Source organism: Corvus cornix, chromosome 4, assembly GCF_000738735.6.
Source record: "Corvus cornix cornix isolate S_Up_H32 chromosome 4, ASM73873v5, whole genome shotgun sequence".
NCBI classification, from domain to species: domain Eukaryota; kingdom Metazoa; phylum Chordata; class Aves; order Passeriformes; family Corvidae; genus Corvus; species Corvus cornix.
Window position 1 is genome coordinate 47,630,655 of NC_046334.1, and position 135,877 is coordinate 47,766,531.

A 135,877-nucleotide genomic window follows, 5' to 3' on the forward strand; every position below is an offset into this window, starting at 1 on the left:
GCTTTAAACTGAAATAGAGTAGGTTTAGATTAGATATCAAAAAGAAATTTTTTTACTCAGAGAGTAGCAAAACACTCAAACACGTTTCCCAGAGAAGTTGTGGATGCCCCATCTCTGGAAGTGTCCAAGCATCTGGGATGCTGTCTTCCCTAGGTTTGGCTGGCAGGGATTTTCTCTCGAAACTGAAGGTAGTAGTGGGGCTTCTGTAAATGATTTTGGATGTTTCATTATTTCCTTGCCTTGGGCATTGTTGTCTTGTTTCTTGTCTGTAAAATATCAATTTATTTATTCATCTAAGAACTGTAAAACTTCTGTATAAATCAAGTGACGAGTCTCTGTCTAGGTGTGTCTGCAGGAAATTACAATGATCCATGAGAGTGGTTACCCAATCTTTAAACCCTCATACATCACTGTGAAGCATTAGATTTACTTGTAGCCTACATGCAAGTCATAAAGAAATGAAGAATGTGTGCATTTTGTTGTTTAGTAAGCTGTAGATCAGCAGTGATAGGAAGGCCAGACAGATGAATGGAGGTAAAGTAGTGCCTTTCTCTTTGTTTAAGCTCTGTAAACATGGCATGAAATTGGAGCTTTCTTTCTGTCTTTTGTTTAGTCACTTATATTTTAATTGGCTGGCCGCTTTCTGCCCCCATTTCATTTTTTCTTTATTACCCTCTTCACCATTGCAAGAGATTGCTTCATAGATAACTAGACCAAGATTGCTGTTGGTAAGAAAGGACTTTCTTTCAAATACTTTCAAATACACCTGTTAGTATTCTTAGAGAGCAAAGAAAAGTGGCGTCCATAAACAAATTTTTTTCTTTTTGTTACATTTTGTAGAAAAAACCAGTATTGAGTCATCTTTGAACCTAAGGGCTTTGTCTTTAAATTAGGTGTAGTGTGTCTGAGGGAAGACATTTGGAAATATTTATTGCCTGAGAGACAAGAAAAATAGGAGAAGTGGTGATCTAGTCAAGAGTAGAAAACATAAATCATAGGAGTTTGGCTTTTCTTTTCCTCAATGAAATAAGAGCAACCAGACAGTCTTATTGTTAGTCTTTGAATAAACTACCTCTGAGTGCCAGTGTTCTAGGTAGTCCTGTAAAAACTACTGTGGCTTGAAAAATGTGTGGAAATACTCCATGAGTGTTTGTGCATCTCATTTGACACAGAATAGAAAGCTATCCCAGAATGACTTCATATTAATTGCTGCTATTGTTCCAGTTAAGAAAGGTGAATACAAAAAAAGGGCTTGTCATTATAACAAAATATTCTCCATTCTCATTACTTTCATTGCTCAATGAAGTACGTTAAATTTGTGATTTTTTTCTGTTGAAGGTGGTATTTGACATACTAAATTATGCAACTGATCTTTGGGTGGTGTGATTAAGTGTTTTGTAAAAATAAGTCTGCCAAACTACTTTACCTTTCATGCCTGTTCAGATATATTTTAATTTAGGTACAGCTAAAGATAAAAGCTTGATGACATAAACTTCAAGTGATTGATGCATGTATTTATTTATATTCCTGGATTACTGATCAAGGGCAGTTAATTACTAAATCCAAAAGTCCTGCCTAATTTGAGTCTGAAAATCTAAAACATGTTGTGACAGCAAGTTCTACCCTCTGCTGTGTCTCACTGTGTGGCTGGAGCTCTCAGGTGTACAGACACTGTGCAAGGGGTTGGAGACCCTTCATAAAGATGTATACTTTAACTAGGAGAGAATGAAAGAAATTTTTCAGTCATTTTGGAAGAAACCTAAGAGAGGAAGGAAGCTAGGACTTGGTTCTCCAGTGGCTTGGGCAATAAATAATATTTTGCTTTAACTATTTACTTATGTGCTTATTTTAAAATACATAATACATTTAAAAATATATATAATGTATATATTAAGTATATGCTTATGTGTTTATTTTTAAATATTATACATAGACATCTTTTATGACACCAGTATTACTGGTGGTAATTTAACTAGTAGTACAGCCTGCGAGGTTATGGGAAGAATACCATTGTGGTATCACAGTACAAGGTCAGAATGATTGATTAAGAGGCCTGTATGACTGAATTCTTGATACAATGACATTAGTGGTATGAATTTGGTTTTGGTGCTCCTAGATGGGTAGAGCCTATTCTGCAAAGTGATTGTTTTCATGAGGAGACTTCACGTTAGGCAAAATGGTTACTCCTGTGAAACTCAGTACAGCAAAGCTCCAATTTTCCCTGAAGTGCTGCAGAGTTCCATCAGAACTGCCTGGTTCTTTTCACCAGAACAGTTAATTTTAAATAAAATGTCTGTTATAAATATTTATTCATTTTTTTCTCCTTCTAAACACCAAAAAGGGAATCCAGACGAAAAATATGCTAAACTAACATCAAGAGTCTGATTAAATTTGGAAGATGCAGAGGTAGGACTCAACAAAACAATTCTTATTTTTGTGCTGAGTTATTTTGCATTGTTTAGTTTGCAATGTTCCTTTCCTGATAGACTGTAACAGCTGCCAAAGCATAACTTTAATGAGGTAAAGACTGGTTTAGCCTTGACTGTAAATGGTTCCTATGTTATGCTTCCCTGCATTAGCTGTATCCTTGAGAAGCATCCTTTCATGTAAAAGAGGTTTAGAGAATAGAATGAGAAAGAACAGACTATAAAATGAACATGTTAACAGGAATTTAAATTTTAACCTCCACTGTTGTGCTGGTATTATGCTTGATGGAAAGTTACACTTGAGCATGCTCACTGCAGAAGTAGTTTTTGACTAAACAGGACTTTTGTATGAAAATAGGTGCTTTCCCCAGGAGGAGAGACTGACCTACAAAGGACAGCTAAAGAATGAAGCACACAAATTTTCCTGAAAAAGCTAAAGCAGTGTTTCCAAACTTTGACCAAAATATTGAGATTATTATATTCTCTTCATCTTTGTGTAAAATCTAACATTCTGGTTATGGCTACAGGTACAAAGTGAATTCATAGATTCACTGGAAGACTTAAGAATGAACTACAATAACGCATATACGTCATTAGAAACTAGGTAGCAATGAATTGAGTCAGAAGGGACTGCTGCACGCAATATTTTGTGCATTGCTCGGAGAAGCAGTTGGAGGGCAGATCAGATTTGGTAGTGAAAAGCTGGAAATGCTCTGAGTAATGAAGCTATACATCACGAGGATAAAGTATGTTGTATGAGTACTGACTTAGTGAATGGCTCTAGACTACGAAATTTGCTTCTGCAGAAGCTTGCTTCAGTACAAATGTATAGAGAAGTCAGCTAAACCTTTCCAGATATCTCAGGGTTTGTTCATCTTGTTAGATGAGCAAACAAATTTATCACTTCCCTGAAGTTGAATGGGCTCTGACCCAGCAAATTATCTTGGATCCAAAAGCCATTTGAATATTGTAATCAGGCTATGCTTAAATTCATAGCCTTTTTGCCTTATCTTCTTTCCCACCAGAAATTTTTCTGGGAATTTATTTTTATTGTTCTTGAAGTCAGCCCTGTCTGTCATTCATTCTTTTGTAGGAAGGGCAGCAAAAATCTCTGTCTGTCTTTACAAATAGCAGGAATTTGTCCCTTGGGACAAACTGTAGTCATGACTTTAAACTTGAAGCTGAAATTATGCTAAATGCTACCCAGGAATCATGGCACTGTTGATGTTGTAAAGATAAGTGAAATTGGCTATTTTCTGTAATGGCCCCTTTTGCAATTTAAACTTAGTAGGAAATATTTAATCCTTACCGAAGATAATAAAAGACTTTAATTTCTTTTCAGAAAAAAAACCCTATCAGGTGATGTTTGTCCATTGTATACAACTTAAAATGACAAGTCACAGACTAGAACATCCTTCTAGTTGAAAGTAAGTGGTATTGATGTTTCTCTGAGAGGAGATTAATCTAGATGATTTCCTGGGGTCTCTTTTAGTCCCTCATGTTCACAGTTCCTAGATGCTGACAACAAGGAAACATTCAATCAGTTCAACATGAAGCTAAGTAAAAAATACTTACAATTTTTTTGCAATGCATAATTAAACTCTATCACGTATTGCCCCAAGATATCATTGCAGACAGATGGCAAACAGGAGCCCAAAAAGTCTTAAAATTTTATATCTCTTCACAGTATTTACAGTTGCGCTAGAAGTGGGAATTATAGAAGGGATATAAACATTCATACTTCTGCTGTTTATCAGATGGGAATATGAAATAAAATTGGTTAGTGTCAAATTTTCTTATTTTAGAAAACCATACATTTTTGTGTATGAGACAAATTGTCAGGGTCTGTGTGCTAAATTCTGTGCTGTTTAATTGAGTAAATGGCTTTTGCCTGGCAAAGGCCTATGGAATTCAGCCCAGTTATGTCTTTTCTATGTGAGTCCTTTTTCATGCAGTGCTGTGTGCTGCAAATTAGGAGGCATTAGTACAACAATGCAAGTCCCAAAAATTTTACTGTTTTCATGGAAAGTTATGTCTCTTGCCCATCATTAACCAGCAAACAGTGGCTCCCATTCAGTATTTTATACACCACTGAATAGTTTGACATGTCTTTAAACAGCCATTTTAGCAGTTTAGTTTTAAAAGATTCTGTGTTGCTGACAGAGCAATTGAACAGCTGGCTGACTGGCTGTACTTTGAGCACTAGTGTAGTTAGAGCACAGCTTTAGTGAAGTAAATAATAAAAAAATACTAACTGTTAAGTCTTGTTTGTGATAGAATGAAGAGTGTGTTCCCATAAGTTTGGGAAGACAGAGATTTGTAGTTCTGTGATACTAAAGCAGAACTAGCATTCATAGAAGATCTAAAAATTTTTTTCTGTGATGAATGCTTTGAAAAATCTGTTCAGAATGTTGCTAATTTACACTACTGGAATGAACAAATTTAGAGGTGATTTGTATGTACACTATTCATAGCACATCTGAGTGCTGCATATGCTGAGCACCAAATTCCACCAAAGACATCAGTGCACTGCTCCTAGATGAGACTCTGCATTAAGGAAAAGACACTCTGCTGAAAGAATGATTATTGTTGAGAGAATATGTGCAGACAAACCGGATGGGCAAAGAATAGATTTTCAACCCAGGGCTTATTGGAAAGAAAAAAAGGAGTCAGCTGTTTCTTAATATCTAATATTGTAACAGAATATACAAGTATTGTACTAATAACTTTATATTTTCTGAAGTGTGTAATAATTTCAATGACTTTAATGTGTTGCCAATGTTTAAGCTGACTTAATTGGTATAATCTTTTTAAATCTTTCAGAGCTATTCCATCAACTTAGTGACTATTCCATGAATCAGTCAGGGAATGTGTGAAAATACACCTAGGTTTTGGAGGAGAAAACTTCCACTGTAATTTCAGAAATTCTCTTCAGATCTTGGGAGCTGTTTCTGAGTCCTTTTTGGTTTTTTCCAGTATCATATTTTATTTGGATTTCTTTTTTTAATTATTATTTGTGGCAGGTAACCTAAAAGGAGCAGAAAGGCAAGGATGACATATGCCTCATTGTGTATATGATGACATATGACCAAAATCTGGTTAGAAAGCAAAAAAGTGCTCTGGAGGGCTCTAAACAGGCAATAATATAAATATTTTTAAAGTGGAGGAAAAGCAGAAGTTCGTGTTGCTCTTTCAAGCTTCTGTAGGAATACATCAGCTGTAGAAAAAAATGGCTCATCTTCAGTGGTTTTTAGTCCAGAGAGAGCTGTCAATCACCTTGACTCCCTTGAGCTACCCACTGCGGAGTCAATAACAGCAGTTGCCAGTGTTGTTGCCTATAATTTGAGGACCCAAATAGCTTTGGTTTGAAATTAATTTATAGAGTTTTGCAATTTTTTTTTTCAGAAACATTCCCTTCTTCTGGTTTGATGTCAGTTGAGAGGAAAGAGGAAAACACTGTGCACATATACATACTGAGGTGCACAGGTCTCCACAAAACCACACCCAGCAAAACCTTCTGTAGCTTTCTGTCTGGGACATCATCTCTCCTAGATGTGCCAACATAGCATGAAATTATCTTTCACAAATAGAGCAACTGGTTACTCTGAGAAGTTTGGTGAAAGCAGAGTGAGACAAACAGCAGAGAAGAAAGGGAATTTTCGGGAGGGTCAGGAAAAGCATTCAAAGTAAGAAGAAATCAAAGTGTACCTTCAGGGCTGGAAAACATTTTAGCTATTCTAGAAAACACTTTGGCTTCCTGCTGCTTGATTTCTCACCAATAACACAAAATCTCACACTCTCCTTGAAGACTGGAGACTCAGCAAGAGCCTCTTTTCCTTAGCTTGTTCAGGCACCCACACTTCTGCCCATGGCCCCAAGCACAATAGGATTGGACATGCTCCTCTTCCCATAGGGGTGCTGAACATGTGGCTCTGGATCCTGCTTTTGAAACCTGCTTAAAGAGAAATGCAACAGGAAGGAGACTTGTTTTAGTAACTGGCAGTGCAGAAGGAATGAAGGAGTTGTCATTTATTATTAGCTATTTTAATCATAAAAATTGCCTATAGCAATCACCAGTCTTCTGGCTGGAATAATCCCTGTGTGATGGGTTTGGTTCATTCGTCTATACCTCCATGCATGAATAAAATGCTGTGCTATGTTCAGTGGTGTTTACATAGCACTGGCATTCTGGGATGAATGTAGCCAGAAAAATATTACAGGTATTTCTGAAAGAACCAAGCATTTTCTTTTGAAATTGATGTGTTCAGTGCTTTGAAGTCCCTTGAGAACATGACTGGGATAAATTCGTCATCATTAGATTGTGGGGCACCTTTGACAACTGCAGCAAGAAACCACACTAAACTTGAACTGAGATTTTCTAAGCTCACAGGGCTAAGTTTAGGTCTGGTGTAGCCAGTGTCTGTATTTACAAATACAAATACTTTGGCTTTGTATGTCTTACTTGCTAGTACTTCCTAAAAAAAATGTAATATCTTTAAAGAACTTGGTCCATCACTAGTTTGTATTGATCATCTGTAGGCAAAGAAGGGTGTTTTTTGTAGACATATGTAGTTAAAAATAATAAGATTCACAACATTGCACAGTACCTGATGCCAGATAGTTTCACTGTTGGAGTTTTATGGGTATATTAGTACTGATAATTCAGTGCTATTAGATCTACTTGCATAAAGAGCCATTAGTACTAAGAAGTAATGATTAAAGTACTCAACAACTGAATTATTTTTATTATGAGAGGAGAAAGAAAATGTTTTATTACTACAGATGCTAAGAGGTTAATACTTGTAGTAAGGCAGCTCTGCACAGCTTTGTGAAAAGAATGGAGAATTTTTTCCCTAGAGGGAACAGGAAAACTGTCTAATAATTCTATTCTTTAAATTTGCTGATGGCTATGCATAGTTAATGAAGTTAAATCAGTAAGAATTTTCCTTCTATTCAGGAGAAATAAAGCTCATAACATAATAAGTGCTTGACATATTGCTGGCTGAAAAATGTCCAAGAGATTTAGACCCATCTTCCCACATGTAGTAGGATTTAATAGCTTGTTCCGAAGTACCTTTTCTAGTTAATTATTTCAAAAATATACTCTTTTTAACAAAAAAAGAATTAAAATTGTATTTGAGCTTAAAATTATAAGGATTATTTGTTTTGCATAAAGAAATAAAGTTGGAAGAGCCATTTTCCATACAGAATTTGATAATTATTCCAGGAATGTAGGAATCTTTACAAAAAATGCTTAAAATTCTTAGTTAATTATATACTAACTGGCTAACATCCTGATTTTCAAGAATGGCAAGAAAGATGACACTAGAAACTACAGGCCTGTCAGTCTCAATTCAGTGCTTGGTAAAATCATGAAAAAGATTATTCAGGGAGGTATTGAAAACACCTCTGGACAATGCAGTCATTGATCTCAGCCTACAGGGCTTCATGAGGGCAAAGTTCTACTTGTCCAACCTGATTTCCTTTTACAACAGGCTAACCCACCTAGTTATCTATGAAATCCAGTAGATACAATCTTTTTGGACTTCAGCAAAGCCATTGATGCTGTGTCTCACGGTGTCCTTGTGGACAGAACATCCATCCCAGAGCTGAATAACCGCGTTACGCGACAGCTGAGCAACTGGCTCACAGCTTGGGCACAGAGAGTTATAGTGAGTGGTTGGTGTCTGGTCATTCGTGGGGTTCCACAGGGCCCCATCCTCAGCCCAGTGCTCTTCGACATCTTCATTAACAGCTTGGATCTAGGACTCAAAGGAATACTAAGTAAGTTTGCTGATGACACTAACTTGGGAAGCACTGTTGACTCCCTCAAGGGCATAGAGGCCCTGCAGAGAGACCTGGACAAATTAGAGAGATGGGCAATCACCAATCATATAAAGTTTAACAAGGGCAAGTGCCAGATTCTGCGCCTGAGATGGGACAACCCTGACGTGCCTACAGACTGGGGAATGAGAGGCTGGAGAGCAGAAAGGGATCTTGGTGTTGCGGTGGCTAAGTCTCACTTTACACCCCCTTAGTCGCCTTAAAAGTGGTCTCTCCTTACAACACTGTGCTAGGAAGTTCTCCCTTTGTCTAGATTCTGCTGGTCACTGGCCCTCTCCCCCTCCCATCCCTTTTCCCATTGGCTCTTGTTACGTCATTGAACCTTGCCTCTGCCCCCTAGCCCTCAGACTATTGGTTTTGGATGCTCTGCCTGCCTTTGGGAGTTTTCGGGATAAAACGGGCATGGGCTTTTGGTTTGGTTGTTCTTTCTTGCCTCTGCTCCCTTTGGGTGTGTTGCCGTTAAACGCCTCAGAATGCATGCAGAGAACCCCTCTTGCCTCTTTGTCTCCGGTTCGTGCACAGACTGTGTGTGTGAGGGGCTGTTTGCAACCACCTGCAAAGGTGAGACTGTGTGCATGTGTAGGTGCTGGCAGAGTGCCGCCTGAGCGGTCCACGAGGGACCCAGTAGGGACAAATGTGGCACCGATCCACTGAAGCCGTCTTCCATATCTGGGGGTCCTGGTTGATGCCAGGTTGAATATGAATCAGCAGTGCCCTGGCAGCCCGGAGGGCCAACCATGTCCTGGGGTGCATCAGGCACAGCATCGTCAGCCGGGCAAGGGAGGGGATTGTCCTGCTCTGCTCTGCACTGGGGCAGCCTCACCTTGAATATTGTGTGCAGTTTTGGGTGCCACAATGTAAAAAAGACATTAATCTATTGGGGAGCATCCAAAGGAGGGCAGCAAGGATGATGAAAGGTCTGGAGGGAAAACCTTATGAAGAGTGGCTGACATCACTTTCTTTGTTCAGCCTGAAGAAGAGAAGACTGAGGAGAGATCTCATTGCAGTCTACAACTTCCTCATGAAAGGAAGAGGAGGAGGGGCAGAAACTGATCTCTTCACTCGTGATAAGTGATAGGACTCAAGGAAATGGCATGAAGCTGAGTCAAGGGAGGTTTAGGCTGGGTATTAGGAAAAGGTTCTTCACCCAGAGGACGGTTGGGCACTGGAACCAACTCTGTCAGGCTTGGTGCTGTGGCCACCCAGAGAAGTGGTCACAGCACCAAGGGTGACAGAGCTCAAGAAGTGTTTGACAATGCTGCCAGGCACATGGTGTGACTCTTGGGGATGGTTCTGTGCAGGGCCAGGAGCTGGACTTGATGATTCTTGTGGGTCCCTTCCAACACAGCGTATTTTGTGATTCTATGTCTATAAATTATATCTTGTGTTTTTTTCTAATTTGAAATACATCAATGTATCTGTCATCTACTTTAAACTAAGGCAACATGTGCTTTAATACTTTCAGAAACCTTACTAGTTGACTATGTCAAACTATCAAAAGAATTGGCAGAATAAGTGGAGATAATGATCCCTGTAAATGACCTTGAACTGTGGAGCCATAAATAGACCATAAATGCCATTTTCAAAATATGACATGGAATTTTATTCTCATTATACAGTATGCATGTAACTCCCAAAAGTGAGTCAAGCAGAGATGATACGTTCCCAGACTATACCAGCTTTACCATGAGAACAGAATGGGAAGTGAATTATAGTTTCTTCAGTTATAATATCTTAATAAGATATATATGACGAACTGATTTATATGTGAAAAACTTAAAATGCTGACTTGTTCCAGTTGAGCTGCCACACTTCATGTTTTCACATTTATTGTTTTCACATAAACTGGTAACACTTTCAGTAATCCCTACTGAATCCCTTTAATTGCTACATGGAAGAAAAACAGAAATGTTACTTCAGAAAAAACTGATAAAGCACTACACTTTGATTCAGATTCAGATCAGGTAGGGACAATGAAATTTGTATAATGACCATGTAATTGAACTTTGTTCTGGTAACATACAGTACCTGGCAGGAAAATGCTGTCTGTATCCTTGTGATGTGTGGTACACAAAGGCTGTCCCTTTGTGGCTGCTTTTTGAAGCCCTCAGAATAGCCACAAGGAGTAAACTTTTTTTTTTAACTTTTGCTGCTAGGTCTATACAACTTCGGTCCAGTGGATATTTCCAGGCTCTTTTCTTGTTTATCCTAAAATATAAAGAGAAATAGAGGTGCTGAATTGCTTGGAACATCTGCGCAAAACTTGAAGGGACTGCAACAGAGGGGTACGAGGAAGGCTGCATATGAGTGTAACATGAACAAGAATAGGAAAAAGGGAAATGGCAGTTGTTTTCTTTCTGGACAGCAACTGTGGGAAGGCAGATAATTCAGGTGCAATCTATAGGAGTAACTTAACAGAAACCAACAAAAAAATTCTGGTTTTGATGTCTCGGTTCCTCAAAAATTACTAAAAGCTGTGGGAAGCAAGTTATTGCAATTTGTATCTTGTATCTTTCCCTGAGTTCAACCCTAGTGAAATAAGTTTCCTTCAAATATATATAGGTCAATTAATGATTTCCTGCTCTAAGTTTATACAAATAAAAAATCACTGACAATTTTAAGTATGAATTGACTCAAATCCTACTATAATTTTAATTTGAAATGTGAGTTTCAGCACCCAGTAACTTGTTTCCTTGCCAACAGTAACTATGATCTCTCCCTTACAGCTTGTGTGTGTCTGTGTATAGAAACACAATATAAGTCTTCAGTAACAAAGCAATAAAGAAATCAAAATGGATAGACAATCAAATTATACTCCACTCTGAACATAGCTGAAGCAATCTGCTCTTATGCATCAGGCTTTGATTATAACTCTAATTCCTTCTTCACATAGTCTGCCTCCTATATTAATGTGTCAATTCAAGTACTCTTTACTCTTGTCCTACATTTGATTAAAAAAGAAAAAAATCACATCTGGGCTATATAATTTTAGAATAGGCTCCATTAGTAATGGTGACCTTGGCTGACCTTATTTTTTGTTTTAGAAATGTGCATATCACATAGTCAAATGAGCTAAAGACCCATTTTCTAATAGAAATGAGAACGTAATGGTAGTGAAAAGAGAGTGAGCCTGATCTGAAATCAGTGTGTAACATTCAATCATACAAGAGGGTAGGGAGAACAGGAGGCATGGATAATCCAGTAGATGTGGTTAGCGACATGTAATATTCAAAAACTTCTCTCCAAGTAGTATGGATAAAGTATCTTCTCTTACCCCACTTCCGCTTACCTTGCAATATATAGGAAATAATGTGTAGCTCGGTATAATGATCAGACTGTATATAGGGGAGAATTTATATACATAAATTTTGTGCCAAACCTGCACAACTTTGTGGTTCCAGCATGGTAAAAGTTGCACTGGGACATACAGTCTGGTATACCTGTATATTTCCTGATTTAGACGCCTGAAATCTTGAGCTTTCCATTCCAGGATGCTAATGATCATAAAAGGTATTTTGTACACAAATTCAAATAATTGCTTTCATGATCCTCAGAAAATAAATACTATCCACACATGTGAAGGTGGAGAGGCACATCTTCAAAAGCCGTGAGAAAGATTTTGTCTGCAGATGTTTATAGAGGAATAGTTGAGGGGGTTGTTTTTGTTTTCATCTTCTAAAGAGTCTAATCAGACTTACATGGCTTAGAAATAAGAAGTCCCAACAAGTCCAAAACAGATGTCAGGTCCCAGTTTTCCCAAACATTCAGCTTCTGTTATTCATTGCTGTAGTGTGTGGATTCCTCTGGGATTTAGGCCACCAAAACGTGTTTCTTTACTGATGGCTGGGAGCCCTCCATGCACTGAAAAAGTGCTGCCTTTTTTCCTTTTTGAGTAACTTTAACCTTAGCAAGAAATTAGTTCATTAATAAATGAAGAGGAGTGAATTAATTATGAATTGAAAATGGCAAAGATTGAGATTCTCTGCAAGATTTCTTTGTCGTATATGCACACACAAACTAGAAATAAGGGGAGGTCATACAGAAATAATTTCAGGGCAGGACAAGGGAGCAAGTGAGGAAACAATTGAAGAAACAGAGCCTGGGGGATTTTCCGCTCTGGAGAATTTATGGCATTCAGTTTTGGGGTGAATACTTAACCTGTCACTTGCTTGCAAATGGGAGAAAGCACACCTGGTTGTACTGATTAGTAATTTGGGAGTAGAGAAGAAAGGGGTAGAGGTGGCAAGATAATCATGAGCCTTCCATAAATTTAACTTCTGCTTCTAGAAGCATAATAGAATTGTAGCAAAAACCATCTCTCTACACATATAAAACCATTTTGAGCAGGAAGTATCATGATTCTTATAAAAGTTGCTTTTTATCAGGCATGTTTTGAATTGTTCTTTTGAAAGTACAGTAGAAAATCAGTGGCTGTACAGACTGCAGCAGATGAAATAAAAAATCTTTGGATTTAATTTCAGAGTTTAATCTCATTCTATGAAATCAGCTGACAAAAATTAATTTGCATTTACTTGAAAAGAGTAATAGCATATGTTCCATAAACAGAGCTGAAGGACTACCAGATGTATTAAAAATAACAATATATCAAACAATATAGCTATTTAATGACCTGTTTTAGGGACTAATAATTTAGCAGCATAAGTAACGTATTTCTTATGGAAATGGTAAAACATAACCATGAGTTCCAAACATCCAAAGTAAATCGTAGAGAAAACATTGATTTAGAGTCAAGAGTCTTGATATACAGGCAAAAAAAAAAAAAAAAGAATGTGACAATATGGAAAGATGTCTGTTAAAATGGGTGAAATAATTTTGTAATTACTATAGACGCAGAAAAATTTAACTTATCCCTCTCAAGATTGTCCTTAAAAAGGAAAAAAAATGCACAGGTGAATGAAAGAAAACCTGTCCGGAAACAGTTTTCTCTATTTTGCAATTTTAGCCTTAGTGTTTGTATTATTATGTTAATTCCACAGTCTTCAGAGAGCTTTTTTTCCCAGAAGTGGAATGCCTTGAAAAAATATCTTTGGAGGGAACTGTGAAGTTTCCCTCCTCCAAACCATCTTAATTAAAGATTTCATCAGAGAATCTGTCCTTACGTGGTTATAGATGAATCAGGCTTTGCTGGAGAGTGAATTACCAGATACATCATCAGCTTAAGGTGAAGAAGAGCAACAGAAATAGATGGAGTGACATATGGGAAAAGATAAAATGGCATTAAAAAATGCATAGCTTAGCTTCAGAAATGACTTCATCTGTGATGGGCTTTGACGATAGTTTGCAGCTATTGGGAAAAGTGTGAAATAAAAAGAAGGAAAAAAATTGTGTGAAACTTAGAGTATTTTTGTTTACACCAAGATTGAATTCAGCCATATGTTTTCTGTAGAGGTGGCTGTACATTCCTTTCAGCCTATATCCACTAGATATTTCAACAGTTTGTGCTCTGTGAATAAAGAGGGTATACAGACCTAATATTTCCCCAGCTCTTTGCCATCCATATCTCTTCCCAGATCACATTTTTATAGGTTTTGGAAGATTATTGTCTTCATTCAACAGATAGGAAGGCTTCCAGTGTGACTGCAGGAGCATACAGGTATCCCAGTGCAGGCTTGTGCATCACCTGCAGAGCCCATTGGAAAACCATGCCAAGAATATGATGGTATACTGGAAGGAGTTTAATTGCCTAAATTGGCTTATAAAAGTTTACACCAGAAGGATGTGACAGGGCATGGAATTGAACCTTCTTGACTCCTCACTTCCCATATTGATGTGTCATATTTCCTCCCTCTCTTTAGTTAGACGTGGTTTTATGGGGAGATTGGCATGGTAGGAAATACTGCTGTGGTGTGAAAGGAATCCTATCCTATGAACAGAAACACCATTCAATTCAGCCCTTTTACAAACAGGAATAGGTGAGCAATTAGTCTGAGGTGGTAAGTAATCCTATTCCTATGACGATACCTCATTTTCTCCAAAAGGAACACAGATGTTTTAGCACCTGGAAGTCTCTTCATTTCATTGTGAATGCTGCACTAAACTGCAGGAGGTTGTGGTCAAAACTCAATTAGTTTCAAATAATGTCTGCAATGTGGCCAAAATCTTCCTGCAGCTTTACCTTCAGGCTTCCCTTCTTCCTGCTTTTTCCTCTCAATACTTATAATTTTGTTGGGATGTGAGACTGGTTGTTGTTTTCTTCTCAGTGGTGCCAGGTGGTCACTTTTCCATCGTGGCAGTTTTAGTTAAGAGTCGGCTTCCTGGTAGCTGGATGTCTTTCCCCATTAGTTGGCTGTTGCTTGTTAATGATTGAGCTGCTGCTTCATGTTTACCACTTTCTTTTCACAGCTCTCATCTTGTTTCATCAGTTGACATGCCAGTAGACTCCCTGACAACATCAAGTATCTCCTTGTGCTACCTCCCCTCCTCTTGCTGCTTCTTCTCTTTCCTGTGCCTGGCATTCTGGTTGTTGTTCATTGGGTTTATTGTTTGGAACAAAAATCTGCATATCTTTGCTGCTTTTACTTCTGAGTTTTTATTGAGCTATTACTTTATGTTCTGTTGTATTGTTGGCCTTAAGATCTAGAATTGTACTATAGATAGGTGGGCTATTTGGAATTTTTGTTGCATATTTATTGTACATAGTAAGGCAGTGGATAATTCTGGGTACGGCATGGTGGTTAAATCATGGATGTTTTATTTGTGCAAATGATTTGGACATTTTTTGCGTTTCTGTTCCTAACCAGCTCTCTGTGAATTTTATTTGTTAATGGTGTTAACAAAGACTTGAGACTGGACTTTGCCATCTATTTCAGAAATGCAATACAGGTAACATAATTAAGCCTCTTTCTAAGGAAGCAAGATCTGTTTTAAATTGAAAGATATAGGTTAATTAGCATGGAATTTAGATCAGAGACACTGCACAGCAAGACTTTGTTTTTCAAATTCTGATCTTCAGAAGTCAATATGTATCTCTATTGACCATGCCAATGAACGACTGAATGGTGTGTTTTACAAAATCAGACTTTAAAGTAGGCCGCTACAAGTGTCAAATCTTTTAGAGGAAGAATTGAAGCCAGAGTATTTACCTCAGTGGAGAGCATTAGTCATGCATTAATGGGCTTCTCTAAAATTTTGTATCTGTGTCACACAGTTCCATTTTTGTCAAAAAGGGCTCTCTGCTTGCCCTCTGTTTGCAAGGAAGGTGTCCTAAAACTATGACTGCTTCATGTATGCTTATAATTATTTCTGTTCTGAGGAACAGAATAACTCTTAGGCCACTAAAAAGCTTTTGCCTTTACATGCATTGACCATGTTTTTGAGATGAAATGATAGCAGCATGAGAGAAAATGTCCTGGGATATAGTGATTTTATTTTATTTTATTTTGTTTTGTTTTTTAGAATTTCATGAATACTGTATGTGTACTTTATTGTATTGCCACTATGTATAGCATTAATATGACAGCAATAGCTTATACTAAGTTATTACAAAACCCTGGGTTACAAGGGGTCTGCAGTAGCACTGTCTCCAGTGCTTTCCTGATCACCAGCACATGACTAAAAGGTTAAAATCATGTGACATGTGACATCCAAAACCAGCTGGTGGGACTTGGATGATGAAGCCATCTTTGATTGTCTGAGCTTCAGTTTTGAATTAGGCACTAAGCCAGAAGGAACCTTCTGACTTATGCTAGGAGCCAGGGTGTTTTTTATCTTGAGTCGGTGGGTACTAGCCCATGACTTGGGCATTGGATAGTTGTGTCCCTCTCACCTTTTTGTGTCCCTTTTCATGATTCAGACTGCTTGGCTCTTCCCAGCCTATGCAGAATAAAATGTCAGCTATTCTTTTGTGCTGTTCCAGAGCTTTACCAAGACTCAGGCGCTGTCAGAGCTGTCTGCAGTCATTTGTGTGGGAGGTGTGTGAGGGGACTTACGCATTAACTGTGCTGAAATAATTACTGTATTTGACTTGACTAATAAGTGGTATTTTTTGCCAAAAAAAAATTCTGGACAAGGGATAGAAGAGTGTTTTACTCATTTAACTCTGTACTCAATAATTCCACAACGATGAAAATATAAAATGCTTTGATGAAAAGAAGCAATTACTTCTAAAAGATGTAGGAAGCACTATTTAGGAAATAGGCACCATTTGTTATGATTTTTTTGCGCAAAGTTTAAACTCAGAATACTGAAGTCTTTGGAGAATAAAATGTTAAGTAATTCTGCAGTCTTATTTTTTTTTAGATGCTGCAGTTTCCCTGTGTTGCCATGGTAACATACTTTCTGTATAATTGCCAGGCTGCCTTACAGTGATGCAAATAAGCAAAGAAGTTGTCACATGGAATGACCTAGGCTTATATTTGAGTGGAGATTTACTGCCCACAGAGCAGCAATAACACCAAAGATATCTGTCACCTGCAGGATAAGGAATTACATGTCGCTGAAGTGCTGCTGAAACAAATGGCAGTGGATGTGAAGTGCTGGGACTTGCTGTTACGCAGGAGGACTAGAAGCCCTCCCCCAAGCCTACTCCTGCTGAGATTATTTTTTCTTGTGCTTTACATGAGTGGAGGATCAGAACTTTTACAGCTAACACCAGCCCTAAGCATGTTATTTAGGAATTTAATTTGTCTTGGAGATACAAGAAGTCTGGAGCAAAGAGCTTTGCAAAGAAAGAGTTACAGCTCTTACCAGAAAAATCTGGCCTCTTCTCTGAGATGAATTAGTACTGGGATCCAAAGAACTCCTCTCAAAAAGGGATGAAAAAAAGGGGAAAATTGTGGGAGAGGGAGGAGAAAGGGGAAACCAAAGGGGAACAAAGGCATTAACAAGTTTTCCTTAGTTTCTATTTGATGAAGGCAGCATTTACATCTTGCACTCTTCTTCAGGACACTTTTGATGTAAACCACAAATCCCAGTGGTTCCTTGGAATACCCCTTTACAGGAATCCCTCTCTTGGCCAAGCTTTCTGCCCTCAGTCCTCACTATATTGTGATGTTTTGCTCCATAAGGAAGAAAGAGCTGGGGTAATATCTGGTAATATCTTAGTGATGAGCCCTGGGCATTTCTGACAAGCAATCTGAGAGTGCTCATCACCACATTCAGCTCAGGCTAAAAATAAGTTTCTTAAAATACAAGTTTTAAAACATAAAAGTCAGAAAAAAAATTAAAACCCCCAAACCAATAAGCCACCAAAAAGTGTGGTTCTGCATCAGTCTTGGCACTGTAAGAATTCCCTAGTTGCTCCAAATTACCCATTTTTAGGACACAGTAAGTACCTCAGATGTTCTGTATACTTTTGCTCAGAGGTTTTCCTCTCTTGTTGGACCTCTTTGTTCCTTTGTTAAGTATGGATTCTGCTAAAGCTCCCTTTTTCACTGCCTCAGCATCTCTGCTAGGATAGGTGCTGGGGGATTACCCTATTTTGTTGGGGTTTTTAGCAGTTTTTTCTGTAAGACGTTCTTTTGGTCTTTGTTAAAACCATATTGTCCCTAGAGTGAGTTTCTCTCCTTGTGCTCACTTGACTTCCTTCTTGGTTTTCTTATGCATGGCTGTGAACTTACTTCCTCTCTTGTGAGGCTAATTGAACAATAGTGGTAAAAATGATGTTTTCTTATCCCTTGCTACCAGGGGTTAGGTTTATTTTCTCTTTCCGTCCAAATTTGCCTCTAATTATTTATAGTTGTAGCGACCTCACACAGATATTTCCACCGTGTTCCTTAATTAGTCTTCCTGGCTTCAGGCTCTTTCTTCAAATTATTTTAAGGTTGTAAGAGAACTCCATCTTCCTAGATTAGGAGGAGGATTCATCGTTCATGCACAACAGAGTGTTTGTGACTTCAAACGTCACATTAGCTTCTTTCTCAGAGACCATATGTGACAAAACAGTAAAAATAAAAACTCTGACATCTCCTGGTTTCTGTTTGTCTGGGAAAAGTCTTATCATTGAAATATGTATCATTGTGAATTGTGAGTTATTATGGATACATCATGACTGTTTTCTCCCTATGAAAGCAGACGTAGAATAAAAAAATAGAAGTGTAAACTAGGGGAGCTATTATACATAAAACTACAGGATAGATTCAAATTGCTCGTAGCCCACAGCCTCATGGGAAGCACAATGATGTTTTTTCCTCTTTCTTTTTCCCCCTTTCTTTTTTTTTCTTTGAGGAGAAAAGTATGGTAATTGAATAGCTGTATTTCAAATCATGATTGGATTTCAAGAGTAACTTTTTGCTTTCACAGTATGGTTGGTCTTCGTACTGTCTTTTTTGCAGGAATGGATTATGGATCCAGCTGGATTGGCAGAATGCAAAAAACAATGTCTGAGCATATCTGACAGAGAATGTTACCTAAGAAAAACCTTTATCCATCCCTCCTATGCAGGAGCTGTGAAAACATCAGTATAAACATTCTGAGCATGCAAACTGAAGTCCATAGACTTATCACTGACACTCATGACAGGATAATTCAATTTTTGTTATTCAGGACACAGCTGTGTCAAAATCAGATTCTTCCTTTTTACTTATTTTAGAACTCTGATGTTTAAAAAAATGTACTAATTGTCACTGGATAAAAATGACCATGTCCATATTAATTCTCTATTAATCTTGCTTTAAAACTCTGGTTATTTTAAATGTAAGAGTTACAAGAAAAAAAAGTCTTTGAAGTTTCTGTACATGCCATCATTTAATCAGGAAAATCAGTGCAATTCAGAATCGTTCTCATTATAATATTTTACACATCCCATTAAAAAGAATGTGTAATTTGTTTGAAGCAGGAATGATTTTGTTGTTGTCTTTAAAATGGCATGTTGGTCTACTACTTGTACCCAATGCTAATAATAAAGATAATAGTCTATAATTGCTATGTTCAATGAAATGCTTGTAAATGGGAACACATAAAATTATTGTGTGAACCTCAGTAAGGTAGATGAAAACTTGCTTATATGAGTCTGTTGGGGTTAAAAAGTGACTATTTCAAAAATAACACAGGAATTTTAAATTGCAAGATAAGTTTCTTTCCTCCTCTTTCTGAGTATATTCTGTTTTGCCCTTTTTCACATTCTCTTTATTTTGTTGTCCATCCTCTGTTGTTCAGATGATCCACTGATACTTAAAATCCCAAGGGAAAATATGAGACATTTTCAACTTATGCCAGCTCTTGTTTCATCCTCAAAACATCAGCAAAGAAATACTCTTCTCTCCCTAGTATTTCTGAAATAAAAAAAACCCCAAACAACCCAACTGTTATTTATTTTTTTACTTTCTTAAATCAGCTTAACTTTCTGTTAGTCATAGCACTGAAAATCATGAGGAAAGCTATGGATTTCCATCCTGAAAATTGCACCAATAATTTTTTAGGTATCTTTCTATGGGACTTCAGTGTATGAGATCCACTCTTAGGAACAGAGTGCCCAGACACACACACAAAATAAATGTGTGTGTTTATCTCCCATATCACTCTGGTTCTGCCACTTTTATGACATGAATGCAGAACAGAAACCCAGAACCTCAGGAGTTCTTGCCCTGCTGTTCCTATCAAAGTGCTATTTAGTCTTGGGCATATTACAATGACAGCTTGTTTCCATGCCTGTAACCCCTTCTGCAAACTGAGCAGGAAAATATTTCTTACAAAGTTGTCTCCCTGGGGTGTCCTAAGGATTAATTGCTTTAAGTGCAGTTCCTGGAACACATAAAGTTCCCTATAAGTATCCATCATTAAATGTTATATCGCCTCAAGTACTTAACCACATTAGTTTTTCTTACTTAAGTAGCCCCAGTGATAGCTGTTTCTATTAATTATTTTTACTATTTTGCATTATTCTTAAACACAAGCTAAATGGCTTTGGCTGTGAGAAAGCAAATTCACCAGACAGCTGCTTTCTTCTGTATTTAAAGTATACATACCACAGTCTTTTTTCATTACTTTACTCACTTAGGTTTATCTTTGTCAATGAATTTTTTACTCCAGTGATTTTCTGACTCTTATTTTTGTATTAGGGGAAGTGCTTTAAAATATTGGAAGTAAAAGATTTGCACAACCCAGTAGCAGAGAAATTAAGTAGAAGAGAATCAAAAAGCATCACACATCCTTGCAACTTGCAGAGGTTTCTCTACCAGTTTGAAGAATGAGGAAGGAAGACGTGGCAATGAAGATTTCAGGAAGCTATGACTTGAGCTGGCATGCAAAAAATAGGTATGTTTTTTAAACCGAGTTCATTAACTTCTAATTAATTTAGCATCCAGTTAAAATTTTGCTTAGAAGGCTGTTCTTAAAGCTCACTGCTTATCTACCATTTTTCTATTCCTTTTATTCACTAGAGCTGCCTCCTCTCTTCATGTGTAGTCTTACATATGCAGACAGAAATTTTTTGTCCTGGAGTCCTGCAGGCAGAGGGTTCAATTTCCTGCATTTTTCTGATTTCCTATTAGCATGCCTAGTGTATGTACAAAGGTTTCTAAACATAGTTAATACATTATCCAAAACCAAGTCACCCTGTCCTCTTGTCTCCACTCTTTCCACTAAACAAGTGAAGAGAATTTAAACAAGAGAATTTAAACAACTCATTTGGTTTAATCTGCATGAACAAACAGGTAGAGAGACCTAATGTGATGATCCAAATGCATTCCTCACCAACAAGGAAGGTACTTCATTCTTTCTGCTGATGTGGTTGCATTCCTATCTTCGGGATTTTCTTTGTTTCATTCTCCTTAGCAATTTATTTTGTAGTATTAGCAATGTCAGGATAACTCCAAATTTAGGAGTCTTGTCTCTCTCCTTATTTAAAATAAATAAATACTTTGATAAGTATCATCGTGAAGCTGGTTAATTACTTAGGACATTCATGGCTAGATCAAGATAACCCTGGTTCCTGATGTATATGAAATGTTCCAACCAAGATGTACTCCAGATCTTCCTTAAGAAGCATTTAATAGGACTAGAAAATAATTAAGGCTTAATTCCTCATATGTTTAAGCATGTTCCTTAGCTGGGGGACACAAGCAGTTCTATTGACTCCACATTCTTATCCGTAGCCTTTAATTTGAGTACCTTGCTGAATCAGAACAAATAATGAAGATGCTCAAAGGGAAAAAAAAGTTCATTTGTTCTAAATGAAAGAATAGACAAGATACATTTTGATTTTGGGAAAAATATGCAGTCCTTTCCCAATCCAGAGGAAAAAAACCTCAATGTATTGCACTTGCCAAGTACCAAAGGGATATTAAGGACTTATTACTTTCAAATTTAAAATCTGCCTTTGATTTATCTCAGTTCAAAGCCTTGGAGCTGTAATAAATTTCTGAATGACCTTATCTGGCTTCTGATACATCCTTGGCAAGGACACATATATGAGACAAATTAAAATCTTGGACATTCTGTATGAGAACTCTTATCCTGGGATTCTGTAAATAAATATCTTGCTTATGGATTTAAACTAGCCTATACTCATGTATCAACCTATTTGTGTCTCAGAATATGACAACATATTGAGCATATGAAGCTGCCCAGAAACTGAAATCACAGGTGTTCGGTATACCAGAGATCACAACCCACATTTTTCTGTACAAGCAATGATACATTCCTATGCAGCCAATGCTCAAGGTTCAACGGGAGAACTTCCACACTCCCAGACCAAGAGTCTTAATTACTCAGAAAAGAGCCTGAAATTAATCTTTCAAATTCATCTTTAATTCCTCCATGGCACCTTAAAAATTGCACTATATGTACAATTTTACAGCTGTCAGATCACCTTCTTTGAGTGTGAATATGGTTTTCTTGTGGCAAGCTAGCGGTTGATTAAAAGAGCATGCAATTCACTGTTCTTCAACAAAATGTTAAGTTACAGGTTTAGCGGCAATTCTTAGATCTCTGGCTAAATTAGGTTTTCCAGTAGGAACCTCTATGGATTCCAAACGTGTTCATATATAATAGTAGAAGCTAAATATGTGAGATAAAGATTTTGGCATCATGAATCAGAATTGATACATTATTTTTGACTTTAGAGTTTGAGCTTGTGCCCTTATGCAAATTTATTAAAGAATATTCCATTGATTTTGAAGGGCACTGTAACAGGGTAATCTGTTTTTTGTACACGTAACAGCATCTGGGACCAGCCAAACCTGTTAAAGACCTGCTATTTCTAAGAAATCAAATTCTGTGAAGCATCACCAGCCTTGGCTGGGATGGTGCAAGAAAGAGAATACAGGTTTCCTAATGTTGTGATTATCTGCCCATTGAAGGGCGTGTTTTTATAACAGAAGAATGTTTAAGATCAGGACAAAACTTTTGATGACTTACCCTTTAAAGTACTTTATGCATAAGCTGGGGTCAGAGACGATGCATTATTTGGATTCTATCTAATGGAACTCTTGTTTTTTTAAGCATTATAAGTTTTGATGTTAGAAACTTTTTTCCTCTCGTGACTTACTCATCATAGTGGTTCACTAACTGATGACAATGATCGTATATCATCCTTTAGGCACTGAGTCACTCTGGAAATGTGGATTTCCTGGCTTCTTCTCAAGAGAACAATATATTGAAAAGACCAAATAGAGAAGATGGGAGAACAGTTCTTAACGGTATATTTCTTAGGATATCAGTAGGAGAGAAATTATGATTATGAAACTTAGGGTTGACTTCCCAAATAGCTTTGTCCTTACAACGTATTAAGTCCGTCTCTGAAACTCTCCCTCTGGGGCAGTAATGACTTGCATTAGGAGTCTGAGATACATCTACCAATAGCCCGATAGCCTTAAAAAGCCCAGTGCACTCAATTGTTTGTACTAAGAAGGAAATGCAGACACATTACATGTGATCCACCATTAGGCTAAAAATTCCTAAAAGCAAGCAAAAAACCCCAGGTGGCTGATGCTTTTGAATAAATAATATAGAAAGATTGTGAACCACTGTGGTTCAGTTATGGTCCAGCTATTTACTAAGTTTACAGAAAATGGATGTCATGACACCTTTTGGGCACACAGTCCATTCTGGAAAATTGGTATTTTTCTGATCCTTTTGCTCTTGGGTGCACTGGAAGGCATCCTATGCTGTGGCACTTTTTTTGTCACGATAGATGAAATAAGCTCTTACTCTTCATGGCTTTTTCCCCTGTCTGTTGTCTGAAAATAAGTTTGCTGCTTGTGTCTTATATACACCTTTCCTCAGTCTTGTACTTGCTTCACAAATGTGGGCCAAATACAGCAAATTCAAGATAAACAAAGCCAGAAATGTACACCTTCAGACTGAAAATGAATCCTCTTTCTGCAAGGTATGGAGTCCTTTCCTCAAGCTGCCAGAATTAATTGAGTCAATGGACACATAGAATCACAGAATATTCTGAGTTGGAAGGGACCCACAAGGATCATCAAGTCCAACTCCTGGCCCTGCCCCGACAATCCCTGAGTCATACCAGCTGCCTGAGAGTGTTGTCCAAACACTTCTTGGACTATGTCAAACTGGTGCTGTCACTGCTTCCCTGGGGAGCCTGTTGAAATGCCCAACCACCCTTTGAGTGAAAAACCTTTTCCTGTTACCTAACCTAAACCTCCCCTGGCTCAGCTTCGTGCTGTTTCCTCGAGTTCTGTCACTGGTCACCAGAGAGAAGAGATCAGTGTCTGTCTCTCCTCTTCCCCTCACGAGGAAGGTGGAGACTGTGACGAGGTTTCCCCTCAGTGTCCTCTTCTCCAGGCTGAACAGACCAAGTAACCTCAGCTGCCCCTCATACAGCTTCCCCTTAGGATCTTCCTAGGTGAGATCCTGTCCTGATACTGGGATGAAAAGAAAGTTCACTGTGGCTAGTCAGTGGTTAATGAGAAAAAAATTCTTCAAATAAGAATTAAAAGATATGACCTGATACCTAAGTTCCTTTATACATAACAGTTTGTGAACACATAATTAAACACTCATTTGACTGTGGGCTTGATTTATGGCAGACCAACTCAGGAATTTACAATCAAGTTCCAGTCTTGCCTATTTAATTGACTAATGAGAAACTAACTTGTTGTAATTTAATAAAACTGAAAGCAAAAAACATTTTCAAAGTGTTATTATTTGTATTGGGATATGGATTATAAAATATGCAAGATGACCCTCATTTCTTGCTGGATTCCAAGACCCAGGCTACTTTTCATGCACAGCTTCTTTTTTTTTCCTCCATAGTAAATCTCAGTCTTTCTTTTTCAACAGAGGCTCAACATATTCAATCTTGAAGTCTTATACATTGTGAGCACTCAAACTGCTTCATTGTCTATTTTTCCCAAGATTACCATCACTTTCTCCTTTTCCCCAGAAAAAAATATAGCTGCTAATGTCATCTCCGTTCACGGTATCTGTGAATATATTGCTACTACTCTTTCTTGGAATCTCCATATCCACTGCTTTCCATATCAACATCTAGAGCAGTTTTTTAATGGAATAAGTAGCAAGGAGAAAAATCATTACCGTTCTTCATTTCTTGAGATATTCGTAAATGTTAACTAAAATCCTTTGTGCAAACATTTTTTTATATGTGTATGTAAGGTTATGACCATTGAAGAAATTGTTCAGTCAAAAAAAGCCTCAGAGCAGAAACGATATATCTGCTGGTGACACGAGACTTACTGTGTTTCATGAGTGAACACTGCACAGTATCACTAGGGCTTCATTGCAGAATGTTGCTGTATTATTGTTCAGTTACAGACAATAAATATAAATACGGTATCTAGAAAGAAAGTAGCTGAAGGACATACTATATTTGTTCCTGATCTTAGAGAAAGGTACAAAGAAATATATTTGCTACTTGTCTTTGGCTTTTGAAAGAGATTTGGTGCTGAGGCATTATTTTTACTTTGAAAACTTCCTTCTTAGAAAAGGTATCATTGTTAAAAAGCCATGTTGGTAGAGTACAGCCCTCGTGCTGGCTGCTTTCCTAAATCAGAATGGCTGAGTGTGCTTCATATGTCTTGGCAGTGAGGATACCTTGCACTACTACCAGAGAAGTTGTGGATGCCCCATCACTGGAGGCGTTCAAGGCCAGGTTGGATGGGGCTCTGAGAAACCTGGTCTGACAGAAGGTGTTTCTCCCTGTGGCAAGGGGGTTGGACCTAGATGATTTTTAAGGTCCCTTCCAACCGAAGACATTTTTGGGTTCTATGATATGCTAGCACTCAATGAAAAATTAGCAGCAGAAGCATCTCTAGTGGCAGGTGGGAGAAGTGGGAAGGCATGACTAGGAAAATGCAACAGTGCAATTTCAAGATAAAGTTAAAAAGCATCTTTAGGGAAAGATCCAAACAAGGGGGCCAATAAAATGTCCAGCATGATGGTAGCAAGGATTATCATTGCCTAGCAGCTATTTATTTTAGTGTTATATAGGAATTATAGCTGTGTGGCAAACCACGCACAGGGAGCAATTAGTGGATAAAAATAACATAAATCCAATCCAAAAAAAAATAACATAAAAAACGGTGGTTGGAATCCAATCTAACTTCAGAAACTATTCTTTGTCTAACTAGCTAAATTGAATTAGCTATTAATAATGCAGTGACCTTTTGAGACATTCAGCCCGTAGAAGTGATTTACTCTTGATATGCCCAGAAAGCAGCATTCTAAAAGGATAAGCAGAAGTTTCAGACTACAGAGGTTTCTTGCTGCTTATGTACTTACGGCTCCTTCACTGAAAAGGAAGCAGAATGTATATGCTGGGATCTTACTTTTGACATGAGATTCAAGGTAAGACTGGATAGACATCACATCCTAAGAAATAGAAAGTGTTCCAGCTTCAAATTGACCCATGTATCTAAATCTATTAATTGTATTTTCAGGTCTTAAGGAATAAATCTTTCTTGTGTCAAAATGTATGTATGTAATAGTAGATATTGCTAGGTCCAACAAATCTCTGCTGAAAAAATTCTTCTTGGCTGACAGTATGTTTGGAAGTACAGCTGGGCCTGTCAAATAGCTGATGGCTGACACAAAGGCCAGTTCTGCTCCTCCTTCTGCCTCCCAGTTAAGCACCTTCCTTTCTGGGTTCCAGCACAGCCTCACCAAGATGGGGTCCTGTTCCATGGTTAATTTATTCAGGGACCTGAGATGACAGAAGTTAGGATACAGTAGTGCAGTTTAGGGTTTGAAACTGGTTCACTGCAAGTGAGACAAATGCTAAGGAAATAGTGTAAGGAGAATGTTGGGATCACTTGACTGCAGCTGGGGGTTAGTTTCTTTTAGATGTAATATGAAACTGCCTCTTTCACATAAAAACATGCATGTACATAGACACAAATATAACAGATTATAAAGAAACAGTAAAGAAACAGCTGTAAAGAAACAGTAAAGAAACAGTAAAGAAACAGCTGTAAAGAAACAGTCAGTAGAACTGGACATGAGATGGACATAGCTTCTCTGCCTTTATATTTACTGACATCTGTTGTCACTTCCCTTTCGCTATTTTCTTCTTCTTCTTCTCCCCTAGGACTGGCACATTTCCAAGTGGTATGGCCCAAAGCTTAGATCAATGTCCTAAGCCAATCCATCTCTGGACAGTCTGAGGAAAGAGGGAGCCCTGTGCCGTTGACAGAAGAGGTGGCTACTGAAGAAAGGCAGATGCTTGATGACTGTGACTTTAGCCATGGTTCTGTGCCGTGGGTGTACTGAGCATTCCTATCATGCCTCCATTTTGTTAACAACAGGCCCAGAAACTGAGATCAAATATTGGTCTCCTGACTATCTGAATTAACTGATAGCTTGCTACCTGATCCTGTTTTGGACCATACCATCTCACTTGCTATGTCAAAGTGTCCTTAAGCATGTGGACACCTGCCTGACTGACTTTTATTTAGCAATAGAGACATACCTTGAGTGATTAAGAGAAAAGTCTTCAGGGGAAAATGCTATACATATCCCACAGCAGTAATTTAATCCCAGTCCCTCTAGCAATAGTCACCTTTCATACTCCCTCTAATGAGTCAAGTACTTCAATGTGCAGGACTAGGGTGAACGCTCCCTTCCCCATGGCTTGTGACTGATATGAGTAAGTCTTGCCTCTGCAGGCATGAGGTCCCAGTTGTTGATCCATGAAGGGGCTGGGCTCTTGGCTGAGGACTTAAGTCACAGCCAAGCCCAATTTATGTATGAAGAGAAAGACAATGTTGCTCAGCTACTAGTAAATAAACCTGATCTCAGCATTCAAATTACATTTACTATCACATCTGTGAACCTGGCTGAAGTTTTGGATCAGGTCATGGAATGTGTTTCCACACTTATTTTCCTTCCATCAAATCAGCTATTGAAAGAAAACAGAATTTTATCTGAGTCATTGCATAATAAACCCTCAGGTCACATGCTGGCACCCTTGCATTCTAGGTACCACTAGTATCTAGGATCAATCAGCAATCCTACTGCAGTTAATAATAATAAGGATGTGACCTCAGAAAAACCAAAACCATCTGGACTCTCATGAGTATTTGGAAATGCAATTCTCTGAGATAAAGGCCCCACCAAATAGGGAAAGTGCTAAAAACTTTGAAAGAGTATTAAAGTTGGTATATTGTCTCTTGTTCCTCTTGTGAACCTCTTGGATAGGATTGTGTGGAGAAGCTGACTGTGGTTTAATTGAGACACATCAGAAAGCAGTGCTCTGGTGTTGCTTTAATTACAACATAAGGAAAAATAGCAACAGCAAAAAGTACTTGAGTAGTAATTTCAGCAGGTACATTGGCAGTAATAAGAAATCTCATTCTTGCTTATCATTGTCAACAGGGGGGACATTGTTCCTTCAGCTCTTTCCAGTGAATCACCAGATTATCACAAATCAGTCCCCAAGTGCTATTTCAATAGCACAAATTGGAGAGACAAGCAGTGTTCAGATGTATTTTTTATCTGTTGATTTTAACATCTGTTCATTTACAATGGCATTTTCCAGTGGATAATATGGGAAATTAACTTCCTGTGTCCTCCTGTTGCCACCGTATTATTTCTGGGGAGCAATATCTCCCAGACATACACACTGCAGAGATTTCCACCACTACGTGTCAGCACAAAGACTACAATGCCAGTCATACTGATTCCTGTGCAACAGTGACTGGGAAACAAGAAACTTGAGAGCAATCTAGAGGCCAGAAATGCTTATTAAGTGTCCATGTAAAAAGGATGTTAATTTGGAATGGAGAGTAAATTGAGCTGAGTGATAGATATACAGGATTTCTATCCATTTTCTTTAGGATGCCCAAACACCTATCCCTGATGAGAGGGAGCTCAGACTGGTCACCAGGGTTGAACATTAAGCAATGAGGGCATGTTCCAGTTTGGTGAAGGTTTTAACTGTAACTAAGCTGAAAGACTCAAAATATTTTAATTGTCTCTTCGGATTTTTTAAGAGCTGAAATTAAAATTTCAAAGGAAAATGTGATCTTCTTTTTCAAGCTCTAGGAAAAAAAAAGATATAATTTTGCATAAAGAAAGGAAAAGCTTTCCTTGTAAAACTTACAGGGTGTACTTTGCTCATACACTTACACTTCTGCACAGCAATCCCTATGCCAGAGCTGTCTCAAATACATTTGAAGAAACAGTGTTACCAGTTAGAAAAGCCGGTGTCTATAGGATGTCTGAATGCTGGGTTCCACTGAATTGAAATTTTTTATCAAAAGTTTCTTTCTTTCCTTTTGAGATAAAGCAGTTTCAAGAAAAAAAAGTGATAGCTAATGCCAATAATTCTACATTCCTATGTTCCTATCTCTTTTCTGGTACATTTTACAGTAATGTAGTGCTTTTTGAGTAGGACAAGGACAGTGAGCATGCTATGGATGTATTTCAGAGAGCAGCTGAAAAAGACAATAAATTCAAATAAAATCCCTTTTCCTTCCTTATTCTGCTACTCAAACATTTAATTGACTCAGCTATAGATATTGTGAAGTGTCAATCTAAAATACTAACATGAGATTATTGGAAATGCTTGTTTAAATCTCTTGACTACAAGCAGGCAAAAATAATCCAGGGTATAATTTTATAGCACAGTGTTAAAATTTGATTATATTTAACTCAGATTTCTTTACCCTGTATAGCTCTTGTGATCTTTGCACAAAAAAGTAGTAATTTATACCTTCAGTAATGTCTCTGGGATGGAAGCAAATATTGCATATCAGGGCTGAAATGTACAGTCCGTATCGCAAGAGTTCACTGGTGAAGATACTTATGTGATGGAATAGCAGTCATGTCTCTTGAAATCAGAGACAAAAGATTTCTGTTGACCATGAGGACTGAATTTATTAAATGGCTTTTCAGTCTACTTAAATAAATTAATACTAAAGGGAACTGTATTGTGAAAGGTCCTAAATGAACACAATTTAATAATGTAGTTGGTTTCAAATATATCAGACATGTTTGTGTCCCTGGCTTGGTGAAATGTAAGATTTTTTTTTTACTCTAGTTGTCTGTTTAAACCTTTATTTTGACTGTAATACTTACTAAGCATGCAAATGCACCATAAAAAAACTTAAGAGGGTAATAACAGAACTATAGCTATAAATTCAGAGGAAGAAAAACGAAGCAATTTCTTAGTTTGTTTCTTCCCACACTTATTTTAAAGACTGATCATTTAACACACTAATTCAACCTTATTAGTCACATTAAAACTTTACATAAAATCATATGCTCAGCATCTTAATATATTGAAACAACAAGGGATACAATCTCTTTGAAATGGCTGGCGAGACATTTGCTTTATATTCTAAAATGAATTTTTATGAAACTCCTACATGTGAATGAGAAGCTGGGTTAACAGCTCTTTTAAATACTCTTGTGAACTAGCTTTGAAAACCAGTGCTTTCTTTGCAACAACCTCAACACAGCACAGCTTGCATTTTCATGCAACACTTTCCTGTCTCATGTTGCATAAACCACTGGATTTTAAACTTTTTCTCCAAAAAATATTTTGTGTGACTTGTGTATAAGACACCTCTGACATTAGGAAGAGAATAGTATTTCCCTGCAGCACAGGAAATTCAAACACAAATTACTTTATTTTACAGTGGGTATGATTTGAAGTAACAGACTGATTAAAAGGGTTTGCACCACTGGGGAATGGAGTCTGTCACCTATAGGCAGAAGTTTGGGCACTAGGTTCAAGTAAGGATTTACAGGTTTTGGTGTTTTTACTTTGCTAGCTACTTACACACTTTCTGCTCTGCCAAAAGCAGAATGGATGCTGAGCTTTTCTGTACAATTGGAGCAACTGTCCCTGAAAATCCAAAATACCCACCCACCACTTTTCATCCAAATTAGAAAAATCTGATGCATATGGGGAAAAGAAAGAGTAAGTTAACGTTTCTCTCTCTATTTTTTTCCCCCAAGCAAATTCTTCAAAAATCTCAGTGAGAAGTGCAGAGAGTAAAAACCCTGTATGTGTGTGTCTGTGTGTGTATGCATGTGGTGGGGGGTTATTTGCTTGTTTGTTTTTGGGTTTTGTTTTTGTTTTCTCCAGAACACATCCCTTCTGGAAATAGCATGTACAAAGTTTATGGTAGCTGAATTCTGGACATGTCTTGATAGCAATATCCATGAATCTTCTCATGATCTCCATCCTGTTTGGTCATTCTTTTTGCTTCTACATAACAGCCTGTGGTCCCATAACCGAGATGGAGTTTGTTCTGTTGTATGTTGATAGACAAGTTTCCATAGTGTCACACAGAACTAGGACAGTGACTGGGGTGCCATTATGGGAGAGGTGGGTCAGAATGTATTTGGCAGATAAATATCCACCTAGAATGTAAGAACCAAGTGCCTCAGTATTTTCTAAAAATAGAAAACAGCTTGGTTTTGAGAGTAGTTGTAAGCTCAGGAGAAGATGTGTGTAACTAACAGGCAGCTGTTCTGGACCTTGTTTGAGGTATCTAACATGAGGTCTAGATTCTGCTTAAGTCCTGGTTTGGATACAGCCTCAGCTGCTTGTCTCAGCACAGGGTGCCTAGGACCTAGGGACTGAGCACACACCAACTGGAAAAACGAGGGGACATGCCAGACTATGACAGGTCCATTTTCCTCCTGGGTGCCCTATCTGAGGTGACAACTGCACATGCAGAAGGGAAATTTTCTCTCCAGAATAATACTCCTCTGGCTGTAAAGTACATGCATAGAGTTAAATTGATTTCTTGAGTTTCCTGATATGTTTGCACTTGACCGATAGAAATAAAGAGACTCTAGCTGACTAAAGGAAGAATTCCTAATAGTTATATCCCTTTAAAGTGAAACACCATTGGCAAAGCTCTTATGATGAAATACACAATTGTCTTCAATATATGTAAGTCTATTCTCACCAATTTAATACTGTTTCAATGGGAATTATATCCTTGGGCCTTTAGGAAGGCCTGCAAAATCAAACCGTACAACTAGAACGTGTCACAGGACACATTCACTGGTTGGTTGCAATCACAGTAAGGCTTGGACACTATGGTGGGTTTTAATTTGTGAAGTCTATGGTTTCCTTCTCTAAGGGTCTGAGAAAGGGAACCATGAAATGTTAGCAGGCTTAAATTCACTATATATCTCCACGGGGAGGATTTTAGAGGTCTGCAAATTGAAAATGTTTGAAACCAAAGTGCATTAGGTCATTATATAAAAGGAGGGACAGAAAGATGATAAAAATACGTATTTCAAAGTTTTCTGTGGAACTCTGGGCCCTTTATTGGAAACATAAAAGTATACAAAAGTTAAAACAGTGACCACTGTCTCTTCATAGTATTGGGAGAACTAGCGGCCCAGCCTGCACTTGTTAAATGAAGTAGAGAATGTCCAGAGAGGGCCAAAGGCTTGCCTGGCAGGTAAGGGAGGTAGAGGAAGGGAAAGGAATGCTGCACACTGGCTGACTACTAGTTTCAGGTTGCACAAACAGCCTGGATATTGCTGATATTTAGTTGTATTGTAGTTGCTGTATAATTAATTCATTTAAGCCCACAGAAATGTCTTTGTCATTTTAAATCTAAATAAACCCCTTCATCCATTAGGGCACGATCCAGCATTTTGAAGTGTGTGTGCATTTTTTGAGAGCTTGGGCACTTAACTGAATCTCCAGGTGGACAGCTTTCATGCTGCAGCTTAGTATCAAAAGCAAAATCTTTACCTGGCAGCAGCGCTGTCCTGGAAATGCCTTTCTGGCATAACTAAGGCAGCTTCTGCTGGGCACAGCATGACTCAGACATCAGCAGTCCCTCTCCTGGCCAAGTGTGTGAACAACTATTCCTTGAGCTGCAGGAGACATTTCCTTTTTTTTTTTTTTCCCTCCCCGATTCTTAACTGCTTTTTTGCTGCAGAAAGGCATCTATGCTAACTTCAAGTTTTATGAGTGTCCTACTACACTTATCCATGTATTTCCTTCTTTAAAATAGAAGAATTGTCTTTTAGAAAATTTTAAAATAACATTTTGCAAAAGCTTTTCTGTATTTCTGGTTCGTAATTCTGGATAAGGACCTGGAAGTGAGTGATAGATGTTGCGAGCTACTCTGTTAACTGTGTCCCATAGTAATAACAGCCCAAAGTATTAGCAAACTGTTTGTTCTTTGTATTTAAATGTACCTATTTTTCTTCTTTAACTAATCAAGGTTAAAAACAAGGCTGTAGAATTTGCTGGGGAATACACCCCCTTGAGAAACAAGGAAGAGAGGGGGGATTCCTGACCATTGAGACTGGCTTTGACAGATGACCACACTGTAGGAAACACACAAATGTTCAATCCAGCTTTAATACAGCAAAACAACAGTATCCAATCCAGCTACTAAAGAAGCCTTTCCAATGGAGTAAATACTTCTGTCCCTCTTCCACCTCTGTAAAACTGACTTCTCTCTACTAAAAGCATTTTTGTTCTACATTTTCTTGTTTTAATGACATACAATTCTATGTCCAGGTATCTCTGAATCTCTGGTTTCTACTTTTAGCCTTAGATATCAAAGTTCCTAATTGAATTCATGAGATAATTTTCTTTTGTTATTATGGTCTTCTATTAACCTTTCTCATTTCTTTGAGATTTATTATCTAATCTTTGCTTGCCAGCGGCTGGAATACATTTGCCATTTGCTCTTCAGAGTTCTGGGTACAGTAAAAAGGATATGGATTGTAACCACATTCATTCTTAAATGACTTTGCTAATAGTTTTCATTCATCTTTTATCTTCCATCCCTTTTGGGGCTTAATCAAAATCAGGCCTAATCAATCACAGTTTTTTAGTGTGTCTATACATATACACACACACACACACACATATATGCCATGGTTCATTCTGTCTAATAGAGAAAAAGTAAATTTGAGCTGGTAGCATTTCAAAGAAATTATGGTGATGCTGTAAGGCCAGTAATTTTTACTATACAGTAAAATGAGATGCTATATTATTAAAAATATTTTTTTATAAATACTTCGACAGTTCTGTAAAAATGCTTTCCTGTTCAGCAGAAAAACTCCAAACTTGAACTTCACCCACGCATACATTTTCATGAACCTTGAGAAACCTCACTTCTTTCTGACTTCTGTCAGCACTATCTTACTCTTCTGAGACATTCAGAATATATGTTGTCATAAAATATACAACTGTGATGTCACTGAACCCATATTGAGCCTTAAAGGGAAAATCCTGAACTTATGAAACAAGGGAAGGAACTGTAGTTTGTTCTTGATGTCTGTTGGAAGAAGGTAGAGTTTGTCTCAACCAGCTAAGAAATCTTAAAAAAAAAAAAAAGGGGTTAATTTTGTGTTTAAAAGCTCTAGAGCAGTAATATATTTTAATACTAAATATTTTTCATATCCATAACAAGTGGACATAGTGAGGTTTCTTGGAAAAGGGCAGGTATCACATGTAAAGAATCAGCATACACATTATTTGTTTGAAAATACAATTTTCTGCAAGACAGCTCCATCCAAAAACTGGACAGTGGTGGTATTTAAATATCTGTGAAATAAATGCTACCAATGTTGCCAAACTAACACTCATCAGCAGTGTCTGTAGGCTCTTACGATAAAGTGTGCCCCTCAGTTTTGTACCATATTTATTATAAAATTGTTGCTATCATTAATTAGATTTTATTTTTCTTCTACCACCAAACAATAGTGCTGAAACATTCAAGATGTATAGAAGTAAAATACCTCACTCTGCCCCTGCCTATAGCTTTTCCAGTCTACACTGCCTTTCAGTAGAAAATATAGCTGAAGATGATGAAAGAGGTGTTTCCAGTATTTTCAAAGTTTAATCAAAAAATGAGAAATATATCCCAAAGCAACAATAATCCAGAAAAATGATGCTCAAACATCTGGTTTGCTCCCTTTTGCTTACCAACAGTTGTGTTTTTCTCTCTCACAGTGTCCTGTTGCAGGTGTTCCACTTTGCTAGAAACCCTCTCCTTTCATGGGTACATCTATTCAAGACCTGTGGTTACCCACCCCTTTTTGTCCTTCAGCAGCAACATCTCTTTCTTGCTTTGGTGTTTCCTAAAGACACCTTGTCAGAGCTTCCTATCTCTCTTTGCCTCTCTTTTTTCAGCCTTCACTATTGTAGGCACAAGAAAAAAACTCTTGAATTTCTTCTGTAATACAAGTAATCCTGTCATTTCCATGGCCCTTTTGGACCGAGGTCCTGATTCCTTCTTCTGAAACACCCATTTAGAAGTTGATCATTATTATTCCTGACAGGACCACATAAGCATCTTATACTGAGGCACTAAAACTTTTATTTCTCCTGCAAAAATCTTCCTGGTGAGTCCTAGGATCACAATTGCTTTACAGTGCCACTTTACAACAGTGATTCAGAACCACCCCTCTTCTCTCTTTCTGATTAATGAACACTTACTTTAGCAACAGTATAAAAGAAGCTACTTGCAGACATAGGACACACTGTGTGCTGAAGATCCTGACACAGCAGCATATCCAGACCCCTGTACATGTTCCTTTGACAATCTCCCTGCATCCATGCCCCTGTTCATAGTGCAGTAGTAGTGGTCACTGTCACCTGAGTAGACTTTGAGGATCTTGAGGAATCTTTCCCTTCTGTGAACACAATGAAAGCTCTTCCTTCTCTTTCCCAGTTCTTTATATGCACAGATTTATTTCTGTTCCCCTTGCCTTTGATGTTTCATGCCTTCTGAAAAGAATATAGTCATTCACAAGGTCTTAACTATTCAAGGCCATAAATGCTTCATTTTAAACTGTTACCCTTGAAGTCTTTGAACTCCCCCCAGTTCAGCATTAATTTTCCTGGGTTACTTGCCTTGAGTTAATTAGTTCTCTGTGCTCACTGCCCACATCTTTGATTTGTTTTAGAGGTTTCCTTACTTGCTCAGAAAAAGATTTCTTCTTCCTGCATGTGAGTGAAATGTAAAAATGGTCTTCAGTATTTTGCAAGATTATTAATTCAGGAAGATGAAAATCATATTGTCATTCTCTACGGGGAAACCTATTATTATATCACCATTAAGTACTGATTAAATATACATTGTCCTTGTATAAATACATTATGTTAATAGTCCTTCCATGGTCTTATAATACTTCAGGATTATTCCAAAACCAATATATGTAGAAAATTCCATTTTTTTTTTTTGGTTGATAATGTGTTAATTTTCCTCTACATCCCCAGTCCATCAGATAACAGGTACAGAAGAGAGATTGTGGAGCATATGCAAAACTTTAGATCTTAAACATGTTTTATAAATACCATATGAAAATCACAAAGCTTTTAGGGGGATTCATCCTGATACAACCAGTATAGAGCAACCTGCAGACAAATCTGGGTTAATAGCACTAAAACCATGGAGTTACCTACCATCAGGTGTTCACCCTACCATCTCAAAAGTGCAAACATTATTGAGCAACTTTTGTTGCTCCTATTGCCAAATTACACACTGTTAACAGAATCTGAGCTGCTTTGAAGCTTCTTCACATTTCTTTCCCAAAAAATTGCAGTTTACAGATGCTCTTGCTCAGACACAGGTATTTGGGTGGAATAATGTGCTAGTCCCTGCCATTCTTCTGTGAAATATATCCAAAGAACTCACCTTCAAATCAGTCTCTGAAGTGAAAACTCTTGGAAAGAATTATGGGCCCTGTGGAAATCATGAGAATTGGTTGGGGTTTTAACACTACAGCTGGTTTGCCAGGTGACTGGAATGTAGGGATACATAAAAACTTGAGGAAACACAGCAACAATATGCAACTGGTTGCATATGATTAATGTTTTACAAAGTGCACTTTGAGAGAGTTGAAGTACAAAACATAAAGTAATGAAAACTGCAAACAAGCAGTCTTTGTTTAAATAATATGTTTGAATAGTATTCAGGATCAACTTAAATTTACTCTTTCATTTTCAGCCAAATAAAACCATATTGTGTCGTTTGAGAAGACTTACATGGCTTTGCAAGCACTGTTTATATTTTTTGAGACTTGTTCTCAATGCTGCTGGTGTATTAGTGAAATACAAAATTCTTCATTGCCAAAACTTTTTTTCAGTTTAAGGGATGGAACACCAAAGACTCATTTTACATTCAAAATAATGTTCACAAAATTAAAAGTAATAACAATTAACTTTGAAATAGTATTTTTCCCAGTGTTTTGATGATGTAACACAGGAGCAACTTGAAGCCTGTGATATTTTTCTTAAAATGGAACAGGCTGGTAGAAAATGCAGGAAGATGAGAAGAAAATCACCCTGAAGAAGAAAGATGATTATATAGCAAAGATGTATTTAAATAAAAAAATCTTTATCATCTCTTTGAATAGCTTGATGCATTTGATTTTTTTTTTTAATGCATTATAAGAATTAAGTAGACGAAACACTGTGTTTATGCTGAATTAAAGACAGACCTGCTGCTGTGCAGAAAAAAAAATAATACCCCCCATTTCTTGAATATACTCATGAGGGACTGGATTGAGTAACATAAAACCAGAGAAGAAAGATGTTCTCTGCAATCCAAACTACTCCAATGAAAGTATGTGAAAGCTACAAGTCTGCCAAATTGGGCTGCAGGTGCATCTCTAATATAAAAAGTGCACAAAGACTATCCTGCATGTTTTCTTCAATTTCCTGAATGTACGCTGTTGGTGGTTTTTGGTAGACTGATCTCTGAGTTAGCTACAGATTTTATGGTAGGCTTTAGGTTCAGAGCAGTAGAAAGGTCTTATATAGACAGAACGTTCTGCTAGTCCTTTAAAATTTCAAAAACTAAATACGACTCCATTCAGCTACAATTTTTTTCCTTGAAAATAAATTGATTGGGAATTGTAACAGCCACCTACACTTTTCTTTTAAGGAAATAATCCTGTTGGGCAAATACATAATTCAAAAAATGCACAGCCGAGGATATGCTGCTATGAGGTTCCTGGTCGCCTGTGAAACAAAAGAAAGGAGTGGGAATTCTGTGAGGAGCGTAAAGTTGGAAGTTTAAGCTGTGTGACTTGGTAAATTAGATTAAAAAAAGACTTTTATCTTCCATGCCTCTTCAATCTCTTGCATCCCAGATCCCTGTCCCTCTGCCTCTGGTGTTTGTGGCAACAGATGGAGGTGCTTAGGCAGAGCCAGCACTGGGGAGGATCTTGTCCCAGCTAACAAGCGTGTTTGCGACATCTGGCCATGTTCATGCCTGCTTTTCAACACAGTGGCAATTTGGGGTTAGCTAAAAGCTTCCTTCTTCAAATGTGGTCCTGCACTCCCCAGGTAGGGTGGGGAAGGAGCTGTCCCTGTACAACCCAAAGCATCCCTTAGGGCTTCCCTGGAAAAGGGGACTTGCAATGCACCAAATGAAGGCTCTGAAGCCAGGAAGCACAGTGGGAAAATTGTGCAGAGAAAAAAGGGAAACCCAAACAGGGAAGAGGGGCCTGTTGCCATGTTCCCTAAACAGGGCATGCAACTTTGTCAGCCCATGCCAGGGACTGACCAAGCCAAGGTGAGAACCTGTCCAGGTTGTTAGAGAGACAACAGAGACCAGAATGAGCTCAGAGCACAAAGCCAGGTACCACAGAATCAATTTAAAAAGACATAACAAGCTCTCTCTTCTCAAATAATCTTGGTGATGTTTAATGAACTCTGGGCACCCCTTTTTGTGTGGCAAACTTGAATAGCACCATGCAGAGCTTTTGGGTAACACAGTGCTTACTTTGTAGACAGTAGCATATTAATTTTATTGCAGATGCTTTCTTGCGTCCAGCAGTTGGTACCCAGAAGCTCACAAATACAATACTGTGTTGACATAAACTATCTGCCATGTGCAACTATTTATACATTCTCACTACATCCATGACACATGAGGGCAGCTGTTTTTCCTTGAAAATCCCTTGGCACTTACAAGCAGTTTTGACTCAGCCTTGTGGAAATGAATATTAAAATACAGCCCAGTTTTTTCCCACTTTGGAGCATGGATGGCTACTGCAGACTCACATACGAAAGAGAAAGCATGTTTTGGATTCCCCTAGTGAGTCATCACTCTTTCACTGCTGATTCATTGCTTTAAAGGAGAGGAAGGTATATCAGGACTGTTTATATGAACTGCCATCCGTTTATCTGGTTATTTATTTATTTTAGCCCGGGGCATTCTCAAAGCAATAGAATGCAGCTGTTCTGACAGCGGCCGAAGTCTGAAGCTTCTTCTCAGGCTCTGGGCTGTACTTGGCACCTGCATGTTTGGAAGTGTGCAGAGATGAGATGGAGAACCTTCATCCACATAAAGATCTCTTACACTCAAGCATGGAAGAGTGAAAGAAGGGTTCATACTGTCGGCTTAGGTGCATGCTAGGAGCAATCATTGGGTAATTCAACCTCCTCCAGCAGAGCAGGCTGAGAACTCATCTAATCAGCTCCTCAGGACCTGGGGCGGTTCTCATCTGCCCAGCTTGGAAGCTTCCTGATCTCTCTATCTGTTGGTGTAGGAAGGGGGAATTTAGGAAACAGCAATACATAGAGCAGGCACTGAAATCCAGCAGTTTGTTTATGCAATTGTCTTTACTATGATTTCATTGTCATCCTGCATAATATGTCATCTGCAGTGTGCTGAAAAGCTAAATTCTTCTTTTAAATGCATAAAAATATTGTAATGACAGTTAATTAACCCAGATATATTTATATATTGCTCCATGCTTCTGCAAAATGTGAGCAGACTGTTGTAAACTACAGCTACACCCCTAAGCAATTATGTGGTTTATGTTTTTTTCTAAAAAACATGGGACATAGCACAACACTTTTCCTCCTAGACTTCATCGATGAAGAAGCTACATTTGTGTTAACTCAAGTATGGAGTGATGTGATTTTTGTTGTTGTTGTTGTTGTTGAAGCTAGGCAAGACATTTCATGTTAGAACTGTCTTTCGATTATTTGTTGTTAGTGATAGAAGAACACCTTTGTGTGTGTTTTAGCTAACATTAGTCAAAGACAGGAGGAAATTCTTTGAAGTCCTGGGAGGCAGAATGATTTTTAAAATGCACGCTTTTTGCCACCCAAGATAATGTAGTCTTGGATCAGCAACAAAAGCTTTTCTGACTAGGAGAAGTTACTGAACAGACTGCTAACTGAATTCTGGCCATTTTCTTGAGCAGCACTGAAATTAGGCCCAAAGGACGGAATTTATTTTATATAAGGAATTTAGAAAAGCATCAATTTTTTTAAATTTAAAATTTGAATGCACTCTTAGTAGGAATAAACACCCCATGATTATTTTCCACTCAAAAACTGGTACTGCCAGAACAGCCAATTTCAGCAATTTTGAGGCAATCTGAAGGTCTGTTTTGTGCTTCTTGTTCTAGAGAGACTTGTGCTTGTTTACAAAAGACAGTACTTTTTGAACCAGTTTGTCTGAAAAGTTCATCCCTCCTTAATCACTTTGTTTGTCATACGACACTCCAGTTAGCTTTCTGCTTCTTTTTACTGATCTTTCATATTACTGAATCTCCAGAAGCAGAATTTAAGTAATTAAATAAATATTTTAAACATAGAAATCTCACTCCTCAGTTGTGTCATCTGCCTGCAGCCTGCATTATGGTGGGGGAAAGAGGTATGCAGAAGCACATTCTCTAAGAGGTTTTCTGAGGCCCTGAGGCTTTGGCAAATCCTGTGGCCATTGATAAATTCGTGTGCATTGAACATTATTTAGGGTGGCCAGTATCTGCAAGTGACAAGGGGAGATGAGGCCTTTGCAGAAACAAAGATAACCATTGACAAATGATTTATCATATTACCAGGCTGCAAAGTCAGCACATGGCAATTTTGTAGGCCACACAAAGTGGCAGAAGTCTAGTGTCTTTCCTTTCTTTGTACTCCTAGAGAAAGTGTTGATCTGAACTGGCCCTACCTCTGTACAATTTTCTCTGAATATCAGTTTCATTGCAGAAGTAGAAATGGATTTGATTTTGAGCTTCAAAATATATTCAAACAAAATGAAACTCAAAGTGGTTCTGTGTTGTAACTCTGATTTTTAGAAATTAAGTATATTTCTAACTTTCTAATAAACAAGCTCTACTTGCCCCAAACTGGACACTTGAAACATGAAACATCACAGATCTGTGTTGCTTTACACTAAAAACATCTTCAGAGTCCAAGGAATACTTGAGTGAACAGCTGAAAGATAAACTGTATTTATATAAATAACACAAAAGTAATTATATTTATAGAACAATTTAACATATATTTTCATTTTCAGCATTCTGTCTTGTCTACTCCAGCAAAGGTCTCATTTTGCTGTAAACTCATTTTAGCCATAGCTATAAAACAGAAAACAGGGATTTGCAGATGAAGAAAACTGTTACTTTTATAAAAGCAGATCTCCCCTTCCTCTCAACTCAGACCAAGAGCGATTAGCCAGTTCTATTTACCTGAGCTTTCCTGTCCCAGCTGGTGAACGTGTTGTATCGCCCTCTGTCTCTTGTCTTACATTTCTCCCGCCAAGGAAGAGCTACTCTAAAAGGATGATGAAAGTTTCACTACTCCTGATAGACAGCAAAGACTCTCTGCTAACTCTTTCTGTAGATATCTGTGTGCTTGGAGAAAGCTAAAAAGCCTCGTGAGGTATTTAAGGTTCAGATCTGGGAGAAGTATAATCCTGGGAAAGAAGAAACATTCATCAATGTTCAAGGTGGGAAAGCTCATTTCAATTTCCTGTTCTGCTGAACTTCTCAGTGCACATTGGAAAGTAACTTAAAGCTGATTACACACAGCTGAAATGAAGCTGGCACTGGCACTTTGCTTTTGTTCTTCCATCAGGAAGACTGTATGGTAACTAGAGCTTTTGAATGAGCACAGCAACTCTTCCCAACCCGTAAGTGTCACAGATTGAAAACTCTAAGATTTGCTCAGACCCTTACAAAAGTGGATACTGCATAAAGTTGTAAGATTTTTCTTGCTTTCTTGTTACACTAGCATCTACTGTTGGGTTGTGCATCTCAAAATAATTTCAACTCTCTGAGAAATTTGGGCTGCAATTTTGCATAAGGAGGAGGAGTTTTGGACACCTGAATTGTCTCTTCTTACAGAAATCTGATTTCCATCATCATTCTATGGGGTTCCTGAGAAAAGCCAGCTTCTTCCTTCCTTTCTCTCAGATCAGCAGTCGTACCTGCATAATGAGCCAGTTTAGGGACTGACTAGGTCAAAAACTAATTGCCCCTTCAATTTTTTTTTCATCATTATTTACAAAAAGAAAACAACATACATGTTTAAAATTACGTAGAAATTATGTCTTGGATACATATCTCAAACACTTGAGCATATATTTAACTATTTAATTAATATAAAGAGAAGTTTAAGAAGGATAAAACAGTCTATAAAAATTAAAATAATATTGAAATGTTTCATGCCTTTTTAGAGATAAAAGCATTTTTAAAAAGCATAATTTATACTAAAAAAATCCACTTCATATCACATACAAAAATTTCTGATATATCACTTCAATTTTCACACATATGCATCACTTCATTGAACTGCAATGATTATTGTTTATATCCTTACAGCTCAGAGTGCTGCTGGCCTAGATATAAGGGTGGGGATTATTCTCAAGTAGTACAAAGTAAATGCTGATTACTTCAATCTGCCACATTTTTTCTGGAAATGTTATACTGCAGAATGTACCCCAGATCAGAATTATGTGTTAAGTTCTGTTTTGCATTACTTGATTATGTCCATGACAGAAAATGATTACTGCCACCTCCCTAGTGGCTACAAATCAGAGGTATTGTTTCTGAGGAATTTATTTTGCCTGAAGGATGGTGTAACTTTGTCATATAAATGATTCTTTTAAGCACAATTTTAAAGGAAGCATTCAATCTAGTGTTTTGCAGTCTGGATAATGACTAGCCTTGGCTTAACCTCTCCTGTGTTTCTATTACCTCTCAACTGTAAGAAGTGCTTATGAAATGTCACATACCTAGCCTGCTATTCAATTTGTGCTCACAGAGGAAGTCATTCCAATCTCACAAAAGAATTCTGAAACATCATTTATCAGCCTGTGCAGAGTTTTGAGATCCTTGGCAAGGGGGAATAATAGGATTGTAAGGTCCTTTGTTTGTTTTTAAGATTTTTAAAATATCAAAACAGGGATTGAGTTCTATTTATATATTGCAGCAAATATAGCACAAAAGAAATAAAACCTCTTAAGTAAAATATTTTATTTATAGTTTGAAAGAAACCATTTGTAGACCTGCTGCCTTTCTATGGACTATTTCAAGCCCTATTCAAACCAAGGGCACGACTCCCCACCTTCCAGGGTGCTTGCATCAGGACTCAGGAGAGTCTCACAAACCCAGGTGACGTGTTAGGTGCCGCGTATCACTTAGAGTTAATTGAAATTCAATAATGAATGACAGCATTCAATACCATACCACAAATTATAACACAGAAAGGGAGAAGGGTTCCCTGCTGACTGTGCACCTGAGGGGGCTCAAGCACACTTTTTCTAACCAACTAGAGCAAACACGTCTAGCATTTGTTAGCTATGCTTGCATGTAACCCAAAAGACCCAGTAACACCCCAGCAATACCATAGTTTTCTCCCCAAATGCTTTCTAGCTCACCAGCAGCACAAGTTATAAGTGTGTGGGACTAGCAGAAAAACCTTTCTCTCTGCTAGTAATTATACTGCCTCTGATTTTTCACATTGCCACAGGAGTTTGTCCCTGTACTGAGCTTTCCTGTGATATGGGATACCCCATAGGGCTGCCCAGCTTGTTTAAAATGGGAATGAGGGGTTATTTTAAAATTTCAAATCTGAGGCATGACTTCAGTGCATGAAGCTATGGTAAATCTCAAAGAACATCATGGGTAATAATTGTGGTTAGAGCCTAAAACCCAGCACATTTTTCTTGGGAAAATGTATGAGCACAAGCTCATTATAAATACATACCTACCCCATGTGGCCTTTGAAGAATGACAATATCCTATCACAGCAACAAGGAGCCACTGAGACTGCTTTCCTTAATGAATGTGGTTTTCTATTTTTTGATGCAACTCGCATATGAAAATTAGATTATGGTTTCAGTGTTATGATTACTGGAAGTGTGTTTTGAGAAGGAATGCCATGAATACCTGTGGAAAAATACCATTCTGCTTTGATTATATAACGTGTTTCATTTAAGAATAAATCATGAAGATTCTTCACTTTCAGTGATTCTTTTTTGTCCTCCATTTTGATATTTGTGAAGTCACTTGTTCTTAGGACAAGTAGTTAAAACTAGTTTTCTTTACTGTGAGGGTTGATTCTGCATGTAGTGTCAGTCCTAATACATGGGACATACAGGCAGATCCAAAGAAGACTTTAGATTGACCATAGATACCTAACTGACAATGAAAAGAGCACATTTTCACATCTGGACAGGGAAAGATAAGGGCTTTGTACCTTAGACACAGCCAGGGTTAGATGGCTGCTGAATGCGTGTTTTTCAGATTTCAGTTTTTGCTCCTGTGTCCTTATCTTTGTAATTTTCCACAGTTCGGGCTGTCATTTTACTGGTTATTTGAAAACAAAGCCATTCAGCTTATTCCCTCTCTCTTCCCAGTCTTACTCCAAGTCATGAAATATTTCAAAGTTGGAAGGAACAAATTGTCTTGATAGCCCAAGTGTTTTTCTTCCTTCTTTTGCTTCTCATCCTCTATTGTGGAGTCATTAAACCTCTAAAGGAGAAGGAAAACAAGGACACCTCCAATTGCAAGCTGCAACAATTAGGAAGCAGGAACACCCCATTTCTACAGGCAACATAAGAAATTTTTTCATCTTTTTTTTCCCCACTTCTTTCTCCTTCCCCCCCTTTTCCCTCCCCCTCAGCCACCCCCCCCCTCATCCCCCCCCCCCCATGTCTGTGCATCCTATTTCACATGTTAATTTTGGAACTAATATTGGTTCAGAACCAAACTGCATCAGAATAATTTCAGTTAAACACAATAAGCAGGCCAGTGACATTAAGAGAGGATAATTGAGACGGTGCTTTGGGCAGTTAAGAGATTGAAAGGAAAGGAGATAGACGAGGATTGGTTTAAAAAGGAAAAAAAAAAAGCTGAAATGTTATTGCCAGCGTTACTTAATTATTTCCGAGTTAACAACGCAAAATGAGGGTACACTAAATATAAATCCTTATCTTTAATTATCAAGCCTGTCCTGTTCTACTTGTACTGGAAAACCTGAAATCAATGGGAATGAATCCTAGCAGCGATCCAGTTACTACCAGAGCAGGACTACATATACGAAAGGAGGGCAACGTGCTTGAAAAGACAATACAACAGAAAGTAATGCAATTTGAGGCGGGGGGGGGGGGGGGGGGAAAGGCGGGGGGGGAAGCGAGGTTTGTTTCCTTGTCTGCCTGCATCCTGAGCTCACTTTAAATGATAGACTTTTCTTCTCTCTGCATTCCAATTAGACTGTGCCAATGGGCAAGTGGGGAAGGGAATGTTAATGAGGCAGCCGTGAAGCGGGGTGGGAGCCGGGGTGGCGGCTCCCGCTCCCGCCGCAGTCCGGGGGAGCTCGGCGCGGCTGCCAGGGCTGTACCCAGGCAAACGCGCACTTGACCAGAGGCGATTGAGAGGCTGAGGAGGGAGGCCCACGGGAAATGTGTTGTACCGTTCTGGGGAGCGCTTTTCGCTCCGTTTCCCCTTCGCGCACCGGCGACGCTGCCGCGCCCGCCCGCTCCGGGCTGCCAGGCCGCGGCAGCCGCCCCGGGCCGGTGCCGGTGCCGCCGCGGGCGGGGACCCCGCGCCCTCCGTGCCCCGCGGGGCAGCCCCGCGCCCGCGCCCCGGCACGCGCAGGCACGCGCGCGCGCGCCCGCCGCTCGGGAGGCGCTCGGTGCCGGCCGCGCTCGCCGCCGCCGCCCCGCGTTCCCCGCCGCCGCCTGCCCCGCTCGCCGGCGGCACCCGCCTCCCCTCCCTCCTCTCCCCCTCCCTCCCCGCCCCGGCCGCCCGCCCGCTCCCAGGTAGGGTCCCCGGGGGTCCCCCCGCGGGAGCGGGCAGCGCCTGCCCGTGTCGGGGGGCTCTGCTGCGCTCCGCAACTTGTCGCCCTGCGGGGGCTGCCCCCCTCCGCCCCCTCCGGCGGCGGCCACCGGTGCTTTGCCGAGCAGCTGTCAAACGTGCTGGGCGCTCGGCGGCGACGGGGGGGCGGCTCGCCCGCGGTCCCCGCACCGAGCCCCGGCGAATGGCATGACTCTGCCTCCCGCCCGCCCCCCCGCCCCCCGGCTGCGGTGTGCCGTAGTGAGGCGAGGGGTGGTTAAGCCCCCATCCTCCCATACATACGGTTTTTATTTTTTGTTCCTTTTCGTCTCGGGGCTTTCACATCACGGAACAGGAAAGCATCTGATGCGCCGGCTCACATGCCACTTCTGATCATACGTTGCCTCTTTGCACAGAGCAGGATCGTTGGGAAAGATGGAGATACAATAAGTTGCTAGTACTGAAAAGTGCTGCGGAAATCCAGTGGTTTCCTTTCTCCAGTGAAGTGACATATTTTTCCTCGGGTTAAGTTGAAAGCACTGCTTGGCGGAGACTGACTGTGGCTGAGAGTGGGTTTGTGTTTTTCTTACACCGTTAGGTTTTGCAAAGAGCAGCGATGAAGAGGAAGCTGGCACTCTCCGAGATGCAGTTGGTTCTCGTTTTATTGGTGTGGCTACCAACAAGGTGAGAGGATATTTAGTTTTGTTGTTCAGTGCAAACATGTATGTTACAATCTACTAAGGGTAAGCTTGTGTGAGTGGTTATAAAAGTACAGTATGTAGTAACGTAATAAAATACCTTTCTTAGCTGTTTGAATGCAGTATTACACAGTTTCTTGAGCAAATGCAGTAGAATGTAGTTTTGGGACCAAAAAAGCCTGATCTCTTGTCCTTAAACGGTTTTTGAATTGATGCTTTATTTCACCATTAAAATAACAATTTCTTTAAATGCCTTATTGAATCCTAAATAATTACTGAGTTACTATATCACTGTGATTCTGTACCATACAAAATGGAGAGATAGATTATCATGAAGTCACACTGCAAATCACAGTCTTTAAAATAATGCTCACATATTTAGTAATACGGGCATGCCTTTTTTTTTTCTTGTTTTTTTTTTTTTGGTCAAACATAATAGAATTCAAAATGATGCTTAAGCTTTAAACCTCTAGGTGGAGATAGCATACAACTTCACAATCACATATAATAAAACAATAGCATCATTTATTAATCAACTTTTCTTATGTTGCTTAAAGTTCTCCATTTCTAAAGTGACAGTATAAGAGGAAGTAATTTTTATCACATTATACTTTTGTGTTGCACACAGTCCCGAAATATGTAATTAATCGTAGTTTGTAACTTTGATTTACTTGCTTTAGTTCTGGTTACAGTAGGTCTTGTCCTGATATAGTAAGAATTGTATGCTAAATAATGCAAGTTTCCTATGATTAAACAAGTCTCCAATATGTTTGTTTGTTTCCCAGTGATCAAAATATTTCCTGAAACTATGTTTTCTCTTTCACTTTATACCTAACTATGGTGCAGTATTAGTTGAGTCACAGTGGGCCAGATCCTGCAAACCCTACTCAAGTGAGTAATCTTACTGACGTCAAAGAGACTACATGCGTTATTAAGGACTTTATGCCCGAGTAAAGTTTGCGGGATTCGACCCTAATTTGATGTAATTGTATTGATCTAATTTTTTTTCAGTGGAATCTTGAATTCAAAAACTGCTGTATCTCAAAAAGAAGCTTAAAAATGGCAGAGATGTACACTACCATGAGTACAGTGATACATTTTACAAATCAAAAAGGAACCATGCAGTAATCGCAATTAATAAAAAACTGACACATGAGTAAAATCACACATGATGTTTTCATGGGTTCTTTATAAGTTATCTGATTTGGGTCGATTCTGTAGTTTATATGATGGAAAGCACAGACTGCAATGATTTACATTTAAATACTTCCTTCATGCTCTTGAACTGGGGACCAACAGACAACCTTGTCTTTAATAATTTTGTAGCTTGCTTTAGAGAAAAGATCATCCAAAGCTACTTCTGGTTTGGAAGAGGAGGAAAACATGCTTCCTGTTATGGCATTCAGAATGCCTTCATCCTGAAATGATTAATACTCAAACATTTAAGGTTAAAAATTTAGGTGGCTGAAAAAGGTATAAATGGTAATGTGTGTAGCATATGATGCTTTACTTCCTTGATACTAATATGCTGGTATTAAGTAGATAAGACTGATGAGCTCATGTACTTCACATGCATAGTGCTTAAAATTGTTGGCACAGTAACATTTGCATGTGTAAGGCTTTCTGCATGTCAGGGTTTCCTTGGCACAAACCCTTTTGGTCTGGGTGCCCAGGTCCTGGAGGACTGTGGAACACCCCAGCTGCCTGGGCAGCAGGTTCATATTCAGCCCGTAGCATGTTCCACAGAGATTTGATCCATAAAGCCTGTAATGTCTCTTTCTTTATTGGGGAAGTTTGAAACAATCAGTGATCTCTAGATTCTTCTTGATATGTCATTTATGATTCCTTTTTCCATCCAACTTTTATAAGGTTTGTCTGCATCTATTGGGAGATCAGACAGTGCTATTTATGACAAAATAACGTTTTAGAAAGATGAAGGCTGTCCACAGCTATCCTGCAGCTTGCTAGTCAGCACTGGTGTTCCCTCCCACCAACTGCTGGCGTCAGAGGACTCCCTGAGCATGATCGCTGGAGTTTTCCCTCATGTTAGTTCTTCTGGTCATGTACATTACATGACCATTGGGTGGAAGCAAATCCACAGGATTTATCCAGAGATAGAGTATAGCTAGGTGAGGACAGATAAGATAGAGCTGGAAGGAGATGGGTTTGTGCATGCGATCCCGGGCTATCAGTCCAGGAGTAACATGCCACCAAAGCCTGGGAAGCTCTTCCTGGGTTTTGCACCAGCACAGCCCCCACTAACAGTGTTAGTGGAGCTTGAAGTAGCACTCACAGTAATGCAATGATGACTACAAGTAGAGGCTACTGGAAAATGACTGCCTGGGTATTTTAAATAGTATGTTGTTGACTCTTACATGTCTGAACTTGTTATATATAAATTGTGTATTTGTATACTGTTAAATACACCCTTCCTGTTAGAATGCAGCAAGTTAAAGGCCAGCCTGAAAAAAAAATGCATGTTGAGTGTATGTTAAAGCATACTTAGCACCTTCTAAAATGTAAAATATCCATTTAGATCAGTGCTGGCTGACTCCCTGGAAGATGAAGCTAAGAATAACATCACCATCTTTACAAGAATTCTAGACAGACTTCTGGATGGTTATGATAATCGCCTCAGACCTGGATTAGGAGGTAATAAAACCAATTAAAGATTGATTTAAAAAATCAATTTGAATGTTCAGATTTTATGCAGTGATATTCTTCCTTCAGGGTTTTTTTTCCCCTAACAACTGGTATGTATCTTGATAAATTATTTATAACTACATTCACCCAGATGAATCATTTGAAGTTGGAGAAAGATAACATCTATGAATGGAAAGAAGGCACTTTCACACATTTATCTTAAGTAAAAAGAAAAAATATCTGGTGTTTTAACATAGTAAAACAGAATTTGAACAAAAATAACATCTAAAGCTGTTATTCCAGTCAGGGAATTTTGGTTGAACAAGGAATGCAGGCTTAATTCCCTGCAATGCGATAGGTGTATGTTTTCAGAAATCTGCACAAGTGTTTTGTGTGATGTTTATAAATTCCACATTTTAGAGTCATTCCTGGGCCCAGTAAATTCAGTGAAAATGTTGTATTTTATCTTCTTTGAAATTAGGGTTTCACTGGTAGCATGCATTTTGTTTCTGGGCATCTTGCACTTATTTGGGCATTTGGAAAAAAAAATACAGGAAAAGAGAATATTGGAGGACAGAGGTCACTGCACTCTTGTGCCATGACTGTCAGTTATTTTTCAAAATGTCAGTTCACATTTTGATTTTAAAGCTGTATGCCATCTTATGTCAATATGTGTTATATAGGCAAGAAATTGAAATAATTTTTATAGTTTTGAAAATATTACTGTGTACAGAAAAATCTCTATGGCATGGGGAGGGGCTGAATATCTTAGTTTTGACAATATTTTATCTACTATTATTGTTTATCTGTATTTATACTGTCTAACATTGACATGTATGATTCAAATATACACTCCTACTGCTATTAATATTTTTATTTGTAACAGTTTTGGTAATTGTAATTTTCAACCTGGAGACTGTTTCAGCTTGGTGAAACTAATTCTAGTGCAAAATCCTTGGGACCCATTCCTGTTCCTGTTGATTTCAGGAAGGTCAGGCCCAAAGCTGATGCTACAACTTCCATGGAAATTACAATAACGATTACAATTAGAATGATCAAATTAGGAATTAGTTAAAGCTCAGAGGTTTTATCCCACAATATTCCATGCTGACCTGTGGCTCTGTTGCTGTTCTGGTCCTGGAGAACGGTGGCTTGCATCTGACACAGCAGAAAGTGGGAGCTGATGCTGACTGAAACAGCTTTCTCATTATACATTACTTTTAACCTAGGATGTCTTTTCATTTCCATTTCTGGCCTCTGTACAGAGGAGGCTTGTAAAATATTTTACATTCAGAGAATTTTTAATTTAGCTGACATATGAGCACTGTTGATGTGAGAATTTATTTAGTGATGTTTTACATGGAGTTTTGATTTCTTTGCAAAATACTCAAATTTAAGAATTTAGGCATAGTATAAATATACAATGACTTGCACAAACATTTCATATCACCAAGCCCATGTTCAATTGGCAGGGCTTTTAAAATAATATATTTTATTAGAAAAATAATCAAATTTTTCTTGCTTACAATGAATGAGCCATTTAATGAGAGTAGTCTGCAGTTCCTTTACATATCAAGTATTTTTGTTAATATTGAAATTATATTGTTGAGAACATGAAGTAAAGAAAAAAATTGAATGGATTTTTCTTTTATATTTTTCATTAAATTTGCTTCAAAATAACCTCCCTCTTTTTCTTTATGAAGCCTCATAGGTAATTAAAACATACTCTGAGAGCAAAAAAATTAAAGAATTAACATCTGTTTGATATTGGTATATGTGGCAATCAACCCATGCAGAATATGTGTGAAATGAAACTGTGTCATGCATATTAAACCATGGTGATTCATGACACATTAATCTTAATCGTCAAGAATACTTCAGTTGTGGGTGGATGGATTCTTACAGTTTAAAAGAACACTTGTAAATGGCCATTGTGATAATTCACGACACAAAACATACCAAACAATGCTTTTGTACATAGTGCATAGTAATTATGTAGTTTCATATTTCTGGAATTTTCTAGCAGTTTATTCCTTTTTCTATATTGACCTGTAGTCTGAAAAGAGATGTAGAAATAATTAACATTTTTTTTAACACTACGTGCCTAGTAAGACCTGGGAATTTCTGAAAGTGTTTTTGTGAGAGATTACTGCATTCTGACCATGCCACACATCATTAATCTAAGATACTTAGTCTCAGTTATGTTTCACTTCCATTCATATGAATCTGAAATAACTCATTTTAAACCAGTAGAATGTTTACTTTGGCATAGCAGTTTGCATTATTGTGCACATATCACTACTATGACTGGGATCACAATCTGGCCTAACGTGCTACAACAGGAATAGTTCAGGGTCTGAGATGAATTCTTCTAAAGTCATCTGAAAGCAAGAGCTGTTCATCAGCCCGCTTTCACTTCCTGTGAAAGACATTCTCAGAGATGTCTTACAGCAAGAATTTAGCTCATTGTAAAAAATGGCTCATTTAGTAATGAAAAGTTTTAGGTTAATACTGGCATTTTATCTAGTTATTGACCAACAAAAGGGAAGTGTATAGGCTTCTTGAAGGACTGTATATTAAATTCAGCTAAGTAAATGTCTGGTTGGGAGGTAGTTCTTGAATTCAGGGATAGATTTGTTATTCATTTTACTGGCAGACTTGGTGTGAGTACTGACAGTTTGTAACTTGATGCTTCACTGATGCACTTCAAAACTGAGTGCTATATTCTATAGACTGCTGAGGAAGGTTTAACTTTTACTGGTGATACACCTCTGTCAGATAAACAAGTTTTGGCTGTTGGCTATTGGCTGTCCTAGCAGCTGGGATCCTTGAATGATGTATGAACACTACAATGATGCCATAACCTGCAAAATGGGTGCGGGCAGGGAGAAGACGACACTGCACCGTCCCCTGAGGCCAGAGACATCTCATATGACTTAGATATATTCCCCAGCCTACTGTACTGATATGGATAGGCATGGGTTTATTCAAGGGGAGATAATTTTTTTCTCTGTACTCATTTTATGCTAAGCACAGGATTGCAGCTGGAACACTCTTGACTGCACTTTCAGCTCTGAAATGAACTATTTTACCCAAACATTCCATGCTATTTCTGTTTAGTCATCAAAATAAATTACAAGTTTGACTTCAAAACAAATTCCCTATGTCATTAGCATTAATTTGTATTAAATACAGCCATGCAAATGGCAAGTCATACAGACCTTTATTGTTTTTGGCTTTCTACAAATCATGAAGGTATTTTCTTCTTTTTATTTGCTGTAATATTTGCAAGACACTTAGGGTAGCACTTTTTCATAAATACTTTGCTTTTTATTAGCATGTAGAAAAGGAAATCCACAAAATAATGGGCACTAAAACTAAGCAAGGGACCAAAAAACTGGAAGTGATTGAATTACCTGTCTGCTCTCCTCTGCCCTTTGAACATGATCATGCTGGATACTTCAGTATTCTGATTATCTCCATAAGCTTTTTAGGCTTCTTTCTCATATTTGAAATTGGTCTTTCCAACAGCTATAGAACTTTTGTCTTTTCTACTCTCTGAAATTTATAAAACATAATTGAATAGAAAACTTAAATATTGGAGAAAAAAAACCAAAAACAAAATCAGAGGGAAGTTACAAGGACAGAGGCCTGGACTCCATAGCCTAAAGTTTCAAGTTCCATATTGACATTGAAAAGATCTATGGAAATGTGTACAAATTGAGGACCCTTCTGCAAACTCTGGTCAGTCTCACCAGCTTCAGGAATGGCATTCTTATTGTAACCAAAGAGGTGAATGCTGGTTGTTTAAAAAAAGAGGAAGATAAGTCAGTAGGCAGATGAAAATTAAATGCACTGTGATTCCATTTTGAAGGAACCATCTCTGCTTTCAAAGGTTCTGGTTGCTTTATGCAAGCATCTGCATTGCATTTCTCTTACAGACAGACCAAAACCTCTTTTTTCCCAACATTTTGTAAATCAATTGAACAGGAAAACTGAAGAGAATGGAGGGGAATTCTTGCTGACTATTGCAAGTCAGAGAGATGGTCAGCCATGAGCACTTGCAGGTGTGATCTTTCATCTTTGGAGCACTGGATATATTATTGCATAGAATCAGTGTAATGGTGTAGAATATCAGACTTGGTGGTTAAAAGCTGTGCGATGTGCTCACCAATATGAGCACAAGGGAAATCCATTTTTTCACAGATTACCCTTGTCCCCTGCTCAGATCAGGAGAGCTATATGCATATGTGTGTGTGTGTGTGTGTTTATGAAATAGTTGGATGTTTTCAGTTGCCAGGAAACACGGCCATGATCATATGCTGATGATCTGGAATATGTTAAATTTAGGGCACTGTATTTATACATCTCTATGATTCAGAGTTTTTAATGAGCTTGAGAAGAGTTTGTAGCTGTAGCAGTCCCTAGCTGGGGGACCCTAGCTTGGCTAGTGCCCTAGCCAAACCTAGCAGTGTTTGTCAGCCCCAAACATGCTTAATGCAAATTCAGAGTATCATAAAAGAAGGTTCTTTGACTATTTTTTTCTGCAGAATACTACTGGAAAGCTTTCACTTCTGCTTTTAAAGGAAAAAAGTGCAGTTCCCCTGCTCAGTTCTGGTTGCTTCCCTAGCCTTTCTTTGCTCCAGTTTCATCTTTTGGAAATGGTAATATCTCTCTGCCAGTGCTGGTGCAGAGCTATTCAGAGCAGCACTTGCATCTTCTAAAAGCCCACTGTCTTTGTAAATTCTGGGACACAAAGGAGTAAACTACTGTATGCTCCTTTTTTGGGCATACCTGGAAGGGCCACATGGAATCTGGCCATAATAGTGCTTTCAGAGGAGTCAGCAAGAAACTCAGGTTAATTATGTTAGAGCTGTGGATAATGTATATTGGCAAAAAGCATTCCTTGTAAAAAATGGAAAAGCAATAGAGAGGAGGATATGAAAATCTCATTAATAACTTATCCAGGGCATGCAGATGGTGCTTAAATCCAAGAACAGAACTAACTCAGTAGCTATAAGCATTCCAGGGAACGATTCATTAGGAAAGTGGAAGGATAAAAAGCCCACAGAAACCTCTTTGATACTAAAGAAAAAACCAGAAAAATTGTGTAGTACAGGATAAGGACTGAGTAGCTGGCAGAGGTTGTTTGGTTATTTATTTATTTATCTATTTATTTATTGAAAGTCTGTGAATAAATCAACAGTGAAGGTGTAAAATTAAAATTAATGCTACAACTGTGCAGAGTACTACAACTGGGGAAAGTGTTGCACAATGTAAAGTGAAAAAAATCACAGAAACACAGAATAGGCTGAGTTGGAAGGGACCCACAAGGGTCCCAAGGAGCCCAACTCCTGGCCCTGCACAGCACCATCCCCAAGAGTCAAATGCTTTGCATCAGAAGAGTTAACAAAAATGTAGGTACTTTACAGTAGCGTTATATATGCCTATTGAGGAGCTAGTCTGGGAGGCTCTCCCAGTTCACGGAACATGTATATTCAGTACTTTTTTTTTCCTCTCCTGGCAAAGCATCAGCGTTTGCTTCTAATGCTAGAATTACTGCTGACGACACGAAGGGTGAATTAGAGCTTTGCTTACTTTTTTCTCATCTACAAGGAAGATGTGAGAGTAGATGCTGCAGATTTCTGTGTAGCTCGTTGGTGCTCATTATAAAGCAGACTGATGGGGTGGTTAAATTTTTCAGCCAGATTTGATGGACAAAGATATCAAAACCATCACCTTTTCTCTGTGATGCAATTATTCTGGGTTATTTAGGAGATGCTTGAGAAGCAGTGGTCTTGCTGATATCCAAGGTATTCTACTGTTGACTGCTTTGCATTAAGGCCTTTTATCATGTTACATAAATCTTGCAATGATTTTTTTTTCTATCTGAAATATACAACTACTTCTCATTCAGGCTGACTAGTTTAAATAGCTAAGTACCAAAGGAATGCAATATCGTAGTTCCAAAGTTTTCATTACCCTTGTGTAATGATACAATTTACATAATGCTACCTGAATTGGAAATAATTATTATTTAAATAATCTGACTCTGAAACATTTTCAGAAATATTTAAGTGCATTAGAAATTCATCCAGGATAACTCTGGGGATTTTAATGGATTTCATGGATTTTTAGCAGTGGATTTTAACCAAGAAAAAAGTGAATTTAAAATGTAGTAATCAATGTATATGTTGCTTACAATGAAAAATACTGTTAATCTATAGGAACAAAGAGATTTTGTAATACAGAAAAAATAGTATTATGGGTTATGCTAAAAGGTATACTTATAAAGAATGTCAGGGAAATCCTTTAATATTTGCTGCTACGATGCATCCATGGAGTACTCAGTTTTGTATATTACATTTCAAATATTTTTTTTAATAAGATATCCCCAAAAAAAAGTGCTAATTAAGAATGTAAGAAGGAAGCTATAGAGGTCTCATTCAGTTACATAATCACCTAAAGATGTAATGAACATTTTGGTGAAGAACTATTAAACCAGTTATAATAAAGCATTGATGGTCTTTGATATTTTGTGTTTAGCTGTATAGGATGCAGACAATATTTGGAATACACTGCCCTTCACAAAGGTGAAAAAATGTACCTTAAGAATATGTTATTGTACTGTGATATGCTTAGGCATCACTATTTTAGTGATGTCGATTTCTGTGTATGTGACAACAACCAATATTTAAGCAAATAGTCATGCATAACTCTCAAGACAATTCATTGGCAAGTTTTGACATTTTATTTTAAATGAAAACTAAAAACCTGGGATTAAATGGACATGGAGAACTCCTTCAGCTTCTTCGTGTAGAAAAGGCTGGGGTTTTTTAACCTTTGTTCTTGAACCCTGTAATGGCAAATATACAATTAAGTACATTTTCTGTATTTTAGCACCCATAAAGAAAAAGCTGCCACAAGACATTAATTCTGCACAGCGCAACAGGCTTCTACTACATTCAAGGGCTGATTGTGGAAAAAACAGTGTAACAATACTGTCTTTCTTTATGAGACATAATCTAATAGGACCAAAAAAATGAAGAACAATTATTTTCTTCTCCTCCTTAGCTTTACTAGGCAAACTCATAACTATTAGGCCAATGATGGCAGTTTTCAACAGGTGCAGAGATAATGGCTGCTCAGAGTTGTGGTGGAGTTTCCGCCTTTGTGGAAACCCTCACAGTTTGACAGAATATGACCTAGGAAACTTGATCTGTCTTCAGAGATTGCTCTGCTTTGGACCTTCCAGAGGTTCTTTTTAAACTCAGTTACTCTAAGATTTTTTTTACTGACGGCCAGCTGGACATTGAACTAATGGCTGCAGCTTTCCATCTTACTTGGAAAAGGTGAAAAAAATTAAATTTAGTGTGTTAGATCTTGAAGACATAGCTGAAGGAAAACATCTCTGTAAATGAAAGGTTTAAACTGCTTCTGAATTGCAGGATGCACAGTCTTCTATGACTCTTGGGCTTATTATTCGTAAACACTCCACTGATAAATATAAGATTTTGGGTAGACAGGAAGGATCTTCAAAAATGAAGAGGAAATATCCTTGTTTATGGTCTTTGCCACATTTTTCCTATTATCACCTTAAGCTGAAGTCCTGAAAAGGGTTAAATATGTGAAAAGACAGTGTTTTAAATGACAGACCCTGTATTTAATTGATTCCTTCTCAGTTTGCTTTGGCAGTGTACAGGGAACTGAAATGCTGCACAGCACAGTGTATCCTAGACATCAACTCCTCCTCAGAAAGCACCCAGGAACCTCTAATCACTACCTTCTGAAGTACCCTGAGACACCTTCCAGAGTTCCCCCTGTGTTTTTCTTCTGTTCTTATATAGCCTTTTTCTTTTCTAAACACCTATTTTGTCCATTCTTATGGAAAACTCCAGCTGTCTTTTTTGACCAAAATTTGATGAATTTATTTAATTCCACCTAAGTATGGTCTTACCCAAATCCAGGTGAGACATGCCATGTAGATGGCAGCTATCTACTTTTTTTTTGCAGCATGAAGCCCAGCCTTGCCTTACCCTTCTCCCAGGTACAGCCACTAACATCCAGCTGTGTGAAAGATTTCTTATCTAATGGAACTGGATGGAGGAGGTTGAAATGATGCAAAGGCAGACTCCTGGGTAGGTAGAAAGCAAAGGTTATCCTTTACCCACAGATTGCGTGGCCTTCCTTTTGTGCCAGAAGAGTTTTCTGGTGTTGTTGACTGGTCTGAGATAGATCTGTTGCTTCTGGCACTACTCCTGACTACATATTCCTGTTTCTGTTTTCTATCAGTGCTACCATTTCATGACTGTCTTTAAGAATAACCTTTTCAATGCACAATCTAGTGCATCCAATTTTTAGAATTAATAGTGTGGAGAGAGAGAGGGGTATTTCATCAGAAAGGATCATGCAGAAGGACATTGTAATTGTCTGTATATTAAAACAGCACATGAGGGTTTTTTTAACAGTATTTTGGTCTGTATTAATTGTCAGTATTAGTGGCTACAATTAATATCTAACAGTAGCTTCTAAAGACTCCAAATAACAAGTAAGAAAAAAAGCTGTTTTTCAACAACCTAGCATTAGGGTTATACAAGCCAAGGTGAAAAACCACTATGAGCAAGAAACATGGGAAAGGGAAGGAGGGCAGAACAAAAGAGATGAAGAGTGAAGGAAGGAGATAAAATTGTCATACTAAACATTGAGCACTTTTAAACAACTGGCAGGTTTAAATAGCTGTATGCTGTTTTTTTCAAACATCCTTTGGAAACTTGAAAGTAGAATAGATAAGCAGTTTTATCATTATGGTATATGCATGCATTTAAATTTCTGATATTAGTGTTGTTCAACAATGAGTCATCTATCTCAAGAAACAGCTATAGAGGATGTGTTGCTGTACTATTCACCAAACTGCTAAATTAAAGCATCAGCAGAAGATTTTGAATTAATACTGTCAAAAGTCTAATAAATTTTAAGAATCAAAGCCCTTTAATATGCCAAGATTAATCTTTAAACACATTTTTGTATCTGTTTTTTTTCCATGTTAATGCTCTAATGAAATTAATCACAAGCTAAAGGAAATTTTGTTTACCATTGCCATTCTATTAGTAGTTTGCTTTACAGTGCAGAGTATTTCACCACAAGTTTGCAGAAATGTTGTGTAAATCAGAAAAGTATGATTCTGCTAGCCTTCCAGAAGTGGTGTTGCTATTTGGGAACCATTTATGGGATTACTATGTAGCACATGGCTCCTGATTTACATTTCTTAATTCCTTGCCATATGTTGAGGGCTATTTAATAATTAGAGCATTTAACGTTGTGAAAGCAATGTAAATCAATTTCCCTCTTACCTGCTATTATTGTGCACATCAGAGGATATGAAACACTTTAGTGAAGTTGTGCAGCTGCAGAGATTGGATCTAGTCTGAACAAATTGCATTAACTTTTAATGTGTATACATACATACTTGGTCCTCCCCATGCATTTTTTTGCTGTTGTTGAACCAGTAGAGATCACATGTCCTTATCTGCAATTTGTTTGGGAAAACCTGGGTGTCCCATGTTCCATCTGCTTAATCTGTGTTTTTTTTGCAGACTGTAAATTAAGTATTTTATGATCTTGTAGTGTTATGACTGATAGAGTTGATTGAAGTGCAAATTCAGTGCCACGCACCACTGACCTTCACATATGGTTCAATAGAAATCAGTTAAAAACTGGTGTGTGCTGTAAAATGACATGATTGTTTTATAGACTACTTGCATTTATGGTCTTGGATGGGAAAGTACTTTCCTGGAGTTACCTATCTTCATTTAGCACCTTCTTCTGCTTTAATTAAAAAAATTGCATACTCTCCACCCCTTAAATACCTAGATGGCATGAAAGCAATGTATCTTCTGACTGAGTGATTGCCCTGAATGTTGTTAGTTCTTCTTTGTTGGTCTCAGTTGCTTGCTGCTGATTCTCTCACTCAAGAGAGGTAATGGTCTTCCAACACATTCCTTCCTTTTTCTTTCTTGTATCCATTCTCAGTTGTTCTAAGACAATAGGTTCCTCAGACCACTTCTATCAGGAAATTGGGAGTTATTAGAACTTGTTCTTGTTGCCATTCTTTCAAGTATGTAAGCCTCTCAGCACAACATCAGACAGCAGAAAAAGAGTGGAGCAGGTAAGAAAGTCTGTGTTTAAATTCAAGAGTTGAGAGGTGGGTTGAAGGAACTAATACACCAGCATAATGTTCTAGGTATTTCCTTCTGAGTGACAATCTAAAGGCTACTGTAGATGCCTTTTTATTCTCATTGTTTGAAATAATAATTTAAAGGCTCACTGAATGAGAAGCAGTTGAAGAGAGAGTTGTATTGTGGTGTATATAAGTGAGAAAACCAAATGTTTTAGGTGTAGATGCAGTGCTGTGTTTGTATAACCCCTCTGCCATCCTGAAGGCATTCCATAGCATTTCATGGACTTGTTCGTGTCAATAGTTTCAACTGAGCTTCTAACAGTGAACTTCTTTTTAACAGATCTTTAAATGTGAATTTGGTACTGCATTGTCTCATGCAGTTTCTGAAGAAAAGGGAAGAGACTTCCACCTGGGAAAATAAATAAATAAATAAATAAATAAAGATGAGAAGGGAGAAATATAAATGCCTGTTTTTTGAGATAAGGAAATGGTCACATTTTTAATAATCCCTTTCCATCTCCTGGGTGCTAAAACCTGTCAGAGAATTCCTTATGTTTTACTAGACATTTTGTCTTTAATGACCATTAAAAAAAAAAAAAAAAGAAGAGATAATCTGGTTTGCTACTGCATAATATACTGTTTTTAAAATAACCAATTGTTTTAAAATAATATCTGTGGAGATGTTGTCCGCATTTTCACAAAGCCATAGTTTCTGCTTAGGAGAATATTTACTTTAAGAAACTGGATTCTAATTAAACTCATACCAGGCATTGTTTCAAATTGAAAGAAGAGACCCTGTTTTTAAATTTATTCCTGTAAAAAGTCCAATCTGTTAATATTAAAAGCAGATTCCAGTCCCAAATATAAAGTCTTTCCACATATAGAAGAAGCCTGGTAGATTCTGAAAGTCCCATGGACAGCCAGAGGCAAATTCTCTTGTCACAGGCAAAAATAAAAGACAGATTTGAGGCTGCTTAATCCGAGCTCTGGGAGTATGCTGGGACTATGTTTTAGAGGAGATGCTGGGAAACACTGTTATCTGCAAAGTCGCTTGGAGACATTCAAGTGACTCAGCTGTGGGATTTTTTTAGTGCTACAGTACACTTCTTGTAGACACTGCACAGCCTTAGAGGAAGACCTTTTCTGGTATTAACTGGATAACAGAAGAGTAACTGACAACTCTGTAACGTGTTAAAATGGGACTCAAAAATGTCTCCATTGCTGTCCATTTCAGTATTTTTTGCTTATTTGGAGGATGCTTGTTTAATTGAAATGATTCTCTGTTGGATCAAGCCATGAACTCGTTTGTCAGGTCTCCTGTTTAGCAAGAAGCTTATTACCCAAGACCATCCCAAGAGTTATCCTGCCAAGCAAAAAATGCTAAGAATAAAAAATAAAAGCTTGGCAACCGGTCTGATTTGTGCTGTGTCTTGAAACGTAATTTCTATTATTTCTATATAATTCTCTTCTATTCTTCCCTCTCTATTCCTTCTTTCCCTGCATTTTAGCAACTGTAGGGCTCAGGAATGTGTAAGGAAAGTGTGTGTCTACATGTTCTTAAGCACACTACGTATTTAGGGTGTTAACATGCACACAGCCTCTGTGATTTTAGTAATTCCATGCTAGCTTTTTTGAGAATATAGAGTAGTCTGAATAAATATTAATTTCCTGTACTTCATAGTTATTTTACCTGGCTTAAAATAGGAACTGCTGCCTGGTTGATAGAAGGACTAAAATGCTGTCTAATTTTTGGGGTTTTTTTGATAGTGTGTCACAGTCTTCTGAAATGCTATTATAGAATTTCATACAGCATTACCTATTAAAAATATATTTGAGGACCCTGCTGCAAAAAAAAATGCATTAAAAGTACCCACTAATACGCAACTCTATTAAATAAAGGCACTACCTCTTTCTGCCGTTGGTTCCTGTCATGCTTGAATGCAAAGTACAAGGCTAGCAAAAGATAAAAGAACTGCAGCTCCATTTTTAATGACTATACAATCCAGGACTGTAGTATCCAGGCACTAAGAACAGACAGTAAAATTAATCTCATGTCTGTTGATCTCTAGAAGACCTCCATCAGCCTTTGGGACTTTGGAATATGTGAGTTTCATGCTTTGTTCTGATAGCAGCAAGCCTTGGGAAGATGCCAGCTTCTGGTGACATGAGTGCTTGCCACAGAACAAGCAAGACACTCCTTCCCAGAGCTTCGTCACAGTTTCTGTCAGCTCTAGGATGACAACTTTTTTGCCATGGCTGACCACAGAGACAGACACACTCCAAAGGCTTCTGCTGAAGCTGATAATCACTAGGGGAAGACTTTTTCACTGACTTCGGTGGGCTCTGGCATGCTCTTCATTAAATAATTAATGAGGCTAATAAGCACTGTGACAGTGTCTGTTTTCGATTAGACAAAGTAGTGTGTAGCCAAAGAATGAAATGTTCTGTGTGTATCTATGTATTATCACAGTTTCTTGGCCATCCCACTGGATTCTGTGGCCATTTCACAGGTGCTTGATGAAGAAGGACTTTGACTTCGAATGTTCTTCCAGGAAATGATGAGAATTTGTGTTTTTCTAATGTTTAGAATGTGGGAAGGTCCTGAAGGACAGCCTCCTTTCGTAACCTGTACTTTCACTGGCAAGTTGACATGTTACATATTTAATATATATGAACCAAAGTGCCTTCTGAAATCTAACTTGGATAAAATCTAGGATGAGTGATCTTGGTTAGAAAAGCAGCTGGGCCTGTGTAAGAGATGTGCAAGCAAATAAGCTAGCAACAAAAATCAAGTGAGTCAATAGCTACTATACAACAAAAGCATTGCTTAGGAAGCCCAGATTTGGCTGTGTTATGACTGCAAAGAGAAACTGGAAGCTGCTCTTTTTAAAAATGATACTGCTGTTAAGGGTAGATGTGGTTTGAAATACAGGAGGGACTGTCAGAGTGAGTGTATCAAATGGGATGATTTATAAGTGACTTGGAATGAAGCACAGAGATTAAACCTGAAATTAGCCTAGAAGTGTAATGCAGCAGAGTTTGCCAAGGTGTTCCATGACTTTAAGTACTGGGGTCATAAAATTCAAACATTTAAAAAAGGGAAAAGAGATAAAGACTTCTAAGTTTCTACAGTCTGAAATAAATTGGGGAGTTTTTCTGCCTTACCTACATGTTATGGTTTTTTTTCCTAATAGCACAAACCTCTAAGCAGAGTAGACAGAAATATGGTCTCATGCGAATAATAACTTTGCCCTCCCTACTTGTGTGATGAGACCGATTCAGGTCAGTTCAAACAATTACTGCTTTACTTTATCAAAGTCTGCTCCCTTCCAGACTTCCAGACTTGTTTGAGTGCTCTTTTTGTCTTCTTCTGTCTCATTCTTTAGAGAGTGTTGGGGCAGTCTGTTCATTTTAGCTCTGTCATGCTCATCCAGTTGATCTGAACAATGCAGTAGTCATATTTGTTACTTGGCCTGGTATTTATAAACACTCTCTCTGCATCCTGATGGAAGCTGTAGTGTCTAAAGGACAAGGTTTAGTGCTGATGTTTTATTTTTTGTTTGAGTAACGTGTAGTTTTGGTTTGCTGCCAAATATGTTGTGTGTTAGCTTTTACCTTTAACCTTTTAAGTAACCCATTTCAGGAAGATCAAGTTTCTTCCAGCCAAACTCAACTATGTTTTCAATTTCACATTTCCATTGAATATTTTGTGCAACTTTAACTAAAAATTACTCACATTGGTAGTTTATTTTAGAGCTGAATACTTTAAAATTATTTTTCTTTTTTTTTTTTTTAATGGTATGTGAGGATGTAGTGAAAAGGGAAGAAATGGAGATTTGGCAGATTTCATGGCAGTTTTATGGGAACAAGTTTCATATTGCCCATGAGTTTAGACTGTCCTTCCCAATGATCTGATTTATTTCTTTGCAACATTTTCTCTCCTTTTAATTGTACCATAGTCTACACCACTGTTCATAATTACCCAGTTATCGCAAGTATTTATACAACCAAAGCATCCATATTGTATTAATATCTTTACAATGAACCTGTAAATTGGAGGACTGCTCTGTTTAAATGATAAGGAAAAAAATCCAAAAAGCTGTCTAGATAGTTAATTGCTTTCTTAATCGCTTGGCAGTCAATACCTCTGAGATTGTCAAAATATTGCCGGAGGTGACAAAAGCCTATGAAGTTCAACAGTAATGAGTGAGAGTGTCTAAATACGGTCTTTTCCCAGTGCAAAGAACCAATTAAGCTATGCACTTTTGGGTTGCTTTGAAATCTCTCTCATGTTGAAGTACTGGCGTTATTCAGGCTAGACACTGGTTGATTGATTGGCCCAATGTGATATGAGCTGCACCAGTCAGTACAATAACCTTCTCATCAGAGATAAAGTACATTCTACCTTAAATGTCTTAGTTATTCCCTATCTGATTTGGAAAGGAATCTGAATTCATGTTTCTCACTTTCCAAACCTTTTATGTAGAGACAGGGCTTTTGTTCATTCTGAGAAAGTGGTTTCTTCCACTGGAGATGTTTTACTTATTTATTTGTATAAAATAGCTGCATATGTGTCAGAATATGGACTGAGATCTCTTTTTCCCACTGGCCTCTAGAGGCATTCATGGTCTTTGGCCAGTTGGCCCCCCAGACTGAGGGCTTAGGTTTGTCAGTTCCCACGTCTTCTGGACCCCACATACAGTGGAATTCATTGCTTCAAACGGGTGGGCATCCTGTGTGGAACATGGGTAAAGCTGAGCGTGTTGGCACAGCTCAGAAATGGTGTGGGCATAGCCTTAACTGTCTACAAATGTGGTTTGTAAAGTGGATAAACTGAGTAGGAATCTGTCAAGCTAAGTAATTAAAAATGCTGAAGAGAGGCATGCAGCTGAAGCCTTTTTCTTACCAACACACGTGAAACAACCAAGTTTGTGTTTGAAAACATTACCAGTCTCCTCTTCATCTGTTCAGAGGGATGTTCCCCCTCTAGAGCCCATGCCATTCCTCCTTTCCTGCAAAGGGCTATAGGGAAAGCTGATAGTCGGGTTTAATGGAAACTTTTAAAATAGAGAGCAGCTCTTGTCAAGTGCATGCTCTAATTTAGAGGAGAGACATGAACTCAGTTATTGTGTGTCAGGTTCTGTCTTGACCACAAAGGTGAATTTTCTGAGGTAGAGCATGCTTCCTCAGTCTTTGGAAGGAGTTCTGTTTTGTGTAAATAATTAGATGTTGAGCAGAGGCTTCAGTTTATGTCTTCTCTATCCCACGAGTGCTGCTAGGCTGTGGAATCAGTCTCTTGCTTGTTTTCTTGCTTTCTCTCTCAAAATCTTTCTGGCTCAGTAAATTTGTAATTATTTATAGTTTGAGGAACTCGTTGGGACTTGGTTGAGAGCCAGTTCTTTAGGCTGCTTGGCAGCACTGGGTTATTTTTGCCTTAAGGTAGAAATATAAGCAGCCAGGGAATTTTAGGTACTGACAATGTTAGACAGCAATTTAGGAATAAAGGGGATTCAGACAAATGTAAGTGCAAAATTTAGTCATTATGATCTGGACCACAGAGACATTCAGATTAACTTTTATTGATTTAAATGGAAACTTGGAGCTTAAATAACTTTGTGGAGCTTGTCCAATATACTTTAAGAGATAATTGGGCGCCAAAATCAGTCTTTTAGCTCTATCCTTGAGTGACTTTCTCAAATTTGTGGAGAAAGCATATAATAAAAACTGTGCCTCAGATGTCACTTGTATCCAAGGTTCTTCATTCAAAGGACCCTATGGATATGTGTTTAACTTTGTGACCTGAAGTAATAAGGTTTGCAAATTAAAGGTCTCTTGGGAGAGAGAGAAGAAAAAGTAGTAAATACAATGTTTGTATGTGTGATCTGCACGCTTCTTTTTGACTGAGAGTTAAACCCCAAATTTTTAATATGTGAAAATTATCTTAGTAATGTGTAAGTGTTCTCTAAGCACAGAGGGAATTTTTAATTTTTTCATTTGGTATCTGGTAATGGTGTTAAGGCAGTTTGCACCAGTGTCTTTTACATACAGGACAAAGAGTAAATACTATGATAATAAAACATTATTTGTGTTACAGATGTGCCTACATATCATTCTGTGCACATTTTGTGGGTAACCTACACCTAAAAAAAGCTGTTAGTTTAGCTAAAAACATATCTGAGAATGTTTTCCCAAGTAATTTTTCCTGCTATTTTGGACCAGTTTTATTAATTTCAGAATAATGGATGCTACTTTGCTGAAATACAAGTGTGGGCTTGGGCAATGTGGGCTGCCCAAGTATTCTGTTAGTGTAAATGACATAATGGTATTTATGGTATTGCTTTACAGGACTGCTGAATTTCCTAAGTTCTGAATAGGCCTTTGGAGGGCCCTGATAGACTTTACATAGAGTTGTCAGTTTAATAAGTGATATAATGTCTGTTAATAGATATGAGCTCTTCAGAGGGAAGTCGGTTGGGGTCTCTCTGTCTACTGGCTTTCAATTCCTGTCTCTTCCTCCAGACATTTTCTCCAGAATATATTCTTGTTCCAGTCAACACCATGAGAAATTAAGTACAGTGTCTGATTCTGGTCTTCTTTACACCAATGTGAATCAAGAATGAAACTGTTAATAGTAACACTTAGAGGTATTACTGCTCTTACTGGTAAGCTTATTCTACATATAGTTAAAGATGGAGATTGAAAGAGAATCATGGCTCATATTAAGATATTTTCTTGCTTATAGTTCATGGATAGAGTGAGGCCATTGGAAGTGAGAGAAATGAATTCTTCTCACAGCTGACTTCAGTTTAAAAATTGGAAGTGATTTTATGTAGGGCATATGTGGCTTTGAGACTGTTGTAATTTAATAGTGGATAATGAATGAAGATGCTGAAGTCGGATAAATAAAATTGTCGCAAAAACCACCAAAACCAAAAATAAAGAACTGTCAGAACACGATTTTGAAATATCTGTGTTCTCATGGATTTTGCTGCTTTTACAGCTCCATGTTGCATGACCTCCTCTGACCCCCATTCCCTGCCAGCCAGTCAGTGTCTTGAGCTGCCAACAGACACACTAAGGAGCTTGTCAGATAAGGGCAGCATGTTGAGTTGGAACAGTGTTTGATGGATTAAGACCCTGGCTGTTTCACCTGTGCAATTTCTGACTTGTATTATGAATGACATTTTCAAGGCCTTTGGGCAACATTGCCAAGCATGCCCCTGGAGACCATATTACAATGTCAGAACAATGTCAATTCCAGTTAAATAATTTTTTTAGAAAAACAATTAAATTAACATCAAGCTTTTGACAGCATTTCCACAAAAACTCAGAAATCCTCAGTTAAGGCTCCCATAGCACTGCAACTTGACCTATTTTTTTGTTGTTGTTGACTATTAAAGAGCAGTATTTTATTTTCACTTTTCTTTATTTTTGGCATGCTGTAGCAGTCTTTCAGTTACAGCCTTGCAGTGTTCTCCCAGGCACTATTAATTCTATGTTTAAAATAGTGTTTGTCTGAATTTTTTTGTAGTATACATTAGAACTGCCTATATATATTTTAAAAGCTCTGTCCCACCAATAACACTTTTAATGGTTTTGGATTACCTCAAAGAGATTGTCTTCTATTTTAGCTGCCCAAAACCTGTATTTACAGCTTTATTGACTGAAAATTCAAATTAAAAAGAATAAAAAGTCCAACCCAACCTACTAGCCTGTTTTCTTGTGAAAACAGCCTTGACACATTAATCAATAATATAGCCAGCTTCATGCAAACAAACATCTGGAACCTTTCTGATGGTTCTTTCTGAAGATTTTGCAATGATCACACTCCTTTCTTCTCTTTCTTTTAAACATACATAGAATGAGCCATTAATGTTTTGTCCCTACTCTCTGTGAAGAAAGGACTGTAGATTATTTTGGCACGAGAGGGAATGAGTAATATCCAGGTCATTCTCAAATATGAGAAATACCCAGAAATTTATTTCAAGAAAGATAGTGATGTCTCAGCCTTCTCCAGAAAAGGGAGAGCTCTCAGGTATGCAGAATCCTGCACGTCTAGCTACCTCACATCACAGACACTGGAACTCTGTGTTCCCTGTCAGGGGTGCAGGCAGCTGAGAAGGGACATATGAAAGAATGCGAAAAAAATTTAAAAACTACTGTCAGAAAGCAGACCAAAAAAACTCATTGAAAATTTATATGCCTCTGTGGAATCTTCCGATTTTGACAAATTGGTAAATGCTCATGAGGAACCTTTTCATCTGACTTTTCTGATCATCTCCATTACTCAGCTTGAGCTGGTTTAGACTTCAGCTGCTGCAAATTCTCTGCCAAGCAGCCTACTTCAGCTGAGCCAGCTCTTCTACTGAGGAGCAAGACAGCAGGATTTTGGACCATCAGAAAGGGTATCCCGACAGCAGGAGAGTTGGCATAAAGGAATTGACAATACCACTGATATCAACTCTAGCTGAGCTCTGAACCACTCTTCTAATTTTGACAAGACAATGATGTTGACATTTTCCAGTGTGATTATTTAGTGCTGGACAGCTGTAACCAGCCTTGGCAAACACTTGTACTTCACCTTACTTACAATGAATTTAATCCTTCTGCCTCAGTTTCCCAAGTATGGAAAATTGAGGATAATAAAATTATTATCTTCATAGAGGAGTTGTTATAATTAACATTTTTAAAGTCCTATATGTAATTAAAGTGCACAGCAAACCTTCCAGCTAAGGACAGATAAGGATGTATAAATCTTCTGCAATTTGGTATATGTGTTGCTTTTTCTTACTTTATGTTTTATTTTTTCCAGTAATGATACCATGTCAGTTCAAGTAAGAAAAGGGAATCAGAAGAAACCAGTGCTTGAGAACCAAGTGCAATATGATCTTAATAATTACTTCCATGGAAAGTGCTTTTATTCCTGCCTTTATTATTAACTTTATTGACTATATTTTGCCAGTTTACCTTTGGCTTGATCTAAGTCAGATAGAGCTTCTCTTGTAACATTTCTGACCAAAGCAAGTTAGAAATGGTGCTGTAATAGCATTTGCAGAATTTTAGAGGACTTCATGTGATGGTGGCAGCTATATGTTTTATTCTTTGCCTGAGATTTGTTCCCCTAAAAGAAGCATCATAAATAGAAATTACATCCTTACCCTTTCCTGTTCCCATTTCTTTGTATAACCTTCAAAAGCAGTGATTCAGAATAACTAAAGAGCCCACAAATATAAATGAGGATCCTTTAAAATCTAGACTGTTTTTCAATATGGGCTTCCGTTGATTTAAGCACTTTTGAAAATCAGGCCTTTTAGTTACGTGCTTGCATGTCACTTGAGGAAACAGATTTTATAATCCAAGTGTAAAAAGCTTGTCCTTAACTTTTCTCGAAAAAATAAGCTAGATTTCACAAACACATGTTGCATTGAACATCTTTTAGCTGAGTATATTCCTTGGCTTTTCCAGAAGAACTGATTATCCAGAACACTTTGAATCTCTAGTGGGCTAAGTATGATGACTTGTGCTGTTCTTGACAGAATATGAGTTATAAAAAGCCTGTAACTGTGACGCCTGCTGGATGAATTTTGATTAGAGAGTCCATTTGAAACTGTGCTTTGTGCTTTTGAATTGTTTATTTGACAAGCATATACTCCTTCAAAGCAATAGCTACAATACTTGTTCTAAGAAAAGGAGGATGTATTTTTTCTTTTTGTAGACATTGATTCTGAACCCCCAAGTTCAATTTTTTAATTCAGAGGAACCTTTGTTGTAACAATATGTAAAGTAACAAGGAAGAAACAAATGCAACACTCAGGCTGCTAACACCAGTGGATGGTAACATGAGTAATTCAAGATTTATTACATTTCAGCTTCTTTTGTCCTTAAGGACTTGTTTTCTTGAAGGTAGACTAGGAATAGAAAGTTCTTAACTATGCAGAATTTGGAAAATAGGAGGCAGAAATAAAAATCTGCCATTTCTTCTGTAGTGTACTTTTCTCTTTCCTAACACACACCAACAGGGGAATCTACAGACTGTTTTAATAGCATAAGTTGTGGTCAATATGTTTGTTCTCCTCTCTGTCTTTGCTCATTTCTGATGGAAGGATGGATCCAGAATAGTGTAGAAATCATATAATAGAATATGTGATTTTTTTTTAAATTAAAACTTTGAATGCAAGGCAAGCTTGAAGATTCCATGCCCTGTAGTTTGTTATATACAAATATTAAAATTATTCCTCTGTGTCAAATAATAAATCAGATGCAAATAACTGATAGCAATAGAGCGAGGTTACAAGAGGACTATGCTTCCAAGCATTTGGGAGGTGGGGCGTGTGCAGGTAAAGATTTGCCAAGTGACCTTGTTACCTATAGTAGGGTCCCTTCAAATTATACAAGTATATTTGAAATTAGTCTTGATACTCTGCTGTTGGGATACTTGATTGCCAGTCATATTTTAGTAACACCAGTGTTTTTCATGGAATTATAATTAAGATGCTGTACAGTCATCGCAGTACAGGCCAAATTTCCCAGTTAGTCCCTGCAGCACCATTTTACCTCCTGAACAGTAGCTCTCTTGTCACTCTTCCATTTCATTCCAGTCTGTGCCAGGTAACCATTTGGAGATAATAATTTTTTTTTTTTTCTGGAGAGTCTCCCACGGGCAGCATGAATACTTCAGCCAGACCCATACTTTATCCTTGTTGAATACCAAGAGCAGTGCAGACTCAGCAACTTTTCTGTCCACTGATTTAAAATTTGTTTGTAGGATGTTTGGAGTAGAAATCAACTCAGCTTGCATAAGGATGCTTCATAAGGGATTCCAGAAGTCTCTATCACACAAATAAACATATCTCAGGACATGCAGAGGAATTGTAGGAGTCAGTCTTTATTTATTCGCTTGAAAAGCAGACATGATCCTGGGAAAAAAGATTCTTTTTGCTAGGAAGGGATTATGAAGTCCTGTATTCTAGAGTTTGGATGAAGAAGGAAGTTTCCTTATAGATGAGAATGGATGAATATTCCTCGCCCATGCTCTGGAGGGTGTCTGAAAGCACTGTATCTTTGCAGCTACATCCCTTTGAAAATGCACTGCTCCCCATGCAGCTGCTCATGGATCAGTCCTGGCCTTTTCCTGGTGGCTGATAGAGACTCTGCTGTCGTGAGTGAGCACCATTGGGTTCTCCTGGTAAAGAGCAGGGATTATACTGTTGGCCTCAATATAATTAGAAGTAAAATTTGCTTACATCACATATTTGTTAAAAGGTAGCTTTTAGGAAAGTAGAAGCTATTAATTACCTGCATTTAATGGTGATTAAATATGGAAATAGAATCACAATATAACATACTATCATAATGTAACAGCAGGATCACTCATGTAACAGGCAGTTGTATTACTTTCGGGAATGGGAAAGTTTGTGATGAGTCAAATTGCACCTAGTTATATTCAAATTTTTCTTTTCCAATCAGCAGCTGGCTTTAAGGCAGAGAATTCCTTGTGTTGACTGTCTAGAATGCAGACTTTAATTGGCAACTGCTGTAAGAAATTTCCTGTGTGTACTACCCCTCTTAGTGAATATCGTTCTATTTTGAGCCTAATTGAAAACTGAAGATAGGAAACTAAGCAATTATTTTTCCCTGCAGTACAATGTCTAATATTCTGATTTCATGGCTGTCTGGCTACAGTGATTAGGAAGGACATTTTCTCAAAGTGTTCACAGTACCACAGCAATGTATCAGGAGCATTGTGTATCAAGGAAAGGAACTATTATGTTAAAATACGTGCCACTTAAAAACACACCCAATTAAAAAGCAGGATGCTGTTCTGTTACATTTGGTGCAGTCAATAATTGCTTTTTCTTGTCTTTTTTTTTTTTGAAAAGCTGTTGAAGATGTAGAAAGCAGCCTTCAACTAGAAAAGCTTTAATAGGAGAGATCTGTGACAGCAGAGAGAACACCTCTGCAACAAAGGCGTTTTGTGTTTAGAACTGTACTTCCATGTTAAGTCCAAGATGCTGTGGTTATTCTTGTTGGTAGAGAAATGGGATATACGTGTGTAGTTGCTGATGATTGTATAGTTCTTTAACTGAAACAAACTACTCTGTGGGACAAACTGTGTGTTAACCTCCCAGTATTTACAACAGGATACTGGCTAGGGGTAGTAAACAAGGAGAGAAATCTGTTCAAAATGTCCCATAATCTTGCATAGAGAGTTAGAAAAAATACTATCAATTTAAAATGTTTGCTTGTTTTTTTTTTTTTTTCTTTTTATATCAGATAGTATTACTGAAGTCTTCACTAACATCTATGTGACCAGTTTTGGACCTGTGTCAGATACTGATATGGTGAGTTCCTGAATCTTTTGCATATGTGGGTAAATGGTGTAAGATATATATGAACTTCCTTTAAACTTGTATTCTTCTTTTACTTATTGTGGATGAATTTAAAAGTTTCACTGAAATCAGAAAGTGCCTAACCCCATGTAGTTCTAAATTTGGAAACTGGTTTATAGACTTTATGATAAGTGTGCTTGTATTAGCTGTTTAGTTTAGACCTGTAAATCTTCAGACTGTCCCACTGACTGTATTTTGGTTTATATTCTGGAGCAATCTTGAGATGGATGAACTGGATTCCTCTTGGATGAAAACCTGGAATGAAAGGAGCACTCTTAATGTTGGCAATAGACTGAAGGACCTGATGGGAGTCAAATCTAAATTAAACTTCTTGAAAGACATAGCTTGGAAGCTGGGTCATCAACATGGTTGTGGTGTTTTGCAGATCTGTCCTTTGTAATTTCATTTCAATTCATAATTGTTTAGTAAGCATCTAAGGAAGTCAGTGACATTAAAAAAGAAAGTAAGTTTCAGATTATTGCTCTGGATTATAAAGAATTGTTTGTAGGCTCACTGCAAGTAATACAGAGATGAGGGAGAATGTTTCACACTGGGTAGGAAGACCTGATGGATATAGCTTCTCTAAAAGGGAAGGGAAGGACAATCTCAAACTTACTTTAACTACCTCTTATGCCCCTGTCCACTTGACAGGTTTAGGGCAAGGTTGTTTAATTTACTCTGGGCAATGTGTAGGAGAGAAAAAAATTCTCTGCAGATTCAACAACAAACATTTACTTGCAAAATTTAGAACATTAGGGTAGAATAAGGTACTTGACACATTTTAAAACAATATCCAGGCAAAGTAAGTACTTCATAAATTTTAATTTAGCAAACTTAAACTTAGCCAGCCTTAACAAATCCAGACACAAGGCACTTATTAAGGCATTGACAGGAATTTTTTAGTCTGGCTTACAATGTATTTTGAGAAGTTAGGAGAAAAAAGGGAGAAAGAGAAAAAAAGATAAGAGTAGAATGATATCAACATCTGTGGATTTAGCGGCAAGACTTGATTGTTGCAATTTTAATGTCCATTGGTCCAAGTAGTGGTCGCAATCTTGACCCATCAGGGATGGCGGAAGCCCACGAAACACAAAGTTCAGTGGGTTAACATGTGCTTAGCTTTAGGTGGAATGCCCAGGCACCTTTCCCGGGGTGGGGGAGTTTTAAACTGTCTTTTGCCACACGGTGGATCTGTTGCAGCACTGTAGATCATGCGCAGTCCTCTGGTGGAAGGCCCCAGAAATGAATCTGGGGCATTTCAGGGGTCTTTGGTTTATGATACCTTCTAAGACATGACAGCTGCCTCTCAGTCAGCGTAGTTGAGCCAGTTGTGCCCCATCAGAAGGGATGAACATCAGGCCTGTGTGTGAATGTCCCAGGTGGGGGGAGTTTTACAACTGAGCCACTTGTGTAAGGAAGGACATCAGCATGATAAAAAGTATTAATCCACCTCACAGGATCTGCTTCTTTTTGGCCTCTTCCCTTATATGTCTCAAACCCCAGCTTCTTGCTAAACAAAAGTTGCATTGTTGTGGTCATCTCCTGGGGCTTGAACCCTCTGTACCTGGGCTCATCCTCAGCAAAGCCCTGGCTGCTTTTTCAAATGGCTGATTGTTTGAACCATTAACCATTAACATCTCAGTCTCCCACACTACTCTTGCCAATCCTGCACGAAATTATTTTTTAAGTGTTTTGAACATTCATTATTATATATGAGACATATAAAACAGTACCTAGATGTATCCATAGGTATTAAAAATGAATATTTTTTAAATCAGGCAACATTTCTTTTTCTATGAAAAAAGTCAGGTTATGCATCATACAAAACAGGGAACATTGTGATGTTATGAACAAATTTATGAAACTAAATTTTTCATGGTACATTGTATATTTTAAAAGTTATTTGCTTACTGACTAGCAGGTAATCATAGCTTTGGAGAATATATTCTGGTGGGTTTTTGTGTTTGTTTTTTTGTGTGGGATAGTTTCAATTTTCAAGTTATGTTTTGATATTTATGAATACATTAGTGATGCTTCACATGAAAGGCCATTTCATAGGAGAAATACACTTTTTTGTTGTTTTTATTACGATTGTCTTGAGGTGTTTTTTCCTAATGATTTTAGGTTTTTGAAATTTTTATTTTATTAATAATTTTGTAAAAAAGGTATCCACAGCTATTTACAAAGATGATATGAACATCTTGACCTTGTTGGTCTAGTATCTCATGACTTTACAGGGGTAAAGTCTTGCATTTATTGTAGTCCTGTGTAACAGGGACATGATACTAATCCACTTTTAAAAATGAGTACTGAGACACGAGGAGACTTACCCAAGGCTGTGCAAGTCATCTGTGCTTAAATGGAAATGTAATGAAAAGCTGCCTGAGCCTATTCCCTTGCTCCCAACACACTTTTGATATCAGTGGATAAATGTGTGGAGAACTCTGGGTGTCTATTTGCATAGACATATAGACAGTGCAGTAAGGGGTCAGGTCCTTTGATGCTACAGCTCTAAGAGATCTATGCAGAGGTGTTAATCAAAGAGTGCAGTGCATCAGAACGGCAGCTGTTGCTGTAATGGGTAGGTTTATTTGCAGATAAGTAGATAGATAAGTAAGAGCAGTTTAATTCTTATTACTACAAGCTTCAGGGTTAATTTAGCTTGTTCTGTTGATAATTATAAAATAATTTTGAAACGTATGAGCAGTCAATTAGAAAATTTCAACATGTGAGTTTTGAAATAATAGCTTCCAAACCATCACGTATTCTGTCGAACATGAAGGTGACATTAGAGTATTAACCATGAGGACATTTTCATTTAGGACCTGCATGACTGAATTGATAATGTAAACTATTGTACAGACCATTCATTGATACTTTCTTCTGTAAATGTTGGAAACCCTGGGATATTATAATTTTTTAAATTTCCTCTTTAAAAGGCTTCATTGGAAGAATAGTTTGACCCTTGCCCATGTCCTCCAGAATTTTCAGAGCATCCCAAACAGATTTTTCAGGAAGGTTGGGTCCCAGCCCCTGAGGTCCTCTGCTGTCACAATGTGAATGATGAGGCCCTCAGTCACATGAGGTTTTTAGGCTGAACATTGCTGTTGCCCAAAACTCTGATGATTATTGCTGCCCCTAGGATTCCTTCAGCTGGGGTTTCTTATAGTAAGAAAAAGCATTGTGTGTGTGACTGCACTGCTTTGCATGATCTATTTTCCAGTTTGTTTTTTCCTCCTTGGTTAGTATCTTGTGAAGAATAATGGTGCTTAGAAGAAAAGGGGTGCTTTTGAAAATAGGAAGGGGACTCACATACATGGGAGATGATTAATATATGTTTAGAGTATGGAAGAAGGAAGTGGCACACAGGCAGTGATGGGTTGGATTGGAGCTAAGGACACTGTTCTCACGCAGCGATGATTCACGAAGCTGATAAAATGTAAGTCTAACCTTTGTTGTTGAATTGCTATGACTTTGTGAGGTTTCTGTTTTCCTCACAAGCATATTACCATTAATAATAATATAGTATTGTGTACAATCTGTGACTTGGTATGGTTTCTAGAATGTAGGTTTTTATTCACATTCACTGTATTTTTCCAGTATCACAATTTTGCCAAAAAATAATTAAGTCCAGGAGAGTTTGGTCTTTGACTGATTTTAAGTTAGCTGAAGTTGCCATTGATAAATTCAGGAGGTAGAAGATGAGGCTGAGATTTTTCTCCAAATGTGTTAAGAGTCAAAAACATTTGGTCCTTGTTGTGGATTAACATTTTGACAAAGTTAAAAAGATGCTACTCTTTGTTCTGACCAAAATAGTCAGCTACCAAATCTGTTCACTCTTGGCCAGGAGAATGTTGCAAACTGTGCTTCAAATGAACAAAAATATTTGGGTATCTGTATCATTTGTGTCAAAGAAATGCTGTTTTATGTCAACCACTCTATTTAATGTCAAATATACAATGCCAATATATAAGAATTTTCAACTTCCTTTTGCAAACTTGTGAGAATCAAGGAAGGCAAAGCAAAACATGGGATCAAACAGATTTTACTTTCACTCTTCTGTCTTTTTGAGCTGTTATTTCTCAGAAATGTTTAAGTTCAGTATTGTGGTGCTATGCCTTATAGGCTTCTAACCCAATCAGTGATACAAATTTATTTTGACATTAGCCTGAGAGAAGAAAAGCTGCATTGTTTAGAAAAACAAACAAATGAAAAATTGGACAGAACAACTGAAAAGCAAAGCACCTCTGAATTTTCTAAAGAGTTATAGGATTAAATTATTATTGCAGATGCTAATTAAAGCATTTATCGTGAAATTAAAATATTTAATATTTGAAAATTCAGAGGTAAAGGATAAACTTGGTTGAATTGTAATTTGTAGGGTAAAAAGGATTGAACATTAAACCTAATTATTTTTTCTGTTTTTAAAAATTAATTACTTGAAGTCTGGTAAACTCTACCATCATTAAAACTCTATATGCTGCTAGCTTGAATTTTGGCACTGAAAGCATTGTACTTTGACCTCTTTTTCTCAGACTTGGTGGTTTACAGGCTCTTCTGACACTTTGGCTCTGAAATTTCCCCCATAGCCATAGACATAGTAAGTGCTGATGTCCATAACTGAAAAAAATATATCTACAATAAATGAGACCTATTTACTCCTCAGGCAATAGTTATTTTATGTAAGACAGATTATGTAGGTACTGAGACCCTTTATATAAGGTCTGCTGTGGAAAAAGCTTTGCCAAGATTTAGCAAATTTTGCCTCAGAACAGTCTTTCTGATTATCACGGGAACATCTTCCCAGCTTTCCTACAACACACGGTTAGTAGGTGGCAGGACTTGAATCAGTTTAGCTTGAATATTAAAAACTAAGAAGCTTTCTGAGACTTTTGTACTCCAACTTTCAGTCTTAGATTTTCATTGTTATTGGGGAGTTTTGTTTACTGTGGTTACACCTTTGTTCCCAAGTTGTTTGTAAACAAGTTTTTCCTAGTTTCTTGATGATAGACCTGCAGTTTTTCACTTTGAAGTAAAGGAACAGGAACATTTCTCTGTAGAGATTGTCATACACAGCTAGTTCATCACTACACACACTTCCATCTCGTCAAGTTTTCAACTGAAATGTCAATAAATGTTTCTGATTTTTCAAATATAGCCAGAATAGAAATTTTCAATGAAGACTGAAAGTCAAATACAGAAATGATCAGAAGGGTTACAGCATTCCTCACTACAACTGAGGATGGTTCTTTAGAGATAGTGACTGAACTTGGAACCCTATTTCTTTTTTTCTGTCTGTTTTTCAGATTTCCTCATTCCAGTTTGCATTTCAGATTTTGCTTTGGTTATTTTTCCTATGCAACTTATTTTTAGCTCTTTCAAAGTCTAATTATTAGCTAGGATTCCTTAACTTAAGAGAAGTTTTACAGGAGTGGTAGGATATATAATTCTGGACAGAATAAGGGAATGCATCAAGATTTTTTTTTTTCAAAAAGATTAAAAAAAGTACTGCAATTGCTTTTATGTAGTTATTATTTGAACTCAGTAAGAGAAGACTAAAGAGTAAAAGAAATGGTAAATACACTTGGATTTTTTGGGTATTGGGGAGCACTGCGGAGCATCTAGGTTGTGTTTTTATAATTGATATGTTTCTGAAAAGTCAATGAACTTGTTGCTTTATTCCCTTTTAGTACTGGCTCAGGTAATTACCTTTGCAAGTTAAGTCCATACGCTGAAATTTTGATGAGAATATCTCACATGATCTCTTGCAGAGTTTCTGTCCTTTTATTCTGTTGGGAAGTCTTTTTCCTCAGGATGTGCAACATCCTGCCAAGTGGATCAGTATTGGAGATTGATTTGTCAGAGGCTGTGTCCAAGCCTGTCACTGCTGTTAGCTCTCTCTGTACCTTTGTTTGGCTTCCTGTTCCTGTCACCAGGCATCCACTGTGTTTCAGGGTTGCTCTTTCTCCAGGTCTGAATAAAAAAAGGATAATGAGAAGTGTTTTTATTTTTAGTGACAGTAGTGGGAAAAATGTCCCATAGTCTCTCTTCTAAGTAATCCCTATTCATATCTCTTACATGCCCCTCTTATCTCTCCTTGGTGCTTCTTTTAGACTCAGAGTTCACTGTACATCAGCTGTTTGGAAAGAAAGAGACAGAAATTTATTCAGAGAAGGTCCTTTTCTTACATTAATATGAATAGAAAGACATTCTCTTCCCTAGACACTATCATTCAAACTGGTTAAACACATTTTTTTACAAATTTTTAAAAAATACTTCATGTTGCGATTAAATGCTTAGACAAAAATGACTGAAGTTGACAGATTAGGCAGAAATAAAAGGCTTGAAATGAGTTACTCAAATAGAGAAAAATCATGCTGCAATTCCCTAGAAATATTCCACATTTTCTTGATAGTATTAAAGGTCATATGTATCTGGCAGACATTACTTTATGTATTTAAAAATGAATACGTGTTCCTTTGAAATGCATTGATGGGGTAGTGTTTCAGTTTTTAACAGGGCTGTTAAGGGTTTTGGTAAAAAATAACCAACAAGGCAGTTTCAAACCACAGTCCTCCTTCATCAGAATATTTTCAAGGATTCTATTCACTAGTATGCAAGATCTACACTCCGAAAGACCTGAAGGGAACTTCTTGCTGTCTGCTATTTCCTTCTATGTTCTGTGCTGCGCACACATCAGAAGGTAAGTTTTGGAGAGAGGAAATGGACTCAGTTTACTTATCTCTGCAATGGGGTTTGATGTTGATACACAAGTGCTTGTGCAGAGCCTGAGTAGTCAATGCTTGTGATTGGAGCTTTGAGGAGGATTGGAGGAGAACTCTTTCAGTCCTCATATTGTTAGACAATTGCTTGCTTTTAGAGAAGAGATAAGTAGCAAGTGAGATAGATTGTTTGTCCAATCTGGTGGGTGGGCCTAGGTGAAGCCAAGCCGTACCATGATGAACTAGTTTATGCAGACTGCTGTAGTGTGTTATTCCTTCAGTGTGCCATCTGCACCCTGCATAGATCTGCCCACAGAGACAACCACTAAGACAACCAACTAATGATGTGATCCTCCTACTGTAAAGCTAATTTCAGCATTCACTGAAAATGTCTAGTGTGCAGGTTTAATAAATTGAATTGCAGAAGTTGCATCACAAACTTACACTCATCACACTGACGAATATCATCAGGTTATAATAAGTGTGCATATACCGGGCAGATCATTTTGCTTTGAGTAATTACATTTTTTGAGTCTTCTGTCTAAACTCCTTCTTGGTTTTCTTGAAAGTGATTTTGATGCTCAGATGCATACCAATCATGCTAGTATTCTACAGCACCAGTTACATACTAATATTGTTAACATTTTTAAACAAATCTGAAAGTAAAATTACACATTTCCTTAAGGCAGATATGAAAACTAGAGTGTACATTTTAAGAATTAAAATTAAGAAATTATACCGATGTAAAAACAAATACTAATATGCAGTTCCTATATTATCTAGGTGAGATTTAGGTCCATGAATCTGAACTGTTTATCTCATAGTGTGTCAACCACAGTATTTCTAACTGTTTTAAGGACTCAGTGAAAAGCTGTATATGCCATTTCCCCTTCGCTTGTTTTTAATTTTTTTTTATTTGCCTTTTAAAAGTCTTATATCTTATAGTATTTAAAATTTGTTTTGTGGTTATATATATATATCAGTTAATGGCTTTAAGAGTGGTCAGGAAAAAGACAAACATACTTTAGAGAAATGACTATTAAAAATTTTTACAAGTAGGGAATGAGGAACTCTGGCTTGAACTCTTCATTAAACAAAATGCTGTGTTTTAGAAGGTAATAAAAAAAAATGTTCAATCTGCTTCAGGACAATACTGCTTGCTAATGGACACTTACAAATTTTGAGATATTTGGAACATGTCCATCTTTACTTCAGATGCTAAAACTGCCAAAATCTGCCAACCATTATCGGAAAGGATAGGAGTATGGTTTTTGTTTTTTGAACTTTTCCCATACAAGTCTGGCCTTAGCAAAAAAAAAAAAAAAGAAGACTACCATGTAGTGGAGATTGCTTATACTCAGGTCAGTTAAATCTTCTCCCAGAGATACTAATGTCTTTTTTATGGTGCATACTGTTATGCACAACAACCCCATATTAAAAGAGGAATGAAATTTCCTCACCATTTTGTTCTTCTGACCATTGAAGAGGGTCAAGTGCTTCTTAAAACTGCAGTAAGAATCTCATCATCTGTACCTAAATTTCATGGAAGGTGCTATAATACATATTTGAAAGATTATGTTTAATTGTACTGTGTTAGAGTCTAGCTGTGTAAGCACCATTTTAGTCACCACACAGAAGGAAACACTTTCTTGTCTAGAAATGATCGCAGGAGTCCTTTGAAGACCTGGAATTATGCTCCTGTGATTTTGTGGAGATACTGCACTATATACCAGAGAGTGGTTAGGTCATGTCCAGAAAGAGCACAGGGTTTTTTACATAGGTTTTTTTTTTTCTTTAACATCTGCAGAATGAATGAAATTAGTATCAGGTATTAATCGGAGTATTTTTTCCTAGAGTCCAGATTTGCGTTTCTCACAGAATATTAGTCTTGATTGAAAAAAAAACATTACACAGGATTTACCACAAAGTGGCATATACATCAAATAGGAATTATTTTCAAAATCTTTATGTAGCATCTTTTGATAAATGCTGGCTTTTTATCATGTTGATTATGTTCAAAGTACTTCAATACCTTCCTATTTTTTCATTTATTTTATATGGTAACATCAATAGAGATATCCATGATCATAAGTAGAATAGATTTGGCATGGAATGGAACATGGGATCACTGAATACAGCACTGCAGAGGCAGAAGTTGTATTTTGCTTTTCATAATCATTTTAAATGGATCTTGACAAATTAATTTCACCTCTGTGCCTTAGTTTCCCTTCATACAAAATTGAGATCCCAGTACTTCCACTGAAAAAATGCAAAGAGGTCTGTAGAAAGTTAAGTTATTTAAGAACTATGTGAGATTTTACTACTATTGTGGTAAACAAAAGCAGAAGGTGTTCATCATCATTCACACCAAACCTTGGTTTATTCTGTGTTTCCATCTTCTAAATGAGATGTTCTGAAATAAAGGTCTCCAGCACAGGCTGGATGGTGTTACAGACCACCCCAAAGGTGAGGGTAACTCAGGTTCTATATAAAAAAGTTAATTTTGGAAAATTTTGGTTGCAGGGGAAAGGAGGTATGTAGCCATTTTGGTTATTAATATCTATAGCAATACAAAAGCATAAAAATAACACTGAAGAAAATTTACAAGGAAAAGAAAGAAATAGAAAGAAAGGAGAAGAGCAGAAAGATATCATCACTTGTGGATTCAATGACAAGACTTGGTTGTTGTAATTTCAGTGTTTGCTGGTCAAAGTGATGGTCTCAGTTTTGATCTGCCGGGGTGGAGGAAGCCCATGAAACATAGAGTTCAGTGGGTTAATATAGTTCAGATTTACATGGGAATGCCCAGACACCTCTCCTGAGGAGGGGAGTTTTATACTGTCTTTTGCAACACCATGGATCTGTTGCAGCTGTGGATCGTGTACAGTCCTCTGGTGGAAGACCCCAGAAATGAGTCTGGTGGCTATGGTCTCTCCCTGACAGACCAAGCCAGGGCTTATTTTCAGCACATCTGCTGAGTTGGGTTTTCTTGTGGATACATTCTTCTCAGCCTTGTTTACTTCTCCTTAGACCTGAGATAATTGGACAAAAGCAGCACCTTTATCTTATCTCAAGTTCCCATCAGGAGGCTTAACTTACTGTCCAGATTTCCAGGAATTCACAGAGGCATACCGGGGAGAGGGAGAGAGGGGAGTTCTGTGGTCTCAGATGAGCAGTTGCTTCTTCATGCAGTTTGCCATAGTGGGCAAAGTCCTTTGGTGGTTACCTTAAGAGTGTTTGAGCCATTAACCATTACCTGTGGACCAGTCAGAGATTTATCAGCAGGATCTCTCAAGGCTGCAGTTCAGATTCTTTCCTGCTCATTCTACTTCCTTAGCTGTTGCCTTGCAGCAGATGCGAGCTTTTGTGAAATGTTGCTGTTTTGATTTATTGGTGTTTCATGTCTGCTTTTTTTCCTGTTTTATTTCTCTTGTAATTCTTTTTATGTATGTTGGAAGACAGTTAAGAAGCAGGATCTTTGAAGTTCTTTATTGATGGAAACATTGCAAAAAAGTCCAGATTTATATTCTAATCATTTATGTGCAGGGGTGCTTGTCAAAAGAACCTGCAGGACATATCACTCACTCCTGTTGAATTTCAGTGGAATTTCAAAGTCTTACTCCCTCAGGCTCTTATTCCCAATTCTTTATACCTCAAACATCAAACTTACCACAAAAATGATTTATTGGTAAGCCCCTCAGACAAAAACCATGAGGAAGCTCTTAGGGCAATTGTTTTCCTTTAATTACCTGGTATTTCTATCCAGATTTCATATACTCCCCTGCTGCTCCTGATCCTCCATGATACTATGCATTTTGTCACTTTCCCTTGTCTGCAACTGCTATTTGTAAATGGGATTTTAAGTCACATGATGTTTAACAACTAAAACAACATATAAATCAGCAAATAAAAGAGGACAATTGAATGTGGTCTGTCATAGACAAATGAGCAAACCACTTGTTATGAGGCAGTGTCTCTGGCAGTGATGAGGGACTGTACAAAATCGAGTATAATATCAAAGTAAGATGTTTTAGAGGTTCATAATTTTGTATTAAACAGATATATTTACTGAAATATTATTAGAGATAATAGAAAATGGAGTTAAAGAGAACCAAATTAATTTTCAGTGTATTGTCACATTAGTTTTATTTAATATTATTTTAAATATTTAAAATCTTAATTAGAAAATTCACAAAATTTTATCACATTAATGTACGACCTTCTGGTATAGTTAAAAATTGAGCTTCTGTTTTTTGTCAGATTAGTTTATAAGTATCCATAATTTCCAAAATATCTCTTCCCACTTGTTACAGTTCGTAATGAGAACTGCTTTCTCTCCTGCCCCTGTCATGCTCCTTCACATAAAAAACTTCTCTTTCCTTTATTCCACATGCTCTCCTTAGCCTCTGGCCCTGACCTGGAAAAGGTCCTCACAGCTCTTTGGCTCACAGACCAAAGGAGCTGAAGAGAGCTGTCACTTGTCGCTGTCTAGTCAGCACTCCTTTTGTATTGCTGTATGATTGATGGAGAAGAACCTTAATGCTTGTTAAGCAGCACACGAGGGAGCCAGCAGAAAATGATAGAGGCTGATGAGTTCTTTGAAGTCACTTTTATATTGAAATCCCTTGAAAATTTTATATTGGTTAAATTTTATCAGGCCTTTTCCATTCAAAGACCGTTTACTTGAAAATGGTTTGTGCAGAGCAGTTGCAGTAGTACAGACTGCTGCAGCATACTAATACTTTGAAATCATGAGACCATTTTGTACCTGTCCAACAAAACAAAATTGCACCAAGGTAGCATTTGCCAATATGCTGAATACAGTTTGCTTCCAACATAGTTTTTAAGCTCTCCCATATCCAATTTATGTGCTGTGCTGACAGTAGCAAAACATTAAATCCATTTACAGTTCCATTTTGAAGATAGTTGATGAATTTACATTATCAATGTTTAGTCAGTTGTTTGCTTGTGTTGTGGTTTAACCCCAGCCAGCAACCAGCTAAACAGCAGCAAACCCCACCAGATGGGATACCCAGCACTGGTTGACACAGGCATCTGGTCTAGGTCATCTATTTTTGCTTGCATCCTTTTTTTGCAGATTATACTGCCTTCCCAAGACTAGGCATCAGAGTAATGCTCACCAGGCAGTGAGTGTCACCTGTTAATCATCAGCTATTGTTTCCTACCCACGTACTTTTGTTCATAAAATCCACGCCACTACAGAGCCTTACATTCCTCTTTGGAGAAATCTTACATCATTCTGCTTGTATATACTCTACCCTTTAGGGGTTGCCTTGTTTCCTTACTTCCAGTCTCAGCCATTCTCCGTGCTCTTGAAATGCTGGGTTACTCTACAGGAGAAGATGCTGAAAGAACTATTTAATGTCTTCCTGTGTATTTTTTCCTTACTTTCCTTCCTTACTGTGTTTAATGAAGATACCCATGTCACAGATACTTTGTGTATCAGATATACAGAAATCTAAATATTGAAAGAGTTCAGTATAAAAACAACATGAACAACAAACCAATCATGAAGAAGAATGTCATACCCTTAATGCATTGACTTCCTGTTTATTATTCTCAGTATTACACAATTTCTTGCGATGATTGTTCTCCCTTGACAATTTTACCAGGGGAATTTTGCAAACAGAGGTTTTCTATTCTTTGTTCTCAGAAAGCAGATTAGTGTTTCATTGTTTCAAAAAAAGCATGTATTTTTTCCATTACAGGAGTACACGATAGATGTTTTCTTCCGTCAGAGATGGAAGGATGAGAGATTAAAGTTTAAGGGCCCAATGAACATTCTTCGATTGAACAACCTAATGGCCAGCAAAATCTGGACCCCAGATACATTTTTTCACAACGGGAAAAAGTCAGTGGCACATAACATGACGATGCCAAACAAGCTTCTACGAATCCAAGACGATGGGACACTCTTGTACACCATGAGGTATGTCTGTTCATCTGTTCATCTCTTCTCCACTCAAGCTACTTCTTGATGTGATTTTTCCATCGAACAATTAAATCAGGTTTCAGGAGAACTCTCCCGTGTTTTATTTCTCTCTAAGGAGAAAGAAAGCTAGGAAAATGTGTGTTTAGTTTCCAGTTCTGTTAAAAGTCTCTTGGCTGATAATGAATTAGATCAGTTTTCCTACCCATGCCTCAGTTTTCATATTTTTGTAATATATTAAAGATACTGAACACCTGAATAAAGTTATCTGAGACCTTCAGATAGTGTTTACCAACTCTGTCTTAGAATCATTAAAATAGTATGAGAGTTTTTCCTGTTACTGCAGCCATTGTACTGAATATGTGAGCCCCTTAGTAAATTTATTATTAAGGTCAGGAGCAGTTAAAAAACAGAGAAAGAATAAAGAAGTAATAAGGTCTCAAACTCTTTCCAGCGAGAGCTACAAGGAATATATGTCTTACTCTGTAATTACTGTTTCTTTATGTCTAATTATAATATTTTACTTAGAATTTTTTTTCATCCTGTGCATCATTAGTAGCTAGATAAATATTTAGCTGATAAAATGTTAAAATTTGCTTAGAAAATAGAGTATAGAATACGCAAAATTATAAAAAACCATGTATACATAGATATAAAGCAGCATTTTTATAAGACTGATTTCTTCTTTGGTAACTCTTTTTGCAATAATGTTACCTATGTGAATTTTTTTGAAATTTTTAACCAAATTGCCAGAAGCCCATGACTTATTTTCTTTCTTTTTTTTTGGGCAGTACTTAATAAATTGAAGGTGAATGTAGACTTAAAAACCCCAGCCTAAGTAAGATAGAAAATGTGAGCTCTAAAGTGAATGTGTACCGTGGTACTTTCTCCGTGCAGCCATGCCAGCATCCTTGAAGCCCAGTTTCACTACACAACTCTGAAACCCTTACAGTATTGAGTGTTGATGGGTAGGCTGCTAATGATGCTGGGTAATGTAGTGGTCAGAGAGATTCAGAAAAGTTTGCTTGGTGTAAATTGAGACCTCATGTGTTGTATTTTTGCTGGGGCTCAAATCAATATTTGAGCTATTGTCATTCTCTTCTTCCAGAAGGTATAATAATCATATACTATAAATACAGGAAATACTGTTTGAAGCCATTGTGAAGTATAAGCTGGGTCAGATTAATTATAATTAACTAACCATTTTCATTACTTGTAAGTCTGTTGGTTCTCAGGGTACGAGGTTAATGTGTGCACTGTTCTAACTGTTTTGTCTAGACTTTAAACAGCTATTTTTATCGTGTCTACATAAAATGATTGTGTGATTTATATCAGAGGCTCATGCAGTTCTTTCCTTTGCCTTCAGCTGTTTGCTGATTCTTATCTCTCAGTGCCCCTTGAATTTAGAAAAACATTCCTGGGGAGTGGAGGAATAGAAACATGAAATATCTTTTGGTGGAAGGCTGGGAGAAAATAGCAGAGAGTACAATGACTAGGAACCACTGGGAGTACAGAAGGATGTAACTGATGTTTGAGGCTGAGTGAAGAGAGGCATACAAAATGAGAGAAGAAATCTCTACCCAGAGGAGACTTACAGGATAGGAAGGAGAAACATAGGGGTGTTTTTGGTTTTTTTTTCTTAAATTAACAATAGTGGGGTAGTCCATGAAAAGCTTTCTTCAAACTGTTTTAAATTATTTTTTATTGTACTGATCCCCATATATGAAACTGGGATATTGCTGGGGTTTTTTCACAAAATGAGCAAAAGTGGATGCTTTGTTAATATGTGGCCACACTTTACATAAATATAAAGAATAATCACAAGTAACATGGAGAATGAGAAGCAGCAATCTTTTGAAAGAACCCAAATATTTTTTCTCTGTATCTTCCATTCAAACTGTAAAAAAATGAAATTCAGAAGACTGGAATACAGTTCCTTGGCAAGTTAATTGTATTCTAGATGCTTTTATAATGAGCCTTTAAGAGCCATTTTAGCCCACATGTACCTCAGAATATTATGAGAAGAAAATTACTGTTCTTAACAACCTGAAAATACTTAATTTGTATTTTTCTTTAAATGCCCTTGGCTCATAATTTTGAGGTCAGCTTTTACAGGTTCTTGATATGATAAGTAAATGCCTTTCAAAGGAACACATAAAATGGGAGAGGTAAAAGCTGATTTAAATTCTTGTTAGTTTAATATAAAATTTCAATTTAATCTACTAGATCGGCATGAACTCTGTTCACTTCTGTGGAACTGATTTTCTTGTCCTGCTAAATGACTTAAATGCAGAGCGGTCTTTTGCCTTTTAGGCTTACAGTCCAAGCCGAATGTCCAATGCACTTGGAAGACTTCCCCATGGATGCTCACTCATGTCCACTGAAATTTGGCAGCTGTAAGTATGTAATGTGAAGTACAGCCTTTGATTAGTGAATATCTAACATTTCTCAGCATAATTTTGTTTCAGTAAATTGTTACATGAGAAATGTAAACCGCAAGATGGGACTTTTTAAAAAAGTTGTAACCTGACACATCAAAATCTCTTTTGCCTGTCCAGAGTTGTGTCTTCTAGTGTATTTTAAAGATTTCATGACTCCAGTTATCAATAAACACCCTGCACCTGATCAACTCTGCACTGGTGTACTTTGATTGCAGTGTGCAAACCATACAGATGAACACAGAACTGGATGCACGTAGCCCGTGCAGTATTGACAAAGAGCAGATCAAAGTCTTCAATGAGTGGGTTTTCTCATTTATCACAACAGCTTAGTTTCTCCTTATTGTTAATGATATTTTTTATGTTCTTAGTCAATGAAGGCAATAATGAATGGCATTATGTGATAAAAAAATTTTTTCCTTAGTGCATCGGCCTGTTATAGACAGGTGGAATTTGACCTCACTATGTATTATGTTAACAGCAGCATTATTTCACTTTCTTAGATTACAGCCATTCTTCTTCTTCTTCTTTATTATATATATTTTCTGGATCTTTTACACAAAAGTTTTCTCTTTTTTTCCCTTTGGCTGCAGCCTACATTCTCTTCTGGGCCCAGGAAAGGAAATGGGGTCTTTTTGAGACAACAAGTTAAAACATATAAGTTCTGGCTGATTTTACAATAATTGTAGCAACCCCAGAATACAAAACAGGATATGCTGCCGCTAAGGACATCATTAACCAGATGATGCTTGTCATAGCACTGTGCATTCTCTCCACTGTGCTCATATCCCTTTTCCTTGGAGTTTGTAGCAAATTAAACCAAGCCTGCTCTTCTGATGATGTTTCCACACTTGAGGGAAATCTTAGCTATGGATATAAAAGATCATTGAAATGAATATAATGTGCATCATGGAGCCTTTTCTTGCCCCCTCAATATTATATTTATAATACATAATGCAGCCTGAATAACTAACACCAGAGATGTTAGCCAAAATTGGCTACTGACTGATAATATTTACATATACGTGCCCAGCAAGGCATGTTTGATTTATAAGGTGTTGCAGGAAAAGAAGACTCTTATGTAGCCTGAAAACAACTTGAAAACTCCTGTGATAATGAAACTCATACTCAGGCCAAAAGGCTACTTTCTGCATGTGCATTTTTAGATTGGAAACCCTTATGACTAGGTATATTGGACTTTGTGTGAACCGCTTCCTTTTTTGTCTTTTTTTTCAGGCTTGATTGTTTGCTTTTCTTACCAGCTTGTCCTTTATTCCCTGCCTATGGTTTTCTAATAATCAGAGGAATTTTAAATGTGAGCAATGTGATTTTAAAAAAAGCCTGTCTTTCATTTCCCTCAAAGTCACTGTGCTCCAGCCTGTTGGCACATCCAGGGGACTCTTATTTCTGTTCATTTTGAATGGCTTCACACACATTTTATTTCTTTATCTAGGAGTTATTTCTAGAGAACTGTGCATTTTTCAGCTTTTATTCTGGGATAGAATCTGAATGATGAATAGTGGTGAAAATAAGCAGGAATCCTGAGGATTTTGGTTTAACTAAGGCAAGTTTGCCTGTGATATACACTGCTAATCTTACATTGCTAGGAGGATCATCAGCATGTACGAATGTCTCTTTTTATACATAAGAGAAAAGCCAAACTGAATGTATGGGAGAAACTGTAGCTTAATAGATTGGTTTTCTTTATTCTTTTCAAAAAGTTTAGCTGACAGTGAAGAGAATGGGGACAAATCAACAATTTGCCATACTGCTGGTTTGCATTAAAGCAGAGATATTTTTGTGGAAAGCTGGAAGGATAGATGGGAAGTGTTAAAAATCTCTACTTGCTACCCACCTGCTAGATTTTGTTAGTCATGCAATTTATGGCTAGTTGCATGAAGAAGCTACTTTCTGAGCCTCCAGAGATTTCTTAAGTGAAAATGTTTGCAGACCAACAGTAATGATGCTTTACTTTTTAATTGCACTGCAATTATTGTGTAAGATTTAAAATGCACTTGTCTCAGTCAATGAAAATGAACACACAACTTCTTCCATCAGTGGTTTACTCTTTTCCTTTCAAACTACATTTGTTAATAGGATATTAGACTGGAAAAACTTTCATACTCATTTTTTTCTTACTTAGTGGAGAGGCATTAATGCTTTTTAAAATACAGGGTTGATTTGCTTTCATACTAGTTTATCTTGACAGACCCCAGGCTAAATGTATGTTTGAGCAAGAATGTACTGAGAGAGCAGCCTGTTTAATGTCAGTGTGTCCACCAATACAATGGCAACTAACGAGATTTAAGAGGGTAGGCAGGGCAAGGTACCAGGGTGTTGTCACTGCTGGCTTCCCATGTTTAAGTCTGAATTTCAACTAATAATAAAATGCTTGTGATACGTCCCTGAATTTGAGAGTGGAGACAATGGAAGGTCAGAACTACACAGCAATGAATTTTCAAACTGCTTGTCTAAATCTTACAAATTGTCATTCTTTTCATCTGCCTTATCACGAATTATAGGATACGTATAATATCTAATCTCTGACAAGTCTTTTGACAGTGTAGAAGAGATGTTGTTTGTAGTTTAATAAATTGTGATTAATAAGCCCTGTTCCTGTGCTACAATAGGGACTTACTTTACAGTAAAGCTATTTTAAACAGCCAAATATATTTTCTACCATATCTTTTAAAATTCTTTGGGGTGAGTTTTTATTTGAAAAATAAGTGTCTCTTGTAATTCTGTGAGTTTTGATGGTAACTGTTTAATTTGAATTGCTGACGAAGTATTTTACCTTGTTTCTCACAGATGCATATACAACTTCAGAAGTGACATACATTTGGACTTATAATGCTTCAGATTCAGTGCAAGTGGCACCAGATGGCTCAAGACTGAATCAGTATGATCTTCTAGGCCAAACAATTGGAAAAGAGACAGTTAAGTCAAGTACAGGTTAGTAAAAGATATTTTGGAGAAAAAGGCAGTTACTGACTGTGAAGACTGTATTTTAGGTGGTGTTAAAAGCTACTGAAAAAGAATGTTGCAAAATATGATCTATTAGGCATGTACTGTACAAGTCATAGTCAATGTACTGTACAAGTAACACAAAACAGCACTTTACTGATTCTTTCAAATTATAATTAGCTGGTGATAACAGACGTGAACTTGTCCTCAGTAACTGGTTTTTTAAATGCTATCTGGAGCTCCATGTTGAATCCTAATATTTGTAACCCAGGGTTGGGATATTTGTTAAATTTCATATTGTAAATGACATAGATTTTGTCTAAAGCAGACAGATTTCAACCATGTTTCCCTTCCATCATAGTTTTGACATTAAACACTGGAGTATTCTACTAGACTCTGGACTGTTTTCCTGCATGTGCCGGGCTGTGATGGACCCCCATGACTGCTTTCTAGTCGTGATTAAGCTCTCAGGGAGCTGTTGTGTGAACACAGAGTGCTGCTTATGAGCAGAAACCTTCAGGGCTGGAGTTCTTCTCAGTGCATACAAGAGTTCCTGGAAGTTCCTTAACACTCACCTTTCATGGAACGCAGTGGGAATAAGATATAGCTGTACTCAAAATCTTTCTTATATTCTGTAGGATGCTTCCTATTACAAAATATCTGTGCTACAATATAACCCCAGAACATTTGTTTCACATAAATGCAGCAAACTTTCTCTTATCAAAGAAATGGACATTCTTAAGATGATAACGTTTTGTTTCATTGTATTTTGTTTGTTTGTGGCACCTAGGTGAATATACGGTAATGACGGCTCATTTTCACTTGAAGAGAAAAATTGGTTATTTTGTCATTCAGACTTACCTCCCCTGCATCATGACTGTCATTCTCTCTCAAGTGTCATTCTGGCTGAACAGAGAATCTGTACCTGCCAGGACAGTCTTTGGTGAGTATACTGAGTAGTAGCATTGTCTGTTTGCAACAGCTGAAGATGCTAGGAAGTACTTCTGAAGTGAAGGGCTTTTCATTCAAGTTAAAGTGTTTGTAGAATGTGATACAATTTCTAGTCCAAACAGCTTTCAACTGCATTTTACACATCTCCTGAGAATCCCAAAGATTTTGGAAATTAGTACATACAAGCAAAATGTCCTCATATATCCTTGACTTTTTTAAGAGGAAAAAAAATTCACAGAATAGAAAAAGATGACAATGTTTCTATTTTAAAAGTAAATTTAGTAAACCTAGATGATTTTCTGAAATATCTTACTTTCATTGATATTATCCAAGTATTCTTGTACTTGGTAGATAAACAAATTTCTAAATTTATCTGTAAACTAGGCAAATTGAATTTGAATTTGCTGAATTATTTGTGTTAAAGTTTTCAAACTGCAGTTCTTTTAAAGAAACCCTGTTCTGGGATTTTGGGCAACACTTCAAACTCGAGATTACTATGAGGCAGCAAACAGATTCAGCAGAGCAATATAGTGGTGTTTCTCTTACAGTGAGGTTTGGCTCTCTATTTAAGCAAAGTAACAAATGTCTTTCTTATTTGCAAAACAAAGTTCATTTAGTTTGTTTGCTTTTGAAGGAAAAGAGAGCGCAATAAAATTAATGTCTGTGTGGAATCAGCCATCAGAAATGTTGCATAAAATTGTATTATTAGTCATCAGTAAACACCATGTACGCTTCAAAAAATAGGCCAAACTCAAATGCATATTAAGTATGATGCACAACAAAGCATTTACTGTTGCTCCTGGTAGAGAAAATGCCACAAAGCATTGTGAAAATTGCAGGTTTGAATATGAGCCTTATTGAAGTCAGATGAAATAGGTCAGTGGTTACAGTGGGACCAGAATTCTATCATGGTTTTCCAGGCAGCTATCAGGAAGACTTTTTTTTTTGTCTCTCTTCAAAATCTTCGGTGAATTTATCCATTTTTGCTTATGAAAATGTACATTCCTGTTTTCCAGCTTTGCAAGTACACTGTCAAATCCTTCTAAACCTGTGTCTTTGCCCTTTTCTGTACCCACTCCAATACATTTAGGACAGTGTGACTGGTTTGTCCAAAAAAAGTCTCACATCTGCTCTTCCTAAAATGCAGTTTCTGTTACTGTGTCACTGTTAACAAGCTACTACACCCATAACAAGGCCCTGGGATAATTTTCCTGAAATGTGTCCTTTCCTGCAAAATTCTTTCTTGTTCTTGATTTATTTTTTGTTTACTTTTTTTGGAAATAAGTAGTATCTTCACGGCAGCCTGATGCTTAGCTCTCCTGGGGTTTAGTCTAATGTGGATAATGAAGTGTCCTGCTTCAGGATGTCTTGAGGGAAGTGCGTAGGAGGGCTGCAAGAACAGAATCACACCACTCAGTGACATGAATCCTGAAATCTGTTTACTAAGAACGATGGGTTTATTGCAGGCATAGCAGTTCTGTGCTAGTATTTTATTCCTGCCACACAGACATGCACCCTGTGTGCCACTCAGGGCTCTGTCCCCTCCAGGCTATCTTAGCCTGGCACACTGAACCTGGGGAAACAAGACACATCCAGTCTCTGCCTTATGGAGAAGCCTTAGCCCCAGCATGTGGCATTTGCTCCTCAGACTTAGCCTTTTTCATTTCGTTGGGCTGGATTTTCCCTGAGGAGCTATTTCTTAACATTCTTCTACACTCTAGATGCGATTGTCAGCATAAGCTGCCAGTGGGCTCTCTAAATCCACCGCCTCAGGTGGATCTCCCAGTCTTTCTCCATACCTACTGGCAGCAGCTGTCACTGGGATTTCTGATATGCTCTGGCCTCTTGCCAAATGTGTTACAAAAATGTGCAGTTAGCCAGAGTTTCAAAACAAAGTTCATCTATTGCTCTTTAATGGTTTTTGGCTGTACTGAATTATTCTTGTCAGTTAGAGCTGGGCAGGTACACTCAAGTTTCATCTGGGTGATACTTTCAGGTAGACTCCATCCAGTGACACAAGAAGTCCATACTACAGTTAATAAAACAACCTACATTCAGCAGGGAATATAAAAATTGTAGGGGGTATTCCTTTACACTCTTACTGATTATACTTAATTTTTAGTTTTTATATGGAATAGTCGCTTGCTAGATACCCATCTTTGCATTGTATATTAAATATATCCATATTAAAATATAGTTAAACAGAAGTTACTCATTTTTGACAAAGTGTTTTTGAAAATTAATGAAAATCAATGACAAATTTATTTCAATGACCTTCTTGAGAGCTAAGGACTAACTACTGGAATAGTGTTCCTTTCAAAGAAACATAACTTCTAGTTATTCAAAGCACCATTGAGCATGTATTATTTCAAGGGTGAAAGAAGTTATTTTTCTTTTCCCTTTCTATTCACTTGCAATGTAGTTTCAAGTTCTAGGCTAACATTAAGGGATTGATATAATGAGGCTTATTTTATAGTTGAGCTCTTTAATCCCTTTACTTTATGGTATCTATTTAATACTGTTGACCTACCCTATCCCAAATGAATTATGGCCTAATGCTATATTGCTTCAACTTTGCTTTAAATTATCAGAAGATGGAAGTTTTGTCATCGTTGATTAAATGAGTCTTGAATCTGTTTTCTCTAGCAGATAAATCTGATTGCATTCTTAGTGAAAGAGGATAAGCCTGGTTCATAATGCCTTCGTTTAGTGCAAGATTACAATCTGTTTCATTTAGTAATGTGTTTATTGTTATGCATTTAGTGTCAACAATATTAGCAAAACTAATCTTGTACAGCTTATTGGATTCTTGCTTCATTTTTAATGGGTCATAGCATTTGGAAGCATCACATGTATTTGAATAGCAGCATTAGATGCAGGTGACAGTAAGTCAGAAATTAGTTTTCTTAGTGCTATAGTTATCTATGTTTTAACTCACCTGGAGTGTCAATGAAAATGACAAAACAAATGTAGTTAGGTATATGTTCTTTTCTAAGTGAAGCAGGAAAGAACAAAAATTAGTCTTATTATTTAGTATATTGTCCAAAATGCAGAATTTTAGATTCACATAGTTATGTTCTTTTGTCAGTTCACTGTGATAATTTTATTGTTACTCTGAGTTGCTGTGTCTGTTTTCACTTGTTCTTGATGTGGGTCCTTTCCATGGGGTGCAGTGCTCCAGCAACAGACTGATCCAGCATGGTCCCCTGTGGAGTGACTGGTCCTGCCAGAAGCCAGCTCCAGCGCAGGTTTTGCATAGTGTCAAAGCCTCCTTCAGGCATTCACCTCTTCTTTTATGGGGTCCTCCGTGGGCTGGAGGTTGATCTCTGCTCCACCTTGGACCTCTCTGTGAGCTGCAGGGGCACAGCTGCTTCACCATGGTTTTTACCACAGGCTGCAGGGGGATCTCTCCTCTGGTACCTGGAGCAGCTCCTCCCTCTCCTTCTCGACTGACCTGGGTGTCTGCAGAGCTGTTTCTGTCACATATTCTCACTTGTCTTCTCTGGCTGCAGTTGCTTCTGCTTAATATCTTTTTTTCTCCATCTTAAATATGTCATCCTGGAGGCACTGCCAGTGTTGTTGTTGGCCTTGGCCTTGGTCAGCAGTGGTGGATCTCTCTTGAAGCTGTCTGGAATTGGATCTCTGAGACATGTGGGAAACTCCTGGAAGGTTCTCACAGAAGCCATTGCTGTAGCTCCTCACTACCAAAACCTTGCCATACAAACCCAAAGCAACTTTATAATTGTGACACTACAGAAAGAGGAGCCCAAGAAAAGTTCAGATTTGTTCTCTGGTTATTTTTACAGGGGAATTGAATAATAGAGACCCGTCCTTTTCAACAGTTCTATATATACAAAGTACCTTTTCCCACTTCATTGAAAAAAATCTCAACTGTCTTTATTCTTCTCTCCTTTCACATGCTGCAGATTATCTTTTGTGCCTTTAGACATATCCTACTACTCACATATTTCTGTATATAATTTCTTAATTGGGGATTTCTGCTATATGGAGATATAATAATATAATGGTGGACAGTGAAAAACTAGCCCCGAGTAAGAGACTGAGCTGGCTGCAAACAAACTAGTATGTCTCCTCAGCTCACTGATGTGTGAAGACACTAGCTCATATTGCAGTGGTGGCATAATTGCATGCAACTTTTACTGGAGTTGGGGTAAATAGCGCTTGCCATTCGGCTTTGGGAATAAGCTTGTCTGTTGCTCAATGGGAAATTGTGTTCCACTGCTCAGTATTGATACAGTGAAGCAGCATGGTAGCAACCGCACCATATGGATATGTAGCTTACGCAACTGATTGAATTCAACTCTTCTAGAAACAGATGATGTTATGGTTCTTGCCTCCCAAGCTATTTAAAAAGGGTGGTTTGTTGTTCTTTTAGTAAAAAGGGTAGACAAAGTGCTTGAGCTATTTTCTGTAATCTTTCTTTCAATCGTTGTTCAGACGCACCTCCTGGTGTTCGAGCAAAATCATGGTACACTCCTTTTGTATTGCATTTTCTAGTAGCACATACACATTGAGTAAATAAAAGCAAACAACATAGTGGGTAGCCAAATGTTATGGTGCAATACTTTAATATCATGCTGCATCCAGAATTTTCAAGCTTTTGTTTACAGCTTTAACCAGTTGCTCTTGGAGTGATAAAATGAAGTAGTAATCTGTATCTTTGAAATGGTCAAAAGTCTTTTCTTTCTGCTGTTATTTGTATTTATGAATCTATTTGGGTTTTGGATCAGGTTGGGATATCTAATTACCAAAACAAATTTGCACTTGCTGTTAAAAAAAAGTAGAACAATGAAATTACTTTCCTAAATTAAAAATAAAGTAATTTATCAATCCTTTTGTGATATGTTCTTCAACCATTATGTGTAACTTTGCAAACTTCTGTGATAAAATGATAAAATAGTGGGACGAGTAGCCTGAAATTATAAGAAATAGAGCACATTTTAAACCTTTTGTACAAATTATTTGCTAGGATGCAGTGCCTCTTTATTACAGAAATGTCCTTTGGTAACTCATTAATTAGGCCTTTCACTTTCAAAGAAGGTATCTACATTCTAGCACAAAAAGGCTAGGATATGTTTAGTTGACTAACATCTCTTCAAATTAGAAAAATCAGACAATACACAAAAGGTGAAATTAGGGTCCAAAAATTTGTCCCTGTCAAGGAGTTGCCTGACTTTTGCACACAAATGTGGGCATAAAGTAGTCATCATAACAGATTTTAACTTTAATATATATGTGCTAGCTCCTCCAATTTCCACCCTATGCTTTTAGTTAGACATTTCTAGTTTTTCAGGTTACCTCTTCCACTGTTATAAGCATAACAGAGCTGGTGTTTTCCAGAGAGGTGAGTTTAGTGCCAGTGAAAAGTGTTGAATTTGCAGCTCTGGAGATGGATTTTCTCTCTCTAGTAAGCAAATGCCATTTCAAAAGCAGCACCATAAAAAAAAATTCCCAGGCAATCAAATAGCTCCAGTCTTGGCTTGAATGGATAAACCTGTAGTGACAGAAGATATTTAGCTTTATAGCCATGCACTGCTGAGTACAAACCTTGTAAGGATGTTTACTGTCAAGTAAAAAATGCTTGGTCTGCTTTGGAGAAAGGAAATGTCAACGGTTTATTTTTTGGATCTTTTTTCAAAGACAAATTGATGCTCATGGTCCCTTACAAAATAATACCTGACCATCTCTTCTGGCATCAATTCAGTTGCCACATCTGCTGGGTGCTGGGCTATAGAAGATGGTTCTTGATCTGTATGTAAACTGTGTTTTTTTCCTATATCATAGTGAGATATCATGCAGTTTTTACATAGACTTTTAAATATTTTTTTGACTACTTCATTATAGGGGTGAAAATCTACTCACTGTTTTTTATACAAATTTTAGTTCACTAGTGCTATGAATTAGATAAGCAATGAGGAATGCTTTTGATCTGGTCTTTTAAGTTAAATCTTTGTGAAATAAATGAGGTTTTTTTTACAAGTTGACCATGTTCTTCCACATTAATAATTTTTCAGTCCTCTCAGGTTTAGCAGTGGCAAGGAGGCAGGTTATTTCCATTCAGTCCTTTTTCATAAAGAAGACTTGATAATACTGATTTTTTCAAATTAACTATAATGTGCAAAATCATCTGTCTTTTCTCTGCAGAATAATAGCAATATAAAAGGTCTAGAGAATCCTAAACTGACAAGTATTACAGATTAAATTTTCTGTCCAATTTTTTCCCATTCAGTTCAGCTTAAATAACTGTGGTGGCTTGAACATTACTGAATTTATAGAGTGAAGGAATAAATGGAATAAATAAATAAATGGAAGCATGTTGACAGTGTGCTGCTTGATTAGCATTTGGGTCACAAAGTGGTGTAACTTGCCGATCTTTTTAGAGAAACTGGCAAGTGGTAGCAAGATGCAAGATATAAATTCACAGTGTTTTAACTGATACTAGGAAAGGTCAGCAGTAAATCTTACATCAGATTTCTGAAGAAGTCAATAGGGTTTCTAGAAGATTAATTAATTCTATAAAGTGGGACTTAAACAGAGTGGTACCTTAGCAACTGTATATATTTACATGTGGATAAGGTCACCTTATATCTGAGAAACATTCACTTTACTGATACTTCTGTATAATTATAATGATTTTTCCGCAGCTCAGGACCAGTGTTAAAATTTACATGTGATAATTTTAAATGTAAGATAGGCTGTCTTTTCTCTGAGCTGCTGAAAATAATTAAGCTGTATGTTGTGTAAGTGTTAGGAGAGACTAGGTTCTTTACAAAATATATTTTGTCTACACATTTTCATCTGGTACAGTTGATAGCTGCTTCCTTTTCATTGTATAGTCTAGTAGATTCCATCAGTGTCATGGCTGATTCCAGGCCAAATCCACTTCTTTAATTTATGGAGGCTGAGAAACAGCAATTAGAGATTTATGTTTGCTGAGGCGTCTTGATACTGTGTGACTCAGCAGGATGCTTCCGTGCCTTGTTTTCCCTGCTGCACAGACCTTTGGAAGCACTGAGGCTGAGTCCATATAGCTTTGCTTTGTCACCCTTTTTAGCGCCTTCAGAGATGGAGATTCTTTACTGGAGGGATGAAAATTTGTGAAGCCTGAGGAGGTCTCAGTAGATGTAATTGCTGCCTCTCTTCCCTTTCACACAGTGGTTAAAATTGCTTCTCTTGTAGCAGAAGGAAAATCAGAGCTATGTCAATCCCCCAGAACCCAGGTGACAGATTGCTGACATCAGATCTGGCTTAGGGAAAGTGACTTTACTTTCTCTTGGGAAGCCTCCTACAAGAATTTTATGAGTGTGTATTTGTTGAAGCTGTGATGTGCTGTTACTAATATTTCTGCCATGGCATCTCCTTTGCCTGTCATAGTGAAGTGTAGGTTTGCTGATCTGTGCGAAGTATATCACTTTGTGTCACTTTTAATTCTGGAGATGTACTTAATGGTGTGCCACAAAGGGAATAGTTTAGTTTGTCTAAGTGTGATTCAGCCTGAGGTGGGAGAACTGATTTACTTAAGGAATGGAGACTGTGTTTATGGCTGTGGGTTTCTGCTTGCTAAATCTGATTCAGAAAAATGTTCTTCTCTTCCTTTCCTCCCATGTATATTCTTTCTGGATTCTTTTGGGAGGCTTTTTTTTTTTTTTTACTGGGTCCTCATTATGTAAAAAGTACTGCAAACTTCTTTTAGTAACTGCCACAGTGAATGAACAGTCTTCCTGGATCACCAGCTCTTGTTTTCTGACACATAATACAGTTATAATAATCTGTCATTTCAAATCAATGCTGTTCTAGAAAACAATCCACGTTACCTGAATGAAAACTTACCCTGTTTATGTCTTCAACTATTAGTTAGACAGCTACTGTAAAAAAAAAAAATTCTCATAACAAAAGTGTATTTGTGTGGTAATTTCAGTAAATATGGGTGCCAGACCTGCAGCCATTGCAAAGAAGCCAGCTACCAAACATTAACATATTAATCATTATCACTCTAATGTTGCTAAATATCATGAATCCATTAAGAATTGTTAATTTTGTTCCTTACCTGCCCTGATAGGTTAAAATAAATACATATTTTCTGTAAGTAAGATCATCAGCTCATTAAAAAAGGGAAGTTTAGACAAGAAATTGAACTGAAATTACTTCAAAGGAAAATCCAGATACAACCTTTAATATAATTGTAGCAATGTTTGTCACCAACTTAGATAAAAAAAAATTAATTGTTTCAAAATCATACCTTAATATTTTTTGGTTTATTTTTGCTAACATTCAAAATCCAAGTGAAATTGTTGATGTTCTGTTTTTGTGTCCCCTTGCAGGAGTAACAACTGTGTTGACAATGACAACACTAAGCATCAGTGCTCGAAATTCACTCCCCAAAGTAGCATATGCAACAGCTATGGATTGGTTTATTGCTGTTTGTTATGCATTTGTATTCTCTGCATTAATTGAATTTGCAACTGTAAATTATTTCACAAAACGAGGATGGGCCTGGGATGGAAAAAGTGTAGTGAATGATAAGGTAAGTCCTAAGGAAATAGTCCTATTTCTAGTCAATTTCCTAAACCAGCTCTAATATATTGTTTTGATATTTTGCAATATATAAAAAAATAAAAAGATGCTTTAAATCAAAAGAATGTAGATGTATTTTCTGTCCTGAACAGAAATATATCTACTCCTTTTGTAGCTAATCTTACTTGGTTTCACTAATCCAGATTTAGTTATCAAGAACTCTTTTTTTTTGGGAACTGTCTTGTCTTGTTTTTTGACTCCTCAGATACAACTGTTTATCTGGTTATTCATGAAATTTAATCCAGATTATATTGGTTGATCACTTTTTAAATTTTTTTAAATTCAATTGAGATGGAAATAAGAAAAAAAACCCCAGAAATATATAATGTGTATTAATCTTCATGGTACATAAGGTTTAGGAAAACAAATTAATGTCCATATATGTAAGGACCATGAATAACAAAATCTAGAGCTTCTGAGCATTTCCAGTGTTCTGAATCCTATCCCTAATCATAGGTAAACATTAATTTTAAAACTAATTTAGATAGCAAATGTACAAAATTCTTCACCTATGATGTATTGATGCTTTGAGTACACAGAAACACAGTCACACCTTAATTTTCTGGTCTTTATAGTGGTGTAGCCATGATAACATGAAGAAGTTTTAACCTGATAGAATTTCTCATTTCATGAAAAGAATGAACTGGTGATACACCTAAATTTGTGTATTTGCAGTTTAGAATTGGAATAACACAGAAAAAATATTAAAGCTCACTTGTTTTGACTGACTTAATATATTATATAATTTTGTCCTTTCCCAGTCCTTGATTTTACCAATGAAAACAGATTTCTTCTAACAAATACATAGATTTCTGTGATTCTTCTTAAAATTAGGGTAGAATTTTATTTGCTTCCTAAATGATTATAGTAAATGTGAAGCAGGATTCATTAACTGATTTCTCATCATTTTGAATGCATAAAGAAGCAAAATGTTCAGTCAATAGTAAAGAAGAATTAGAGGAAATGTACATTCTTCATGATTCCCTGTAACTTCTGGAATGGCATGAACTATCCATAACTTCAGGATCTGTTACCTCCTGCTAGAGGGAGATACCAAATTACTGCAAGTTTATCATCATGTCATGAGTGAAGCTTTTCAGACTGGCACATTTGCCCTGGCATTGTAAGAATGTAGGGAGCCCTTACAAACTCTCTGATCATCCTTTGTTTATTCCTTTAAAGTTGTACAACAGTGTTGTCTCATGATCTTAGGAGTGGCAACTGTTTAACAGCTAGGCAGTATTCCTTCCCTAGGAGTGACAATATTATCCATTACATTCTAAGATTTACATACCATTCACATGTCCAGTTCTCTACTTTCTTCAAACTGACTTAACAAAACCCTAAGCTTTTAACATAGTCATAGTTTCTCATACAAAAATATGGTTCAGCTTTATTATGCAGGTCTCATTAATGGTATTACAGATACCTTTTAAAAACGCTAATTGCGTCTGAAAGGAGGGACTTATAGATGAATTAAAGTGTTCCGCATAATTTGATTTGGTAATTTGCTCTTTTTTCTTGCTGAATGCATCTGTACACCTAAAGCCAGGCTTACTCTTCACCAGTTAGAATGAAATATGTTTCCTCAGTGACAGTCGTCTGTATTCACATTATATGCAAATTCTTGTCTAAGTGCTGTTGACATGGAATTTGTCTCACGGGAAAGCAGGTGCAGGAACAAGCTACATATTTGATCAACTGTTTTCCACACTCCAGTCAATAAGGAACAATGCTGAATTCCCAACTGATTCCCAGATTCTCTTTTTATGTGACACCATCTCCTAAGACAAGGCACCTAAGACAAGGCATTTTGGGCACAACATCTAACCATGAAGATCTTATCAAGATTTTTAGATGGCCCAGATAAATATCAAATTGGATGTAATTTAAAACCACAATTGCAAATGGAGTAGATGCCTCCCAGTGGAAGTAAAAAATTGAAATGCACGTGTATGAGAAATGTCACAAGAATTCTCTTACTTGTGTCACTTCCATTAGATTAAAAATCAAAACAAACCAATACAGCAGCTGATGATTTCTTATATGATCCAGAAGTTAACTATTTCTTCATCTGCTTAATTCTGTATTTCGTGGAAGAGATTGACTAAATCTATTTTTGCTTGTCTCTAAATTATATACATATATTTTAAATGACATAATATTATTGTATTGTATTTTATATATAAATAATATATGTTATATCTATTTAAATAATATATATTGCTTCCTGAGAAACTGCCTTCCATTCTTTCCTGTAGGTTATTAGAAATTCCTCAGTTTGAGATTGCTGCAAAGCACTGGATCAATTTATAGCATTATAGTTTTATTGCAGAGCTAGTCTGTGAACCTATGTAGAGGTCTAAAACCCCAAGCCTGAATTCACTCCCTAACATCCCTGTGTCCATGTGTACACATGGACTCTCCATTGAACTGCCCCTGGTTAAAGTTTAGCCCTTCGAAAGCGTACACAATCCTATAACAACACAGAATTGGTGGAGTTTGGACTTGATCTCTGGAGATCATCAAATTTATCTCCCCTAGTGCAAGCAGGGTCAGCTAGGGGTGGGTGCTCAGGGTCATTGTCAAGATATTTTTTTTAATATCTTTGAAGATGAAGGTTTCACAGCCTCTCTACGTTACCTGTGCCAGTGCTAGGTCATGCTCACAGTAAAAGTTGGAAGGTTTTTTATATTTAAGTGGAATATTCTGTATTTCATTTTGTGCTCATTGCTTCTTGTTCTTCCACTAGATTTCACTGGGAAAAGTCTTATATCTTCTTTATTCTCTCCCATCAGATATTTATATACATTGATAAGATTCCCCCTGAGCCTTCTCTTTTCCAGGCTGAACAGTCCTAGCTCTCTTGGCCTTTTATATTTCAGATGCCTCAGGCTTTAAATCATCTCTGTGGTCCTTCACTAGACTAGTTTCATTACATCCATGTCTCTCTTGAACTTGGAAGCACAGAATTGGATCCAGCACTCCAGATGTGCCTCACCAGAGCTGAGTTGAGGGGAATGATCCCTTCCCTTGCTTGGCTGGGAACACTCTCTGTAATGCAGCCCAGGAGGCTGTTGGCCTTTGTTTCTGTGAGGGCTCATTGCTGGCTTGTGTTAACCTTGGTGGCCACCCAGACCCCCAGGCTTTTTCTACAAAGCTGCTTTCCAACCCATTAGCCTCAACCTGCAGTGATGCATAGCTTATTCCTCCCCAGGTGCAGGACTTAAATTGCCTTTTTCTGAGCATCATTAAATTATTTTAATTCCATCCCACTCTTCTTCTACAGTTTTTTAGGTTCTTATTCCTGTTTTCATCATTGTTATGCATTTTTTAAAACAATAATCTATGAATAACCCTAGAAATAGTTCTAGGGCTAAATCTCAACTCAGTTCTACAACTATCAGTCTGGAGTCCTTAATTCACTTGCAATCTCTTCCTGATCTTTCTGTATGTGTGTCTATGTATATATATGTGTAAACATATTTCTCCAGAGTCTCTAAAAAGTGTACACCCTTAACTGAAATTCATTTATTTATTAGTGGTATGTTATGACATGTCCAAATAATAGTGATGTTAGTTTTATGTGAGAAAGGTGGCCTAATTTTAATTTTACTACAATGACAGATAATTTTCACAGAAAACATTGTAAAGACCTTGCAATTCTATTGTAAGGAGATAGATGCAAAGCCACTACAGAAAGACCAACTCTTTTCCAGTTATGCTTACAATCACAGTAACAGAGACTTCTTCACATAACTTCGGTTGGGCATTTGATGGTGCAAGAGCAATCTTATGTCACCTCAACCTTCTTTTTGGATAGACTGGAAATGTCTTTCTTTATATCTGAATTTTTCAGTATGGTACAATTTTAATATGCTCACTTGTTTCTTTTACTTTTGAAAGTATGTTTTACTAAGTCTATTCTGGCAAATATACATGAAATATTTAACTTCCTGCTGTCTTCCAATAGAAAAAAGAAAAAGCATCTGTCATTAAGAAAAACAATGCCTATGCAGTGGCTGTTGCCAACTATGCTCCAAATATTACCAAGGACTCAGTGCTACCAACCATCTCCAAGAGCGCTACAACTGCAGAACCCAACAAGGCAAAACCAGAAGCGAAGCCACAAGAAGCAAAGAAGACATTCAACAGTGTTAGCAAAATTGACAGAATGTCTAGAATAGTGTTTCCAGTCTTATTTGGTACTTTTAATTTAGTGTATTGGGCTACATATTTAAACAGGGAGCCTGTCTTACTTGGCTTTGCGCCATCAACCTAAAAGCTGACTTGCACTGAGGACTTCAAGCATCATTCTAATCAGATAGGTTGTTCGCTATGTACAGTCCGACTAATAACTGCTAATCTGTGAACCATTATGTACAGTGTGTATATAAATGTCTTGTCTGTGTGTCTCCAAAGGAGGGACACAGCGTTAATTCATGGGTCTGTAAACAGATAGCACCCATGGCAAATACAGCCAGCTCTTTAAAAGTTAAACCCAGGGGACTTCTGTTAAACTAGGATTCAAATATACAGAATTATATTCTCTCCGTACAATGAAATGAAGATGTGATCCTACATAATTATTTAGGAACAGTATTTTTTTAATTTAAAGTTAAAATATTTTTCTATAAAGGAACTAATTCTACTTTAGTGAAAGAAACTGTCATTTAAAAAAGTGATTTTTTTAAAAAGGTGTAATTGTTTCATACAATAGCAGTACCCATGTACATAACAGAGTACGGAGGTCGTGCAGTTCTGCTCTTCACAAACATTCTGGATACTAGTTAGATTGAAGAGGTAGTAAACACTACTATATGGCAAAAGCCACAAGTTTCTTGCTTTTGTCCTCTTTGAAGTTTTTAATAAATTAATCTAATTGATTTCAGGGAAAAGGGTTAATCAAGTTCAGTATCAACCAACTTCTGCTAGTGAGATACTTGTTCTTTTCACTGTTTTATTTACTTGATGTTACTAAGCTGGGTTGTCTGGTTCAGCAAAGCAGCATTTTATTTTAATTTTTGATTTTGTTCTTAATTGGATTATTTTCAGGTTTATAAAAGCACTCAGAAATCTTTCAGGGTTAAGTTTATCAGTAATATAATATACTTTTTTTCTTTGTTTAATGTTTTCCTAAAGCCTGCCATTAAAATATTTACCTGTATTTGTCCCAGGAAGCACTGTTTTCAAGAGAGACAAGAACCATGATTTAATTTCAGGAAATTGTCCATAAAATAAAAATTACTGCTGCTTTTGTAAATTGCAACTTTACATTTCGCTGACATAACTTTACAACAACTTTGTATACTAGAAATGATTTTGCTAAGATTTGAATGTTATTTTTTTAATAAAAGGTCATGCATCATCAGTAGGCATCAACTGTATTTCATATACACAAATCTAACAAAATTGGATCTGCCATTGGCAATTTTATAAGAACATTTAATACTATCAGTAAAATTGTTTTTCATCTGAGCCTTTGCAAAGATTCTTTATGCCCCTAAAGGCCTGGTAAATCATAACATGAATAATAATTGTGTACTGTATTTAGATTTTAGTATACTTGGCCAATCAAAAATATTTTGATTCACACATACATTAGCAGTTATTAGTTGACCTTTAAAAAAGATACACCTTTATGATGATGTCTTCTAGTAGAGACATATGTAGTCGTATAGTGTCATTTATTGCAGTTTTGTACAGTAACTTGAGTATAGTGCATAAAATAGATATGTTCAAAGTTTAAAAAAAGTTGTACAAATATTTCTAAAATCAAATAAAAGAGTATCTTAAGACATGGAAATGTGCTAAAAACAACGAAGAGAAACACTGCTTTCTTTTGCTGTTTTATTTTCTTGCTTTTTCTTTGCTTTTGATGTGATTCTGTTTTGTACTTTGTGTGACAGTTTAGATGCCAAGGTCACAAATGCATATTATAAATAGAATTAATAGTTACGACAGAGTTGACATCAGTAAAATAAAGACATTTAGTAGGTTATAAAAGAAAGGGAGAAGCATGGGCAAGGTGTGTATCCCTTGAATTTCCTCTAATTAAACTGTCAGACTAAACCTTTCTCATCAACAGTAGCTTAAAAATGAGCACTTTACTCAGAACATTAAAATAAAAATATCCTTATTTTCATATATATTTATATGTAAATGTAGATCTTCCATGTAACATGGAGATGTGTGCAATAGTGTGATTATGAACAAAAGGCTAGAAGGCAAGCAATAAAAAAAAAGGTTTTTTCATGGTACAAGCATACATTTTTAAAATGTTTCATTTGTAAATTATAAATTTTCCCTTCAACATCACATTGTCCAGGTATGAATAAATATATAAATATGTACATATGTACAAATAATTGTAAATATTAGGACTGTAGAAAAATCCCTTCACTTTTAACTCTGTTTTTGGAAAAGGGCTCTGACTGTATAGTTTAATGGAAGCCCCTGCTAAAATGCTCTTGAACTTGAATAGCTCGATTATGTTTCCCGTGGCTGAGGTCTCCTTCCTGTGACCTAGTGAGAGTTCTTACCTTATGTTCACATCAGCAAGATCTAGGGACCCTCCAAACCTCACCAGACTGGGGTATGAGAAACAGAGGTTTGTTTTTCACCCTTGGCTACATCCCAGGTACTCAAACCCTTCACAGTGCTGAAACTGTTGTGTATTTCTCCATGCACGACACTGTATAGTCAGAACTCTTCCCATGCCAAATATGAGTGTGCTCAGTTATGTCAAATTACCTGATAAGGAAGGGTTTTGCATCCTTATCCAAGAATGGACCTCCTCAAAGGTTTTTAACAATAAAGTCTTCTCCAACAAGGCTTGTCTGGAAAATAACATCTGAGTAACTCAGAGCTGCATGCAAAAAGCATATCTTCAGTTTGCACAAGAAGCCCGATGCTGTCTCTTGTTAGTCAGCTCTGCTGCTACCACTTTTATTGGGTACAACCATTTTTTCACTCACTGACCCTTTTCTCTACACTTGCTTGAGTTGGTAGAAAAAAAAGGTGTTTCTCACATGCTAAAGTTACATTTATTGCCCACTTACATAGAAAAGTAGGCATACTATATAAACTCATTTAAAAAAAACCATTTAAAATATTTACATGCAGTTATTGTGGGCATCAGCAAGGCTTTTAAATGGGCATGCACCAGAAAATTTAGTTAGTTGTTCTACATTAAGGCAAACTCCTTCTAGGGAAGAAGGAGTATGCTTTACTGTTTCACTGCTGAAACATTTACAGTGGCCCAACTGAGTACACATAAGTTGCAAATTTGTAGGACTTCCAACTGGATAAATGAATATAAATGTAAATATTTACGTGAATGGGAGCCTCGTGCAAAGGCTACCAGAACACAAGAGTTAGGCCTTATTTTCATTTAGAATGAATCCGTGTCGTTTCATTTAGTATAGAATCTGTGTCTGGGATTTTAAAGCTAATGTCACAAATTTACGTGCCAAATATCTAGAGGTTTCATATAATTTGAGTAAAACTTGCAGGTCTTAAAAAAGTGGGGAGAATGAGTGAGAAAATGCAAGTCACTTCTCTATCAAAGACTTGCACATGGAATCTGTCAGTGAATTTTTTGGTTGACATATTAATCTAATTTACTTCTCCCATTATTCTTGGGTCAGCGTGTCATATTTTATGGCTTAAGAAATTATTAAAATAAATACAAAGATAAAACATTGTGGTAAAGTTAGATTGGAATTACAGTAATTCTAAATTAAGTTTATGAAATAGGCTTCCAGTGTAGTACTGGGGCACATACTTCTGGATGCATGTGTCAGTTAATTTAACAGTAATTTATAAATCGGCGTGAAAACTAGAGATCAGCACAGTTTATCAGCCAGAGTTGTCTGCTGGAGATGTTGTGGCAGAAGAGTGGCTTTGAAACTTCTCAGTTATGCTGTGGCCAATTAAATTACCTTCACCTGCCATATCTGGGCTAATTCAACTTGTTAAATGCTGCATTGTTGAGCATCTTTTAAAAAAATATTATGGTAGGTGTTCTGAGATACGAGCTTTAGTTTGGGAGACTACTCATACCACTGAACATTATTCTAAATTAAGGAGCCAATTTGCCCATATAGTCACAGGAAAGAGCATCTAGACACCAAACAGGAGCCTTACTGAATCACCTTCTCTTCCCAGTGATTACAGATAACATACAGGGTAGTGAGACTTTTCAAAAGTGACCAAAATCTGCCTGCACGAAATCAACCAGAAGCAGCAGGGAGGAGGTAGGGGTGTATGGGGGAGGAAAAGAGAAAAGAGAACACACAAATGGCTTTGTTACTATGGCAGTGGAATGTGAGATAACTGAGGAAGAAGTCACTGAGGGAGGTAATGTGTATTTTTGTTTCAGCTTCAGTTCTGAGCCTTCATTGCCACATTTGAGTTGTGGGACAGTAACTTCTAGAGCACATAAACTGGAAATACTTGTATAATTCTGCTGAACTTGGGGGACATGAGTTGTGCCTTTGAAAGTACTGACAGCTTTGAGAAAAGACCATGCAATGCTGTGTGTCTCCTGCTGTTTGGGACATCTTGGGTGGAGGGAGAAAAGAAGCTTCAGAAATTAAGTAGAATTTTGTTAATTCTACACTTCGTTTTCTTAAGAAGCGTGGCTTTCACTTAAGCACAGAGAGTCAGCATTCCTCCTCCATACCTCTCATTCCTATTGTGAAAGCTTTGTAGTGCACAAGTTTTGCCTTGGCCTTCACAAAATAGATGAAGTCTATGCTGCTGAACGTTTCCATTTGTAACAAATTTGCATGAAAGATTATTTGAATGTGGATAAGAAGCTATCATCATCTATGCCCGATTATGTGTAGACACATAATGCTAAAATTTATAAAGCCATGCAATGAGTTTAGAAGTAGAGGAAGAAAACATTTTAAAATAAACCCAGTAATTTAAATAGCTTCATTTAAAAAACACAGAATATGATAATTGTACAAATGTCTAAACATATCTAAATAGAGTGTGGTATAATTTCATGTCACATGTAAAGTTTTTGTCTTAAACACATTAAAATGCCAAAATACTTAGGTGAAATTATGTGAAAGTCAGTTCACACTTCAGCCTTGAGTAAAGGCAATTGTCCTTTATAAAGCAGTGATAGGATTCCTTCCATCTTCTCCCAGCAGCAGTGAAGCTCCTGCTAGAAAGCTCTTAGTGTGCAAAACAACTTCAAGTTACGTCCCTTTAATATCTCAATTTTTCTTTTTTCTTTTTTCTTTTTAGTCAAGGAAACTTCCTCCACCTCATTTCTCTAGATGACCCAAACTCCCTAACAAATAGGACTTTTAATTATTTTCTAAATCCAATTATTAATTACAGCCATCTGAGTATCAGTGAGGAACTTTAGGTCTTTAGTAGTAGAAGTTAGAGGCTCAAAACTTTGTTTCAATATACGGCTTTTGTTAATCACATAAAATGTTTTTTTTTTCCCTCTAAACCACTTAATTTTCTAGATTCAGATCTTTCTCAGTGAATCTTTTAACTCATGTTTTTGGAGTCTGTGATTATATCTTACTGGAAAAAGGACAAACTTTGAGGGCTTGACATCTCTGATGGAGATCAGGGCAAAATTTGCACTGAATTTAAAATAAAACTTGTCCACATCCTCATCATATTTATCAATGAAGTAGGTAAGGACTTTTACAGAAGAGGAGTACACCTAACAGTACACGTGGGCTCTCCTTTGGATATGGGTTGTCAGTTCTTTAATCCATGAAAATAAGCCCTTAAAAGAAGTGTCAACCATACTGAAATATAGGAGTTTATGTCTGGTTTATTCTTGGTATTTATTAATGCGCTTTAAGAATATTGTGAAAGTGCTGTAAGTTAGGATGAGGTGATAACACTAACAAAAATGAATTTGGAGGATATTTTAAAATATGCAAGATGATGTATACTCTTCCTCTAGTTGTAGTTGGAGTCTACATAAATATATATGATTATATTTTTATTGTTGGATAATTTAAAACTTCTATTTTGCTTTCAAATTTTAATTCTTTACATAACGTTGTGAATACTTCACTTGATAAGGTGTTCTGGAGTGTTTCCTTACGCATTCAAGGTTTTTAATGACTGCAATGACTGCTTTCATTCATCTGATATTAAAAGAGGTGAGCTTCAACGGGTTGAAGAGTTATATTTTTTTTCCAATACTTCATCCATCAAACTATGCCATTGAGGATGGATGGAAATAGTGAATGGAACAAGATATTACTTTGATCAACTGCTTTTGATATTCTTTATTAGATGTTCATTTTGGCTGACTTTATCAGTTTATAGGCTACTGTAGCTTAGCAATAGCACGGAATGCAATGCAGTATTTTACATCTATTAGAATACATATGCACCGTATCTATAAACTGTTAAACAATCAGTTCCTAAACTGCACCCCTTCACCCTCTCCCCTCCAAATAGTCACTTTATTAAGAAACAATTGAAGGCACTTTAATTTTAATGGAAGTGATTACACTAAATGTTGTTATATTTGATTGAAAAAAATAGTAAAAATGAAGTGGGCTGTGAGTCATACATGGTTTGCGATTTCTCAGCTGGGCTGGAGTCAGAAAACAGTTATGCATTGTATGACAAATCTACTTTAGTGAGTCACTTAGATGTGAAAGTGTATAGGACTTGGAAAACATGCACTCCCAGTATATTAAAAAGAAATAAGGAAATGGGAAGAATGAAACCAATCATTTTAAAATTAAACACCAATCAGATATGCACAGTAAGAAACTGCATGATAAATGTAAGTATACTTAACCTTGAACATCAATGTAATAAAATCTGCTGGGTGACAGTTTACTTATTTAGTAGGCTTCATAGTTATAAATAATTAAAGAGGATGATAATATTCTGTAATTTGTGACCTTGTTTTAACTGGGAAAATTGTTACTTTTCTAAAATGTAAAAGAAATAACTGGATTTATGTTTGAATGTGTCACTGCTTGCTGTTGAAGAATATTTATTAACCACATGCAAAATATTGCTTAACATTATCTTTTTGTACTTCTTATTAAAGTTAATTTAAATATAGCACATTTTGTATTTTTGTTTTTAATGCTTTGACAGCACAAATATTTAATTCCCTTCATGTCTTTTCTCTTAGGACTTGTGTGTGGGTTTTTCATTTTCTTGTTTTCAGACAACCCATTACAGCCTCTATGAAGGTGCTTTTTTATTAAAGACAGTATTTCCCACAGGAAACAAACAATACATTGGAAAGGAAATATTCTTCAGCTTGGTGAGAGTTTAACAGGTTTCCTATTTATATAATGAGAATACACTCATGTATTCATATTACAAATGACAATGTTTCATGTTTTCTGAAGGTTATAAAACATATTGCCGCTGGGTATACACTAGCCACCAGATGATGTGGAGCATAAGAAACCTCCTACCAGACAGCTTAACTCATCAGAGGGAGTATATAGGGTGACAAAGCTTACTTAGAAACAAACAAATGACTATACTGCTAGTAAGGTGTGGGTTTGGGTTTGGTTTTTTGTTTTAAAATGAGTGTTCTGAGTCCAAGTCTTTCAGTGGAAAAGCTATAAATTTTTCTGGGATGGCCATTTCTTTTCCTGTAAAGTCGCATCTTCTCACAACACATAAATGTTCATCTTGGATGATGAAGAACATGACATCCTTCTGTCCAAACTGGAGACACGTGGATTTGAGAATGGACTGTATGATGGGTAAGGAATTGGCTGGATGGACACAGACAGAGAGCTGTGGTCTATGGCTCAATGTCCAGGTGGAGGCCGGTGACAAGACGTATCCCTCAGGGCTTTGTTTTGGGATTGATGCTCTTCAACATCTTTATCAATGACAGAATGAGATCCAGTGCACCTTCAGCAAGTTTACAGATGACACAAAGCTGAATGGTGCAGGTGACACAATAGAAGTAAGGGATGTCATCCAGGGGGACCTGGACAAACTTGAGAAGTGGGCCCATGGGAACCTCATGAGGTTCAGCAAGGCCAGGTGCAAGGTGCTGCATCTGGGTTGAGACAGTCCCTGACATGAGCCCAGACTGAGAGATGTCATAGAAAACAGCCCTGCCGAGATGGACTTGGGGGTTCTCAGGGATGAAAATACGGCCATGACCCATCAGTGTGTGCTCACAGACCAGAAGGCCAGTGGCATCCTGGGCTACATCAAAAGAAGTTTGAGGGAGGTGATTCTCCCCCTCTACTCTGCCCTGGTGAAACCCCACCTCAAGTACTGTGTCTGGATCTGGGGTCCGTAGCACAGGAAAGAAATGGACATACTAGAGCAGGTCCAGAGGAGGCCACGAAGATGCTCAGAGGGCTGGGACACATCCTGTGAAGACAGGCGGAGAAAACGGGTTGTTCAGCCTGGAGAAGAGAAGACTGTGGGGAGATCTTGTTGTGATCTTCCAGTACTTAAAGGGGGCTTATTAAAAAGAGGGAGAGGGACTTTTTACATGGGCAGATAGTGATAGGACAAGGGGCAATGGTTTCAAACTAAAAGACATGAGATTTAAATTAGATGTTAGGAAGAAATTTTTTGCTCAGAGGGTGGTGAGGAACTGGCACAAGTTGTGGGTGCCCCATCCCTGGAAGTGTTCAAAACCAGGGTGGATGGGACTTTGAGTAACCTGGTCTAGTGGAAGGTGTCCTTGCCTATGGCAATTTATGGAGTGCTGAGGGATTAACAGCAATGCAGAAAATGGTCTAAAATATAGCATATTTTTTCAGGAAACTCTTAATCCAAAAATCAGACTGTAATGAATAAGGATTTAGTTTCAACAGTGTGCTTTATGTACAGATATGAAGCAAACAAGGACCTGACTAATATTTGCAGAGTTGACAAATCATATGGGAGAAGAAAACCATTTAACTAGATCCAGCATGGAAAACATTTTGAACAGTTGTCCTTTGCATTTGTGGTGGATAGGAGTGAGAGTAAAAGTGAAAGATGAATATTCATAGCATTTTAAATATTGAAAAGCAACTCTGCTTTCAAGTTCTTTGCAGATCTTTTGAGACCCTGGTATAAATTATTAAAGAGGAAGGAATTTGATGTCTTTTCAACTTTCCAAAGATTAGCATCACTTTTTGCTAATGCTGGACATGAGTGGCAAATACAAAGAATGTGACAGTTTTATGAAGAATACTGTTTTGTGTAGAGCAACACATTTAACTGCTGCACTCCTCCCCCACCCACAAAATCAATTGTTAATATTGGAGGTAGTAAGAACTGGCAGTAAAAATTGCCCTCAAGCTGTGGCTTGGCATATTGCTCTTAAACCTTTCTGATGGAACACATTTTCCTTCAGAACACCTTTCTGTTACTCCTTTCTACCACAGCCACCTGACACTAAACAGGTTACTGTTTTCAGAAATGACAGTGGTGGTAGTTTAGAGTCAACCATGCTTCAAGTTTCACTATAGGTAGAGTTCAGCTGTTTTTACTGCAGGTTTTGTACAACAGTCAGTGTTTCTATTTTTAAAAAAAGAATTCTGAAATCATTAGTACACCAGAAAAAGTGTCCAGTAATGAGCCAGTGATGAGGTGGTACTGAAAAATATCAAAGACTAGATCCATCTGGCAACTCTGCCATTTACCAGTGGTGAGAATAACTTCACACCTCACACTAAGATACAGTATTAAAAAAAACCAAACAAAAAGAGTTGAAAAAACCCAGGGAAATATAGGAGGCTTCTGAAGTGCATTGATGACAACTTCCTGGTAGAGGTGATGGAGGAGTGAAGAAGGGGCGGCACTCTGCTGCAGCTCATACTTACAAAAGGAATGCACAGGATGTTAATGTGCAAGCCTTGGGTGACCATGAGATGGTGGTGTTAAGGAATCCTTAGAGAAGGGGACAAGGCAATAAACTGGATACCAGCCCTGGACTGCAAGAGAGCAGACTGGCCCTGATCTCTGCACAGTGCTAATTCCATTCTCAGTGCCAGGCAGCTGAGGGATAGGCTTGAAAGGATCCCTTGGTAGATGGTTCTGGAGAGCAGCAAGGTCCAGAGCATCTGGTTGATTTTCAAACATATTTTTCTCCAACCTCAATAAAAGTCCAACTCAGCAAGCAACAAGTCAAGCCAAGGTGGCAGGAGGCCTGTGTAGATGAATTAGTTGGCCTTGACTAAAATATAAAATGGTGGAAGCTCAGCCAGATGACCTGGAAGGAATATAGAGACACTCTCTGAGTTTTTAGAGACAGCCATGGGAAAACAAAAGTCTGAGGACAGGAAGAAAGCAAATATTACTCCTACCTTCAAAGAGTAGGAAGGAGGGTCTGGTGACCTCCAGGTCATCTTTACTTTACTTTACTTTACATCTTTACATCTTTACTTGGTTGGTTTCTTTGTAATGAAACAAATAGTTCTGGAAGACGTTTTCAAACATCTTAAATTCTGCAGACCCATTGAACTCCACGTGTGTGACATTACATGTGAAATTCTGGCATCAAGGAGTGCATCTTTTCTAGCAGTACCAGCATGGAGTATAACATTACTGTTAGGGGTGCTAGGATTTTTTCTAATTCTGCAGATATATTTTTCCTACATTAAGGAGTTTATGAAAAATTAGCTGTATCTCTGGCATTCCCGCAACAGTCAACACAGTAGGCAACCTCCACTATTGCCCCCTTTCTTACCTTGTGTGCTGATGTCTTATTTTGCCTTAAAACAACAGTTTCTATTCCTTGCAGTTACAAAGAAAGCCTCTGAAGTGTACGCTCAAGATCAAAAGATACAGCACTCCCTGAATCTGCAGACAATCTGACTCAATAGATCACTTCTGAGAAGTATCATTTTAGTGTGTTGTGAAAAAATCAGTTAATCACTTAATTGGTGCTCCAATTAAGACAATTTAAGTAATTTCAGCATGGAAGAGGGTTTGTTTCCTCTGCTAGGCTACAAATACATATTTTTAACTTAAGTGCTTAGGAGATGGGAAAGAGGAAATCATAAAATAAGAGCCAACTGAGATTTATGCAGTGCTACACTATTATGAATCCAAAAGAACTGAGTTTTGAAGGTTGCAAGGCAAGGAAGGACATTTTTAAAAGTACCTTCTAAAGTTGTAAAGCTATAACTCATGTTAACAGTACAAACACCTACCCTTTAATAAGGACTTTTTCCCATGGTAGGACACATACTAGAATTGCAGCCCCATTTTGGTGTTGGTAAGGAGAATTCTTTTGCCCATCACAGAAAACAGTGTGTGAGAAGGCTTTTCATGTGTTTCATGACTTTAGTAGTTTCTTCTGTATTGAATGACTAGATCTCTTATTATACTTTGATACCTTACATTTATGACTCTAAAAGTGCATGAAATAGTCCTTTTAATGCTAAGATGATGCAACGGAATCAATGTTTTGCTTGTTATCCCTTCTCCATTTTCACAATGAATCTTTCAAAATTGTCCATTCATTTCTGTAGACGATTAATAGCAAGAGGATGATTTCTATTTATTGTGAGCTACTCACGATGTCATAAAGAGATGACTACTTGAAATTATTGCCTTTCTCACTACTCACGCATCACACTTGTTGCTATATCTTCAATATTTATGTCTGAAGTGTAATTGCTTTGTTGGCAAGTTATAATAACGGCAAAACTTTCAAGACCTTTGCACAGGATGCACATATCAATGTCGTTTTAATTATTTCAGTGTTGATGAAATAGTGATCATCAATGCTAAAGGAATAACCACAATTAAATGAGAATCTGCTATGAGTTTTGTTAATTTTAGCTGTGTATTTGGGTTATGACAAGAAATATGTCTCAGCTTCACTCCCCTCACTAACTCCCATCGCAGATCTTATTCTTTCCCACTCAGAGTTTCTACCTGGTTTTATTGACTGGATTTTTTTTTAATAAAGGTGATTTAAAAAGGGTGACTATTCCCTTTCCACATACAAGTATTACTTCTGACATTTATTTTTTTATGTATGTCAACATTTCATTTCTCACAGCAGTAATTATTCCTGAATCCCTTATACCTGCTCAAGCACCAATTACTATATCCTTGCATCCAATCCCATTTTTCAGTAACAGTTAATTTTTTTTCTTTGTGCTAAGTGAGGCAATCACAGATTAATACTACTTTGCAGAATATTTTTAAGTGTCCTTCATCAGAATTTATTTTGATCCATGGCGAAGGAGTAAGTATAGAATCCCTGATTAATAGATGATACATCTATTATACACATTTAATTTGCAAGTTCATTTATTGATTATAATTTCTAAAATGTAGACCATACCTAAAATCTGAAAAAAACCCCCTTTGTCTGCCTAAAGATTTCTTCAGTGGAGTAGTGGGTCATTGCATAACACAATTATGTATGTGTATTAGAAGGAATTACTACTGAGATGATAAAGTCTGCTTCCTGTCTATTCCTTGAGGAAAACCATAACACTTACCTGCCCTGGTGGGCTGTGAGGGCAGGTCTGCTCTACGTGACTTTGGTTTTCCCTTTCAGGTTCTCTGGTTCCTTTCAACACCAACAGGCACCTTGTGGGATCACTCTAGGAGAGAAAAGCTTAATGACTCTCTGTCCTACATCCTGTGGTGTTCTGGTGACCTGTGACAGTTTATTTGGTTTGACACATAGTAAGCGGGCCACCAAAAACTGGCTGAGGAAGGTAAGAGCCCTGATGATCACCCTCTCATGGAGGGGGTGTACCAGTGGAAGGTCCATAGTTGTCTCTCAGCTATCTGACCAGCTCATTCATTAGCTTAACTGCAGTCCCAAAGGAAGCACAATGGAATGCAGAGAGGACGAGGCCAGTGCTCTGTCCTCTCATTGTAGTGGTGCAAAGCGTGGTCATATTGCCGCAAAGACAGTGACTTTCCATAGGTGTTGTACCAAGAATTGTTTTCAAGCTACCTAATCAAGGATCAGTGCCAGCAGTTAAGCCTGAAGGCATTATCTAACCTTCAAGGACCATTATTTTTTATAGTTTGCCATTTTGCATAAAAGATTTTAAAATATAAAGAATTGTTGAGGCCATAAAATAACTCGGGTATCTGTTTAGCAGCCCTTTGACCCAATATCTCAGTGGATTCCTCTACCCACGGACCATTCTCCCCCCCCAAAAATGGTTTAATTTTAAGAGCAAAGAGCTAAAACACATCTGTTGTATGGTAAAGTATCATAGGGAATTAAAGTGAAATATGCAAAGCATCTAAGAAAATTATTACTTTAATTGAGAAATAATTGGAAGGAGAGAAATCATTCAAGAAGAATACTTCAGTATAATGACTCGCACTATTTTCATAGCAAATCACAAAAAAAGATCTTGGCAATTTGGTTATTTGTATGTTTAAATATTTTGGATGGATTTTAAAATTAAAATCTTAGAAAATGTTCTTGTTTCTAATCCAAACTGGCTTGTAGTCTGACACACCTTTAAAGAATTGATGCTTATCATTTTATTTTGCACTTCAGAAAATCTGACTACATAAAGGAACATGATTTATTGATACATGTTTTTTAAAAAGAAGTTCAGCAAAAAGCACAACAGACATATTTCTTGCCAAGCCAGAAGTATGGTCATTTCAGTCTTAAATTAGGGTTAAAAATGTAGATTGCACAAAGAACATTGTATACACAAGCATGAAAACTAAGTTTCATTCATAGCGAGCATCTATAACAAAAACAAATGAGAAAAGTCTTCCATTAGAGAATCACTGGTTCTTTAAGGATTATTTTTAAAGTAATTATAATTAATATTTAGAAAAATAACAAGAAAACCTGTATAAGCTTTCCATCTCACCTGCTCATGCAACTGTGTTATACTCTTTAAAGCATAAAACTACTTGACAGGCACCTGGATTTCAGTAAATTTTTTCTGGGATAAGAGTATGTATTTTCATTTCATGGACTATTTCCCTTATTGTGAATCAGAAACTCAGTCTAGGTAATTGTCATTAGATAATTGGGGAGTAACTCAAAGTTATCTCACACAGAAAGCATCAGAATGTGAATATCAGTACCTGTACTATTAGTGAATAATTTAAAATTAGTATATACGTGTTTAGAAAAAGTTATTGCTATTTTCAATAGGCAGTATTTTGAGGCAACTCACATCCTGATGAAGTCTCTGAATAAACAGACCCTTGACTTAATTTCTTCCTGCAAGCAGATGATGGTGCAGATATGCAGCTTCAACCTGGGCATGTTTTCCTCTGATAGAGGCATGCATAAAAAAGAAGAAATGCAGATTCTTTAAAATTAATGAAAAACCATTTTTTGTGTGTTTCTCTTCTTCTATACTGTTTTTTCCCCAAAATATTAATACTTAGATCTGCTTTTTGTCTGGAAGCCATCCCACAGAGATTTTGGAAGTAGTTGATTAGACTTCATACTTAACAGGGAGCTTGTGTTGCAGTTGACTTTTAGAAAATCTTCCTCTACTTAAAGTGCCTCCCTTTTGTTCTTGCAGTGTTCTATCAGATTACAAGAGGCTATATAACAAAGGAGAGATTATGTAATAATGTACCACTTCAACTAAAATGTATTTCATATTCATTCTTCAGTACTATATATCCCTTTCATAGTCATATTTCATAGTCACCATAAATAAATTCAGGGTTAGATTGTACCTCTCAAGGTGACTTGTACAGGATAAAGGCAGTTGTTATTGTGTTTCAGCTCTTTGTAATGCATGTACAAGGCAAGGAGGGTTTTATCAAAAGAAAAATATTTCAGTTTTGTGCTTTTTTCCTCACAGCAGAGAGTCAGACAAACAGAGCTATTGAACTTGCACTTTCTCAAGGGAAACTTGCTGAACAATTGAGGAGGAAAAGCTTTTTTCAAAACCAGTTTGTTTAGATTCTATTTGGTTAAGGGGTTTCTGTTTGCTTTTGTTTTTTCCTAACACATTTAATCCCACTAAATTTTTCCTTAGTTTAGTTGAAAAGGATTTTTCATTAGGGTCAGGCTTTTCCAGTACTTTTCCAATTTTTTTACACCTTCAAACTTTTCTGAAGATAATTTGTTTAAATTCCATTCATTTGGGGTTTTGGGGGGGTTGTTTTCTATTAGATTTTGGTGTTGGTTGTTTTCCTGACTTGTTTCATTCCAGTGAATTTCTTCTTAGCTTAGTGAAATGAATTTTTCCTTGGACTCAATACACAATATCATATTTCTTTCTGTAAAAGTATGAGAGCTTATAAGAGAATTTCTGAGTCCCCTATCTCCCCTCAAACCCAAGGAAGATTAGATTCCATGCACCTCTTATTTCTGAGGCACGGAACTCTGAGGAAGAAACATTTTTGTTTACAGAAACTTCTGCATGCGTCGGAGAGAAGTCAGGCAAAATAAAAGGCAAACCTCAGCTACATAATACCCTTTGCAGATGGTTTGAAGGTATGAAGGCATAAGCATTTATAATATATGTAAAGCCATAATCCTTTCCTTAGCTTTTCTGAATCATCTGAGAAATTCTGCCTTGTTCCTGTAGGCTGGCTCAGCCTCTGGCTCAGGGAGGGGATGCTCAGAGGTTTTTGGAGCTGCAGGTGGTGCAAACAGCACAGTGAGCCTCCTGCTCCTGCAGGGTAGCAAGGGCAGGGGGGGAACTGCCAGCTGCCAGGGTATTTGCTGTCTTCTCTTTTTCCCTTACAAACTGACTTAAGACTGCGCAGGACAGGATGCAGATTAGGACCCATCCTTCTGCAGCAGAAGAGAGGGCTCGTGTAAGATGAAATAGCAGCAATGAAAGTTATTCCAAAAATCCATGGTGGAGAATTACAGTAAGTTTGCTGGAGACAGTGGGAGAACTTATCAAGACATCAAAGAAAACACGCATTTAAGTCAAGCAGAGGATCCATATCATTAGATGTTTCTTTCTACAGAAACCAAAAATTTGCTCAGAAAGGGCCTAGAGACAATTCAAACCTTTATTAACTCCCAGAAAATCCCACATTAGTACTCTATAATGAAAATGATGGAGTACATTTGTTGTGTTTATAAGATAGCCAGGTGCCTTAGAAGCACTTTTGGGAATAAAATTCCCTCTAGATGCATCAGATGTAAGCAATCACTTTACCTGGTGTATTTTGGCAAAGTAGCGTGCTGGTTTTTTTCCACTGAGAAGTGATTGGGATTGCTTAAGTATTGGAATAATGTGGGAGAAAATTAGAATTGTAACAAGTGCTAAATATCCCTAAACGAGCTTGTTGGCTCAGTAAACTCACAACATTTTTATAAGGGATATTTAACTCAAATTTATTTAAGATATTTTCTACCTCTTCCAACTTGCATGGTGTCTCAAATTATTACTGAAATGCTGTGTGAGAGCGTATATTAATTCTTGCATATTGAACTGATCTCCAGGGAATTCTCTTAAAGCAGATCACATTGTAGCTCTTGATAAAATACCACTCAGAGTTTTACAATTTCCTTTCCTTCAGTATTTCCATTCCCAGTTCAGTTACTATGAATTGCATGAAAAATAATTTTATCTTGTTTGCCCTTTAACTTGCCCCACAAGAATGCTTCCCACTTACTTTGCATGCACAAAGAACACATCTGTACTTTCTTGTCTGAGCAGGAAGACTGAAATGGTTCCATCATTTCCTTCTCTAGGAATAACAGCAAAGAAAGGTCAACCTCAAAGTCTCGTTCCCTCAGATACCTCTTCGTAAGTTTGATTTTGAGATTTATGAAGCTTTTGTTAAACCAAGAAGCTCTTCCCTCCAACATTATGAACCTCCTAGGAGCCTGCAGTGCCCTGCTGCTTTTACTGCAGCCATGGAAGGGTAATTGCTGGGGTATTGTGTCACAAATATAATTCCTAAGTTCTGTTACAGGTTTGTATTGCTAGTAAATTTACCTACACTACTTATTTGAATTTTAGTTGTGTTTTCATTGGTGTGAGCATTTTATGTTTATTGGCAAAAGAACATTTCTAGCTCGTTGTCTGTAAACAGTTAATTATTTTGTCAGAATGTTAGAGCTGCTGCACAATATCCAGTCACCACAGCATCTTCAAGATGCCCTGTTTAAAGCCCAGCTGGTAACTTCGCAATTAGTTTTAAGTGTGAATGGTTTGTTTTCCATTAGAGAGGCCTTTACATAGCAACAGGTAGAGCTGGGAGATGACTAAGCATTAGCTAAGCTCAGTGCTGCGTACTGTAAACAATGAGGGAGCACAGGCAGCTTTTTTTATCCCAGACACTTTCATTTAGGGTATGAAAAAATACTTGAGACATATATTAATACCCAGGCAGTGACTTTGCTCTGCAAGAGCTGTCTTTTAAAAGACTTGTTTGTCTACTATAGTATCCAAGAGGTTTTTTTTTTTCTGAAAAGTACTTTTCACACTTAGATGTCATTTCAGTCTTGAAGAACTACCACTTTAATCTGCTGAATGCTGGACGGTCCCTAAGGGATGTCAGGACACCACTTAAAGACAGCTTTTATAGGTCTTTTATGATTTACGACTAAAACAGTATTTTGAAGTGGAAAGAATTTCTACAAAGTAGATACAGGGAAAACAAATTAAAAATTATGTTTAGGCAATTCAGAATGGGGAAAGTAACAAGCAAACACATTGATAATTTGCAATATTTAATCACAAGCTACTGTATTATTCCTTTTAAAGGGAATTTCCTGAAGATATTCTCCTTAAAGATTATTGATTTATGTTAAGATGCAGATTATTTAAGAACTCTGTAAAGGAATCAGACACATCAGGGACGTAAAAAGACATGGATTCCCTGGAAAGGACTTTTGCAAGGGTTATGTGTTCAAGGGGCTGCTATATATTATTTTAAAAAGTGCTTTGGTATACAAAGTAGTTTGTTGTTCTTCTGTAACTGTGTCTTGGTCTGACTGGCCATGATTTTTATAAGGGATTCCAGAAGTTCATTTCATGAGCATTTATCACTAACTTATAAACCCTTGTTTCATGTAGTATGCTTCTACTAGTGAAAAATAATAATTATACTCAAACAAATATCAAAGATATAAGGAACTTTTTTTGGTGTGATTTCCTCCCAGTAAAGTCTCAGAAATGTTGTAATTTTAGATTGAAGTCTTCTGTAGACAGGAGGAAGTAGAACTTTCTGTGCAAAGGGAAGAGTTTGATCTCAGGTGCTTTACAGGAACATTGGAAGAGGAACTGTGAGTGGAAAAGACAAACCCTCTAGCCAGACTTGCACCAAGATGGGATTACCTCTTCATCTGCATTTGTAGCAACCAGAGCATGCAGGCGTTTCAGAGACGGACAGGAAGTCAAACAGTGTCTGTATGAGTGAACTGAGGGTACAGGTAACTTCTTTTTGGGTGACACAGGCCTTCTGACTCGTGCAGCTTAGGAAGCACCACTTGGCGATGGCAGCTAGCTAGTGCTGTAAAGGCTTGTGCTCCTCCCTTGCTGTAGCTTGTGCCTTTAGCCTTTGCTATCCCTGCTTGTTTCCAGAGCGTCGGAGTGTTAGGACAGCCTGTGGCAGAACTGCCACTATTCTAATTTTGATTGTCATGGCATCAAAAGTGATGAAACATACCTGCTCACCAGGCCTTCATATATGCACAGCCTTTTGTTAAAAGAAAAGCTATCCTAACAATTTGCCTATCATTACATTGGATCAATATGTAAAGAAGAATAAATAATACATGAGATATGCTACATAACTTTAAGGAGCAGTGCATTCAAATTACAATTAAGGGTAAGGTAGCAGACCAAATGCTTTGTGCAGTGCATGGGGGCTAATGAAACACACGTCATGCGAACTCGGGAGTTTATTATTAGTCCAATTAAAGTATTAGAAATCAAATCAAAATTTTATTACTAATCTAGCTACAATAATGCTAGCACATACACTTGAAATTATCTAATTACAATTTCTCATTTATACTACAATGGTTGAACACAGATTTCCTAGTCTCTTCTACACACACCTCTATTATTCTGGGTCAGTAGACTGATGGAGTTACCGTTAAGCAGAATATAATAGGGGAGTGTAGTTGTAGTTTGGATCCAGCATCTGAGATACTTCACTGACAGGAAAATGGTGGTTATAGTAGGACTTCCTCCTCATCATTTCTGGTTTCACTTGGTGTTATATTTATGGGTTTACTAACAAAATTATTTGCTCTTTCTTCGGTGGTCTGCAAATTGTTTGTTATCATTGGGTTTTAGTATATATAGTGTGTTTTCCATGTGTTATATACTTGACTTTTGCTGTCTTTGTTACCTATATATCCAGTACTACCCTGGTCTGCGGCCCTAAGGGCTCTGATGCGATCCTGCTCTTGCACTTTTAAGGCCCATTCTGCATCTTATGCTTGAATTTTTGGAGACCACTGTTTTTCTTCAAAAGCCTGGAGCTGGTTCTTTGCCAGGAATATAGCAGCATATTAGCACAATCCAGTCAAGCACACAGTCTCATTCAAGGGTAACTCAAGGGTTCATGCCGCAAAAATGAATGCTCTACAGGCACATCTATTTGTATACTGAGAAGTTTCAGTAACTACATGTTATTAATATAATATTACATACTATTAGTTATGGCAGTATCACTGTTACTGGAATTACTTTACCAGAGGAGGGATTTCAGTCACTAGAAATGGAGCAGCTATTTTAAAAAGTTTATAGTGTGTTACTTTCGGTGTTTATAACTTGTCAGTATGAGTTAGTAGCTTCTAGAACTAAGGGTAGATTTGAACTGTTGAACTCAAATCCTTAGTGCACTTTGCACATTGTCAAAAGCTGTGTAGGATTAACTGTGGAGTAATTCTGTTTGAGTGCATTGCATGTGAAAAATTCATTGGTAGGGATGCTATTTCTAACTCATTGATTCCACCTTGTTGTTACTACAACCATAATTTAATTCTGGTCACAAACAACAGTTGTTTAAAATCCATTTATATTTTGCATAGGTATATACTCCACCTTAAGCAGGTAGGTAACAGAATGAGGGCAGACCAGTAGGTTGATTACCAAGCCCTCTCCCATTCAAGATCAGACATTTTGACTGTTACATACTTAAAATATGATTTGGAATTCTTTACTGAAAACTGTGGACTGGCTATATTAGAAGAAAGAGCTATATAGGGAGCTATTCAAACCTAAAATTCTGATTGAGAACCACATTGCAAATTGATCATTAAACCAACCTACCTCATCTATCTCCTGTATTTCTTTGTTGAACAAGTGCTAAGTGCTCTTTGCTTTCAACTTGTCTGTTTGACAAATGCAACCATGGTAAATCCAAAGCAACTGCACTTAATCTCTGATTTGCTTGGAATTTTTCTCCGTTTTTTCAGACTTGGTGAAGACACCGTGTACTTGCAAGCTCGTATGCTTTCTCCAGCTATTTCAGCTGCTCTAATATACCATCTTACATTTGTTTCCCTCCAAGAAGACATAAATTGATACAACAGATGTGTTTATGCTATCCTGCATGATAGAGCTATATGGGGATAAGGATGAAGAGTCTACATTCAACATAATATTCCAGGCCTGCAAGCCTGAGCAATAGTTTGAGATCCCACACAAAAGCAGAAGCGCGAAATTTAAAACAAGACTAGAAGTTATTGGAAAGTCACCATTATTTAGAGATATGAGGGCTATAAATGCTTTTGTAGCCAAAGATGAAGAATTAAAATGGAAAACTCGCATGACTGAAGTGCTGCAATGGATGGCTACATGCTCTTCAGAAGGAACGGGCAAGGAAGCAGAGCTGGTGGGGGACCTTGTATGTTAGGAAGTATTTTAATTGTCTACTATTTTAATGATGGTGATAATAGAGTTGAGTGTTTATGGGAAAGAATCAGGGGACATCTAACCAGGCAGATGTCCTGGTGGGAGCCTGTTATAAACTACCAGGGTGAAGAGGCAAGTGAAGTATTGTATAAGTGGCTGGCTGATGTTTCACAATTGCTAGTCCTTGTTCTTGTGGGAGATGTTAACGTGCTGGATGTCTTCTGGAAACTCAACACAGAGGAGAGGACGCAGCCTAGGAAGTTCCTGGAGTGTGTGGAAGGTAATTTCCTGACACAGCTGGTGAGCAAGCCTACCAGGGGTGGGATCCCATTAGACCTGGTGTTTGCAAGCAGAGAAGGGCTGGTGGGACATGTGGTGGTTGGAGGCTGTACTGGATTCAGTGACCATGAAATGACAGAGTTCTCAATCTAGGTGAAGTAAGGAAAGTGGTCAGCAAAACCACTACATTGGACATCCACAGGTTGGTCATTCGCCTGTTCAGGACAGTGGTTCAGAGAGACCCTTGGGAAACAGACCTTAATAACAAAGGAGTCCAGGAAGGTGGGAGATACTTTAAAAGGCAAATCTTAAAGATGCAGGAGCAGGCTGTCCCTATGTGCTAAAAGACAAACCATCATGGAAGAAGACTGGGATGGTTGAACAGAGCGCTTTGGCCAGAACTCAGGGGGGAAAAAAAAAGGGTTTATGACCTTTGGAAGAAGGGGCAGGCAATTCAGGAAGAGTACAAGGGTGTTGCTAGATCATGTAGAGAGAAAATTATAAAGGCGAAAACTCAGCTAGAATTCAATCTTGCTACTGCTGTGAAAGATAATAAAAAGTGGTTTTATAAGTATATTAACAACGAAAGAAGGGAAAAGGAAAATCTCCATCTTTTATTGGATATGGGGGGAAACATTGTCACCACGGATGAGGAAAAGGCATAAAGTACTTAGGTACTCCATACTTGTCACCAAGGATGAGGTACTTAATGCCTTCTTTACCTCAGTCTTTCACAGAAAGGCCAGTTATCCTCAGGACAACCAGCCTTCGGAGTTGGTATACAGGGACAAGGATGTCCTACAACCCAGGAGGAAGTAGTTAGTGACCTGTTCTACTAAGACACTCACAAATCTATGGGGCCACTTGGAATTCACCTGTGGGTACTAAGGGCACTGGTGGAAGAGCTCACCAAGCCAATCCATCATTTTTCATCAGTCCTAGTTAGCTCGGTGACGCCAATCTACAGGAAGAGTCAGAAGGAGGATCTGGGGAAGAACAGGCCTGTCAGTCTAATGTTGGTGTCAGAGAAGGTTATGGAAGAGATAATCTTGAGCACGATCACACGGCACATACAGGACTGTACTGAAGAGAGAAGAGTACAAGAGGTTGTACAGTGGGGCATAAGGTAGAAGGGAGACTCGGACCGTATTGAGCTTCCAGGAATTAAGTGAACACCAGTAATTTGTCAGAAAGAGTAATTACCGTTAGTCCCAGCTACAGCAAAACATATCCAAAGAAATGGGAGGGAAGCACTAGGCACACAGATAAACTGTATGCGCTCTATGAAGTTGAGAAGAGAAATGGAACCTTCCAAAAGATAGGTACCTTCATCTTCATGGACTACACAGGGATTCTGGGAAATAAATCTCTTAACCGAGGTACTTCAGGACAATGTCTAATCAATTGTATGTCACATTTATCTAATCAGTTGCTAAAATTGCTATCCTAGCTGTTTAGTTCCCAAGTGTTTAACTATCAAAATATCAGTGACGTTATAAATATCTGTGTTTTTACAGATTAAATGCAGAAAAAAAATTGAAATATTTTTATATTGACTGGAAAAATGAATAATTGCAAATCAGGAAGTGCAATGTAGTTACACAACATCAAGCTTTTTAACAGTGGTCACCTACTTAGTTGATGTCAGAGTAAGGGTAACAAGGAGTCATTTCTGCTGGTGTGAGATGGCAGTCCTTCAGTCTGAAGAATGACCTAGTAACATATCCTGCCTTTTTATGTTATCCAAACTCTATTTAGATGCAATTTAATCTTTGGATTTATTTTCAATACATTCTTAATCATCAATGGCTTGAATAGGATTATTAACTCATCTGTCCTCAACAGATGCAGTGTGTTAAGTCACAAGTTGTCACAAGTGTTGAAGACTTGTATGTTTGTGAATAAGCAGCTTATTCTAAATCCAAACAAGAAATAGGTGCTCCTTTCTAACAAATTCACATGAGGTTCCAGCCAGAATACTTGCTCCTAGCAAAAGTCTCCATCATCCTGAAAATGCAAGCTGCTTTCCTTCTTAAAGACAATTAGTGTTTACTCACCATTACAAAAGTGTTCTGGGGACCACACCACTGCTATTCAATTTTTTTGCATTTGCAGCAGGCTCTGGCAATCCCTGGTTTTTGTACATCTATGATTCACTTTGTCTGGGCTTACACTGGGGCTACTGCTTGGCACAATGTGACTGTGACCCAAAGCCAAGAGATAACGAGTGTGTCTTTTCCGTTGGTGCTACATTTGTCTTGGTTCTGGCCAGGACAGGGTTAATTTTTTGCAGTAGCCGGGAGGGGGTGTGGCCAGGGCCCAGATGTTATTTGACACCACCTCACCTCATTGTTGGCCGGGAATGGGATTCTCTTGGTTGAGAAAGCAGTGTCATGATGGAGTGGTCTTGTATTTGTTTATTGTTGGGCACTTTTCATGCAAACCATTTATTTTTCCTATATTGTTATTGTTATTCTTACTACTGTTACTGTTTGCTTTCTCATCTCATTGCTGTTTCCAGTTCTTTTCTCAGCCCATGAGGGGAGTGGGAGGGGAAGCAGTATGTGGATTTAGTGAGAATACTGAATTGGAGAATACCATTCCTAAGCAACAAACATTTATTACAAGGGGCAGATCTTATTTTGTTATATACCCAGCATGTGGAGCTACAACAAAGCTGAGCAAAAGATCCCATTCTTGCCATGATCTCCTGAGAGCACAGCTGGACTTCAGGTAATGCTCACAAGCAGGCTACAAATGTCAAAACCTGGAGGCAGGACTTTATCAGATGACAGCGTAACAATCCACTGGAAGCAATTTGTGAAATGAGCAAAGCCAAGCAAGGTTCCTGATGGACACAAGGCTCTGCAGAGCCCTGACACTGAAAAGAGTGACTGTCTTTATATCTTCCTGTCTTTTTCTGTCTTTTCATAAGATTTTTCACTCAAACCCTACTCTTTTGACTAAGTGGACAGTGTGCAACGAGCTCAGAAACTTAATAAGGTAGTTTAAGAAATTACACAAAGTCTCTAATACTACAGTGGCTACTTTGAAAAATGTCTGGGGTGAAAAAGATTCAAGTTGGAAAAATGGAAGTAGGGGTATAGTCCTCTGAAAAGAATCTTTTCATAGCAGAAACAGTGTGATGCAGGAAGAGCTGCAAACTCTGCTGTAAATAGGCATCCAGGCCCTGGTATTGATCTGGAAGGAAGCAGGATTTGTCATAGAATATTATGAGTTGGAAGGGACCCACAAGGATCATCGAGTCCAACTCCTGGCCCTGCAGAGTACATCCCCAAAAGTCACACCAGGTGCCTGAAAGTGTTGTCCAAGCACTTCCTGAGCTCTGTCAGGCTGGTGCTGTGACCACTTCCCTAGGGAGCCTCTTCCAGTGTCCAGCCACTCTCTGGAAGAGAAAAGGTGAAGAACCTTTTCCTGTTATCTAACCTAATTCTCCCCTGACTCAGCTTCATGCCATTCCCTTGGGTCCTGTCACTGGTCACCAGAAAGAAGAGATCAGTGTCTGCCCCTCCACTTCCCCTTGTGAAGATGTTATAGACTGCAATGAGGTCTCTTCTCAGTCTCCTCTTCTCCAGACTGAGTGCCCTCAGCTGCTCCTCATACAACTTCCCCTCCAAACCCGTCATCATCTTCATGGCCATGTCTTGATGCTCTGTAATAGCCTTATGTCTTTTTTGTATCGTGGTGCCCAAAACTGCACGCTATGATAAAGTTATATGGATGATAGATTATGAAAATTCCTCAGCTATGGGACACTGTCAAACTGCACAAATGGCAGCTTCTGCTCAACACCTGTCATGAGCCTGTGGCACACTGAGACTGGCAGCTGTTAACATACTGCAGCCTTTGCAATACTTCCTAAAAAAGGAAAGGTGAGTCTGTAAGTGGACAATGTTTTGCCGGGAGCTAATGAGCATTTATGGAAAAAAAAAGATTAGTAGTTTAGAAGATATATTTTAAAGTAAAGGAGATATGAAACAAAACAGATGAGAAAATTAAATTACAGTTTATTTTACTAAATCAGATTAAATTATAATGACTTTTTTCAGACTAAATAAAGCTGTTTTACATGGCTAATACAGTGTGATAACTGAGGTGAAGCTTCATAAAAACATGCAATGCTTTTAACAGCTATTAGGGAAATCAAAGACTCTGACATACAGAGTATCATTTGCAACACAGCTGAAGCAGAAGATAATTTAAGTTATCACCTATATTGTCAGTGGTATTATTTTAGGAGATACTTTCAAGAGAATGGTTGATTTACTCCAGAGAAGGATCATTCTTAAGACTAGTCATCAATGGTGCAAACCAAAGCAACTGTTTCATCAGTCTCCAGTCAAAAGGGTGAATTGTTATTGATAATCATAACTGATAATGGCCTTCCTGAGAGCATATGATAAACCATAAGATAATTCATCCACTTTCAAAAACAGTTGATTTCCCTGTTATTCACTAGAATTATCTCTGCACAGCAACATTTTTTTTGTCATGCTAGAATGATGAATTTTCATCATATGCAAATGATAGAATATGCAAGCTGTGATTAAAGACAACCAGAGAAAAATGAGTTTGTCTAGGAGCAACAGACCTAAGACTAAGGATCTTCTAGTCCTATTTTCTGCTGTTGTTTAAGAGGGAAAATTATTCTTCTCTGGGACAAGTTTAAAAAATATAAAAATCAAAGCACTTTCATGCTGATGATGCAATGAAGTAGTTTTGAAAACATACCATGAAATATGTATTTAAAATATTGGCAGACTTCTGCATTATGACACAGTGGAATATGAATATATTCTTTAACCTCCATGCTATCTCAATGCTGCTAAATTTTGAAATGTTTGATATGATCCACAAATGATTTTTGATAATCAACAGTATTTTCCTTACACAATCTAGTGAGGACCTGTCATAATAGACTAATTTTTTTCTCAGTAATTAAACTAGGAAGCAATGCTGGTTTACATGAAGTATTTTGACCCAATCCTACAACTGTAAATAAATCTATTGACCTGACAGCTGAGTTTACACCAAGGTATATTGTAGAACACTTCTGTTTGATTATGTAGTGAATATCCAACAGCAATTAAAATAATTTGAAGCTCAGCCAGATCTCTGCTTATTTTTCTAGGAAACACAGGAGATACTTATGATTGTGACATATTCAATTTGGTTATTAAAGATTTGTTTTGCAAAGTGTAGCATAGTAACCAATAATCGGAAGATGGAAAAGGAACCTTAAGAAAAATGGAGATGCAAAAGGATAAATTTAGTGCAATTTTAGAGAATGTAAAAGGCAGCAAAATAAAGTCTAATATACCAAAAAGCAATCTCTACATATCTGAGACTTTTGTTCCAATTGAGAGACCTAGAGGTCAATTAATGGCAATTGTAGAAGTGCAGCAAGTGACATAATATATTGCAGAGAGAGTGTTAATGTTCTGGATAGAATTATTTCACCCTTCCTTTAGATTTGCTATGGGATACTGTTACCAAGAGTTTAAATTGTCATTCTGGAGAAAATGTTTTCCAATTATCAGACAGACCAGCCTTATGAAGAGACCTTTTTATCTCTTGTGCTTTGCAGATTAAAAAACTTCTTATACTCTAAGGAGGATTGCTCAGGATAGGGTGTACTGAAAAGCCACTTTCAACTTTCAACAAAGGCTGAGCCAAGTATCAACCAAATCTTTTTGAAACCGGAAAAAGTACAGACCACAGTCTTTGCCTGCCCCATTATTTTTCATTTTCACATGTCTTTGTCCTCCTGATCTGGCTGGAACAGTAAGTGCTCACAGTAGTCAGGTAGAACAGCTGCCCTGTTAGCCTCTAAAAAAATAAGACCAGACAGATAATCAAATAGTATTCTCCTGAGAGCATCCTATAAGCTGTGAAATTATTCTTATCCTTAACCACTTGAAGGGAATTTTCATCTTAGCTGGAGATAAGAGGAACCAGCAAAACGAAAAGATTTCTTTGCTATTGGATTTCAAAATATGGGTGAACATACATCAAACATACATTGGCATGCTGATTTGCCATGATTCATGCCAGGGTCCTAGTCCTCTAATAATTTGCTGTGGCTTTGGCTACATTGGCAGATACTGGGGTGAAACAGAAGCAGATCTTCAGAGACAATCCATTGGTACTCAGAAGGCAGTACCCACAGTAAGTGTGGTTTGGAGGGGATTTACTTTAGACTAGTGCCAATCTAGTTCCATAGATGGAAGACCCACTGGTGCTAGAGCACAGCATATTCCAGCAGTCCTGGTAAGCACATCCGCTGCAATCATCATGTACTTCAAGGCCCACCTTTGAATTGAACACACCTCATTTGCACTGAAGTGCCAATGTGTACCATGTACTCCTTGTACATTTGTGCCAGTGGGGTTCACTGGGTTGAACTGTGTCACTTCCTTGACTGGGAAAATAGAGCACGGACTGGAGAAGAGTTTGAATAGTGCTCACCTCCTGCACATGACTTTGGGGTTATCCAAGCTGAATTTAACTTCCTAAATGAAATTGAGTGCATCTTGATGTCCAAGTCCCCTGTAAGACTCCTTGCATTTTCTACCGCATACATGGGCCTTGCACTTGGAAGTACCCCTCTTCTCACTGGTCACCATATTCCCTATCAAAACCTGTTGACTTCGAAGGTGTGTCTTGACAGATGGTAAATCCAGGCTCCTGAGAAATCCAGGGTCCTAGTCTGTTTACTGGGAAGTTGTCTGATAGGTGAGGGAGAAGCAAAGATAATATTGCGCTCTTAGGGTAAAGAAGAGTTAGGGATTGTGGACTTATGTCTTGTAAAACAGGAAAGATCCAAATGTATTTATTTGCTGTTTGCTGGCTCGTGTTGAAAATACTTGAAGGTATAGTGAAAGGCAGTGACAATATTAATACCAAGCGAATGTTTGTGATTTGAAGTTATCTTTCTGTACCTAAGCACCCCAGCCTAGTTACCACAGATGTGTCTACACTTGAACTTGCTTTTCATTTCATCATTACTTAAAAGGAGAGGAAGTGTAACATGCTAAATGTAAAGGAATATCATCTTATATGCTGTAACACTTCCCCTTTCCCTGGATGCAAAGATAGGTGCAGTCCTCTTTCTTCATCAGTTTTTCTCTACTTGAGATTACTTCTCTTGCTTAATTTTTAAGTGCAGCTGAAGATGTACTGTTAGGAATCATTTTAATGAGTAATGTAAGTGAGCAGTTAAATTTCCTATTAAGATGTTGACTGTTTCACTGAAAGCAATTATTTTGTGGTTCAAATCACAATATGAAAGCTGCACTGAAGTTCCATTTCTGCATCTTTCTGTTCTCCTCCTGCAGATATCCACCATCCTCAGATTTAAAGGCCTCTTTTAAAAAGGCCAGTACCAAAATGTTTGCATTTGTTTTCTTTATTCTTGAGATGTTTTTCACATTTATTGTAACACTAGGCTACTATCCTGTTTAAGATATTTTTTTGATTTATAGTAAATATTCAGGTAGGATTAACCATGATGATGCATATTTAAAACCACTTTTTCTGAACTTCCCTAAGAAGAATGGAACTGTTTTCATTTGGGTTGCAGGTTTTAAATACCATGCATGTGACTGTGATCTTATGTTTGTGCTTTCTCAAATGCAAGCACACAAATGTCATGTGTGTACTTTTTGAGGACGTCCCTGACCATGACAGGGGGATTGGACTAGATGATCTTCAAAGGTCTCTTCCAACCTGAAGTATTCTCTGATTCTAATAATCTAAGGTGTGAGGTGCACACAAGGAATTGTTTTCTGAATCCACAGTTAAGGTCTACAAATGCAATTTCATCAAAATATTGTTATGTAAATCTGTCCTTTTGAAGACATGACTGCAATGGTCCTTGATCTCTTGCTTGCTGTTCTATATGCTTTTTTTGGTGGAAGACAGAACACAATAATAATTTTTTCTTCTGTCTCCACACACTGAATAACTTTGCTCTCAGCAGGGTAAGTGATCCTTACAGAACCATGTGAGAGCCATCAAGTTCCCTCAAGCACAGTGAATGAAGATGGGCCATCCACTAAGCCTAGGTTTTCAAAGCTCTTATGCACTCAAAATGGTATGCAGCCATACAAATATGGCATCAAGTCTCACATGTTCCTGTCAGGGAAGTAGCTATATCCAAGAGAAATACAGCAGAAGGTGGATGTCAGCTATGTAAAATGACATATGACTGTTTTTAAGTTCCTCTCTGGTCTTCAACAATTGAATAGTGAAGAATCAAAATGCTCTTCTATACAAAGTGTGAAGTCTCCCAGGTGAAAAATAGTGATATTGCTGTTTATATATTAAAGTGGTGGACTTTTTCCTCCTCCTTCTGTTTGGACTTCAGCTTTAAGCATGAAAATTCTTTCTCATGTCCTTTTAGACAAATCACATATTGTAGGTACCTTGAGGTTGAATAGGTGTCTTCCAGACTGGAAATCAAGAGCTTGTGCTAAGTGCCTTTGCTCCTTTTATAGTGCATGAAGTTAGGTGTATTACTATGGAATCCAAATTAATAATTACACTTTTAAGAAATTAGGGAACTGGTGATCTGGTCTGGCTGTATTTTAGAGGTCTTTTACATTGGATTATCTTGTTACTTGCACTCCTTAAATCTGAAGAGTAGAGAAAGTTCTTCAGTGAGCTTGGGCAGCATTTAGGTGCTGAGGTGCTCAAATTAGTGCTCCTCCTGTTGTTTGTATGGGTATTCCTCTAAAGTCCTGGAGAAATTTCAGTTAAGTCTGAATATATGTCTTTGGATTTTCCACTGCTAGGCAGCAGCAGATGTGATGTTACAGCTGAGATGTGATTTTACATTTAGGTACTTAAAATCTTTACCAAATTCAACCCATGAATTATTTTTCTTTTTTTTTCATTTGTCAGCATGTCATCACTTCCCATTTTACAATTGATATTCTACACTGTGATGATTTAACAATATATTCACTTTTTTTTTTGTTCTATAGGCTTAACCAATCTGAAACTTTCATCTGTAAATTTTTGTATTTCTTTGAAACCATTAGTTCAGTGAGTAATCCATTAAATAAAATGGTCTCAAGAGCAGATGTGTAAGTACTCAACTTCTTAACATGGAAAGTTAATTGCCAACAGTAGTCTCAAGCAGTTTCTGAAAGATGGTCTTACTTTCCTACTGACCCCAGAATTATGTAGCTTCTTTAGCAAATAACTGCCAGACTGAAAATGGTTTTGAAGGACAGTGACTTAGGAAGCTCTGTTCTTCTATTGATAGACTCATTAAATATGACTGAAGAAGATAGAGACAGTGGTTTTCCTTTGCAAAAGCCATTCTGGTTTGTTCCTTCTTAGTATTAATAGTGATGTGAATCCTACAGTTTTGCTTAACTTTGGTCAATTTGCTGTTTCTGAAATGATGCCTAGCAGGTTTGAAGTGACACAATTGACTCCTTTCTTCACCTCTGTGCTGTTTTTTTTAAAGATTGCCCTCTTACTTCCAGCATCAGAAGGTGTTTTTAACTGAGAATTTAAATACAGTTATTAGGCTAGCTGTGCCAGTACCAAGTAGATGAGAAATATCTACAGGCTTTAGTAACTAACTCACTGTCTTTTAGTGTATTATCCTGTATCATGTCCTTCTTTTGACACTCAACTAGTGTGAATTTATCACTTCTTTTATTTTCCTTAGGAATACAGGAAATCTGAGTTGATTTCTTTTTCTTCATGTTTTCTCCAGATGGTGAAAGATTTTTTGTTATTTTCTGTTTCCTGTTTGCTTTTCAAAACTTTTAGAGCTATTTCTCATCTAGAATTTTACTTATTCGTGGAAAAATTTCTTCTCTACTTATTAGAGGGATGGATTTCTATTGTTTACATTAAAGTACAAGAAAAAATCAGATTTGGGTCTATCTGAAACCAGCTTGGCAGGATGTCATCCTTAGTCTTGTGTCATTTGAGAAATATCATTGGCGCTGCTTTTATTATATTTTTTTTAATAGTACTTTTATGCACCTTAGTGTTTTAAACCCTGAAAACAAGTGAAAAATTCCATTTTCTCACTGTTCATGCTACATGTTATTTCAGCTGTAATCTTCCACCTCTTTCACAGCTAGCAAGCTGCTGGATCTACACAGGGGTGAAATTAAGGTTTTAAATAGATGCTCCAAACTGTTCATGTAGAAAGAAGATGTCTTGGAATCCTGTAAGTATGTTTAAACTTCTTATGTCAAATTTTCGCAGCAGTCACTTTAACTGCATATCTTTTAGTGACAGGCTGGAATTTTATAGACTGGTAAAGAGCTTTAATGATTCCATAAACATCAGAATGCAAAGACATAAGCATTCATTGCATATTTTGCAAAATGCAGCCAATTTGACAGATCGATTTATAATAAACCTAAGGATAATGGCCATTTTCAGGGCAGAAGGACTTCCCAGAGAGTAAGGGACTTGGGAGTGGGCTGTGCTTATTGCCTTGCTGAGGGGGACAGCAATCCTGCTTCTTGGAGCTAGTGCCACCAGCTGCAGCAGAGGAGCTGCTTCTGCACTTATTCTGTAATACATGCATATGCTCTCCTCTGAGCTCATGCCTTTGCCATCATGCTAGGATGCTGCCTGCTGTGTTAATCCACCAGTAAAGAGACCTCAGGTCATGCAATAATATGTGCCTTTACCGTCTGCCAGTACCCCCAGGACTGGCTATTAATTTTCAAGTCGTTGAATTTCCACTTAACGTACTGCAGCTCTCTGAAGCATGGTGAGTTTCTTTAACCATTAAAGCAGCTGTAAGCTGCATATATAAAATAATAACCAGATGATGATGTGTAAAGAAGACAAAACACTGCCTTTCATTGGAATAACCACTGGATGGGGGATTATTTACATTTCTGTGCAGTGACAACTTGATTCAAAGGAAGATGATGATGATGATGACTGTAAAACGGTTTGCTCCTTACACCGAGAACTCGGTGCACAGGTTACTCCATAAGTGCCCTATGGAGAGCTGCGAGCGAGGGCATCTCCGGGGCCAGGGATTTGGGTTGGTGACAGCCTGAAGCCGAGAGAAGAAATACGCGTTTATCTAAGCGCTGGTCCCGCCGGGACGTGCCCGCCTGTCCCCACGGCCAGTCAAAAGCTGCGAGCACGGAACCGCTGGTGTCCTCCTCCGCCGCGGTGCTTCTCCTGCCTCAGGTTCGGGGTGTGTGTGCAAGGTTGCTGGGGGGGGGATGTCTGGCTACTTTCCCGCCTACGTGTCCTGAGAGAGACAGGAGGAGGAAGCAGCGGAGAGGAGACAAGAAGGAAAAAAAAAAAAGAAGAAAAAACCCCCATACCCTTGCGTTTTGCATGCCCTGGCGCATTTCACAGCGCAGCACCGCGCATCGTCCGCTTCCCGCCCGTCCCCCCGGGGCGCTCCGCGGCCGCGCAGAGCCGCCTGCAGCCGCCGAGCCTGCGCCGCTCGCGTCTCGGGGGCGCGGAATTCCCGCGGCTGCCCTTGCGGTCCAGCATGCCGCCTGCCTCCAGCACGGCTTCAGGGACTGCGGCTGGAGGGGTGTGCTCCCTCTCCTGGGGACGAATGAGGGGCTGGCGGATGCCCCCTTCCCTGCGGCCGCCCTCCCCAAAATCTCGATCGTGCCGGA

At 37.6% G+C, this 135,877-nt stretch overlaps 1 protein-coding gene and 1 long non-coding RNA gene across 2 annotated transcripts; one reads left to right on the forward strand and one right to left on the reverse strand.

Moving 5' to 3' along the window:
* Nucleotides 1-316: 316 nt before the first annotated feature.
* Nucleotides 317-46,226, reverse strand: LOC104690652. The gene is made up of 5 exons (XR_752025.4): nt 45,978-46,226; nt 44,098-44,372; nt 10,299-10,478; nt 7,932-8,188; nt 317-6,378 (listed from the first exon to the last, which is right to left on the reverse strand). It is a non-coding gene; the product is annotated as an uncharacterized LOC104690652 (long non-coding RNA).
* GABRA2 (gamma-aminobutyric acid type A receptor subunit alpha2) lies at nt 45,643-110,277 on the forward strand. The gene is made up of 10 exons (XM_039550998.1): nt 45,643-45,661; nt 46,273-46,358; nt 48,909-49,024; nt 71,466-71,533; nt 84,033-84,253; nt 86,567-86,649; nt 89,500-89,643; nt 90,446-90,598; nt 98,949-99,151; nt 103,175-110,277. Exons 2-10 carry the CDS (start codon nt 46,291-46,293, stop codon nt 103,481-103,483), a joined length of 1,365 nt encoding a protein of 454 aa, XP_039406932.1. The 5' UTR covers nt 45,643-45,661; nt 46,273-46,290; the 3' UTR covers nt 103,484-110,277.
* The last annotated feature ends 25,600 nt before the right edge of the window (nt 110,278-135,877 follow it).

Coding starts and splice junctions, on each gene's coding strand:
- GABRA2 (XM_039550998.1), top strand. CDS start 46,291: ATGAAGAGGAAGCTGGCACTCTCCGAGATGCAGTTGGTTCTCGTTTTA. Junction 49,025..71,465: donor CCTCAGACCTGGATTAGGAG/GTAATAAAACCA, acceptor TTTTTATATCAG/ATAGTATTACTGAAGTCTTC. Junction 99,152..103,174: donor AAAGTGTAGTGAATGATAAG/GTAAGTCCTAAG, acceptor GTCTTCCAATAG/AAAAAAGAAAAAGCATCTGT.